The sequence below is a fragment of the Procambarus clarkii genome, chromosome 50 (assembly GCF_040958095.1).
Source record: "Procambarus clarkii isolate CNS0578487 chromosome 50, FALCON_Pclarkii_2.0, whole genome shotgun sequence".
Classification (NCBI taxonomy): Eukaryota; Metazoa; Arthropoda; class Malacostraca; order Decapoda; family Cambaridae; genus Procambarus; species Procambarus clarkii.
In genome coordinates, this window is record NC_091199.1 from 33,568,262 (window position 1) to 33,712,440 (window position 144,179).

At 42.7% G+C, this 144,179-nt stretch overlaps 1 protein-coding gene across 1 annotated transcript; it reads right to left on the bottom strand.

Moving 5' to 3' along the window:
• Positions 1–19,827: 19,827 nt before the first annotated feature.
• Positions 19,828–109,293, bottom strand: LOC138351742 (golgin subfamily A member 6-like protein 4). The gene is made up of 2 exons (XM_069303770.1): positions 109,160–109,293; positions 19,828–20,819 (listed from the first exon to the last, which is right to left on the bottom strand). Exon 2 carries the CDS (start codon positions 20,554–20,556, stop codon positions 19,828–19,830), a length of 729 nt encoding a protein of 242 aa, XP_069159871.1. The 5' UTR covers positions 20,557–20,819; positions 109,160–109,293.
• Positions 109,294–144,179: the final 34,886 nt, after the last annotated feature.

The following is a 144,179-nucleotide window of genomic DNA, read 5'->3' on the forward strand; positions in this document are numbered from 1 at the left end:
GAATAATAGCAGGGATCATGAAAGATCGAATTGGTAATATTTATAACTCATAAAACACACAAAAAAGTTTAACTAATACATTCATACCGTTGTGTTAGAGATTTGTTAATACATAAATCATAATGAGGTGATACGGAAAGATTTATCTGGGAAAGCTTATAAGAAATATTAATGTGTATGAATGATTTTGATACCGAGTAAACGAAAAAGATAACTTACTTATTTTGCAGTAAGATAGATTGGTAAAATATTGATAATAATAAGACTATTGTATACCTTACTATTTTTTCATCTATAATACACTACCGAAGTTAACGTATGGGGAGAGAGAGTAACACTATGATTTGAAAACGTTCAATATAACATTCTAAACGTCAAGAAAGAAGCATCTATTGAGAACGATGGGAATTTGACTGGAAAATGTAAAGTAAAATGTAAATGCATAGTTATGCTGGGGGGGGGGGGGAGGAGAGGGTTGAAGGTCAGAGAGCCTCATCTGCTCACCTACTTCCCCTCTCAACACACACAAACTCCCTTACACTTACTTGATCATACTCATCACTTTCATTTCACTTTCACTATACTCTGAAAATACGTTAGTTGGAATCAATAAGGTAGGCTAATAATTTAAAATAAAGCCATATTCCTCTACTACGTCTAAAATATGATGATTTAAATTATAATTGCTATGACACAACACTTTACTACGCGCAAAATATAAGTAACCCATTAAATCTAAGTAGCCCAATACAAGTAGCCCTATGTGACTAAGTGGATTTCATCCACACCAGAGACTGGGCTGCTGCGGTCATTGATCCCTGTTTGTGAAACCCATGGTCCTGTGACTAGAGGGTAAAACCGCATCTGATATTAACCATAACACTTAACTACGAATCCATACACTGGAATATATAGGCATTTACTACAAACACAATACAATGGTTTAAACTAGTAAGACACAGGTCCAAGACTAAAGTCTCTAAAAATAAATTAATTAACCCTAATGCCAAGACGTGGGCAACTGAACACCCGCACTCCGGGATGCGCGCACGTGCGCACATTCACGTTTAGCGAGCGATCTATCATGCTCATCTGTCAATCATCTAGCTCTGCCGATGGAGGGGATGGCTCTAGTCTCGTTTTCTCCTACTCAAAGACACTCCTCAGAAATGTTCTTTAGATCAATCTTACAGAGCTTGCTAAGGACATCTCTGGTTTCATCACTCCTTTTGGCCTCTTTAGATACGAGCGAATGTCTTTTGGACTCTGCAATGCCCCAGTTACCTTCCATCCTGCTGTGAACATCATCATCCAAGACCTTGACGATACCTACGCCTACCTGGATGACATTGCTGTTGCGACCATCATCTGGGAAGAACATCCACACCAGCTACAACGTCTGTTCTACAATCTTTTCCAGGCTGGTCTCGCCATTAATTTGGACAAGTCCACGTTTGCCAAAGGTAAAGTACTTCCACTGCCTATGATATGACACGATCTTGGTCATATCATAGACAGTGGAAGCATAGCACCTCTAGACGTTCACCTTCAAGCCATCCAACAATATCCACAGCCCACTTCACATAAACAACTTATGCATTTCTTAGGCATTGCTTCATATTATCGTCGATTTTGCAGAAACTTTAGCACCGCTGCCTCACCTCTAATCAACCTTACCAGGCCCCTAAAAAGAAGTACATTTTGATTATCTCCCAATCCATTGCTTTTGAACAACGGAAAACCTTGCTATGTACTAATCCCATCCTCGCCTCGCAAGATGTTAAACAACCCTTCATCCTTAATGTTGATGCCATCAGTACCGGCATTGGGGGTGTCTTGATGCAACAATGAGAGGGAGAATTCTTGACAGTCAGCTACTACAGCTACAAGCTGAAACTTCGCCAATATAATTATAGCACAATCGAGGAGCTACTCGCCATCGTGCTGTGCTTGCAACGTTATGAACCCTATCTACAAAGGCACCATCCCATCACCATCTATTCTAATCATAATCCACTTTGGTTCCTGCAACGAGCCCAGTTCTCCAACCAAGGCTTACTCCATTGGGCTTTGTTCCTGTAGAACTAGCATCTCAAGATCTCCTACATCAAAGGCTCAAACAATATAGTTGAAAAAGCACTCTCCCGAGTCCATGAAGTGAACCCTCCCTCTTCCAATCTTCTACCAGCATCAGCGTCTTAGGCAACAGAAAAAGGTTTCGGGGAGACGCGGTCACGTAATTCCCCAGCATAGCGTGGAAAGCTGCCTCTTCCTCCTACCTTCAACGCCTTCATGATACTGTACACCCTCTACGACAGTAAAGTCAGACAGCCCCCCAGACAGACGTCTGGATACCCTCTCCCCTGTACACCGTACCAAACTACGCAAACCCATGACAGGTGAAGCTCGCCAGTGACCTGTTTGCGCCCGCTAACTGCTCGTCATCTCGCTGGCTCCTCGTCACCATTGCACCTTGCCGCCAGACATCACCCACAGACATATATAAACCCCTGCTGGTAACTAGGAACCTCAGACTACCCCTGGTGCTCTTGGGATCTACACATCACCTACTTCACTTGCTCTTGCTTCCTGCTACGGTGCGTAACGGTGATCTAGTGTACTTGTCACATAGCTTTCAACAACATTTTTGTTCTTCAAGCAGAGTAACATATTTAATTAATTTCTCGTGATTTAGCCAAGTATTGTTCAGGAATTATTTTGTTATTATGATTAAAGTTATAGTAAAGTGTTTGTTTATGTTTATTGTTTAACCCGGCAACTTTCACACCACAAAGACAAAGCACTATTTATTTATTTTGATGTTATTTTTTTATGCATAGAAGCAATTTCCATCTGCCAGGTATTAACTGTGCCACCTAAACACGTCACAATATATATATATATATATATATAAATCAGAGGATACAACTGACGATTTACTATAAACCAGAAAAACGGCCAGCCTACTCATGAGAAACTCTCCATACACAAAACAGAACGCTTTAAAAGAGACTAACGTCGTCTATGCCTTCAAATGCCCTCTTGGGGACTGTAAGCTCCAAAAAACCCAGTATATAGGCAAGACAACAACATCTCTTTCTAGGCGTTTAACGATGCATAAGCAACAGGGCTCCATTAAGGAACATATAATCTCTTCCCACAACCAAACCATCGCCAGAGAAATCCTAGTAAACAACACAGAAATCATCGATAGATACAGCGATAGCAGGCGGCTTGACGTTTGCGAGGCACTACACATCAAGAAGTCAACACCAGCAATCAACAGCCAATTATTGCACAACTATATTCTACCCACCTCAAGACTCCGCTACAATATAGAAGCATCAAGAAATATGGACCAATAGGCTTTCTACAAACACTTCTATTCAATATCCATAGTTTCGTGTTCTGTCTTGTGTTGATGAAATTAATACCCTATTAATACTCTTGTTCTGTCTTGTGTTGATGAAATTAATACCCTATTAATACCACATCTTGTTCTGTCTTGTGTTAATGCCACATCACCCCTTCCACCTCACTCAAATGTAGATATAATATATATATATATATATATATATATATATATATATATATATATATATATATATATATATATACATATGCGAACAAGCCTGAATGGTCCCCAGGACTATATGCAACTGAAAACTCACACCCCAGAAGTGACTCGAACCCATACTGCCAGGAGCACTCTGCTGGCGTACAGGATCCCCTTAACCGCTCGACCAACACGACCGGACAAAAGAGGATGGTAGCCAAGGCTATTTTCATCCCCCAGTCGGCACTCGGTAGGTAATCTTGGGCATGGTATTTTATCAAATCACTTCATTCTTTGAGACACACGTGAGGAACACAAATGCGAACAAGCCTGAAGGGTCCCCAGGACTATATGCAACTGAAAACTCACACCCCAGAAGTGACTCGAACCCATACTGCCAGGAGCACTCTGCTGGTGTACAGGATCCCTTAACCGCTCAACCAACACGACCGGACAAAAGTGGATGGTAGCCAAGGCTATTTCCATACCCCCGCCGGCACTCGGTTGGTAATCTTAGGCATGGTATTTTATCAAATCACTTCATTCTTTGGGGCACACGTGAGGAACACAAATGCGAACAAGCCTGAATGGTCAATTAATTGCCAATTAATGCACAACAATATTCTGCCCACTTCAAGACTCCGCTTCAATATAGAAGCATTAAGAAATATGGGCCAATAGGCCCTCCGCAGTTACTTCCATTCTTACCTTCAATACCCATTGTTTCGTGTTCTATCCTGTGTTGAAAGTTTTGTTCACCTAATCCAAAACTGTTGTAACATATCACCTCACCCAAAATGCGGGTATAAAATAAGAAATGAAAGTTGTTTAAATCATAGCATAGTAAGAACTCTGTTTAGTGTTTGCAGGTTATAGTTGTGTGTGTGTAAACTTAAAGTCTTTGAAAATGTAATAAGTTATTACGAAACGTGTTCAAGTGTCGCGTTAGACTAGAAATAAAAATGAATTTTGGAGAACTGATTTTTCAGTTACCATCAACAGTGAAAAGAAACAAGAAATATCGAGAAAATTAGTGTTAGAATTATTGATCTTACTTTTTCGGTCATATTTAATATATATATGTGTATATATTTATATATATATATATATATATATATATATATATATATATATATATATATATATATATATATATATATATATATATATATATATATATATATATGTCGTACCTAATAGCCAGAACGCACTTCACAGCCTAATATTCAAGGCCCGATTTGCCTAATAAGCCTAGTTTTCATGAATTAATGTTTTTTCGTCTACCTAACCTACCTAACCTAACCTAACCAAGCTTTTTTTGGCTACATAACCTAACCTTACCTATAAATATAGGTTAGGTTAGGTTAGGTAGGGTTGGTAAGGTTCGGTCATATATCTACGTTAATTTTAACTCCAATAAAAAAAAATTGACCTCATACATAGAGAAAAGGGTTGCTTTATCATTTCATAAGAAAAAAATTATAGTAAATATATTAATTCAGGAAAACTTGGCTTATTAGGCAAATCGGGCCTTGAATAGTAGGCTGAGAAGTGAGTTCTGGCTACTAGGTACGACATATATATATATATATATATATATATATATATATATATATATATATATATATATATATATATTTGCCTAATAAGCCAAGTTTTCCTGAATTAATAAATTTTCTCTAATTTTTTTCTTATGCAATGATATAGCTACCCATTTCATTACGTATGAGGTCAATTTTTTTTATTGGAGTTAAAATTAACGTAGATATATGACCGAACCTAACCAACCCTACCTAACCTAACCTATCTCTATAGGTTAGGTTAGGTTAGGTAGCCGAAAAAGCTAGGTTAGGTTAGGTTAGGTAGGTTAGGTCGTCAAAAAAACATTATTTCATGAAAACTTGGCTTGGCTTATATATATATATATATATATATATATATATATATATATATATATATATATATAAATGAACCTCAAACTCTCTGACCAAACTAAATTCCAAAGGGTAATGAAGGACACTACAGCCGAATTGAAAGCAAAGGTCAACAAACTGATCGAAACTGTGAACGCCAAGAAATCTGGACTCCACCTGCCAAAGATTATTGGGGAATATGAACCTGGATATGCGTATGGAAATGTCAAGACACACAAGCCTGGAAACCCACTTTGGCCAATCATTAGCCAGATACCCACACCCACGTACAGACTGGCGAAGCGACTCAACGGCCTGCTGACTCCTTATGTCCCTTGCACCTTCAGCCTGAAGTCTCCAAAGGAATTTGTTGACTTGCTGCGGGGCACATGGGCCACAGGGATAAGAGCCTCGTTGGACGTAGAATCACTGTTCCCCAACGTACCTGTGGACGAGACAATCGGGATGATAGCCGACAGAGTGTATCGTGATCCAGCCTGTACTCCTCTTGACATGCCAGAAAATATTCTAAGGAAACTACTCCAAGCTTGTACTAAAGAGGCACCCTTCTTGAGCCTGGAGGGGCACATGTATAAGCAAGTAGATGGCGTCGCCATGGGTTCTCCCCTAGGTGTCCTGTTTGCAAACTTCTACATGGGTACCATCGAGCAAAAAGTCTTAGTCGACATGAACTTGAAACCGGCCATATACTGCAGGTATGTTGACGACATTTTTACACAGGTACCTGATGTCAGACATCTGCAGGAGCTGAAGGAGGCGTTTGAGCAGAGTTCCGTGCTGCGTTTCACTTACGAGATGGAAAAGGATGGGAAGCTGCCCTTTCTAGATGTAACAGTCATGGAAAAGAGCGGAGGTTTCCACACTGAAGTCTACACTAAGGAAACGAACATAGGAATGTGCCTAAATGCCAACAGCGACTGCCCAGACAGGTATAAGAGGAGTGTTGCTAACGCATATGTCGACCGCGCTCTCAGCCACAGCTCAGAATGGAAGCAAGTCGACGAAGAACTCTGTAGGGTAAGGCAGGTCCTAGTCAACAACGGCTTCTCCAATGGTTTCGTCGAAGACATCATAAGAAGGAAAGTGAAACGCCATGCAACCTCTGAAGAGACAACTAACACAACACCTATACCCCCTATTAGACTATTTTACAGGAACTTCTTTTCCACAGCCCATAAAACGGAGGAAAGGGTCCTGAAAGATATTGTTAACAGAAACGTTATCCCTACAGACAAAAATCAGAGGATACAACTGACGATTTACTATAAAACCAGAAAAACGGCCAGCCTACTCATGAGAAACTCTCCAGACACAAAGCAGAACGCTTTAAAAGAGACCAACGTCGTCTGTGCCTTCAAATGCCCTCTTGGGGACTGTAAGCTCCAAAAAACCCAGTATATAGGCAAGACAACAACATCTCTTTCTAGGCGTTTAACGATGCATAAGCAACAGGGCTCCATTACGGAACATATAATCTCTTACCACAACCAAACCATCGCCAGAGAAATCCTAGTAAACAACACAGAAATCATCGATAGATACAGCGATAGCAGGCGGCTTGACGTTTGCGAGGCACTACACATTAAAAAGTTAACACCAGCAATCAACTGCCAATTAATGCACAACTATATTCTACCCACCTCAAGACTCCGCTCCAATATAGAAGCATCAAGAAATATGGACCAATAGGCTTTCTACAATCACTTCCATTCAATACTCATTGTTTCGTGTTCTGTCTTGTGTTGATGAAATTAATACCCTATTAATACCACCTCACCCCATCCACCTCACTCAAATGTAGATATAAACAAATCGGAGATGTGTAAGTTCTATTCAGTTGTGTATGTTTATGTGTAAACTAAAGTCTTTGAAAATGTAATAAGTTTTACGAAATGCGCTCAAGTGTCGCGTCAGACTAGAAATAAAAATGAATTTTGGAGAATTGATTTTTGAATTACCACCAACAGTGAAAAGAAATGTACGAAAGATTGAGAAAATTCGTGTTAGAATTATTAATCTTACTTTTTCGGTCATATATAATAATATATGTCTACAGGAAAGACTGCTACCAAAATATACTAATATATATATATATATATATATATATATATATATATATATATATATATATATATATATATATATATATATATATATATATATATATATATATATATATGTATTATTAAATATGACCGAAAAAGTAAGATTAATAATTCTAACACGAATTTTCTCAATCTTTCGTACATTTCGCTTCACTGTTGGAGGTAAATCAAAAATCAATTCTCCAAAATTCATTTTTATTTCTAGTCTGACGCGACACGAGCGCGTTTCGTAAAACTTATTACATTTTCAAAGACTTTAGTTCACAAATACACAACTGAATAGAACTTACGCATCTCCGATTTTATATCTACATTTGAGTGAGGTGGAAGGGGTGATGTGGCATTAACACAAGACAGAACAAAATGTGGTATTAATAGGGTATTAATTTCATCAACACAAGACAGAACAAGAGTATTAATAGGGTATTAATTTCATCAACACAAGACAGAACACGAAACAATGGATATTGAATAGAAGTGTTTGTAGAAAGCCTATTGGTCCATATTTCTTGATGCTTCTATATTGGAGCGGAGTCTTGAGGTGGGTAGAATATAGTTGTGCAATAATTGGCTGGTGATTGCTGGTGTTGACTTCTTGATGTGTAGTGCCTCGCAAACGTCAAGCCGCCTGCTATCGCTGTATCTATCGATGATTTCTGTGTTGTTTACTAGGATTTCTCTGGCGATGGTTTGGTTGTGGGAAGAGATTATATGTTCCTTAATGGAGCCCTGTTGCTTATGCATCGTTAAACGCCTAGATAGAGATGTTGTTGTCTTGCCTATATACTGGGTTTTTTGGAGCTTACAGTCCCCAAGAGGGCATTTGAAGGCATAGACGACGTTAGTCTCTTTTAAAGCGTTCTGTTTTGTGTCTGGAGAGTTTCATATGAGTAGGCTGGCCGTTTTTCTGGTTTTATAGTAAATCGTCAGTTGTATCCTCTGATTTTTGTCTGTAGGGATAACGTTTCTATTAACAATATCTTTCAGGACCCTTTCCTCCGTTTTATGAGCTGTGGAAAAGAAGTTCCTGTAAAATAGTCTAATAGGGGGTATAGGTGTTGTGTTAGTTGTCTCTTCAGAGGTTGCATGGCTTTTCACTTTCCTTCTTATGAAAAGCCATGCAACCTCTGAAGAGACAACTAACACAACACCTATACCCCCTATTAGACTATTTTACAGGAACTTCTTTTCCACAGCTCATAAAACGGAGGAAAGGGTCTTGAAAGATATTGATAATAGAAACGTTATCCCTACAGACAAAAATCAGAGGATACAACTGACGATTTACTATAAAACCAGAAAAACGGCCAGCCTACTCATGAGAAACTCTCCAGACACAAAACAGAACGCTTTAAAAGAGACTAACGTCGTCTATGCCTTCAAATGCCCTCTTGCGGACTGTAAGCTCCAAAAAACCCAGTATATAGGCAAGACAACAACATCTCTTTCTAGGCGTTTAACGATGCATAAGCAACAGGGCTCCATTAAGGAACATATAATCTCTTCCCACAACCAAACCATCGCCAGAGAAATCCTAGTAAACAACACAGAAATCATCGATAGATACAGCGATAGCAGGCGGCTTGACGTTTGCGAGGCACTACACATCAAGAAGTCAACACCAGCAATCAACAGCCAATTATTGCACAACTATATTCTACCCACCTCAAGACTCCGCTCCAATATAGAAGCATCAAGAAATATGGACCAATAGGCTTTCTACAAACACTTCTATTCAATATCCATTGTTTCGTGTTCTGTCTTGTGTTGATGAAATTAATACCCTATTAATACTCTTGTTCTGTCTTGTGTTGATGAAATTAATACCCTATTAATACCACATTTTGTTCTGTCTTGTGTTAATGCCACATCACCCCTTCCAGCTCACTCAAATGTAGATATAAAATCGGAGATGCGTAAGTTCTATTCAGTTGTGTATTTTTGAACTAAAGTCTTTGAAAATGTAATAAGTTTTACGAAACGCGCTCGTGTCGCGTCAGACTAGAAATAAAAATGAATTTTGGAGAATTGATTTTTGATTTACCTCCAACAGTGAAGCGAAATGTACGAAAGATTGAGAAAATGCGTGTTAGAATTATTAATCTTACTTTTTCGGTCATATTTAATAATATATGTCTACAGGAAAGACTGCTACCAAAATATACTAATATATGTATATATATATATATATATATATATATATATATATATATAACTTCATTTAAAATTTATATGTACTAGCTGTACCCGCACCCGCCACAGGAGCCGAGCGGACAGCACACTGGACTTGTGATCCTGTGGTACTGGGTTCGATCCCAGGCGCTGGCGAGAAACAATGGGCAGAGTTTCTTTCACCCTATGCCCCTGTTACCTAGCAGTAAAATAGGTACCTGGATGCTAGTCAGCTGTTACGGGCTGCTTCCTGGGGGTGGAGGTCTGGTCGAGGACCGGGACGCGGGGACACTAAAAAAGTCCCGAAATCATCTTAAGATAACCTCAAGATAAGATAGCCACGCGATGCTGTGACTCAATCTGGTTAAATGGAAAAGAAAGAAAAGAGATGCCGCGCGTTTCTAATATGTTTAATTTCACAATGCTTGCGGGTATGCAATATTTTTTGTTGTTCTATTGCCTGTGGAAATATACAGATTGTCTGGTTTGCCGACTCTAGAACAAGCAACACATAATTGTCCATGTGAGAAGCATTCCGTGTCTAGATCTAAACAGCACAATTCTTGAGATTGGCCCTATGCTTTGTTGATGGTGATTGCAGACGCCAATCGAATTGGGAATTGCAATATCTTAAATTGAAATGGCATATGCGTTTGAATCATAGAAATGCGAGGAATGAGGACATCTTCACCTCTGAAAGGTCCTGTCAAGATTGTTGTTTCTACACCTATGCTGAATAATGTTTTTACAGCAAGCCGCATGCCATTGCAAAGCTTTGGTTGGTTGATATTTCTCAACGTGATAATTAGCACGCCGATTTTCAATTGCAGTACACTGTGAAACAAACGTGGTGGTATCCCTGGAAGATCGAGTGAATTAAAAAATTATGTTTGGATAATTAACCGCTTCATCTGCTTCCACAACAGTGTCGACGGACTTGTATGTGACTCTTTGTATGTTAGACTGAATATCATTGCTAAGTTCATAGACGTGTTTAATCTTAGCCGCAAGAATAGCTCGTTCACTCAGCCGATCGTGATTCTTATGATTGGGATGAATATTGGGAAATGCTTTTCCAACCAGTTCTGAATATTGAGAAATACTTTTTCAACAAATTCTTCTTTTGACGTCACTAAATTGCAGAAGTTATGAGGCAATGACATTCATCCAGAGTTCAGATCAACCAGTACGTTTCCATTCCTAATTTCCAGCAATTGATTTGAGAATATCTCAGCTGGTGGATCGTTTTGAAGCTGGACACGCATATTTGTAGTTCATTTTAACGTCTTTATGTGGCGCCACAAAGTAAAGCATTTCAGGCAAGCTTTTATTTCGTCCGCTGGTGTCGGTCGAGGAATTACAGGTAATGTTTGCCTGAAATCTCCTGCAAGCAATATTAATGCGTTCCTAAATGGTCTGATGTTTCCACGAAAATCTTGCAATGATCGATCAGGAGCCTTGAACGTTTTTTTGTGGGCTACTGGGCATTTATCCCCAACAATAAGTGAGCATTTTTGCAATACTTTTCCAATGCCGGATGCTTTGGAAATGTTGCACGTGGGAGTTTCAATGAATTGCATGTAAAATGGTAATTTCACAGCCGATTGAGCAGTTCTTCCACCTGCTAGCAATGTCGCAGCTATTCTGGACGATGCAAGAGCTAATGCTATGCCATTTTGTGATCGAACTGCTGCCAGAATCAATCTAATTAAGAAGATTTTACCAGTTCCTCCTGGCGCATCTAAGAAGAAGATATCTCCAAGCCTGTTATTGACAGTTTAAATTATTTGATCGTAAATGCCTTTTTGCTCAAGCGGTAGCTTTGAAATATTTCATTGCACATACGACAACAGATCACTCGTGTTGTAATTTTGTTCACGACGCAATTCTACATGGAACGAAGCAGCAGCAGATCGATTCGGTGATGGCATTCCAAATTGATTAAGAACTTTGTTTCACGATTAATAAGCACAAATTTTCAATCATTATCAAAGCTTCGTTTTAAATTTCTGTTGTAAAATCCATGTTCATATATGAATTTTCCTGCGTATTCGACGGATAATATCTTCAGCCATGTGCGATTTATATTTCTCTCATAACTCTGTTGGAGATGAAGGAGAGCAGGCGGTCAATATGATTGCAAACAATGCATGAATTTGATTTGGATGTGACGTGTTGGACGCGTCATAAATACAGACATCCCAGTGTCGGTCGTTCTCCAATTAGTTCCGAGCTTGACATGCACTACGGGACGTGGCATGTGTTACGATGTTGACAAATCCAAATGGCTGGAAAGACGGTGGACCGGGCACATTTACCAACAGTATGCGAAGAAAGAAGCATTCATCTCGATTGGAATGCACAGTGTATATCTGCCTATTGTAATTTACTTGAATATGCCAGGTTGTCCGTCGACATGCTTTCCTCGTTTGTGTCGTTTAAATGATTTTCTACGCGCATTATATGGGTAATACGTAGGCACTTCTGAATATAGCAGTGTTTTCGTAAAAGTGTCATTTTGACATAACGTGAAGAAAGCAGTTAGCGTTGTAGCCGGTGGATTCATGCCCATTTGTTGCACATTGCAGCTGTGAAATAAACGTGTTGTCCATTTTCTTGTTTTCAAAGCAAAAAAAACAAAAACAAAAAAATACTAACGAAATATTCCAAAACAAACGCTGATCAATCTGTGAAAATTCAATTTATCAATGCAATCAGAAACATTGAAATGAAATCATAACCTATTTAGAATAGCGTGTGTTGCTCTTACGTGCAACAGATTGCACTGTTTCTTAAAAAAAAGAATGTTTTTACCTATCACAGGTGGGGCATCTATACCTATACTTACGAAATGAATGGTATGGTAAACAAAACAGCTCAATTCAGTGCAATGTCACACAAAATAATGAAATGAAAATGAATAGAATTCGATGAAAATTCAATTTATCAATGCAATCGGAAACATTGAAATGGAATCGTAACATATTTAGTACAGCATGTGTTGCTATTACATGCAACAGATGGTGTTGTTTTCAAAAAAGTATGTTTTTATCGGTAACAGGTGTGGCATCTATATAGTAGGTATATAGAACCACGCTCCTATTCGAATGGAACGTTGTGTCCAAGTTTCAAAGCAATTGGTGACCCCAACCACCCCCCTCTTCAAGGGTAACATAAGGCCCGACCCCAACCACCCCCTCTTCAAGGGTAACATAAGGCCCGACCCCAACCACCCCCCTATTCAAGGGTAACATAAGGCCCGACCCCAACCACCCCCTCTTCAAGGGTAACATAAGGCCCGACCCCAACCACCCCCTCTTCAAGGGTAACATAATGCCCGACCCCAACCACCCCCTCTTCAGGGGTAACATAAGGCCCGACCCCAACCACCCCCTCTTCAAGGGCAACATAAGGCCCGACCCCAACCACACTCTGAGACGCAATATAATCACCATGCAATGTTGTGCGTGGCTACACACAAGTGGTTGTCTGTCAACATTGCACTCACACACAGAGATTCTCTTTTATAGATAGTTTAAGGGAATACGTGGGTCTTTTCCTCCTTCCCCACTGACTCTCTCTCTCTCACGCTGAGTCACTCTCACCCGCTCACTCTCTCTTCCTCTCTCTTTTTCTATCTCACTCTCTTCCTCTCTTTCTCTTCCTCTCTCTCTCTCTTTTCCTCGCCCTCTCTTCCTCTCCCTCTCTCTGTCTATCTGCCCACTTCTCTCTCTGTGCCAATTTGTCTATATTTTTCTTTTGCTGTCGAGTTTTAGAATAAGTCGGTGGATGAACTTCTTGTTAAGATATATATATATACTAATATATATATATATATATATATATATATATATATATATATATATATATATATATATATATATATATATATATATATAAATATATATATATATTATTAAATATGACCGAAAAAGTAAGATTAATAATTCTAACACGAATTTTCTCAATCTTTCGTACATTACGCTTCACTGTTGGAGGTAAATCAAAAATCACTTCTCCAAAATTCATTTTTATTTCTAGTCTGACGCGACACGGGCGCGTTTCGTAAAACTTATTACATTTTCAAAGACTTCACAAATACACAACTGATTAGAACTTGCGTTTCCCTGATTTTATATCTACATTTTGAGTGAGGTGGGAAGGGTGATGTGGCATTACATTTGAGTGAGGTGGGAAGGGTGATGTGGCATTAACACAAGACAGAACACTAGGGGATATTAATAGGGTATTAAAAGTATCAACACAAGACAGAACAGAAACAATGGGTATTGAATAGAAGTGTTTGTAGAAAGCCTATTGGTCCATATTTCTTGATGCTACTATATTGGAGCGGAGTCTTGAGGTGGGTAGAATATAGTTGTGCAATAATTGGCTGTTGATTGCTGGTGTTGACTTCTTGATGTGCAGTGCCTCGCAAACGTCAAGCCGCCTGCTATCGCTGTATCTATCGATGATTTCTGTGTTGTTTACTAGGATTTCTCTGGCGATGGTTTGGTTATGGGAAGAGATTATATGTTCCTTAATGGAGCCCTGTTGTTTATGCATCGTTAAACGCCTAGAAAGAGATGTTGTTGTCTTGCCTATATACTGGGTTTTTTGGAGCTTACAGTCCCCAAGTGGGCATTTGAAGGCATAGACGACGTTAGTCTCTTTTAAAGCGTTCTGTTTTGTGTCTGGAGAGTTTCTCATGAGTAGGCTGGCCGTTTTTCTGGTTTTATAGTAAATCGTCAGTTGTATCCTCTGACTTTTGTCTGTAGGGATAACGTTTCTATTAACAATATCTTTCAGGACCCTTTCCTCTGTTTTATGAGCTGTGGAAAAGAAGTTCCTGTAAAATAGTCTAATAGGGGGTATAGGTGTTGTGTTAGTTGTCTCTTCGGAGGTTGCATGGCTTTTCACTTTCCTTCTTATGATGTCTTCGATGAAACCATTGGAGAAGCCGTTATTGACTAGGACCTGCCTTACCCTACAGAGTTCTTCAAGAACTCTGTAGGATATATATATATATATATATATATATATATATATATATATATATATATATATATATATATATATATATATATATATATATATATTAGTATATTTTGGTAGCAGTCTTTCTTGTAAACATATATTATTAAATATGACCGAAAAAGTAAGATTAATAATTCTAACACGAATTTTCTCAATATTTCTTATGTTTTTTTTCACTGTCGATGGTAATTGAAAAATCAATTCTCCAAAATTCATTTTTATTTCAAGTCTGACGCGACACTTGAACGCGTTTCGTAATCACTTACTACATTTTCAAAGACTTTAGTTTACACACACACAACTATAACCTGCAAACACTAAACAGAGTCCTACTATGCTATAATTTAGAGAGAGAGAAGATTAAGCCACCCAAAAGGTGGCTTGGGCATGAATAGCCCATAAGTGGTGGCCCTTTTGAGCCATTTCCAGTATCAATAGATGATACTGGAGATCTGTGGAGGTGCGACTGCACCCTGCGTGACGGGAGATGTCACCCGTGCTATAATTTAAATGGCTTTCATTTTATATACCTGCATTTGGGTGAGGTGATATGTTACAAAAGTTTTGGATGAGGTGAAAACACAAGACAGAACACGAAACAATGGGTATAATATTGGGTAAGTTTAAAGGGAAGAATGGAAGTAACTGGAAAGGGCCTACTGGTCCATATTTCTTGATGCTTCTATATTGGTGTGGAGTCTTGAAGTGGGTAGAATATAGTTGTGCATTAATTGGCTGTTGATTGCTGGTGTTGACTTCTTGATGTGTAGTGTCTCGCAGATATTATGCCGCCTGCTGTCGTTCTTACAGCGATAGCAGGCAGCTTACTTTTTCGGTCATATTTAATAATATATATATATATATATATATATATATATATATAATATATATATATATATATATATATATATATATATTATATATATATATATATATATATATATATATATATATATTATATATATATATATATATATATATATATATTAGTATATTTTGGTAGCAGTCTTTCCTGTAGACATATATTATTAAATATGACCGAAAAAGTAAGATAAATAATTCTAACACGAATTTTCTCAATCTTTCGTACATTACGCTTCACTGTTGGAGGTAAATCAAAAATCACTTCTCCAAAATTCATTTTTATTTCTAGTCTGACGCGACACGGGCGCGTTTCGTAAAACTTATTACATTTTCAAAGACTTCACAAATACACAACTGATTAGAACTAACGTATCTCTGCTATTATATCTACATTTGAGTGAGGTGGGAGGGATGATGTGGCATATAATGATGTGGCATTAGGGGATATTAATAGGGTATTAAAAGTATCAACACAAGACAGAACAGAAACAATGGGTATTGAATAGAAGTGTTTGTAGAAAGCCTATTGGTCCATATTTCTTGATGCTTCTATATTGGAGCGGAGTCTTGAGGTGGGTAGAATATAGTTGTGCAATAATTGGCTGTTGATTGCTGGTGTTGACTTCTTGATGTGTAGTGCCTCGCAAACGTCAAGCCGCCTGCTATCGCTGTATCTATCGATGATTTCTGTGTTGTTTACTAGGATTTCTCTGGCGATGGTTTGGTTATGGGAAGAGATTATATGTTCCTTAATGGAGCCCTGTTGCTTATGCATCGTTAAACGCCTAGAAAGAGATGTTGTTGTCTTGCCTATATACTGGGTTTTTTGGAGCTTACAGTCCCCAAGTGGGCATTTGAAGGCATAGACGACGTTAGTCTCTTTTTCCCTACAGACAAAAATCAGAGGATACAACTGACGATTTACTATAAAACCAGAAAAACGGCCAGCCTACTCATGAGAAACTCTCCAGACACAAAACAGAACGCTTTAAAAGAGACTAACGTCGTCTATGCCTTCAAATGCCCACTTGGGGACTGTAAGCTCCAAAAAACCCAGTATATAGGCAAGACAACAACATCTCTTTCTAGGCGTTTAACGATGCATAAGCAACAGGGCTCCATTAAGGAACATATAATCTCTTCCCATAACCAAACCATCGCCAGAGAAATCCTAGTAAACAACACAGAAATCATCGATAGATACTGCGATAGCAGGCGGCTTGACGTTTGCGAGGCACTACACATCAAGAAGTCAACACCAGCAATCAACAGCCAATTATTGCACAACTATATTCTACCCACCTCAAGACTCCGCTCCAATATAGAAGCATCAAGAAATATGGACCAATAGGCTTTCTACAAACACTTCTATTCAATACCCATTGTTTCTGTTCTGTCTTGTGTTGATACTTTTAATACCCTATTAATATCCCCTAATGCCACATCATTATATGCCACATCATCCCTCCCACCTCACTCAAATGTAGATATAATAGCAGAGATACGTTAGTTCTAATCAGTTGTGTATTTGTGAAGTCTTTGAAAATGTAATAAGTTTTACGAAACGCGCCCGTGTCGCGTCAGACTAGAAATAAAAATGAATTTTGGAGAAGTGATTTTTGATTTACCTCCAACAGTGAAGCGTAATGTACGAAAGATTGAGAAAATTCGTGTTAGAATTATTAATCTTACTTTTTCGGTCATATTTAATAATATATATATATATATATATATATATATTATATATATATATATATATATATATATATATTATATATATATATATATATATATATATATATATATATATATATATATATATATATATATATATATATATATATATATATATATATTTATATATGTCGTACCTAGTAGCCAGAACACACTTCTCAGCCTACTATGCAAGGCCCAATTTGCCTAATAAGCCAAGTTTTCATGAATTAATTATTTTTCGACTACCAAACCTAACCTAACCTAACTTTCTCGGCTACCTAACCTAACCTAACCGATAATGATAGGTTAGGTTTGGTTAGGTTCGGTCATATATCTACGTTAATTTTGACTCCAATAACAAAAAATTGACCTCAAACATAATGAAATGGGTAGCTTTATCATTTCATAAGAAAAAAATTAGAGAAAATATATTAATTCAGGAAAACTTGGCTTATTAGGCAAATCGGGCCTTGCATAGTAGGCTGAGAAGTGCGTTCTGGCTATTAGGTACGACATATATATATATATATATATATATATATATATATATATATATATATATATATATATATATATATATATATATATATATATATATATATATGCGAACAAGCCTGAATAGTTATATATATATATATAATATATATATATATATATATATATATATATATATATATATATATATATATATATATGTCGTACCTAGTAGCCAGAACGCACTTTTTGGCCTACTATGCAAGGCCCGATTTGCCTAATAAGCCAAATTTTCCTGAATTAATATATTTTCTCTAATTTTTTTCTTATGAAATGTTAAAGCTACCCATTTCATTATGTATGATGTCAATTTCTTTTTATTGGAGTTAAAATTAACGTAGATATATGACCGAACCTAACCAACCCTACCTAACCTAACCTAACCTATCTTTATAGGTTAGGTTAGGTTAGGTAGCCGAAAAAGTTAGGTTAGGTTAGGTAGTTTAGGTAGTTGAAAAACAATTAATTCATGAAAACTTGGCTTATTAGGCAATTCGGGCCTTGCATAGTAGGCTGAGAAGTGCGTTCTGGCTACTAGGTACGACATATATATATTTATATATATATATATTTATATATATATATATATATATATATTTATATATATTTTATATATATATATATATATATATATATATATATATATATATATATATATATATATACATTTATATATATATATATATACATTTATATATATATATATATATATATATATATATATATATATATATATATATATATATATATATATATATATATACATATATATATATATATATATATATATATATATATATATATATATATATATATATATATTTATATATATTTTATATATATATATATATATATATATATATATATATATATATATTTATATATATTTTATATATATATATATATATATATATATATATATATATATATATATATAATATAATATTTTCCGTATTGTACATACAGCCAATAGCTGTTTACATAGTTAAATATAAATAGCACTAATTATATTTCCTTATGTATCTAATTCACACTAATACAAATATAGCTAATACTTACAAATATATCTTACAAGGGAGAGTACCCGGTTGTGCTCGGGACTTTCTCCTTTCTTCTCACTTCTCTCCTTCTTCCTTCTCACCCCTCTTCTCTCCTTGCCATCTCTCCTTCTCTATCTCCAACTCTCCAGCATCTCTCATCTTCGTCCTCCATCCTCCTCCCATCACACTTCCTGCCCCTCTCCATATTCTCTCCCCATCTCTTCCTCCCTCTCTCCTCTCCACGTGTCTTCCCCCTCTCTCCTTTCCTCTCGTCAGTCATTCTTCTTCTCCTACCCTCTCTTTATAAATCTCCCCCTCTCCCTATTCATGCTTTTCTCCCTATGTCCGTCTGTCTGTCTTTGTCTGTTTCTGTGTGTTGTTATCTGTCTGACTCTATTTATCTTCCTGTCTTCCTGTCTATTTTCCTTTGCCCTGGTCGACCCGGTTCCTCAACTGTCCTGTCTTTGTACGTCTCTTTGTCTCTGTATGTCTCCTTCTCTTTGTACGTCTCTTTGTCTCTGTACGTCTCTTGGTCTCTGTACGTTACCCTATCTCTGTACGTCTCTCTTTCTCTGTACGTCTCTCTTTCTCTGTACGTCTCTCTGTCTCTGTATGTCTCGTCTCTCTGTCTCTGTACGTTCCTTTGCCACTGTACCACTCTCTGTCTCTATCAATTTCTCATTTTGCAATGTATCATTCGGTGAGTCTATCATGGTCTGGCTTTCATACAGACATTTATTCACAAATTCATACACGCATTGGTGCACACATTCACACACACACACACACACATTCATACACTCCTCACTCCCTCTTACTCCCTCAGAACTAAGGCAAAAGAAAGAAGGTCAGATGTGAAGTAGCACAGTTTACCTTGTGGACAGCTCACTGACATTCCTCTTGCACCTCTCGTGTTCCTCTTCCATCAAGCGACTCTTTTCTGTTATTATATTCTTTTCCTCTTGAATACTTCTGAGTTGCTGTGCCTGTCTGTTTTTATCACTCTGTAGAGCCGTGTTACCTACCCGTAACTTTCTGGCCTCTTCTTTAATGACGGAGAGTTGCTCTTCAACAAGTCTTTTCTCTCCTCCTATGTTATTATTCATCTCTTGCAGCTGTTGTCTCTCTCGTTCTAGCTCAGCGATCCTCGTCAACGCTGTCCTGATCCTCTCCTGGGCTTGGGTCTCTGCAAGCTCCAGCTGCCGGTTCCTCGTCTTGACCAGCAACGAGTCCTCCTCCACTTGTCGGATCTGAGACTTTAATTGAATATTTTCCAAGTAAGAAATGCGCAGTTCGTTCTTAGTCTTCATGATGTCCTCCTTGACCAGCCTCGAGTCCTCCTCCATTTGACGAATGTCAGCCATTACACGACGATTCGCCTCCTCTGATAACCGAACATCGTTCTTAGTCTTCCTGTTTTCTTCTTCGACCAGCCTCGAGTCTTCCTCCGCTTGACGGATCTCCTCCTTGACCAGCCTCGAGTCCTCCTCCACCTGACGAATCTGGGACAGTAATTGAATATTTTCCTCCTGCGTAAAGCGCACTTCGTTCCTAATCTTCATGTTATCCTCCTTGACCAGTCTCGAGTCCTCCTCCATTTGACGGATCTCCTCCTTGACCAGCCTCGAGTCCTCCTCCACTTGAAGGATCTGGGACTTTAACAGGACAATCTCCTCCTGAGCAAGACGCACTTCGTTCGTAGTCTTCCTGTTGTCCTCCTCGTGCAAATGAATCGTTGTATTTGGGCGAGTGTTTTCCTCCTTCAGCTTGAGGTTGTCAGCTTGGTGAGCCTTGTTGACACACTCCAGCTGGTCCAGAGTGTCCAGGAGGCGGCGGGTGGCGTTCTCCCTCTCCTTCACACCTGCCAACATATCAAATATTAAGGTATATTTTATCTAAATATAAATTATAATTTGTGTATATATAAAATTTTCATTTTGAAGGAAATAGCATCATCCGTGAATTGCTTCTGGTCTTACCGCTGAATGTCTAGCCACTCCTTAAACACTTGTATGTAAATGGAAACATGTTATCATGTTACCCTCTTCATGAAGCACACTCCTGGCCAAACTGTGCTCGCCAGGCCCTGAAGTATGCTCCAGGACTTGAAGTACGCTCCAGGCCCTGAAGTATGCTCCAGGCCCTGAAGTATGCTCCAGGACTTGAAGTACGCTCCAGGCCCTGAAGTACACTCCAGGCCTTAAAGTACACTAAACACCCTGGCGTACACTCCAGGCACAGAAGTATACTCTAGATCCTGGAAGCAAGACCAGCAACTCTAGGATCTGAATTATACTTCAGACCCTTAAGTACACTCCAGACCTTAAAGTACACTGCAAACCCTGATGTACACTACAGGCCTTAAAGTACACTCCACACTCTGAAGTACACTCCAGACCCATGAGTGAATTTCAAACCCTGAAGCTCATTCTAGGCCCCGAGGGACATTTCACACCCTGAAGTTAAGTCCACACCCCTCTAAAGTACACTCCAGACCATGAAGTAGACTTCGCGCTCTGAAATACACTACAGGACCAAAAGTATTCTACTGTCTTTAAACTACTCTCAAGACCCCTGAAATACATTAGAGTATCTGAATTGTACTCCAGACCTTAAACTACATTTTAGACCCTGAAGTACACTGTAGAACCTGAAGCACATTTCAAACCATAAAATACAACTTAGGATTTAGTGTGTACCTCCAGGACCTGAGGTCCACTCTAGGCATTGAAGTACACTCTAAAACATGAATTGCACTCAAGACCTCGAAGAACACTCCAGACCCGGAAAAACACTCAAGACCCTGAAGTACACTCAAAGACCTGAAGTACACTCAAAGACCTGAAGTACACTCCAGATCCTGTAGTACTCTCCAGAACAAGATGTACACTCCAGGCCTTGCAATACACTCCAGATCCTGAAATACACTACCCCAAGAAACAATTTTATGTTGCCAGAATGTACCTGGAAAGTTTTTGAGAGCTGTGGCAACATCCGTTTTTAGGTAATCGAAACATTTTTGTGTGGAGTTGTAAATTGGTTGCCACAACTTACTACACAACTTTGGGTAAACAAAAATTGAGACCTTGTGGCAATCTTAAATGTTCCATAAAAGTCGTTTATATTATTGATGAAATATATAGAAACTAAATATATACAAGTAAGTTCAGTTGCATATACTCTTGGGGACCATTCAAGCTTGTTCACATAAAGAAGTAAGTAATTATCAAAAGACGGCGCCAAGCCGGGGAGGCTATGTAACACTATGTCAGTAGTGTGGGATATTTTAAAGGCGGTAAATATCCCTAAGGATGCCAATACGAAAGCAAAAGCGCATAAGGCGAACAACATCAAAGGCATCCGATTCAGCAAGGATACTATCGAGGGACAGGTGTCCGTGAGCGACAGTTGGGAAGCAAGACGCATGCTCAACCTGGAAGTCAGGATAGTCAACAAAGATATGCACTATTGCAGGAGGGACAATGCAATTTGGACAATAAGGAGTGGGGCAGCGCTCCATTAAATGCCCATGAGTTAAACGGGTATGGCCAATATGTAACCTTGCCAGAGCCAATTCCCACCGCCGGTTACAGTGGAAGGAGGAAGGCTGTGGAGATACACTACCTTTAAGAGCATGCAACTTATTACCCGTAACAGAAGACCAGCGATCCTGCAAACGGGCATGGATCGAGGAATGAATAACAGGTTTAGAAGTCGAAATAAGGAACACCTTTGAGGAAAATGGGACAAGTGTGCATAGCCTCCTCCACGGCAGCATCCACACGCTCATTTAAGGAAACACCAATATGGTTGGGAACCCAGCAAAACTCGACTGTTTTATATCTGCTGGAGATAATAAACAGCCAATATTGAATTTCGACGACCACTGGATAGACAGAATTAAAGGAATCCAGAGCCATGAGGGCACTGCGAGAGTCAACTACAGCAACAAGGAAAAATTACGACGATAAAGAAGTTGACGAAGAACAAACAAAATTGCACAAAGTTCAGCCGTGACAATGCTAGTCTCCGGAGTCAGGCGTCATATATAGGTGCAGCCAGGAAACTCAAAAGAGTGGCCTACACCGTCAGCAGACTTAGACACATCTGTGAAGACGGAGATGGAGGGGAGTGCGAAGAAAAGTGAGCAAGGAAAAGGCGTTTCAGAACTATAGAATGAGTAAAAGCCTTAGTCATGCAGGTCAAGATTCTACAAAACTTAGGAAGAGGGAACCCTTCAAGGGGGCAAGGACGGATTGACACGAGAAGAAACATTGGCAACACGAACCGAGAGAAAACTTTGCAAGCGAAACAATCATACAGAAAGTGCAAGGGGGTGAAAGGGAACAGGGCCCCCAGAAAGAGCAAAGGTCAAAGTACGACATAAACGAGACTGAGGGTGTTGTAGGGAACACGCAAAGTAGCAAAGACAGTAGCGATCACTGCGATCCTGAATAAACAGGATGGTGGTCTCAACATGCAGATTCTGGGTAGGGGTCGAACGAAAGGCACCAGAGCTAAGACAGAGCCCAGTATGGTGAAGAGCATCAAGACGACGAAAGGTGGAGGGAAAGGCAGACGAATAAGCAAGACAGCCATAATCGAGTTTAGACAGCATGAGAGTGGAATGTAAAAAAAGGAGTGTGCACCTATCAGTTCCCCAGGAAGTATAGGACAAGACTTTAAGTAAGTTCAGGGCCTTAGAGCATTCAACTCGGATACAGGAGATATAAGGTGACCAGGAGAAGCGCGTGTCAAAGATAAACCCAAGAAGCTTAGCAGAATCCTTATACAAAAGATGAATACTACAAAACGACAGAGAAGGTCGAAGGACAACCTACTTCCGAGTAAAGGTCATAACACAAGTCTTAGCCGGAGTGAACTTGAAGCCGTCATTGGTGGCCCAGGACAACACGACATCAGTAGTAATTTGAAGCCACCATTGGAGGAAAGGGGAGTCATCACCTTGACAGCAGAGGGTAAAATCTTCAACATAAAGAGCAGATAAAATGTCAGAGCGAAGGGAGGAAAGAAGACCATTGAGGGCAACTAGGAAAAGAGTATTGCTGTAAACATTACCTTGGAGCACACTTTCGTATAGCCGAAAAGATGCAGAGAGAGCGGTACCAAACCGCACTCGAAATGAACGACGAGAGAGAGGAAGCCCTGGAGGAAGAAAGAGAGATTACCACGAAAGCCAAAAGAACGGAGTTGGGACAGAATATGGTATCGCCAGGTGTTATCATACGCCTTTTCCAGGTAAAGAAGGACTGCAACGACGGAGCTCTTCACAGCAACGGCAGTACGAGTGTAAACCTCGAAGTTCACGAGCGATACTTGTAAATGCCAAATTGAGAAGGGAACAGGTGATACCGTTTCAAGAACCACATCAGACGGACATTGACCATACGCTCAAAGAGTTTGCAGACGCAACTCGTGAGAGCAATGGAGCGGAAGTAAGTAATTATCAAAGAAGGCACCAAGCCGGGAAGGCTATGTAGCATCATAATGGGGCGGAATACTTTAGGAAATGACCCTAGAGAACTAGGTTCCGAATAGGAAGAACAATCGCCTCAAGCCAGTCCTCAGGGACTGACGACGACTCCCAGACACGGTTATAAACACTCAACAAATACTGAAACGTGCATGGAGGGAGAAAGCGAAGCATCTCAATATCATTCAAGCCCTCTGTCATAGAACTGCAGAGGGCCAGGGCAGACTGGAGTTCAGAGAGAGAGAAAGGATTGTTATAGGGAAGTCAAAGAGAAGTGCAAAAATCTAAGGGGAAAGATTCAAGAAGGGGTTTACGAGTAAGGAAAGAAGGAGGAAGATGAGAGCCGGAGCTAACAGTTGAAAAGTGAATACCCAGTTCGGTCGCAACCGACACCGGATCCACTACAATAAAACCATAGAGTTAGGTGATGGGCAGGCGAACAATCAGGAAAAAACTTACCTTTTATTTCGTAGATTTTCTTCTAGATCAGGGGGCAGAGGAGTGTCAGACGTAATGGTGCAAACGAAAGATCTCCAACCTTCACATTTAGCCCTACGGATGGCCCTACGGTCCACCGCACTTGCCCTCCTATACAAACGAAAGAAACTGGCATTATAAATCAATGGTGTTTCTTCCAGGCTGCACGCTTACAGCAGACAGCTCGAACAGAGTCTGCATTCCACCAGGGAACGCACTACCACGCGCCCCTGGAGGTAGAATGAGGAACAGTGAAGAGGGTAGCGTCAAAAACTGTGTCATGAGGAGGAGGACGCGGGGGTGAGGCAGATCAGAGAGGTTGGAAAGAGTATCATGCAAGGTGAAGAGGTTTCAGTCAGCCCTGGGAAACTGCCACATAGGGAAGGAGAGAGGAGGAGGGGGCGAAAAGAGGTGAAAAGATGTGGAAATGGTCACTGTTATGTAGGTCATCAAGAACCCGCCTGGTGAGGTACAAATAAAGAGAAGACGAACAGAGAGAAAGATCAAGACATGAAAGTGTACGAGTGCAGGACTCAACATGAGTGGGCTCACCAGAATTCAGGAGAGGCAGAGAAGAAGAGAGGACGAGAGGGTTCGAGAAGGCGTCCGTGGGTGTTTGTCAGGACATTACCCCAGAGGGTATGCCGACCGTAAATATCACCCAAAAGGAGCACAGGCTCTGGTAAGGAGTCCTACAGTTATTTAAGATCAGGAAGAGAAAGTAGGACATTCGGGGGGAGATAAACGGAACAGACTGTATACCATATATTCACGAAGATATGGGCAGCAGAGCACTGAATGGGCTACTGAAAAAGTAGAGGGTCGAAGGCAATATCAAGACGGATCAAGAGAGCAGTAGAGGCATGGGCCCCAGCAAGAGCTGGAGGGGAAGAGAATAAGGAATAACCACGGAAGCGACCAAGACGAGTGCCAAGTATTGGCTCCTGTGGACAAACACTAAGCGGGGAAAACTGCACCATCAGAAGTTGGAGTTCATGAAAGTTGACATAAAAAAGACGAATATTCTATTGAATAACAGACAGAGACAAAAAAGAAACAGAGATAACAAGGGAGAAGCAAAGGAAAAGTAAAACACAGTAGACTGAGGAAGAACGTGATCAGGATCAGTGAAATTAGGGTGACGGTGCAGAGGTGAAGCTAGCAAAGATAATTGAGACAAGGGAGTGGGAGGACAGACTAGACTCTGACTCTCGGTCAGATTCTGGAGCGGGGCGGTCAAGGGAATCGAAGGCAGGAAGGACAGAAACAGGTGAGGGCACCATTTCAAGGGCAGCATCCAAGAGAGGAATCAAGGACTAAGCAAACCTCCATAGGAGGGACAGGAGACCCCGCTACTGAAATGGTAGGTGAAGCAGGGATAGTGTCGGAATCGGAAGGTGAAGAATTCAACGAAGTTTTCTGATCCGCCGGGGAGGAAGAAGGAGAGGAACCAGGCTTACGCTTTAGTCTTACATTACAGACTTACATAAGCCTGTCTCCAGGCTTATGTAAGCCTGTTATCTAAGACAGAAGCGTAACGTCTCTATTTAAGCCTGTCTCCAAGCTTACTTAGAGAGACAGGCATACCATCAGCAATATACTGGGCGACTGTGCGACCGCCTCGACATTTCAACAGGAAAAGGAGAATGGGAACGGGAAACATGACGAACGCTGGGAGGAGGATGGACAGTGGCCTGAACAGACAGGCGGAGAGGAAGACCAAAAGACAGATGGGAGGGCTGAGAAGGAGTGGAACGAGAAGTGAAAGAGGGCACGGGAGACAAGGAATACCGGGAACGAAGGAAAGAAACACCATACGGTGAACAAGGAGAAAGAGCATGTGGTCCAGAACGTAAAGGAGCAGATGGAGCAAACGAGGTGGTGGTGAAGGTGTCTGGGACCAAGGCCTCGAAACAGTTGCGAAACTGAAAAAGAGGGAGAGGACGAGAAGAAGGGGAACACAACACATGAGCATAAGACATGCCAGAGAAAGAAGGAAGACGGCGAACCTGACGCCTAGCCTCAGGAAAAGACGAATGATCACGATGTTTCAAACTGAGGGTGGCTTCCTCAAATTTGTAATGTACACATGCGCAGGAGAAGGCAGGGTGGGCGTCACCGTAATTGATGCAGAGTTTGGGAAGAAGGTCACTCCTTCTCAGAATGAGGTTCTTAAAATGACCCAAGGTTCCACACAAGGAGGTGAGAGAGACCTCACTTGTGCACATGAAGGGATCTTGTCCAAATCTCCAGCATCTGCTGCAGAGGAGATGAGAGGGAATGTACTCCTGAACGGAGCATCTGGTACCAGCAAGAATGACTGAAGAGGAAGAAACTTACTATCAATCGTGACCTCCACAATGTGAAGAGGCTGATGACGACGATCACGAGGGGGTCGAGTGAAGGTATCCACATGGAGGATAGAATGGCCTTGAACCTCAAGAATATACTTAATATCCTTGTGGCAGTCATTAAGTTCCCTGTCTCCAATCAGAACATTGTGCAGAAGAATTGTGCCAATGCTGGCATTCAACCAGGCTTTTTTTTGAAATACGAACAGGGGTCTCCCCAATGTAGTACAATGAAACTATGCGGGCAGCGGCTTCCTGAGAAGGGGCAGCAACAACATTGGTACCTGTTGTTGTTGTTGTTGTTGTTAAAGATTCGCTACCTGAAACAAAAAGTTCCAAGTAGCATGGGCTATGGTGAGCATTGGTACCTGTACGGTGGGGCTCAAGGTGACCAAAATATCCTCTGAATCAACAAGGTGCCAATGGAGAAATAAATCATCGGGACGAGTAGGGTCAACATGACTAAGATCAAAATACTTAGTCCAAGTAGTAGAACCAAACAAAGCCTAGAAAAAAGTAGATTGGGAAGGAATCAAATGCGTGCGAGTGTGGAGGTGATGACGCTGAGTACCCCCAGTAAGACAGGGGGTAAAAGGTATAGTTTTGACAACTAGAGACTGAGCCACGCCAAGTAATGAGGTCGACACCAATAGGGGCTTGGGGCTCAACCCGGCCACAGAGGTGGGAGTGGAACAGAGAGAGGCAGTCAGGAGAATCCGAGAAGGAACATAGTCGGGCCCAATGTAGCAGGGTCTAGAGCCCGGTCTTCCAACACTATCTAACTTGGACGCTTGGTCGCCCACCAGTCTGGGAAGTAAAAAGAGAGTCACTTATGAGCATAATAACGAACGGGTAACAATTTCATTCACGAATAAGCCTTTATACCCACCATGAAGCCACAATTTGAGGATAGGACACCCGACAAGACGAGGAACCCCACAGGGGTGCATCATGAGTAATCCAGTAATCGCCACCTTAAGAACCGTCAGTCCGTCGAGATCGGGTTAAGCAACGAAGGCAAGAATTGACAATAAAAGCATCCCCTTGCTCGCAACTTCGGGTACCAAAGTTCTATGAGTGAGAGGTATGCCTTATCGGGAGGGGAATGAAGCTTGATTATTTGAATCAACCTGATACTAGAAGGAAGGTGAAACGCCATGCAACCTCTGAAGAGATAACTAACACAACACCTGTACCCCCCTATTAGACTATTTTACAGGAACTTCTTTTCCGCTGCTCATAAAACGGAGGAAAGGGTCCTGAAAGATATTGTTAATAAAAACATTATCCAGACAGACAAAAATCAGAAGATACAATTGACGATTTACTATAAAACCAAGAAAACTGCCAACCTACTCATGAGAAACTCTCCAGACACAAAGCAGAACGCTTTGAAAGAGACCAATGTCGTCTATGCCTTCAAATGCCAACTTGGGGACTGTAAGCCTCAAAGAACTCAGTATATAGGCAAGACAACAACATCTCTTTCCAGGCGTTTAACGATGCATAAGCAACAGGGCTCCATTAAGGAACATATAATCTCTTCCCACAAACAAAACATCACCAGAGAAATCTTAGCAAACAACACAGAAATCATCGATAGATACAGCGATAGCAGGCGGCTTGACGTCTGCGAGGCACTACACATCAAACGTCAACACCAGCAATCAACAGCCAATTAATGCACAACTATATTCTACCCACTTCAAGACTCCGCTCCAATATAGAAGCATCAAGAAATATGGACTAATAGGCTTTCTACAATTACTTCCATTCTATACCCATTGTTTCGTGTTCTGTCTTGTGTTTGAATTTAATACCCTTTCAATACCCATTGTTTCGTGTTCTGTCTTGTGTTGGAAGTTAATACCCATTGAATACCCATTGTTGAAAGTTCGTTTTTCACCTCATCCACCTCACCCAAATGTAGATATAAACCTCGAAGATGTGAAAGCTCTCTTCAGTTTCAGTTGTGTGTTTGTAAACTAAAGTCTTTGAAAATGTAATAAGTTTTACGAAACGCGCTCAAGTGTCGCGTCAGACTAGAAATAAAAATGAATTTTGGAGAATTGATTTTTGAATTACCACCAACAGTGAAAAGAAATGTACGAAAGATCGAGAAAATTCGTGTTAGAATTATTAATCTTACTTTTTCGGTCATATTTAATAATATATGTCTACAGGAAAGACTGCTACCAAAATATATATATATATATATATATTATATATATATATATATATATATATATATATATATATATATATATATATATATATATATATATGTCGTACCTAGTAGCCAGAACTCACTTCTATGCCTACTATGCAAGGCCCGATTTGCCTAAGAAGCCAAGTTTTCATGAATTAATTGTTTTTCGACTACCTAACCTAACCTAACGTTTTCGGCTACCTAACCTATAAAGATAGGTTAGGTTAGGTAGGGTTGGTTAGGTTCGGTCATATATCTACGTTAATTTTAACTCCAATAAAAAAAATTGACCTCATTTATAATGAAATGGGTAGCTTTATCATTTCATAAGAAAAATATTAGAGAAAATATATTAATTCAGGAAAACTTGGCTTATTAGGCAATTCGGGCCTTGCATAGTAGGCTGAGAAGTGCGTTCTGGCTACTAGGTACGATATATATATATATATATATATATATATATATATATATATATATATATATATATATATATATATATATATATATATATATATATATGTATGTATAAAAGTCAACAACTGCCTCGCCAGGTTAATCCCTAATGAAATCAAACCATTCTTTTTTGGTGCATCCCTATGTGCCCTGAAAAAGAAGGGGGGAGGGATCAGACCCATTGCCGTTGGTAATACCCTTCGCCGCCTAGTTGCAAGGGCTGCTGTCAGAAGTATCCGCATGGAAGCAGCCACCATGCTGCAACCCAACCAGCTGGGGTTTGGAGTCCCCCAAGGCTGTGAAGCAGCGGCCCATGCTGCACGAGCCTACATTAGCTCTCTTACTGAAGACCAGGCAGTAGTAAAATTAGATTTTAAAAACGCTTTCAACTCGGTCAAAAGGGAAGCAGTCCTCACTGTAGTCACGGAACATTGCCCAAGCATTCTTCCGTTTGTGTCAGCAGGCTACAGCAAAGACTCAACCCTCCTGTTTGGCAAACATGAAGTCACCTCAGCAGAGGGAATTCAACAGGGAGACCCACTTGCACCCTTCCTCTTTTGCATTGCGGTTCGAGAAATTACAACCAGACTGTCCAGTGAGCTCAACATCTGGTTCCTGGATGATGGCACTCTGGCAGGCACACAAGACTCCCTGCTGGAAGACCTGCAGCTGGTGAAGACACGGGGGGAGTCCATGGGTCTCGTTCTTAACCCCTCCAAGTGCGAAATTATTGCATCCAGTGGAGTAATTATTAGAGCAGTGAAATCATCTTTTTACCAGAAGCCTCAGTCGTTAAACCTACCCACAGCACACTACTTGGAGCACCTCCGGGCCACAATGCCATTGCTGTAGTCCTTGATGAAAAGTTTAGAGACCTAAAGAGGATGAAAGAGAGAATAGGGGACTTGGACTCCCACGATGCCCTCTACCTTCTCACAAAGTGCCTTACCTTGCCCAGGCTAACATACTTCTTAAGGTGTGCCCCAACTTTTGGCAACCCACTTCTAAATCAATATGATGAGCTCCTCTGGTCATTACTCAGGAGGGCGCTCAACCTAGATTTTGATGACAGTCAGTGGGACCAAGCAACACTACCAGTGTGATTTGGGAGGAAAGGCATACGAAAGGCAACTGAGGTAGCACTTCCAGCATTCTTATCCTCATGCACAGCAGCCAACAAATTGGTAGGGCAGATCCTACCAGAGCGTATGAGAGAGACAGCGGGAACTCATGATCAAACGTTCATCGAAGCAGCCAGACAATGGGACACCATTGCACACCCTCAACCCCGACCACAAGTCCCAAAAGACCACAAGCAGGCCCACTGGGATAGCCCCATAATGGAAAAGACTGTCACAGCAATGACTGACAACGCTGATGCTGAAAACAAAGCCCGCCTCCTATCGGTAACAGCACCCCACGCCGGGGATTTTTTATTTGCTGTGCCCAACGCAGCCCTGAGAACTCGCCTCAGTCATGACGCTCTCCACATTGGAGTTGCCCTTCGCCTTGCCGCCCCCATCCTCACCGAACATAGGTGCATCTGCGGAACTGCGATGGCAGACCAATATGGTCGTCATGGTCTGGTATGTCGTAAATCACAGGGTAAAATTGCAAGACATGAAGAAGTCAACGACATCATCAAGAGGAGCCTCGCCACAGCCCGCTGCCCGGCACAAAGAGAACCACACTTATCCAGACCTAACGACCCTCAGAAGCGCCCAGATAGGGTCACCTTGCTACCTTGGAAGGATGGTAAGCAAGTGGTATGGGACTACACGTGCGCTGCCACACTGGCCAGTACATACCTCCACTACAGCACACGGGAAAGCGGTGGTTCTGCTTCTTTCAGGGAATCGCAGAAAATTATTAAATACAGAGGTTTGGCACACTGTTACAGCTTTGTTCCGATCGGCTCGGAAACCCTCGGTTCGTGGGGAAAATGTGCATTGAAGTTCCTGAAGGAATTGGGGGACAAATTGATCAGCGCTACATAAGACCAGAGAGCAAAAAGTCAATGTTTCCCATTGTCGTGTTTTTCAAGAGATTCATAACCTTTAAGCACTTTTTTGTATTATTATTTTTGTATCAACCCATGTATATCTTGTAACCTTCAAATACATAATAAAGCACAAAAAATGAAAAAGGAAGGGGGTGGTAGGAGAAAAACACACAGAAACTGTATTGGAGGGGATCTAAACATTCCCTCTAATGCGTTATGCATGGTTTCCTCCGAGGCTATGGGGCCTCGTAGCCTGGTGGATAGCGCGCAGGACTCGTAATTCTGTGGCGTGGGTTCGATTCCCACACGAGGCAGAAACAAATGGGCAAAGTTTCTTTCACCCTGAATGCCCCTGTTACCTAGCAGTAAATAGGTACCTGGGAGTTAGTCAGCTGTCACGGGCTGCTTCCTGGGGGTGGAGGCCTGGTCGAGGACCGGGCCGCGGGGACATTAAAGCCCCGAAATCATCTCAAGATAACCCCCTTCTTCCAGCTAGAGGTATATATATATATATATATATATATATATATATATATATATATATATATATATATATATATATATTTATTTATTTATTTATTTTAGTATATTTTGGTAGCAGTCTTTCCTGTAGACATATATTATTAAATATGACCGAAAAAGTAAGATTAATAATTCTAACACGAATTTTCTCAATGTTTCTTATATTTTTTTCACTGTTGATGGTAACTGAAAAATCAATTCTCCAAAATTCATTTTTATTTCTAGTCTGACGCGACACGTGAACGCGTTTCGTAATAACTTATTACATTTTCAAAGACTTTAGTTTATACACACACAATTATAACTTGCAAACACTAAACAGAGTTTAAACTCTACACATTTCATTTTGTAGTCAGACTACAAACTACATTTAAACTACATTTGTAAACTACATTTCAAATGTAGTTTAAACAACTACATTTCAATTAGGAAAGTCCGGAGTTCAGGAAAGTCCGTTCAGGAAAGTCATGAAAGGTTCAGGACTGTTCAGTCAGGTTCAGGACAGGTTCAGGACTTTCACCAGTATGAACCTCAGAAGGGTGTAATACACATTTAATTTAGGGGCTACTGTAGGATGTAGAACATCTCAGAAGTAGGTCAACTTAGGGAGAGTTAGGCATCTTGTGAGGAGGAAGAGAGCATCACTGAAATATTAGAAAAACAGTTAAAAATGAAATGAAAATATGAACAAATAAAAAATAAACTATATTCACGAAAGGAACGGTATGGTAAACAACACAGCTCAATTTCAATGCAATTCACACAAAATAATTAAATCAAAATGAAAATAAATCAAAATATATGAAAATTCTATTTATAAATGCAATCAGAAACATTGAAATGGAACTGTAACATATTTAGTATAGCATGTGTATGTTGCTCATACATGAAACAGATGGTGTTGTTTTTCAAGTAAAGCATAGTTTTACCTGTAACAGGTGTGGCATCTATATTTTTACTTAAGAAATGAACGGTATGGTAAACAACACAGCTCAATTCCAACACAATGTTACACAAAATAATTCATTAGCAAATAAAATAAATCGAGATCTATGTAAATAAAATTTATCAATTCAATCGGAAACATTGAAACTGAATTCATGACATATTTAGTATTCCGTGCATGTTGCTATTATGTGCAACAGATGGCGCTGTTTTTCAAAAACGCATGTTTTTACCTGTCACAGAGGTGGCATCTATATAGTAGGTATATAAAAAGACGTGTCTATTCGAATGCAACGCTGTGTCAAAATTTCAAAGCAATAGGTGAAGAACTTTCGGAGATTACAGCAAATGTTGCTCTTACGTCCAACAGATGGCGCTGTTTTTTAAAAAAAAAACATGTTTTTTTCTGTCACAGGTGAGGCATGTATATAGTTGATATATAAAAGGACGCGCCTATTCGAATGCAACGTTGTGTCAAAATTTCAAAGAAATCGGTAAAGAGGTTTTGAAGACTTCCCTCACATGAAAAACACATGGAAAAACACAGTTTTTCAGAAAAACACATGTCTTTTTTTTTTTACCTTCACAGACGTGACGTCTGTATATAAAAATCTGCGCAGATGTCAATGGAACAATGTGTGAAATTTTCAAAGCAATCGGTGAGGAACTTTCTGAGATTAGCGATTATGCACAAACGGACATTTCCATTTTTATTTATATAGACTAGCAGTACCCGGCCACGCGTTGCTGTAGCTCAGCAATGCATGTGCATTGTTGAGCCACAGCAACCTTCCCTCTCCCCCAGTCCTCCCCACCATTTCCCCCCTCACCCATCTCCTCGGCCTCCCAACCATTCCCCACTCCACCATCCTGGTGGAGTCGGGAGCCAGTCGGCCGAGCAGACAGCACGCTGGACATATGATCTTCTGGTCCCGGGTTCGATTCTGGGCGCCGGCGAGAAACGATGGGCAGAGTTTCTTTCACCCCATGTCCCTGTTACCCAGCAGTAAATAGATACCTGGGAGTTAGTCAGCTGTCACAGGCTGCTTCCTGGGGGTGAAGGCCTGGTCGAGGACCGGGCCGCGGGGACACTAAAGCCACGAAATCAACTCAAGATAACCAAGATAACCTCCCCTCGTCTTCCCCACCATTCCCCACTCCACCATCCCCTCTTCCTTCCCACCATGCTTCACACCCCTGTCCCTTTGTCCTCCCCCTCATTCTCTATTCCCCCTATTCTCGTTCCCCACCATCCCAAATTCCGCCGTCCCCTCGTCCTTCCCCACCATTACCCCCTCGTCATCCCCACCATTCTCCACTCCCTGGTCCGATGCCTTCCCAAATGATCTGATGTTCCCATCAGAAAATTGGGAACATCAAGTGATCTGATGTTCCCATCACTGAAATATAAGAAAAACAGGTAAAAAATGAAGTGAAAATATGAAAAAATAAAAAGTTAAACTATCCTCACGAAATGAATGTTATGGTAAATAATACAGCTCAATTCCAATGCAATTCACAGAAAATAATTAAATAAAAATGAAAATAAATCAAAATATATGAAAATTCAATTCATCAATGCAATCAAAAACATTGAAATGGAATTGTAACATATTTTGTATAGTATGTGTGTTGCTCTTACATACAACAGATGGCGCTGGTTTTGCAAGAAAAGCATAGTTTTACCTGTCACAGGTGTGGCATCTATACTTATACTTATGAAATGAACGGTATGGTAAACAACACAGCTCTATTCCAACACAGCCACACAAAATAATTCAATAAAAAAATCAAATAAATCTAAATTTGATTTAAAGTAAGTTTTAGTTTTTATACCCATTTATGGCTATTTCACCTGTAAAAAGATCGAAAATTATTCAGAGACCATTTAAAGATCGAAATCGATCAGAATTTGACAGAGACGAATTTCAAACTGATTTTCATCAGAGTCCAGTATAGATCGAAATTAATCATAGACCTGTTATAAGACCAAAAATTAGTGAGAGACCAGTTGAAGACCGAAATATAACAGAGCTCATTAAAAAACGAAATAATTTCAGAGACCATTTTTAGACCAAAATATTGTTAGAGACCAGTTTAAGCCCAAAATTTAATAGAGTCCACGTTGAGAGCAAAATTTAACAGGCTCCAATAAAAGACCAAAACTCGTCTGAGTTCAGTTTGAGCCTGATATTCGTTGGAGTCCAGTAAAAGACCGAATTTTGTCAAAGTTCAGTAAAAGACTGAAATTAATCATAGTCCAGTTGAAGACCGAAATTAATCATAGTCCAGTTGAAGACCGAAATTAATCAGAGTCCAGTTTATGCCCAAAAATCGCCAGAGTTTAGTATAAGATCGAAATTAGTCAGAATCCACTTTTAGCTCAAAAAAATCAGAGTCCAGTTAAAGACCAAAATGTGACAGACACCGCTTTGAGACCAAAGTTTATCAGATCCCGCATTTATAAGTAGAGTTTCGCTACTAATAACCCAATTTTAGCACAATTTTAAACAGTAATATTTCAAACATAGTAAAATAGATCAACGCAATTACCGAACTTTAGCTCCTGTCCTCGCCTTAATCTCCTCATGTATCCTCATTAATACCCAATCAATTTCTCTGAAATTTAAAAATCGCTTTATTTCGGACATAATAAAACAGATGAAAGCAATTTAACAAACTCTAGCTCTTGTCTCTGCCTTACTTAACTGTTACAATTCTGTCAATACCAGATCATTTTCCCTGAAATGCGTCTACGTCATATTTCAGACGTAGTACAATAAATCAAAACAGTTACCAAGCTCCAGCTCCTGTCCCCCACCTTAGTTTATTTGTATAACTTCTTTAGTAACAAACCAATTTCAATGAAATTTAAACCACTGTATTTCAGATATAGTAAAATATATACAAACATTTACCGAGCTCCAACTTCCGTCCCCTTTCTTAGTTCTTTTGTACAAGTTCTTTATTATCAGCCCAAATCCCCTGACATTTAAAACCCAACTACATTTCAGACCCCTCTAAAATAAATCATAAGCAAATTACCGAACTCCAACTCTTGTCCTTCGCTTTAGTTAAATGTACATCAAAGTTAATTTAGATCAAGGTGCTCTTCAGTCCATCACTTTTATCAAAAGTAAACATTTTGTCCTTTAATATCCTTTTTTTACTCAGCTATGTAAATAATCACTAACAAGCTAATATTCACACGGTAATAAAAATTGCAAGATCAGATCGCACCATACCTTCAATACCCTTTGTTTACTCAGCTATGCAATAATTACAAGGTCAAATCACACCTTACCTTTTCCAACCATTTACCTTCTCATCCCTTACCTCCCTTACCTCCCCTGCCCCCTACCTTCCCTCTCCCATACCTTCCCCAACTCCCTTTTGCCCTTATCTCCCCCACACCCCTTACCTTCCCCCCCCCCCTTATCTTCCCCTCCCTTACCTCACCTACTCCCGTTTCATCTCTCCAGTACTCCCTACACCCCCATCATCTCGCCCATTCCTCAACTTCACCCAAACTTCCCTCCCTCTCCAGAATTGAAAGAAATACAGATTGTATACTCATTATTCACGTTCACTTCATGTTTCGGTGTTCTTTGTCATATTCTCCATGTTCTGCAAAATGTTCACAACATGTTCAGTCCTTATTTTCATCCGGTTCTCCATTTTTCTGTGAACTTTATCATATTTTCATAATGACCTCTACAAATTTCTCTCATGTTCGCAATATTCTTTGACATGTTCTCATAATGTTCTTAGCATATTGTTTATAAGTTCATTCTTCATATTCTCTGTTCTTTGTCAAGTTTTCATGTTCTCTGCAAGTTCATATTCCCCACATGTTCACTGTGTTCATTAACCTCTCTTACATGTTTTCTACAATCTTTGTCATGTTCTCATAATGCACTTAGCATGTTCTTCACAAGTTCATCCCCTTCTCTTACATGTTCTGCAAAATGTTCAAACTAAAACTAAAGGTATTCGTTAATCAACTGAAAATAGCCACGATCATCATCTTTTCTTGTCATTTTTTAACTAAAATTTTTCGTCAGTCAACTGAAAATAGACAAGTGTAGCTTCGTTCAATATTTTCTTAACTAACATTATACTTCGTGGAGTAAGAAAAACCGTCAAAAACACTCTTCGAGACATCAAAGACACTCTTCGAGACATCAAAGACACTCTTCGAGACATCAAGAACACACTCACGGACATCAATAACCCACTCATACACATCAATAACGCACTCAAAGACATCAATAACGCACTCAAAGACATCAAAGAAAAATCAAAGACATTTATAATGCACTCAAAGACGTAAAAAATACTACTCATGTCTTCAAAGTTATTCTCAAAGACGTCAAAATTCTACTCATGTCCTCAAGTTATTCTCTAAGTCACCTTCGTTCATCAGAGAAACATTCTAAGACATCAAAGTTATTCTCTAAGATATTAAAGCTATTTTCAGAGACATCAGAAGTTAATCTCATTCATCAAAGTTAATCTCAGTCATCAAAGTTAATGATGACTCAGTCCTTCTCTGATGATAATCATCATCAGAGTAGCTTTCTAAGACATCTTTGTTCATCAAAGTTGTAGTCTAAGATATCAAAGTTATTCTCAGAGACATCAAAAGTTAAGCTCAGTCATCAAAGCTGTTCTCTAAGACACCTTCGTGCATAAAAACCTCTCTCTCCTTCGTTCATCAAATCTATTTTCTAAGACATCAAAGTCTTAGACATCATCAAATAATAAATAACACTCTCAAATGTACAATTGTTTTCTTCCGTTCAGTAACTAGTTCGACTTTTCATATCAAATTTGCACTTCTGTTAAAATATGTTTTCTTAGCCACTTTATCTTAAAACTGTTCTCTGAACAACAATGCACAATCCTACCTAACGTAACTTACCTAACTTAACCTAACGTAATTTACCTAACTTATCTTACATAACCTAACGTATCATAACTTATCTACCCTTACCTAACCTACCTAACCTAACGTACCTTCTGATTAACTTAATCAGCCTAGCCTAACCTAATGTATTTTACCTAACCTATCCTAACCAAATCTAACTTAACTTACATAACTAACCTAACTTAACTAAACTTAACCTAATCTAACTTAATGTAACTTTCATCGCCTAACCCAACTTACCTAACCTAACTTACATAACCTAACTTAATGCAACTTACCCAACCAAACATAACTTATCTAACCTAACCTAACCTAACTTACCTAACCTACTTACAGTCCAACTTACCTATTCTTTCCTATTTGAGCTAACTTACTCATGCTGACCTAACCACTGCACATAACTTACTAACGTAACTTAGATAATGTAACATAACTTATCTACTCTCACCTACCTAACCTCCTCCACCTGATGTAACTTACTAAACATAACTTACCCTAACTGACATGACCTAACTTACATAACCTATCTTAACTAATCTAACCTAATGTAATTTACCTAACCAGACATGACCTAACTTACATAAATATTCCTGCTGGTCTTTTAATGTTTCGTCAATCAATGTCTTAAATTCATTTGTTCGTTTCAAGGGATAATTTCTCAAGTGGTCATTTATGCTTTTCAAGCGCTATTTGTTAAAGATTGGGTGTTTAAGCATTTTCAAAGGATTTTGTTATATATAGGCATTTACTCGTTTCAAGGATTAATTTATGAAATGAATGTTTGTGCATTTCAAGGATTATTTGTTAGTGTTAGGGTATTTTTGCATTTAAAGGGATATTTGTTAGATATGGCAGTTTATGTACTTTGTATCTCTTTTACTTAAAGTTCGTTAAGTTGCTCATAAGTAGTATTTATTATGTTCGATATAATTGTTCTTATTCCTCCTCCCTTTAACCTAATCTCTTTTGATTTTAGTGTATTTATTAGGCTTTATATCATTTGTTTTTATTCTTTTACTTTTAACCTAACCTTTCAGATGTAGTTTATTGTGTTGGACATATTTTGTTGAATATATTATCCTTAACCTAACCTTACAGATATAGTTTTGTTTCTCCTTTTTGTATATTTTACACAAACCACCTTCCCACTTAACCTTCGCACTAAACCTTCCCACTTAACCTTCCCACTAAACCTTCCCACTTAACCTTCCCACTAAACCTTCCTAGTTAACATTCCCTCCTTCTTTTACTCTGCTTTCTCTTCCTCCTTATCTAGCACTCTTTCACTTCCTCCCCGTCTCTCTCTCCCTCTCTTCCATACTACCACCACTCCCTCTACAACCACTCCCTCTATCACCACTCACTCTACCACCAAACCCTCTACCATCAAACCCTCTACAACCCTTCCCTCTACCTCCACCCCCCTCTACCACCATACACACACTACCACCACTCCCTCTACCACTACTCCCACTACCACCACTTCCTTTACCACAACCCACCACTCCCACTACCACCACTTCCTTTACCACAACCCACCACTCCCACTACCACAACATTCCCTCTACGACCACTCTCTCTACTATCACCCACAGCACCACCACTCCCTCTATAACCATTCCCTCTACCACCAACCTCCCTACCATCACACCCTCTAACACTACTCCCTCTACAACACCTACACTACCACCATTCCCTCTACCGATAATCACTCTATCACCACTCCATCTAAGACCTCTCTATCTACCACCACTCTTTCTACGTCTAACCACACTACCACAACCTCTTCTACCATCACTTCCTCTCCTACCATCACTACCTCTACCACCACTCCCTCTACAACCACTCCCTCTACCTGCACCCTCTCTACTACCACTCCCTCTACCACCACACACACACACATTAACACCACTCCCTCTACCTGCACCCTCTCTACTACCACTCCCTCTACCACCACACACACACACATTAACACCACTCCCTCTACCACAACCCACACTACCACCATTCCCTCCATTACTACTGCCACCACTCCCTGTACCACCACGAACACTACTACCACGCCTTCGACCACCATTCCCTTTACCACTACTCTCTCTACCACCACACACAAACGCTACTCCCTCCACCAAAACTCCCTCTACCAACATTCCTTTTACAACCACCCAAACTAACACCATGTTACGTACCTGTTATCTCATGTATATGAATAACTGATTCGTAACGTTTATTAGATTATTAATTAGTATATTATTTCTATATAAATGAAATGAAGATAGTAATGTGCTGATTTACCTACTATTGTTGTTTTGTGAGAGTATATTTACATGTCTTGCTGGTAGCATTTTATTTATATTGGTTGTGTGAGGGAGCACAGAGCGCGAGCAAGGAGTCAGGTGGTATTGTAAGAGGCTTAATGCTTGACAGGAGGCCGGGCTTGACAGGATGTTGTGGGATTAAAGTACCAACCTTGTCGTGGAGTGAGAGAGGAAGAATGTGTGTTTGGCTGTTCCTTGCGCCCCCCCCCCCCCCCCAAGCTGTGTTTGTGGGAGGTTGAGTCGTTAGTGTAAGTGTATGGATGATTTGGCGTCTTGCCAAATAGTTGTTGCTTGCTGTGTATTCATTAGTATTAGTGATTTATCAGTTACTGAGGGCAATAGTGTGAGTCATTCTCCCCACATGTTGTCCACGTGGTATGGTGCCAAGTTTTTGTATGTTAGTTACTGTACTTTTGTATATGTAAGTATTTCAGTTATAGGCTTACCTTGTAAGCTGTGTTACATTTATCTTTCACCTTTGAGGGTAAATTAAGTTAGTAGTCTTGTGTATCAGTCATGCTACATTCTGTCTTGTGTAGATGTGGCAGTAATCAGAGTTAGGCCAGGCCTACCATCTCCTCCCTGTCTGGAGGCCTAGTGTTAGATACTATGTAATTAGTATATTATTAAGGACTTATTACAAGGTCCTTATTACACTTATTACAGCACTCATTACAAGGACTTATTAAGGCCTAGGACGTTCGAACTTATTTGTCCGAACGCAGGCTGCAGGCAGGCCGTAGCACAGAGCGCGAGCAAGGAGTCAGGTGGTATTGTAGGAGGCTTAAAGCTTGACAGGAGGCCGAGCTTGACAGGATGTTGTGGGATTAAAGTACCAACCTTGTCGTGGAGTGAGAGAGGAAGAATATGTGTTTGGCTGTTCCTTGCGTGTTTGTTGTGTGTTTGCGTGTTTGAAGTCAGTTTGTACTCGGGAGCTGTAGATGGAAGGTGTTTGTTGGTGTTGGTGTAGGTGTTTGTTGTGTGCTTGCGTGTTGGAAGTCAGTTTGTACTCGGGAGCTGTAGATGGAAGACGTGGTCTAATGACTCAGGGCATGGCCCGTTAAGTTAAGTAGGATTACGGCCTGATCATTAGGATAACATTTAGTGGAGTGTTAGCAAATCATTTTAGTATTTCCCAATTGAGTGGGAATTATTCTTATTGTGTTTGCTATATAGCCTAGTGCACTTGTCTCTCTCTCCCTTCTGGAGCAGGTTACGTGGTGTTGTGTAGTACATGAGTTGTTTGAGTTTGTCTTTTTATTAATATTTAACCTGGTAGAATTATACTGGAGAAATTTAGTCCTGAGTCCTTTTTACCCCGTTTCATGCCACAGTATATAGTTGGGGGATGAATAACGTTTCTCGAGCTTAATTGAACCAGGTTGTATCAAACCACACACACTACCACCATTTCCTCTACCACCACCACCCACACTACCACCCCCTTTAACAAAATTCCCTCTACCATAACTCCCTTTACTACCATTCCCTCTTTCACCACTCTCACTACCACCAATCCTCTACCACCACCAGCACTACCAATACTCTCTTCCACCATTCTCTCTACCACCACTCCCACAACCACCACTCCCACAACCACCACTCTCTCTACTACCATTCCCTCGGCCTCAACCCACACTACCACCATTCCAACTACAACCACTACTTCTACCACCACTGCCTCTCCCACTACGCACACTACCACCACAGTAGTAGGGATGGCAACGCACAGGTACCTTTTTTGGGGGGGGAAAAAGGTACCTGTGAGAGCCATGGTTTTCAGGTCCAAAGGGGAAAAAGGTACCTGTGAGAGCCATGGTTTTCAGGTCCAAAGGGGAAAAAGTTACCTGTGTGAGCCAGGGTTTTTCAGGCAAATTTGGGGAGTCACAGATTTTAGAAGTAAGGATTTCTTATGATGAAAATAATTTCCGAGACATAGAAGTTTGTTAAGGGCTTATGGAGAAATTCAAATATCGTGTGTAGCGCTTTAGGGTTTCCAGGAGAACTCTACGGACATATTTTACATGTTTTCAACTTACAGAAATCGTCTATGTAAGCCTTAGTTATTCATGTAAATTTAGAAAGTTATCTGTGTAAGTCAGGGTTTTCAGGGGCTCGTACATCACACCCCCCTCCCTCCCCCCTTACCTCGCAATCTCTCGCGTCACCTTTATTTACCTTACGCCCGGCCAGCCAGACGCTTCGTGTAGGTCTCCTCTTATCATATCTTATCTTCTCCATAATATCTGGACCGTCCCTCCTCTCTCTCTCCTTTCATTCAGTTCAGTTCAACTATTTTCCAACATCGTATGTTTGCTCCTTTTCATTAAGCAAGTCAGTTTTACACAAATAAATCGTGTTAGTAAGCATGTTCTAGCTCACGTTCCCCCGCCTTAGTCCCCTGTCGTATAATGAATACTATCATTCCAATCCCTCTAAAATTTAAAAATAATCATATTTCAAACGTAGTTCAATACAGTAATTTAGTTACCAAGCTCCAGCGCTTGTCCTCCGCCTTAGCTCTCTCTCGTATCTTCGTTAGTAACAGTCCAATTTCCCTGAAATTTTTACCCTCTGTATTTCAGGCACCGTAAATAAAATCAAGTCAGTTATCGAGCTCCAGCTCTCGTCCTCCACCTTAGTTCTTTGTACTAAGATCGTTAGTAACAGACCAATTTCCCCGAAATTTAAAAGCAGACATACTTCAAAGTTAGTAAATAAGATCAAGTCAGTTACTGAGCTCCAGCTCTCGTCCCCGCCTTAGTTCTCTTTCATATCTTTGTAAATAACCAATCAATTTCCCTGAAATTTTTACCCTCTGTATTTCAGACACCGTAAATAAAATCAAGTCAGTTATCGAGCTCCAGCTCTCGTCCTCCACCTTAGTTCTTTGTACTAAGATCGTTAGTAACAGACCAATTTCCCCGAAATTTAAAAGCAGCCATACTTCAAAGTTAGTAAATAAGATCAAGTCAGTTACTGAGCTCCAGCTCTCGTCCCCGCCTTAGTTCTCTTTCATATCTTTGTAAATAACCCATCAATTTCCCTGAAATTTTTACCCTCTGTATTTCAGACATAGTAAATATGAAGTAAACAATTATAAAACTCTAGCTCTTGTCCTCTATCCAAGCTCACTTTTGTAAATTCATTACTCTCAGTCCAAATCACCCAACTACATTTTCAGACATAGTAAATAAAACCAGTTCAGTTATCAAGTTTCAACTCTTGTGCCCCAGCTTAGTTCATTTTGTACAAGTTCTTTATTTCCAACTATATCACATGAGATTTAAGATCACCTTATTTCTAACGTAGTAAAATTAATCAGGGCATTAACCAAGCTACATTTCCTCTGTCTTAGATCATCGAACATAATTATATCCGACCAAGTTCCTCTCCTGCCTATCTGTTTATCAGAATAATTACATTACCCTCCCCTCCCCAACGTATCCAAACCTTCAATAATCATACTGTATTTGCATATTTTCTCTATATTCAGCGGTGTTCTTCACTTTTTGTCCATGTTTTCTGTGTTCATTCCATGTTCTACAAACGTTCACAGCATGCTCAGTTCAAATTTTTTCTGCCGTTTTCCCCGTATGTTCACTATGTTCTTTGTCATGTTTTCATGTGCATCATATGTTCTCTGTATAACTTTTATACTCAATATTCATGTTCTCAATGTTCTTAGCGCATTCTTCACATTTTTCCATGTTTTTCTGCTTTCATTCCATGTTCTACAAATGTTCACAGCATGCTCAGTTCAATTCTTTTCTACCGTTTTCCCCGTATGTTCACTATGTTCTTTGTCATGTTTTCATGTGCATCATATGTTCTCTGTATAACTTTTATACTCAATATTCATGTTCTCAATGTTCTTAGCGCATTCTTCACATTTTTCCATGTTTTTCTGCTTTCATTCCATGTTCTACAAATGTTCACAGCATGCTCAGTTCAATTCTTTTCTACCGTTTTCCCCGTATGTTCACTATGTTCTTTGTCATATTTTCATGTGCATCATATGTTCTCTGTATAACTTTTTATACTCAATATTCATGTTCTCAATGTTCTTAGCCTGTTCTTCACATGTTCAGTGTTCATTCTTTGTATTCCCTATGTTCCTTATCATGTCTTCATATTCTCTATAAGTTCATATTCCCTGCATGTTCACTCTATTCATCAACTTTTTCTTACATTTTTTCTGTGTTCACCGTATGTTCACTGTGTTCATTCCCTTACTTAACCTCAATTTTTTTATGTTCTTTGTTTCTTCCATTCACTAACTAGTTCTTTGTCAAATAATATTATACAGCATTACAGTTCCCTCAACAATTTTAGTCACCAAGTTTTATTTTCAAAACTATGTCAAAGTAATTCTCGTTGTCAACTTAATAGTTCTACCAACCCCGTTCTTAAACAAATCTACACTTTATTCAGTTCCAAATTTACAAAAGACAAACCTTTCTTGTAACTTCTTAACTAAAAGTCTTTCGCCAATCAACTGAAACATAGTCACTTTCCTCATTTCTCAACTAACTTATTATCCAATCAACCAAAAATTGTCAAAGGAATCTTTCCAACACTGTTCATAACTAAACTTATTCCCTAGTCATCAGAAAATAACCGTGTTCTTCATGTTTCAATGTCATTTCATAACTAAAATTATCCATCAATCAACAGAAAAAACCATGTTCATCATTTTTTGTCTTTGTGCTTAACTAAAATTATGTTTTGTCAAGTAAGAAAAAATAACCAAAGATATCTTTCATCGCTGTTCTTAACTGACATTATACTTTGGGGAGCACAAAAATAGTCACTGTCATCATGTTTTGTCTTTTTCCATAACTAAAAGTATTCATCGGTCAACTAAAAAATAGTTACTTCATCATGTTTCCTTGTCATTTCTTAACTGAAATATCACTTCTCTCATCTGAAATAGTCATGTGTAGCCTCTTTCCAACACTGTTCCTAACTAAAGTAGCCTTTCACTTCGCTAAATAGTCATATTCATCATTGTTCCTAACTAAAATTATATGTCGTTAAGTAAGAAATATAGTCAAAGACACTCTTCGATGCATCAAGGACTTACTCAAAGAAATCAAAGTTGCACTCAAAGACATCCTTTGAGACATCAAAGACATTCTTTAAGACTTCAATGGGACTCTTCGAGATATCAAAAGACACTCTCAAACACTCAAAAATTTACTTGCATCCTCAAAGTTATTCTCAGAGGCATAAAAGTCATTCTCAGAGCTATCAAATTATTCTCGATGTCATCAAAAAGTATTTTCTCGTTCATCAAAGTTAATCTCAGAGTTAACAAAGGTAATCTCTAACTCACTCTCGTACATCAAAGTTGATTCAAAGACATCAAAGTTAATCTCAGAGTTATCCAAAGATATTCTCATGTCCACAAAAGCTATTCTGAGCTATCAAAGTTAATCTCAAACATCTCCGTTCATAAAAGTTATTCTCTAAGAGCTACCCAAAGTTATTCTCAGTCATCAAAGTTATTCCAAGAGACGTCAAAGTTAATCCAAGACATCATCTTTCATCAAAGATATTCTCTCTAAGCCATCAATGTTCTTCTCTAAGACATAAAAGTTATTCCCAGTCATGAAATGTTAACCTCAAAGTAACTTTCCGTTCATCAAAGATATTCTCTAAGTCCTGAAAGTTATTCTCTAAGACAGCAAAGTTATTCTCTGAGCTAACAAAATACTACTCATGTTCTCAAAGACATTCTCAAAGTCATCAAAGTTATTCTAAGAGCAATCAAACTTGTTCTCAAAGTCATCAAAGTTATTCACAGAGTTATCCAAAGACATTCTCAAAGTCATCTAAAGTTATTCTCTAAGACATCAAAGTTATTCTAAGAGTTATCAAAAGTTATTCTCAGTCATGATATGTTATTCTCTAACTCACTTCCATTCATCAAAGACATTCTCTAAGCCCCTCAAAGTTATTCTCTAAGACAACAAAGTCATTCCCAGAGTCATCAAAAAGTTTTTCTTCGAAACATAAAATTTGCTCTGTAAGATATCTTCGTTCATCAAACTTATTCTCAGAGATATCTAAAGTTATTCTCAGAACAATCAAAAGTTATTCTAAGACAACAAAAGTTATTCTCAGAGCTACCCAAAGCTATTCTCAGAGTCACCTTCGTTCGTCAGAGAAACTTACAAAACATCTTTGTTCATCAAACTTGTTTCAAAGTCATCAAAAGTTAATCTAAGACATCTTCTTTCATCAAAGTTATTTTCAGAGACATCTAAAGTTATTCTCAGAGCTATCAAACTTGTTCTCAGAGTCATCAAATGTTATTCTCGAAGTCATCAAAGATATTTTCAGAGACATCTAAAGTTAATTTCTATGTTATAAAAGTTATTCTCAGAGACATCTAAAGTTAATCTTGCTCATCAAAGTTGTTCTCTAAGACATAAAAGTTATTCTCAGAGTCATCAAAGTGATCTCTAATTCACCTTCGTTCTCCCAAAGTTGTTCTCTAAGACACCTTCGTTCATCAAAGAAACTCTCCTTCTTCCATCATGATATTCTTTAAGACATCTTCAGTCATAAAATTTCTCTCCAAAATGTAACTAGTTCAGCTTTTCATACCAAACCTGCATTTCTGTTAAAACATAGTTTCTTAGTTGCTTTACCCTAAAACTGTTCTCTGAACTACACTGTTCAAACCTACGTAACCTATCCTCTCCACCCAATGTTACTTAGTTAACGTAACGTTCCTAAACCTAACTTTACCTATCCTAACATAACTTACCTTACCTTACCTACCTTTCCTAACTTAACCTGCTTAACCTATCTTACCTAACTTTACCTATGTTACCTTACCTTACCTACCTTTCCTAACTTAACCTGCTTAACCTATCTTACCTATCTTACCTAACTTTACCTACCTTACCTATCTTACCTAACCTAACTTTACCTATGTTACCTTACCTTACCTACCTTTCCTAACTTAACCTGCTTAACCTATCTTACCTAACTTTACCTATGTTACCTTACCTTACCTACCTTTCCTAACTTAACCTGCTTAACCTATCTTACCTATCTTACCTAACTTTACCTATCTTACCTAACTTAACTTTCATAACCTAACTTTACCTATCCTAACATAACTTACCTTACCTTCCCTATCTTACCTAACTTTACCTATCCTAACATAACTTACCTTACCTATCATACCTAACTTAACCTAACTTTACCTATCCTAACTTAACTTACCTAACTTATTCTGCTTAACCTAACTTACCTACATTACCTAACTTAACCTAACCTAACTTGCTTTACCTAACTTAATCTTACATTCCCAAACTAATGTATCCTAACTTATCTAGTCAAACCAGACATGATCTAACTTACATAAGTATTCCTTCTTGTCTTTTGTGTTTCGTCAATCATTGTCTCATATTCATTTACTCATTTCTTTAGTTAATTTCTCAAATGGTCACTTATGGATTTCAAGTGCTATTTGTTAGAGATTGGATATTTAAGCATTTCAAAGAATTATAATTTCTCAAATGGTCACTTATGCATTTCAAGTGTCATTTGTTTAAGATTGGGTGTTTAACCATTTCAAAGGATTTTGGTTATATATGGGAATTTACTCGTTTCAAGGGCAAATTTCTCAAATGGTCATTTTTGCAGATCAAGGGTTATTTGTTAAAGTTCATCAAGTTGCTCATAAGTTGTATTTAGTAGGTTCTATCTTATGTTCTTATTCCCCAACCCCTTAACATAACCTCTTGTAATTTTAGTGTATTTAGTAGGTTCTATCTTATGTTCTTATTCCCCAACCCCTTAACCTAACCTCTTGTAATCTTAGTGTATTTAGTAGGTTCTATCTTATGTTCTTATTCCCCAACCCTTTAACCTATCCTTTCAGATGTAGTTTATTGTGTTTTTTGACATATTTGTTGAATATATTATCCTTTTCCTAACCTTTCAGATGTAGTTTTGTTTCTCCTTTTTGTATATTTTTACCCAAACCATCTTTCCTTCTTTACTTTGTTTTCACATATAAGTTCATTCTTTATCATAGTAATAATAAAAATTACAATAGTAAAGAATCAGATCTACTAAGACTTGAAATTGAGAAACAAGAGCTCAAGGGAGTGAAAGCATGAAAGAAGAGCAAGGAGTAAGAGAGAGGGGGCGGAAGAAAATGGGACCAAAGAAGAGAGAATGAGAGAGAGTGTGGGCATGGGAGCACTAAGACATGAATTGAGAAAAAGAAAAACTAAGTGAATGAGAGTGAGGGTGTGAGAATGGGAGCAATAAGACTTGAATTTGAGAAACAAGAGAGCATTTGAGCAAATGAGGGAGAGAGAGGGGGAGGAAGAGAGAGAATAAGGGAGAGAGATAGAAAAGGAGGGTTAGAAGGAGTAGGAGAATCAAAGTAAAGAAGGAAAGATGGTTTGGGTAAAAATATACAAAAAGGAGAAACAAAACTACATCTGAAAGGTTAGGAAAAGGATAATATATTCAACAAATATGTCAAAAACACAATAAACTACATCTGAAAGGATAGGTTAAAGGGTTGGGGAATAAGAACATAAGATAGAACCTACTAAATACACTAAGATTACAAGAGGTTAGGTTAAGGGGTTGGGGAATAAGAACATAAGATAGAACCTACTAAATACAACTTATGAGCAACTTGATGAACTTTAACAAATAACCCTTGATCTGCAAAAATGACCATTTGAGAAATTTGCCCTTGAAACGAGTAAATTCCCATATATAACCAAAATCCTTTGAAATGGTTAAACACCCAATCTTAAACAAATGACACTTGAAATGCATAAGTGACCATTTGAGAAATTATAATTCTTTGAAATGCTTAAATATCCAATCTCTAACAAATAGCACTTGAAATCCATAAGTGACCATTTGAGAAATTAACTAAAGAAATGAGTAAATGAATATGAGACAATGATTGACGAAACACAAAAGACAAGAAGGAATACTTATGTAAGTTAGATCATGTCTGGTTTTACTAGATAAGTTAGGATACATTAGTTTGGGAATGTAAGATTAAGTTAGGTAAAGCAAGTTAGGTTAGGTTAAGTTAGGTAATGTAGGTAAGTTAGGTTAAGCAGAATAAGTTAGGTAAGTTAAGTTAGGATAGGTAAAGTTAGGCTAAGTTAGGTATGATAGGTAAGGTAAGTTATGTTAGGATAGGTAAAGTTAGGTAAGATAGGGAAGGTAAGGTAAGTTATGTTAGGATAGGTAAAGTTAGGTTATGAAAGTTAAGTTAGGTAAGATAGGTAAAGTTAGGTAAGATAGGTAAGATAGGTTAAGCAGGTTAAGTTAGGAAAGGTAGGTAAGGTAAGGTAACATAGGTAAAGTTAGGTAAGATAGGTTAAGCAGGTTAAGTTAGGAAAGGTAGGTAAGGTAAGGTAACATAGGTAAAGTTAGGTTAGGTAAGATAGGTAAGGTAGGTAAAGTTAGGTAAGATAGGTAAGATAGGTTAAGCAGGTTAAGTTAGGAAAGGTAGGTAAGGTAAGGTAACATAGGTAAAGTTAGGTAAGATAGGTTAAGCAGGTTAAGTTAGGAAAGGTAGGTAAGGTAAGGTAAGTTATGTTAGGATAGGTAAAGTTAGGTTTAGGAACGTTACGTTAACTAAGTAACATTGGGTGGAGAGGATAGGTTACGTAGGTTTGAACAGTGTAGTTCAGAGAACAGTTTTAGGGTAAAGCAACTAAGAAACTATGTTTTAACAGAAATGCAGGTTTGGTATGAAAAGCTGAACTAGTTACATTTTGGAGAGAAATTTTATGACTGAAGATGTCTTAAAGAATATCATGATGGAATAAGGAGAGTTTCTTTGATGAACGAAGGTGTCTTAGAGAACAACTTTGGGAGAACGAAGGTGAATTAGAGATCACTTTGATGACTCTGAGAATAACTTTTATGTCTTAGAGAACAACTTTGATGAGCAAGATTAACTTTAGATGTCTCTGAGAATAACTTTTATAACATAGAAATTAACTTTAGATGTCTCTGAAAATATCTTTGATGACTTCGAGAATAACATTTGATGACTCTGAGAACAAGTTTGATAGCTCTGAGAATAACTTTAGATGTCTCTGAAAATAACTTTGATGAAAGAAGATGTCTTAGATTAACTTTTGATGACTTTGAAACAAGTTTGATGAACAAAGATGTTTTGTAAGTTTCTCTGACGAACGAAGGTGACTCTGAGAATAGCTTTGGGTAGCTCTGAGAATAACTTTTGTTGTCTTAGAATAACTTTTGATTGTTCTGAGAATAACTTTAGATATCTCTGAGAATAAGTTTGATGAACGAAGATATCTTACAGAGCAAATTTTATGTTACGAAGAAAAACTTTTTGATGACTCTGGGAATGACTTTGTTGTCTTAGAGAATAACTTTGAGGGCTTAGAGAATGTCTTTGATGAATGGAAGTGAGTTAGAGAATAACTTATCATGACTGAGAATAACTTTTGATAACTCTTAGAATAACTTTGATGTCTTAGAGAATAACTTTAGATGACTTTGAGAATGTCTTTGGATAACTCTGTGAATAACTTTGATGACTTTGAGAACAAGTTTGATTGCTCTTAGAATAACTTTGATGACTTTGAGAATGTCTTTGAGAACATGAGTAGTATTTTGTTAGCTCAGAGAATAACTTTGCTGTCTTAGAGAATAACTTTCAGGACTTAGAGAATATCTTTGATGAACGGAAAGTTACTTTGAGGTTAACATTTCATGACTGGGAATAACTTTTATGTCTTAGAGAAGAACATTGATGGCTTAGAGAGAATATCTTTGATGAAAGATAATGTCATGGATTAACTTTGACGTCTCTTGGAATAACTTTGATGACTGAGAATAACTTTGGGTAGCTCTTAGAGAATAACTTTTATGAACGGAGATGTTTGAGATTAACTTTGATAGCTCAGAATAGCTTTTGTGGACATGAGAATATCTTTGGATGACTCTGAGATTAACTTTGATGTCTTTGAAACAACTTTGATGTACGAGAGTGAGTTAGAGATTACCTTTGTTAACTCTGAGATTAACTTTGATGAACGAGAAAATACTTTTTTATGACATCGAGAATAATTTGATAGCTCTGAGAATGACTTTTATGCCTCTGAGAATAACTTTGAGGATGCAAGTAAATTTTTGAGTGTTTGAGAGTGTCTTTTGATATCTCGAAGAGTCCCATTGAAGTCTTAAAGGATGTCTTTGATGTCTCAAAGGATGTCTTTGAGTGCAACTTTGATTTCTTTGAGTAAGTCCTTGATGCATCGAAGAGTGTCTTTGACTATATTTCTTACTTAACGACATATAATTTTAGTTAGGAACAATGATGAATATGACTATTTAGCGAAGTGAAAGGCTACTTTAGTTAGGAACAGTGTTGGAAAGAGGCTACACATGACTATTTCAGATGAGAGAAGTGATATTTCAGTTAAGAAATGACAAGGAAACATGATGAAGTAACTATTTTTTAGTTGACCGATGAATACTTTTAGTTATGGAAAAAGACAAAACATGATGACAGTGACTATTTTTGTGCTCCCCAAAGTATAATGTCAGTTAAGAACAGCGATGAAAGATATCTTTGGTTATTTTTTCTTACTTGACAAAACATAATTTTAGTTAAGCAAAAAGACAAAAAATGATGAACATGGTTTTTTCTGTTGATTGATGGATAATTTTAGTTATGAAATGACATTGAAACATGAAGAACACGGTTATTTTCTGATGACTAGGGAATAAGTTTAGTTATGAACAGTGTTGGAAAGATTCCTTTGACAATTTTTGGTTTATTGGATAATAAGTTAGTTGAGAAATGAGGAAAGTGACTATGTTTCAGTTGATTGGCGAAAGATTTTTAGTTAAGAAGTTACAAGAAAGGTTTGTCTTTTGTAAATTTGGAACTGAATAAAGTGTAGATTTGTTTAAGAACGGGGTTGGTAGAACTATTAAGTTGACAACGAGAATTACTTTGACATAGTTTTGAAAATAAAACTTGGTGACTAAAATTGTTGAGGGAACTGTAATGCTGTATAATATTATTTGACATAGAACTAGTTAGTGAATGGAAGAAACAAAGAACATAAAAAAATTGAGGTTAAGTAAGGGAATGAACACAGTGAACATACGGTGAACACAGAAAACATGTAAGAAAAAGTTGATGAATAGAGTGAACATGCAGGGAATATGAACTTATAGAGAATATGAAGACATGATAAGGAACATAGGGAATACAAAGAATGAACACTGAACATGTGAAGAACAGGCTAAGAACATTGAGAACATGAATATTGAGTATAAAAAGTTATACAGAGAACATATGATGCACATGAAAATATGACAAAGAACATAGTGAACATACGGGGAAAACGGTAGAAAAGAATTGAACTGAGCATGCTGTGAACATTTGTAGAACATGGAAGGAAAGCAGAAAAACATGGAAAAATGTGAAGAATGCGCTAAGAACATTGAGAACATGAATATTGAGTATAAAAGTTATACAGAGAACATATGATGCACATGAAAACATGACAAAGAACATAGTGAACATACGGGGAAAACGGCAGAAAAAATTTGAACTGAGCATGCTGTGAACGTTTGTAGAACATGGAATGAACACAGAAAACATGGACAAAAAGTGAAGAACACCGCTGAATATAGAGAAAATATGCAAATACAATATGATTATTGAAGGTTTGGATACGTTGGGGAGGGGAGGGTAATGTAATTATTCTGATAAACAGATAGGCAGGAGAGGAACTTGGTCGGATATAATTATGTTCGATGATCTAAGACAGAGGAAATGTAGCTTGGTTAATGCCCTGATTAATTTAGTACGTTAGAAATAAGGTGATTTTAAATCTCATGCGATATAGTTGGAAATAAAGAACTTGTACAAAATGAACTAAGCTGGGGCACAAGAGTTGAAACTTGATAACTGAACTGGTTTTATTTACTATGTCTGAAAATGTAGTTGGGCGATTTGGACTGAGAGTAATGAATTTACAAAAGTGAGCTTGGACAGAGGACAAGAGCTAGAGTTTTATAATTGTTTACTTCATATTTACTATGTCTGAAATACAGAGGGTAAAAATTTCAGGGAAATTGATGGGTTATTTACAAAGATATGAAAGAGAACTAAGGCGGGGACGAGAGCTGGAGCTCAGTAACTGACTTGATCTTATTTACTAACTTTGAAGTATGTCTGCTTTTAAATTTCGGGGAAATTGGTCTGTTACTAACGATCTTAGTACAAAGAACTAAGGTGGAGGACGAGAGCTGGAGCTCGATAACTGACTTGATTTTATTTACGGTGCCTGAAATACAGAGGGTAAAAATTTCAGGGAAATTGGACTGTTACTAACGAAGATACGAGAGAGAGCTAAGGCGGAGGACAAGCGCTGGAGCTTGGTAACTAAATTACTGTATTGAACTACGTTTGAAATATGATTATTTTTAAATTTTAGAGGGATTGGAATGATAGTATTCATTATACGACAGGGGACTAAGGCGGGGGAACGTGAGCTAGAACATGCTTACTAACACGATTTATTTGTGTAAAACTGACTTGCTTAATGAAAAGGAGCAAACATACGATGTTGGAAAATAGTTGAACTGAACTGAATGAAAGGAGAGAGAGAGGAGGGACGGTCCAGATATTATGGAGAAGATAAGATATGATAAGAGGAGACCTACATGAAGCGTCTGGCTGGCCGGGCGTAAGGTAAATAAAGGTGACGCGAGAGATTGCGAGGTAAGGGGGGAGGGAGGGGGGTGTGATGTACGAGCCCCTGAAAACCCTGACTTACACAGATAACTTTCTAAATTTACATGAATAACTAAGGCTTACATAGACGATTTTTGTAAGTTGAAAACATGTAAAATATGTCCGTAGAGTTCTCCTGGAAACCCTAAAGCGCTACACACGATATTTGAATTTCTCCATAAGCCCTTAACAAACTTCTATGTCTCGGAAATTATTTTCATCATAAGAAATCCTTACTTCTAAAATCTGTGACTCCCCAAATTTGCCTGAAAAACCCTGGCTCACACAGGTAACTTTTTCCCCTTTGGACCTGAAAACCATGGCTCTCACAGGTACCTTTTTCCCCTTTGGACCTGAAAACCATGGCTCTCACAGGTACCTTTTTCCCCCCCAAAAAAAGGTACCTGTGCGTTGCCATCCCTACTACTCACCACTCCCTCTACAACCACACACACACTACCACCACTCCATATACAACTACACACGCAATATCACCACTCCCTCTACGACCACTCCCTCCACTACAACGCACACTAACACCACCCACACTTCCACCACTCACTCTACCATCACTCCCTCAACCACCACTCCTTGTACCACCTTTCTACCACAACTCCCTCTACCACCACTTCCTCTACCACCTATCCCTCTGCCACCATTCCCACTACCACCACTCTCACTGCCAAAATACAATCTACCACCACTCCCTCTACCACCATTCATTCTATCATAACCCTCACTATCACAACTTCCTCTACCACCATCTACAATACCACCTCTCTGTCTTCCACCATTCCCATTACAACTAATCACACTACCACCACTTCCTCTACCACCACTCCCTCTACCATCACGCCCTCTAACAACACACACAGTACCTAAAATAACACTACCACCACTCCCTCTACCATCACTCCAGCTACTATCCACTACCACCACTCTCTCTACCACCACTCACTGTACCAACACCCATACTATCACCACTCCCTCTACCACAACTATTTCTTCAACCACACTCAATACCCCTTGTTCCTCTACCACCACTGTTGGAAATAAACCAACATGTAATTACCATTTGTATGCTAAGCACAGCATTTACTAACATTGCTAACTTGTAGAACTAATTGAAATTAATATTTTCCCTACTACATATTATTTTGCCAAATTCTTCCTACTTGGCATAGCGATATTGCGTCAGACAACTCCGCAGAGGAATAAATACTATCTACATATTAGAGAATTAAGTAATAGTCTCACTTTCTGTCAGTATTCTTTCTAAGACTTATTAACTGACAGTATAGCAACCAGTGATCTGATATTAGCGTGTTATCAGCTTGGGATCACTATTTAACAGTTTAAGTGTTATATTAAATTGTCATGGAGGAACCAGAAATTTCCCTCCATTTCTCGTCTAATAAGAACCCTGTTCGTATAAATTATTACCTGACGAGAATTTATATAATATCTAACTCCCTGTTTTATCGTCTCATTAAGTAATTATAACGGAAGGAATTTTCCATTTCTGCTGAAACATGTTCGCGCCTGCGTGAGCGAGACGCGAGGGAGAAGAGCGAACTTTCGAGAAGTGACCAGCGTCCAGTCTAGAACTGGACGGGCTAACGTTACGTGCTCATACCTAGCACGAGAAGCGGCCATTTTTCTTATTCAATTGGCCTGGAGCACATCATTTAGTGCTACACAACGATTGCTGGTGACTGCTGTGACTCTATCAATTACCATATGATCGTTTGGGCGAACACCTATACTGTTAAGTGGTACAATCTTTTTGTATCAGAGCTCTATACATTAATTTTTACCCTTGTTCGTCGTTACATCGTATGCCCTCCTCTAACTACCAAGTGAGTTCCCAAGTGAACTAAATTTATTCCCTAATTCAGTAATAGTTGTGTAAATATTTGAGTGTAGGCATCCTCTACATTTTACTGGGTTTGCAGCCTGTGAAGAGTCTGCCTGAGGAGAGATCAACTCCCACGCCACGCTTGTTTTAGGACGCATGTTCTAGCAAGTTCCAGATGAGCCTACCCCACCCGAGTACAACTATTCTCAATCCCAGCTAAGCATCTGAAACTATTTTAGTACTTTAACTAACCTCTTATTAACGATTGAGATTCATTATAATATCCATTTACTGTAAACTTATTATGTATGCAATATAATTTCATACTTATATTTTTTAATATTTTAATAACAGATTTGATGTTAATAATTATCTTATCTGATGCTAATTACTGCATTATTTTTACCATTGATTAATTCTTGTTCCACCGTGTATAATCATTGATTTTATTGAACATTTACATAATACTTATTTCATACATTTTCTCAATAATTTTGATTAACTCATTGATGATGCACCTGCATCAATTATTCGTAATAGGGATGTATTAATTTCTAGTATTAAATCTCCAATGCTTGTGAAAGTCGAACTCTTAATTGATTAGTATAATTACAGTTCATTATTGCTCTGCAAATAACTTCCTAATTATTATACCATCCATAGGCACTGATACCTAATCACATTCATTATTTCTTTTATTTATTTATTTCCTTCTCTTTTTATAAGAGGCTGGACCATCGAATATTTCTATTTCAGTTAATTAAATATTATTTACATTAAGGGTTAAATTTCCCACAACCACCAACACTACCACCAAACCACCAACCCCACTACATTTTCCACCATTCTCTTTACCAACACTTCAACAACCATCACTCCCTCTACAACCACTCACACTACCACCACTCACTCTACGTCCATCCACACGACCCCATCTCCCTCTACCACCACTCCTTCAACCTCTCCCCCCTACCACCACTCCCTCTACCACAATTCCTACTACAAGGCATAGTACAACCACTCCCTCTACCAACATTTCCTTTTCCACCACTCCCCCTACCACCACTCCCTCTTCCATTACTCCCTCTACCACCACACACTATCACCATTCCCTCCACCAACACTCAATCTACCACCACTCCCTCTACAACCACCCACACTACCACCCCACACACATTGCCACCACTCCCACTACCACCTCTCCATCTTCCATCATCCACTACCACCACTCCCTCTACTACCACTCCCTCTTCCACCATTCCTTCTACCACCATACACACTACCACCAGTCCTTCTACTACAACTCCATCTACCACCACTCCATCTACCACCACTCACTCTACCACCACTCACTCTACCACAAATCCAACTACCACCTCTACCTCTACCACCATGTACAATACCACCACTCCCTCTAGTAACATTTCCTTTACCACCACCACTCCCTCTATCACTACGCACACTACCACCAATCCCATTACCACCACTCCCTCTACCACAACTTCCTCTAGAGGAAGTTGTGGTAGAGGGAGTGGTCGTAGAGGAAGTGTTAGAGGGAGAGGTGGTAGTGTGCTTAATGGTAGAGGGAGTGGTGGTAGAAGGAGTTGGGCTGGTGTTAATTTGCGTGTTGGAAGATGGACTAGTGGTAGAGAAAGTGGTAGTAGTGTGTGTGTGTGGTTGTAGTGGGAGTGGTGGTGGGGGGAGTGGTGGTAGAGGGAGTTGTGGTAGTGTGCGTGGTGATAGAGGGAGTGGTGGTATTGTACATGGTGGTAGAGGTAGTGGTGGTAGTTGGATTTGTGGTAGAGTGAGTGTTGGTGGAGGGAATGGTGGTAGAGTGAGTGGTGGTAGATGGAGTGGTGGTAGATGGAGTGGTGGTAGGGGGAGTGGTAGAAAAGGAAATGTTGGTAGAGGGAGTGGTTGTAATATGCCTTGTAGTAGAGGTAGTGGTGGTAGTAGGAATTGTGGTAGAGGGAGTTGTGGTAGGGGGGAGAGATTGAAGGAGTGGTGGTAGAGGGAGATGGGGTCGTGTGGATGGACGTAGAGTGAGTGGTGGTATAGGGAGCGATGGTAGTGGATGATGGAAGATGGAGAGGTGGTAGTGGGAGTGGTGGCAATGTGTGTGGGGTGGTAGTGTGGGTGGTTGTAGAGGGAGTGGTGGTAGATTGAGTGTTGGTGGAGGGAATGGTGATAGTGTGTGGTGGTAGAGGGAGTAATGGAAGAGGGAGTGGTGGTAGGGGGAGTGGTGGAAAAGGAAATGTTGGTAGAGGGAGTGGTTGTACTATGCCTTGTAGTAGGAATTGTGGTAGAGGGAGTGGTGGTAGGGGGGAGAGGTTGAAGAAGTGGTGGTAGAGGGAGATGGGGTCGTGTGGATGGACGTAGAGTGAGTGGTGGTATAGGGAGTGGTGGTAGTGTGAGTGGTTGTAGAGGGAGTGATGGTTGTTGAAGTGTTGGTAAAGAGAATGGTGGAAAATGTAGTGGGGTTGGTGGTTTGGTGGTAGTGTTGGTGGTTGTGGGAAATCTAACCCTTAATGTAAATAATATTTAATTAACTGAAATAGAAATATTCGATGGTCCAGCCTCTTATAAAAAGAGAAGGAAATAAATAAATAAAAGAAATAACGAATGTGATTAGGTATCAGTGCCTATGGATGGTATAATAATTAGGAAGTTATTTGCAGAGCAATAATGAACTGTAATTATACTAATCAATTAAGAGTTCGACTTTCACAAGCATTGGAGATTTAATACTAGAAATTAATACATCCCTATAACGAATAATTGATGCAGGTGCATCATCAATGAGTTAATCAAAATTATTGAGAAATTCAAATGTTCAATAAAATCAATGATTATACACGGTAGAACAAGAATTAATCAATAGTAAAAATAATGCAGTAATTAGCATCAGATTAGATAATTATTCACATCAAATCTGTTAGTAAAGTATTAAAAAATATAAGTATGAAATTATATTGCATACATAATAAGTTTACAGTAAATGGATATTATAATGAATCTCAATCGTTAATAAGAGGTTAAAGTACTAAAATAGTTTCAGATGCTTAGCTGGGATTGAGAATAGTTGTACTCGTGTGGGGTAGGCTCATCTGGAACTTGCTAGAACATGCGTCCTAAAACAAGAGTGGCGTGGGAGTTGATCTCTCCTCAGGCAGACTCTTCACAGGCTGCAAACCCAGTAAAATGTAGAAGATGCCTACACTCAAATATTTACACAACTATTAATGAATTAGGGAATAAATTTAGTTCACTTGGGAATTCACTTGGTAGTTAGAGGAGGGCATACGATGTAACGACGAACAAGGGTAAAAATTAATGTATAGAGCTCTGATACAAAAAGATTGTACCACTTAACCGTATAGGAGTTGGTGTTGTTTGCCCGTTTCGGCTGGTTGGGGGCGGGTGTGTGTCTGCTCGCCTGTGCTGACGTGGCGTTACGATGGGGGTCCCTCTACCCCCTGTCATCCGGGCTCAGTCTGTGGGACTAGAGTTCTCTGTGCGGGCTGGTTACCCTGAGATTGCCCTGGCTTGTGAAATGCTCTCTGTCCCTGTGTTTGCGATTTATGGGGTCGAGTTGGTAACGGCCCGTAGGGCAATTGTGAAGTTTGCAGAGGAGGTGGCGTATCGCGATTTTCTCCGGCGATACGAGGGGCGGACACTGCCCCTGCCGGATGGTGCGGGCACTGTCACCCTCTCGGATAGGAGTGGTGCACTTACTTACATCAGTGTGCATGGGGCTCCCTTGGAGTTTCCAGAGGCTCTGCTACGGCGGTATTTCGGCCGGTTTGGCGCAGTTGTTAGTGTGAGAGTGAACGTGGTGTTTTCTAGTCCTCTTAAGGGTGTGAGGTCTAACATTCGCACCCTGGGCATGAGACTCCGGGCGGATATTCCGTCCTCTGTGCGCCTTATGGGGTACAACGTTCGGGTGTTTTACGCCCGTCAGCCGCGAACGTGTTATCGTTGTGGTCTTTTGGGCCATCAGGCTGCTGACTGTTCTGCGCCTCCTGTTGCACCAGTGAATCTCTTCAGTGAGGAGGATTTTCCGCCCCTTCCTGTGGGGGATGATTCGGTGGGTATGGACGTCTCTTCGGCTGAGGTGGTGCCCTCTGTAGCAGCTGTTGCTCCGCCTGTTGCGCCCCCTGTTGTTGCCGCATCTCCTCCGGAGGTTGGGTCCTCGCCTAGTGCTCCAGCTGGTGTCCCTGAGCCTCTTCCGCCTGCCGTTTGCTCAGACCCCTCGTCTTCCAGTTCTTCCTCTGCTGTGTCTGTCCCGGTCCCTGCGCCCTCGCCGTCTGTTCCGGCTGTGCTGGGAGCTGAGGTGGTTCCGGCATTCCCTCCTGTGCCTGGCCTGGTGCCCCGTGTGGTTGAGGAGGCTGCCGTGCTGCGGCGTGCGTCGGTTCGCTCGGTTGGTGCTGCGCGGGTCGCTGAGTCTGCCTCCGGGTCTGATGATGTGCGGCCCGAGCCTAAGCGTTCCCGGCGTTCTTCTGCGTGGGCTGATGTTGGCGAATTCGACGAGTGTCGTCCTTCCGTTGACGGTGGAGTGGCTCCGGATGTGGTGCACACTACGGTGGTGGCGGAGGTACACTTGCCTGAGGATGCCGGTGCCGGCGTTTCGGCCTCACCTTCTGGTCCGGTGTCCGAGGGTCCTGCTTCAGGTGCGTTTCCTGCGTCGGATGGCTCCGGTTCTTCGTGGGCGGTGGTTCCCCCTGCTGTAGTTGGTGGTGAGCGGGGTGGCCTGGTAGTGATGTTGAGAAAGGATGCTCGCTCTGGATGTTCTGTGGCCCCTTCCTCGTTACCCGTTTTCTCGGCAGCGGTCTTGCCGCCTCTTCCGTTTCCTGCAGTCCCTTCCATGTCTCCTGCGGTATCCGTGGAAGTGCTATCGTCTTAGCGTCTTGCACCTGCTCTGATGAAGAAGGCGTGGCAGGCTCGGCGACCCTCGTCCGCTTCTCCGGTGTCATCTGCTTCCTCGAAGGGCGTGGTTAGCGCTCCCCAGCCTCATTATGCGACTTGCGTCAGTGACCTTGGGCGTTGGCCGATGCCGCCAGATATAGATGTTCCCGAGTTTATGATACCCGCTCGAGAGCGGGGGATCGCAAACCCTACCGACCTTGAAGATCTAGTCTGGGAAGCTTACAAGGCGAAATATCCTCATGCTCTTTTCCCGGAGAAGTACATTTCTCACGATGTTCCTCGCAAGTGATTTCTATGTATTTTGTGTTGCCTGGTTGTGGGGTGTGTATGTGAGTGGGTGGGGTGGGTATTGTTTCCCGGTTCCTGCGTGCTCCGGTTTGTATTGTGGGTTTTTTTGTATGGCTAGTGGGGGGTGTGCAGTTCCTATGCGCTTGTGTGTTCGGTTGTGGATGTCGTGTGCGCTTGTTTGTCATCTTGCGTGCCCTTCAGGCTGTTGGAGTGTGCTCTTTGTTATGTGTGCATTATGTGTGTGAGGTGTTAGCAGACTTGTTTTGTATGTTTCTCGCCTCTCTGTTTCCCTTATGTTTGTATTGTGCTGTGTTTATATTTGTGTTATGTTTGTATATGCATTTTTGTTTTGTGGTCAGCCCTTCTGGCTGGTCTTCTCTTGATTTGTTCCTTTGTCATTGTACGTGTGTGTGCTTTGTACTTTTGTTCTATGTTATATTTGTTCTGTTTTTATTGTACATTATACGCATGCTTGCATGTAAAAATAAATAAAAAAAAAAAAAAAAACTTATAGGTGTTCGCCCAAACGATCATATGATAATTGATAGAGTCACAGCAGTCACCAGCAATCGTTGTGTAGCATTAAATGATGTGCTCCAGGCCAATTGAATAAGTGAAATGGCCGCTTCTCGTGCTAGGTATGAGCACGTAACGTTAGCCCGTCCAGTTCTAGACTGGACGCTGGTCACTTCTCGAAAGTTCGCTCTTCTCCCTCGCGTCTCGCTCACGCAGGCGCGAACATGTTTCAGCAGAAATGGAAAATTCCTTTCGTTATAATTACTCTACTTAATGAGATGATAAAACAGGGAGTTAGATATTATATAAATTCTCGTCAGGTAATAATTTATACGAACAGGGTTCTTATTGGACGAGAAATGGAGGGAAATTTCTGGTTCCTCCATGACAATTTAATATAACACTTAAACTGTTAGATAGTGATCTCTAGCTGATAACACGCTAATATCAGATCACTGGTTGCTATACTGTCAGTTAATAATTCTTAGAAAGAATACTGACAGAAAGTGAGACTATTACTTAATTCTCTAATATGTAGATAGTATTTATTCCTCTGCGGAGTTGTCTGACGCAATATCGCTATGCCAAGTAGGAAGAATTTGGCAAAATAATATGTAGTAGGGAAAATATTAATTTCAATTAGTTCTACAAGTTAGCAATGTTAGTAAATGCTGTGCTTAGCATACAAATGGTAATTACATGTTGGTTTATTTCCAACAGTGGTGGTAGAGGAACAAGGAGTATTGAGTGTGGTTGAAGAAATAGTTGTGGTAGAGGGAGTGGTGATAGTATGGGTGTTGGTACAATGAGTGGTGGTAGAGAGAGTGGTGGTAGTGGATAGTAGCTGGAGTGATGGTAGAGGGAGTGGTGGTAGTGTTATTTTAGGTACTGTGTGTGTTGTTAGAGGGCGTGATGGTAGAGAGAGTGGTGGTAGAGGAAGTGGTGGTAGTGTGATTAGTTGTAAAGGGAATGGTGGAAGAGAGAGAGGTGGTATTGTAGATGGTAGTAGAGGAAGTTGTGATAGTGAGGGTTATGATAGAATGAGTGGTGGTAGAGGGAGTGGTGGTAGATTGTGTTTTCGCAGTGAGAGTGGTGGTAGTGGGAATGGTGGCAGAGGGATAGGTGGTAGAGGAAGTGGTGGTAGAGGGAGTTGTGGTAGAGAGGTGGTACAGGGAGTGGTGATGGAGGGAGGGTGGTAGTATGTGGTGGTAGAGGGAGTGGTGGTTGAGGGAGTGATGGTAGAGTGAGTGGTGGAAGTGTGGGTGTTGTTAGTGTGCGTTGTAGTGGAGGGAGTGGTGATATTGCGTGTGTAGTTGTATATGGAGTGGTGATATTGCGTGTGTAGTTGTATATGGAGTGGTGGTAGTGTGTGTGTGGTTGTAGAGGGAGTGGTGGTAGGGTGCATGGTGGGAGAGGCAGTGGTGGTAGAAGTAGTGGTGGTAGTTGGAATGGTGGTAGTGTGGGTTGAGGCCGAGGGAATGGTAGTAGAGAGAGTGGTGGTTGTGGGAGTGGTGGTAGAGAGAATGGTGGAAGAGAGTATTAGTAGTGCTGGTGGTGGTAGAGGATTGGTGGTAGTGAGAGTGGTGAAAGAGGGAATGGTAGTAAAGGGAGTTATGGTAGAGGGAATTTTGTTAAAGGAGGTGGTAGTGTGGGTGGTGGTGGTAGAGGAAATGGTGGTAGTGTGTATGGTGTGATACAACCTGGTTCAATTAAGCTCGAGAAACGTTATTCATCCCCCAACTTTATACTGTGGCATGAAACGGGGTAAAAAGGACTCAGGACTAAATTTCTCCAGTATAATTCTACCAGGTTAAATATTAATAAAAAGACAAACTCAAACAACTCATGTACTACACAACACCACGTAACCTGCTCCAGAAGGGAGAGAGACAAGTGCACTAGGCTATATAGCAAACACAATAAGAATAATTCCCACTCAACTGGGAAATACTAAAATGATTTGCTAACACTCCACTAAATGTTATCCTAATGATCAGGCCGTAATCCTACTTAACTTAACGGGCCATGCCCTGAGTCATTAGACCACGTCTTCCATCTACAGCTCCCGAGTACTAACTGACTTCAAACACCAGCGCTACGGCCTGCCTGCAGCCTGTGTTCGGACAAATGAGTTCGAACGTCCTAGGCCTTAATAAGTCCTTGCTACGCTACCTCTGCAAGGCTAACCTTTATTCACTTTGAAATGGTAAAGCAGAATCAGCTGATTATTACTGGACCAACATCAAAGTGAATGAAGCAGTACAAACTAATTAAATAGTATCTAACACTAGGCCTCCAGACAGGGTGGAGATGGTAGGCCTGGCCTATCTCTGACTACTGCCACATCTACACAAGACAGAATGTAGCATGACTGATACACAAGACTACTAACTTAATTTACCCTCAAAGGTGAAAGGTAAATGTAACACAGCTTACAAGGTAAGCCTATAACTGAAATACTTACATATTCAAAAGTACAGTAACTAACATACATAAGCCAAGAGATACGAATAGACAGAGTAGGATTCCTGACTAACTCTGGAGCCCAAGTCTTCAAGGTAGTACAACCTAAAGTACGTTTAGGTGGTTATGTGCGAACGATACAAGCTCTTGTAGTAGATAGATTTCCATCAGACCTGTATGTGTATGGTCTAGGGACAACAGCCAAATTCCTGAAAGAAAAGGGAATCATATTGGCTGACAAAATTACATCAGACAATCTCTCCAATATTGGAATCCTTATGGGATCAGATGTCTACCATATGTTTGTCAAAGGAAAGGAGGAAAAACAGGGAATGAACCTGTTACCATCTGCAGGTGGCTATTTGCTAACAGGCTCAGTATTACGACTGAAGCAACCCGCACCTGTAGACCACCAACATGCCAACTCAGTAATGGTTGCATGACTAGGAGAACAGTCTCCACTACAATTCAGAGACATGTCCAAAGATGAGGTTGATCCCCCTGTACATAAACTATGGGACCTGGCAACTCTCGGCATTGTCCCTGAACAACCTAGTCTAGATGACGACTGGACTTACAAACAATACCAGGACTCGGTTATCTACAGAGATAATCAATACTGGGTCAGGTTACCATGGAAGCTGAATCACCCTCAGCTACCTGTCAACCATTTTATGACACAAACCCAATTAAGATCACAGGCGTTGAGCTTACAAAGACATCCTGAGAACTTGAGTACCATGAAATAATACAGAAGCAACTCGATGACAAATTTATCGAAGTTGTCACAAATGATAACCCAAAGGAAGGGTACTACCTGCCACATCACCCAGTACTGAAAAATTCAGCTACTACCCCACTACAGATAATATTTAATTGCAGTGCTAAGTCAAAGAAGAGTGATGTTTCATTAAATGACTGCCTTCAAACTGGCCCTAGCCTGACACAAAGGCTATACGACCTGCTGGTAAAGTTCCGTTCCGCATTGGGACTTATGCATATACGGCCGACATCAGCAAAGCTTTCCTTAGGGTAGGTCTCCAAGAAGAAGACTATAACTATTCAAAGTTCCTATGGATCAAGGATCCTAATGATCCAAACAGTGAACTAATCACTTACTAATCACTCACTTGCATCTGTTTTGTTTGGTGCCACATCTTCCCCGTTTCTGCTTCAAGCTACCTTACTTGAAGAAGTCCAATAGCCCAAATAAAACAGAAATTAGCAATAACTTGTATGTGGACAATTTCCAAGGAACAGCCAGCAGTGACAGTAAACTGTTGAACATATACCACAAGGCCAATCGAGAATTAATGGGAGCAAATTTGCCTCTCCAGTCGTGGGTCTCCAACAATGCCAAATTAAATCAACTGATCGAAACTGATTTTCCCGATTACCAGGTACCCGAGAAGAAAATAGTACTAGGCGTCGAATGGGATACGACAGCATATCATTTGACAATCAAGTCGGTGGAGCCAAATACCACCAACCTAATACTGAGAAAATTACTCTCGCAAGTGAGCAAACCCTTCGACCCATTAGGACTATTAAGTCCAATCTTAATTTTTGGAAAGATGATAATGCAAGAATGTTGCCAACAAAAGATAGGCTGGGATGATCTTCTAACACCTACTTTACAAGAAAAAGGGCCAGGACTAGTGAAAGATTTTAGTATCCTAGAGTCTGTCAAGTTCCCTCGGAACACAGTAAAAGAAATAGAACCAATTAAGCTACATGTATTCTGTGATGCCTCAAGAAAGGCTTATGGCACAGTAGCTTACCTGGTCTCAAGTGGGCAAGCTAATTTGCTCACATCAAAGGCCAGAGTGGCACCATTAAAGAAACGACCATTGCCACAACTGAAATTAACAGCCTTACTGCTAGGTGTAAGATTGGCTCATTATCTGATTAAGGCCATAAGCAACATCCACTTTGAAGAAACAGTAGTATGGTCAGATAATGAGGCAGTGCTACAGTGGGTTATAAACAATAATAGTAAAAATCCTTACGTGAGTAAGCGTGTTAAGGAAATACGAGAGTTGTCGGCAGGGTACAAACTGAGATATGTACCCACCAAAGAGAATCCAGCTGACTATCTCTCCCAAGGCCTGACTTCATGGCAATTAACAAAGGCAGAGATGTGGTTCAATTTACCTCAGTAGCTAGTCAGCGACCAGTGGCCAAAACAAAAGAGACAAGTCATTGTGACCAATGTTACTGTTACCACTGAGAACCCAGAACTACCTCGGACTTTGGTAATTGATCCTAATCGGTACTCTGAACTGAACAAACTAATAGGAGTCAGAGTCACCCAAGTAGTGTTTGATTTTCTAAAGAAAATAGGAATCGAGCATAAATTCCCTAGTGCCCTAAGGTACTGGGTCAAAAGAGCTCAGACAGACACATTTGGGACAGAATTTGACAATGTCCCTAAGCTACAAAATGATCTGGGTCTCTGGGTAGATACCAACAATTATAACATAATCAGATGCAGAGGCCGCTTACAGCATGCGGACATAGATCTGGAAGCAAAAAATCCAATATTGCTTTCTCGTTACCACATAGTAAGCAAACAAATTGTGTTACACATACACAAATGCAACACTCTGCATGGTGTGGTATTAGATACTCTCACAGACTTAAGACAACAGTACTGGCTACCCCAAGGTAGGCAGACAGTAAAATCCATAATTAAATCCTGTGTTATTTGCCAGTGATACGATGTCAGAGTGTGTCCATATCCAGGCCCTCCTCCACTTCCAAAGGAACGAGTTGTACATATTCGTCCCTTTGATACTACAGGAGTAGATTTCACAGGAGCACTAACAGGCACCAAGGACAAAAGAACAGTAAAGGCATATATCTGTCTTTTCACTTCTGCCACAACAGGGGCAGTCCATCTAGAAGTGATTCCCGATATGAGTGCCGAGGCATTCTTACAGGCTTTCCGCAGGTTTTCTTCACATAGATCCTGTCCTATGTTAATGATCTCAGAAAATGGGTTCAACTTAGTGGCAGGAGAAGCATGTCTGAAAATTTGGACACACCCAAAGGTGTGCTAGGGTCTAAATCACTGGGAGTGCCACTGGAAATTCATACCTCCCACAGCATCATAGCACGGAGGCTTCTATGAACGCATGATTGGTAAAGTGAAATGTACTCTACAGAAAACCCTACACCGCCAAAAGATTGACCTACAGGAGCTCCAAACCGTAGCCATAGAGATAGAAGCACAAGGTAATAACCGACCACTTTACTACCTCTCTGATGATGTTTTGCAGTGTGAACCATTAAGTCCAGCTCATCTGATGTATGGGAGACCTCTCACCATCCTAGTGTCCCTTATGGACGAGGAACCAGAGGATCCTCCATATGTCCGAGAGATTGATTTGGTTCAACGTTTCAAACATCTATCAGGGGTGATAAGTTGGTGGAATGATGTATGGACTCGAGAATACCTTACTGCTCTGAGGGAGTATCATTACGGGGAAAACAACCCATACAACAGAATTAACTTGAACCCTGGTGACTTAGTTAACATAAGAACATAAGAACAAAGGCAACTGCAGAAGGCCTATTGGCCCATACGAGGCAGCTCCTATTTATAACCACCCAATCCCACTCATATACATGTCCAACCCATGCTTGAAACAATCGAGGGACCCTAGATTGGTGGATAGTTCTGGTGGACAGCGATGGGCCACGCTCAGAGTGGCCTATAGGCCATATAGTCTCTGTTTATTCAGACAGCCAGGGCATCTTGAGAATAGTGAAAGTAAGATGCCGAGGCAACACTACTCTCAAAACATTAGAGAAATTAGTTCATTTAGAACTGGTAGGAAAAGACGTTCAACGACTTCCAGCACCCGAAACGCCAGTACAGGACATCCGTCTCCAAAGGACTGCAGCACAACAATGCAAACTCAAATTAAAGCAACATTATAATTCTGAAGGAGAGGAATAAAGTGATCGCAGTCCTTACCGGGACTTTGACCCGTGTTCCTCCCCCCACCCCCAGGAATTATGTCAGAAATGCGACACAAAATAACAGAAGTTACCCATTAAAGAAATCAGAGAACAGGAATTCCATGATGTCAACAATGAGACGTATATTTATATTAATTCAATTTCTTTTAAAAAACAGTCTAGTGTTTAAACTTAATAAAAAAGTGTTCACTAGGACTGAATATAATTTCCAGCAACAAGAAGTACAGCTTGACTTCCTTGCTACTGTTAAATAAAATCATAAGTAGAACCAAAACATTGGCTAGGGCGTCGTCACGTACACATAGAATCCTAACAAACAACATGAGAGTCTTCCGGAGAGAATTGTGATACTAGTCTCGCATGATAGAATTACTCTATCCCAAGAGAGCTACAACAGCAACACCTCTACCACACAACTGGAACACTTGAGTGTCCGACATACTTTTAATATAAATGTGTACACTTTGTGACGGTAATCTCTTTCAAGTGAGATTGAGCCTGCTCTTCCCTACGTAAAGTTACTTATATATATATATATATATATATATATATATATATATATATATATATATATATATATATATATATATATATATATACACACACACACAACACTAAGATGCTACCTTCAAGATACGTCTACCAGTAGCACAAAACGTTTTGACCAGGAGGCAAACGTACCCAAAACTTCCCTCACTCCTCACTCCCTCCATGCCGGCTCGCCACCGTCGTCAACCAGCAAACTACCATTCTAGCCTACCTGCTTCTGATTGGTGACCCGCCGACTGCACACCTGCACCTCTGCACCTCAGTGCCCTCTACCAAGTCGATGTCTGGTCCTGAACCAGTCATTGAAGTCAGAATATCCTTGTGCTCTCAAGCTGTGAACAACCAACTGATATACGCTCTTTTTATTGCTGGAGGTTCTCAGCTAGTGCTATATTCTCAGCACCTGTTTATTCATTCTTTTGTCTTTATTTTATTTGTAGAGTAACGTCACCCTTGTTCTTAATTTTTATGTTATATATTTTGACTTGTTTGTTTGCACTGTACATAGCCAAGGAATTGTCTTATTCATAATTTTTAAAGTTAATTAAAGTTTCATTGTTCATACTATGTGTTTTGTGTGTCTTCCCTTACTTTACCACAGACAACAGCCAAGCAGTTGATCTTTTTTTTCTAAAATGTGATAGGCATTGACACCAGCCATTAGGAGGACTGCCGAACACCTACACTTCTACACTTTCCCGTCACATTTTTATGGGGGCCTGTCCAAGGAGCTTCACTCAGGTACTAGTACCAGTACATCAATTTGTGGTAAGTGTACTTGGCTCTGATGCAGTTGCTTTTCAATATTTTCATTACTTTTAATATTTATTTGGTGCTGTGTATTTTGTGCATTCTGAGGGTAGCATATTGTGAGTGTTGGATAACTGTGGATTACGTGGTGACTGGAGGCCTCAGTCATTCTCTTAATTGGTCATCCCTCCCTCCGTGTTATTACTCGTGTATTCCACCTTTTGTCCCTAGGATATTTCTCACATTCCGGCAGATCATCCTTTTGGTACCCTGGTACTTTGATTTGTCTTCGGGTCAAAGCACCCTATCTTCTGCAATCCGACCACAGGAGGATACAGAGGGCCATAATTCCTCTAGCACGGACTACGCTGTTGAGTTGGGACCTCAACAGTAGTTCTCGTCAGCGGTTGACACTCGCACCCCTATACGGCGGTCAGAGATGATATTTACTTAGGTAGGGGACTTAGCTTTCTTTTTTCAGAGCACAAAGGTCGCTAATTCTGTAGGTATCATATTTCATTTAGTAGGAAAACCCTTGCTTATGTCCTATAGAGACTCGGCAAGGTATGCCTACATTCTTGGACTACCTTATTCACTTTTGAAACAATTAAATGTTTCATTTGTTTTCGAAACTATCGCTTTCATTTATTTAGTAGGATTTTCTTGCCCTTATTCTCTTACATTGAGTACCGGGTACAAGATTTCCTGCGCTTTTGGTTGATTAATCATTTACCATACTAAGATTAACGTTAATTGTTAAATATTTAATTACCACAGGATAGTTACCTGTTGCCACGTCATCCTGTTACTGACACTTACATTATCACCAGTATATTCGCTGTACATTTATTTGTTATTTTCAAAATGTTTAGTCTCGCAGCATTTCATAAGGATCTAGCAAGTGAAGTAGGGAACTTAAGTCGTGCCAAGAGGACCGAATTACAAACTCTTGCACACGAGTATCAACTAGATGCTCCCCATGGAGCCAACAAAAATGACTTGCATAATATAATCTTGGATCACCTCTTAGATGAAGGGAAGATAGACTCTGAAACTCACCAAAACTATTCTATTGCAGTTAAACATGCTCTGGCAGCAATGAAGCTAAAGCTCGAACTTGCAAAGATCGAGCGGGAACAACAAAAAGAAGCTCTCCAAATAAGGGAACGTGAGGCGGCCCTAAGGAAAGAAGAGACAGCCCTACTCCAAGAGCGTGAGCGAGTACAGCTCGAAGCAAGACAATGTCACCTGGAGATGCAACACGAGCATGATAAGAAGCAAGCTGATATGGTTCTAGCATGTCGTCAACAAGAACTCACGTTGGAAACTACACACCACACTCAGCGCCAACAAGTTACAGCTAGTCTTCCCGTAAGTTTCAATGTCTCCCATGCAAGTAAGTTAATGCCACCATTCATTGAGACAGAGATCGATGTATTTTTCACCACTTTTGAGACCCTAGCTAAAAAACTTAGCTGGCCTGCAGATCATTGGTCTACTCTTCTCAGAGTGCACCTCACAGGTAGAGCTGCGGTTACTCTCAGTACCTTAGCGTCTGAGAATGACTACCAGACCCTGAAGCAAGCAGTTTTGGACGCCTACCTTCTCTTCACCGAAAGCTACAGACGAAAATTCCGTGATTATCTAAAGGCAAGTACCACCACCTTTTAAGAATTTGCCAATACAAAGAAAAGATATTTCATGAAATGGCTGGAAGCAGCACATGTCTCTACATTTTCAAAACTCGTCAACCTCATTCTAGTTGAAGAATTCTTTAGACGTGTTCCCCCTTCCACCCGTTTATTTTTAGCAGACAAAGAAGAAACCGACTACACCAGATGTGCGAAGTCGGCTGACACCTACAGCCTCATACACCGGCTAACACCAGATCCACCTTCCAGTAAGAAGTCTTGGTATAGTTATGACCAAGAGAGTACCGATCAAGCGAGCTCTCAATTGTATTGTAAGTATTGCAAGCTCTATGGACATACCATGGATAACTGTGGTAAAGCTCAATACAAAGGCAACAATGAAACAACTAAACCCAAACCGACTCCTCCTAAGTCCGGTAAGCCTGTGATGAATGTTGGTGTTCCTGTTAATGACCTTTCTCTCTTCAGCAAACACCTGTATCCTTGAACTGTCTCTGCCAGCGGTATAGATTCAGAGGGACGTTTCAAATTGAAGATCTTGAGGGACACAGCGGCTCTTCAGTCAATAATATTGAAATCGGCTGTGCCTAACATCACCTACACCGGGGAAACCGTCTTTATCAATGACCTCACTGCTACCACTCCGTTTCCACTCGCCAGAGTCCACCTGGATTGTCCTTTCGTGACCGGTGAAGTCCAAGTCGCCATCAGGGAAATGCCTTTTCCCATGTCTGGAGTGCAACTTCTCCTGGGCAACGACTTGGCAGAAGATCTGCAACCTTCCAACCTGATCATCATGGACAAACCCCAGGTGTGTAACTCTGTAGTGGACAATCCTATCTTTAAGTAAGTTTCAGCAGAGGTCCAAGAAAGTGATGACGTTTCTCCTCCGGTTTTGGTGACCACCCGTGCACAAGCGGCATGCCCGCAACCAGCTGACTCTACTGCAACCGCTGTCCCTCAACACCATCAGAATCTAACACCAAATCTTACTAGTTTGGAGTTCCGTAAGTTACAGAGGGAGGATCCTTCATTAACACCATTATTCTTCCAGGCTGAGACTCAACCTGACAGTATTCCTGGGTTCTTCCTAGAGAATCAGTTGCTCTACCGCAGGTACAGACTCAGTAAGCTGAAGGAGGATGACGATTGGGCAAATGTCGAACAACTAGTGGTTCCCACCAGCCTACGGCCCGATATTTTACACCTTGCCCACGGAACGCTTTCTCACTATGGTTTTAACAAAACCTACCACGGAATCAGACAAAACTACTACTGGCCAGGTATGGTTAAAGACGTCAAAAGTTACGTGCAATAGTGTCATACATGTCAGATGGCAGGTAAACCTAACATCTCTATTCCCAAGGCTCCATTGACTCCTATCAAGGTGCCTGCGGAACCTTTCCACAGACTCATCATAGACTGTGTTGGTCCTTTATCCCGGACTAGTTCTGGCAACGCCTATATACTAACTATCCTGTGTCCTACCACCAGATTCCCCATAGCAGTTCCAGTAAAGAACATTACGGCTTCTACTGTGGTGAAACAACTATTGAAGATCTTCACCCAGTATGGATTTCAAAGAGAGGTTCAAAGTGACTTTGGCACCAACTTCACCAGTGATCTCTTCAAGAAGACACTGGAAGTGTTCTACATCACACAGGTATTGTCCAGCCCCTATCATCCTGCTTCACAGGGTTCTCTTGAACGTAGTCATCAGACTATTAAAACACTCCTAAAGAAATTTTGCAATGAAACCTTGAAGGACTGGGCTAAACAACTTGACCTCATCATGTTCATTTTCAGAAGTCTCCCTAATGAGTCTCTAGGAGTATCTCCTTATGAGATGCTCTACGGACGTAAGTGCCGTACTCCTCTCAAAGCTTTTAAAGACTCTCTACGTAATGCCACCTTCAGTGACCCTCAGAATGTGCCCCAGTTTCTTCAAAACTTAAAGCACATTCTAGAGAGAGTGTACGTAAATTTGCTAATGACAATCTATTGAAAGCTCAGGAGAGGATGTTCTTGCACTTGCTTACAGCAATATTGGCTTATTTAAAAAAGTGCATATGTGACATACTAATTGATTGTGAATATTTTAGGTTACCTTGAAAAGCTTTGTAGAAAACACCGATCTCACTTAACCTTCTTAGTATGTTAACATAAGCATCTTATTGCTTCTTAATTACAATTATTTCTTAACCTATACCGTTGATAGGTTAAGTAATAATTGTAAATATGAAGCAATAAGATGCTTATCTTAACATACTAAGAAGGTTAAGTGAGGTCGGTGTTTTCTATGAAACTTTTCAAGGTAAACTAAAATATTCACAATCAATTAGTATGTCACATATGCACTTATTAAATTAACCAATATTGACTAAAAGCTTGTGCGAGAACGGGTTGCACTCTACCACCACAACCCTCACTACCACCACCTCTACCACGTATCCCTCTACCACTATTCTTTCTTCCACTACTCTCTCTATCCCCACCCTAACTACCAACAGTCCCTCTACCACTTTAAACACTACCAAAACTCCCTTTTCTACCATTCTCTCTTCCACTACTCCCTCTACCTGCATGCACACTACCACAACTCACTCTTCCACCACTCCTTCTACCACCACTCCCTCTTCCACCATTCCCTCTACCACCACACCTACAACCACTCCCTCCAAGAGCACTTACTCTACCACCAGTAACTCTACCACCACTCTTTCTTCAACTACTCACTGTAACACCATTTACACTACCACCACTCCCTCTACAACAACACACACACTATCACCACTCCCACTACCACCACTTCCTCTTCCACCACGCACACTACCACCACCCACACTACCACCACCCACACTACCACCACTCACTCTACCACCACTCCCTCTACCACAACTCCATCTACCACCCACCCATACTTCCACCACTACCTCTACGACCACTCCCTCTACCACCACTCCCTCTACCACCACGCACACTTTCACCATTTTATATACCACGACTCACTGTACCACGAATCCCACTACCACCAATCCCTCTACCTCTCCCTTTACCACCACCCACACTACCACCATGCCTTCTAAGACTACTCCCCTTTACCAAAACTCCAACTACCACAACTCCCTTTACCACTATTCCCTCTAACACCATTACCTCTACCACCATTCCTTCTACGACCATCCACCCCACCACCACTTTCTCCCCCACGTGTCCCTCAACCACCATTCCCAATATGGTAGAGATGTGGTATTTCTCCCTATTTCCACCACTATTGGAAATAACCAACAGATTGTTTTCCCTTAACCCCTAATATTAATATTTACTAATACTATTAATACTTACTACTAACACTAACATGTGTTAGTTAACACTAACACTATAATAACACTAACACGTAGAATTAACAGCATTAGCAGTTCCATAGTAAGGCATAATTTAGCGAGAAAATTCCCAGCCATCATGACGCCAAGCGTCGATAGCAGGCTTAAACATGAAGTCTCCCACACATGTTGGAGAAATATAGAGTTCAGTTAATTACTCTTTCTTTCAAAAATTATTGTTAATTATGAAAGAAATAACCATTTCGCATGTTTATACATACTGAGCTCGACTATTTAACTAAATTAATTATTCCAGTAAAATATTACTGTGGCGCAAAATAAATACACGTCAACCCGTCTCGTTCAGTTTGTGCAATGTTAATTAGATCAAATGCCTTACGAGAAAAGGTATTATTATCCAATATATTTATTGGTAATGATAGTTTAAATTGTACTCCTACAGTTCCTCAAATAATTGATAGTAAACTGAATTGGTTTAAATTCGGGATCGCTATGAGCGTCTCTGCGCGTGCGTGATCGGGCGTCAGGGCAGGAAGGAGGCGTTCTTTCAAGCATAGGGCTCTGCGGGGTGTACACGTGCCTCTACAGACGGCAGCCATTGCATCAAGGTCACGTGGTCATACAGTGCCAGAAACTGTTCAATTAACCGTCAACAAAGATAGTCACGTCCCGCAATTACTCATCCACAGCAGTGAACGTCAGGGACTAACAGACGTGTTACGGCAGGCCTTAGTGTTCCATCACGCCTACGTTAAGTATACATTTTAGTTTGATGCATCACTCTTGTAGTAAAAGTGATATTATATTATTGTACCCGGATGGATGCTCGCTTGACTGTTTTGTTGTTGTCAGACCTGCTGTTTCATGCCTGTGTACAGGTTAGGTTAATGTTAACTCCTAGGTAATTTCTATTTGTTCTAGCGTTAGTCATGTGCAGTTTGCTTATATAGCTTAAGCACTGTTTATTCTTTATATGTATTGTATATTATATGGCTTGTGTTATTGCAGGATGTAACTGTACTGTAATTATTTGCTCAATAAAGCCACATGTCTGGCACTGCTTCTCCTTTACCTCAACTCTATAGTATATTTATGTACGCAGACCACAAATACAATGTTAGTTTCATTCAACTTTATTTTCCAATTTCAGTGAATATTGGAATAATTTTCTAGCCTAGTCAAATCATACATATACTAAAAACCAAAGCTGAGAACATCAGTGAAATCTCATCCATTGTATACAAGAGCGCCTCCCATGCCCTTGCGCCACCTATAGCTCTGTTGTTCAACAAATACCTTGTGTGTCATACCTTCCCTGATATCCTTAAAAAATCAAGAGTAACGCCAGTTCATAAAGGAGGTAATCCGGCAGACATAAACAATTATAGACTAATATCCAACCTACCATACTATCAAAAATATTTGAAAAAATTATCTACAAACAGCTCTACTCCTATCTCGTAAAATTCGACATTCTTAGCACATGTCAGTTAGGCTTCCGCTCCCAAAAGAGTACCAACGATGCAATTATTAGTCTCCTTGATATAATTTACTCAGTCCTTGACAAAAATGAGTTTCCGATTGGACTCTTCATTGACCTGAGAAAGGCTTTTGATACTGTTAATCACAATTACCTCTTACGTAAACGCCATCATTATGGAATCTGAGGCCATTCACTGGACTATATCCAATCCTATCTTAGTGATAGACACCAATGTGTAACCATCAATGATATAACCTCTCCCACTCTACCATTAACCGCTGGAGTGCCACAGGGCAGCATTTTGGGACCTCTCCTATTTATTATATACATCAATGATCTGCCTAATGTCTCTAACATTCTGAAGCCTATTTTGTTTGCTGATGATACTACCCTCATCTACTCTAACCCCAACCCACATACACTAAATAATGTTGTTAATAATGAACTAAAAAAAAGTCCACTTATGGATGTCAACCAACAAACTAACACATAACATAGAAAAGACCTATTACATCTTATTTGGAAGCAAATCTACAAATGCAATTCAGCTTCAGATAGACAATGTAAACATTAGCAATAAAAATGATGGAAAGTTTCTGGGCCTATTCCTAGACAAGAGACTCAACTTCACTATCCACATACAACACATAACTAAGAAAGTCTCTAAAACAGTTGGTATACTCTCCAAAATCAGATATTATGTACCTAACTCTGCTCTCATCTCTATATTATGCACTAATCTATCCCTATCTTAATTATGGTATCTGTGTATGGGGTTCAACCACTGCAAACCACCTCAAGTCCCAGCAAAAATCTGCTATCAGAATAATAACAAATTCTGCTTTCAGACAACACTCAGCCTCCTTGTTTAACTCCCTAAACATGCTAAACATAATCTCACTCCACAAATTCTCTTGCGTCAACTACATTTACAAAACCTTGTTCTTAAATGCAAATCCTGCTCTGAAACTCTCCCTGGACAGATGTAATAGGACCCATTATCACCACACCAGAAATAAATATCTCTCTGATATCCCCAGAGTCAAACTTAATCTGTGTAAACACTATGTAAATAAAGGGACCTAGTCTATGGAACTCACTCCCTACTGAATTGAAAAGCGTCATTCAAAAACAAAACTAAAAAGTACCTAATTTCATCTTCATAGTTTTTTACCTTTTGCTTTAAAATTGCACTGTATCTATTGCTACCCAAACTCCCAATCTTTATGTACCCAATCTGAACATCTTTATCATTGTGATCATTGCTGTCTTCTTATATGTGCTGTGAATCTGCTGTATGGTGTCTATTAATCTTGTTTAAATTACCAATCAAGCTGTCAATGTAATCAATCAGAGCTTTAATATACCAATGTGCTTTAATATACTTACTAAGCTCTCTCAACTCATTTTTTTTCTTGCAATGTATTTGTTATCATTTATTAATTCTGATAGAAATTACCTACTTAAAATTATCTGTTGGATTAAGGACCTGCCCGAAACGCTGCGCGTACTAGTGGCTTTACAAGATTATAAATACTGTACTATTCAATGTATTCTCACAAACCCAATGTACCTTCTTGTATATAAATAAATAAATAAATAAAATAAATAAATAAATATATGTTACTAAAATTTCTTTGATTACAGCGTGTAGGCGAGGACGAAGCAAGCATTTCTTCCTTCACCTCCAATGTTCACCACTGGTGTTTCATCCTTATATGAACGTTGTGATCACGACTACGAGTAGTGAAACGGGTTTAGTGAAGTCGTCTCACAGCTAAGACACAAATCACGTTTCGTAGAATACTTGACTACTACCATTATTAATTTTAATATGTGTTTCCATGCATATAATGTCTAGAGGAATAATATAAATCAATAATTTACTGCTCAATACTCAATGAGTTTGCATTTATTATTTCTTAGGATTTAGTAATATTTTATAGAATTGATCATTTATTATTTCATAATCTTATTGAATCTACATTCAATTCAAGGTTCGATAACCTTTACTAACCTTCGTTCCACGAGCGCTATGTCATGGGTTCGTATCCTGGCCGGGGAGGATTTACTGGGCGCAATTCCTTAACTGTAGCCTCTGTTTAACGCAACAGTAAAATGTGTACTTTGATGAAAAAACGATTCTTCGCGGCAGGGGATCGTATTCCAGGGACCGTAGGGTTAAGGACTTGCCCGAAAAGCTACGCGTACTAGTGGCTGTACAAGAATGTAACAACTCTTGTATATATCTCAAAAAAAAAAAACTCATTATTGAACTGGCGACGAACCACACTGATTTCTAGATATAAATGAATTTCTAGTAATACCCCCCAATGTTGATATTTGAAGCTTTTAACTCTCAATTAATTATTATTACAGTCCATTCATTCTCTTTAAATATTTGTTAAATAATCTAACATACATAGTCACTGGTTCTACAGTGTCAGTCTTATAATCCCTTTATTTGTTTTCCCCTTTTTCTCAAAAGTGTGTGGTGCTTCGAGTATATTAATTCTCTTAATTAAATATTCATATATTTGAGTTAACGTCCCAGATAACCAACACCCATTACTACCACATGTCATGTTCACAGAAAATGGTACCATCCGTTTTCTATGTGCGGCGGCTGAGACGCCAGAGAGAGGGAGGTAAACAATAGAGCGTACAGGACGCCAGCCAAGCTTGGTAGCTACTAGTCATGTAATCATATTAAGTATTAAAGTCAGTAACCAAGTCATGACTTTACATCAACCCTACAACCAAGACTTCCTCAGTAACACACAAACACCACATTGGCGACGAGGATGAACTGTGAACGCAGGTATTTGTTCAGTTTCAAACACAAGGGAGAAGCATGCTGCCTGGAGGAGGAAGAGAAGCTGTGAGCGCCATACCCGATGCTGTATGCTAACCGATGCTGTGTGCTAACCAATGCTGTGTGCTAAACGATGCTGTGTGCTAACCAATGCTGTGTGCTACCCAAGCTGTGTGCTACCCAAGCTGTGCTGAAGAAACAGTACTGAGGAATCTGCCGACGTTGTGTACGAAACGACGCATTGATGTGTACAAAACCTGATGTTTTGGTTACGAAACGACGCTTCGTGCTACAAAATTCATCACACTGAATTGACTGCTGTACCAACTGCTGCACCAACTGCTGCACCAACTGCTGTACCAACTGCTGTACCAACTGCTGCTGTACCAACTGCTGTGCCAACTGCTGTGCTGACGCTGTGAGTAGGAACAACACATGTACACAAGGGCTAGGTAAGAAGTCAGTTGCTGCTATATTGTGCACTGTTGTGAACTTTTGCATTAAAATGCTTGTGTGCTTTGCAAAATTAAAGTAATCACAGTGAATTCTTGACTAACATATTCAGTGCAGTAAGTGTTTAATATTCTGAGGAACATTTAAGTGATAAGTTACATTTATTCAGTAAAAATGGCAAATATACCTCAGTTTCCTGCATTTGATCCTGACTGTGACCAGACAAACCTGTCACAGAGGTGGGTCAAATGGCTTAAAAAGTTTGAAAATTTGTTGATAGTTTCTGACATCAAAAGTGCTGAAAGAAAGCGTGCCTTTCTACTTCATTATGCAGGTGATAGAGTTTGTGACATCTTTGACACACTGAAAGACACTGGTGGTGCCAAAGATTATGACACTGCCAAAGCCAAACTAACAGAGCATTTCAAACCAAGGCAAAATACTGCTATGGAAATTATGCATTTCAGGAGAGCAAAACAACTCTCCAATGAAACTGTGGATCAATACCACACACGTCTGCAGGGTTTAGCAGCCCATTGTGAGTTTGCTGATGTTGACAAAGAAATCAAACAGCAAATAATTGAAACATGCACATCTACACGTCTCCGTCGAAGAGCTCTAGAACTTGTTAATGATGAAAGTTCTCTTACCAAGATACTGGATATTGCTCGTCGAATGGAAGATGCTGCACGTGATGCTCGTGTCATGGAGTGCAGTGCCAATAACGGTTCTGCCACTGTTACTAACAGTGATGAGGTATGTAAGGTTCAGGGAGGACATCGTAATCAAAGAAGATATGCCAAACCTAACAGTAAATTTAGCCGAGAACCACGTCACAACTGGGGTCAAGGAACAAGGCTCAAGCAGTCACAACGACCCACATCAGAGGGTGTCAACAATAAATGTTACAATTGTGGAGGAGACTACCCACACCAAGATAATGTTTGTCCTGCTCAAGGTAAGAAGTGCTATGAGTGTGGAAAACTAGGTCATTTTGGTGCTATGTGTCGTTCCGCACTAAAGAAACCACAGTCAATGAATAAAAGCACTGTACGAGGATCAAGTCATAGGGGTCGAGGTGGTAAACACAATATTGCACCTCATATCCAGAATGTTAATAATGTACAAGACAACATTTCATTACAACCAGTCTCAGATGACAGTGAATGTGATTATACTTATGGAGTACAAGCAATCACAGAATGGAATGATCTTCCAAACAACCCAGAGACATGTGTATACATTGCTGGTATTTGTCTCAAGGTTCTCATTGACACTGGATCAAACATTGACACCATTGCTGAGTGCCACTATGAGAAATTTAAAAAACAGTTCCCAAAGCTTGAGAACTATAATGGCAAAGCCACTGCCTATGCTTCAAAGGTAGCCTTGCCAGTGATTGGAACTTTCACTGCAGAGATTAAGTCAATGAATGCAATGCTCATTACTACATTCCATGTTGTTAGGAATGCAAAGGAGTCTTTACTCAGTTACAAGACTTCAACCAAATTGGGGCTACTTCAGCTTTCTAATGCTGTAGCAGTGGAATCTGCAAACAATGTTGATGGTATTGTTGCTGAATTTTCTGATCGATTTAAATCCATAGGTTGTTACACTGATAGCAAAGTACATCTGCATATCAACCCAGATGTAATTCCAGTTGCCCAACCACATCGCCGACAACCATTCCATACTCGCAAGAAAGTCGATGCCGAACTGGATAGGCTGATAGAACTAGATATCATTGAACCAGTAACAGGCCCAACACCATGGGTAAGCCCAATTGTCACTCCACCAAAGCCGAAGAATCCAGATGAGATACGCATTTGTGTGGACATGCGTGTTCCCAACAAGGCAATAATGCGTGAACGCCATCCTACACCGACTGTAGATGATATGATCTACCGCTTGAATGGTGCAACTGCATTCAGCAAGTTAGATTTAAACAAGGGCTATCATCAGCTTGAACTTGATGAGGAGAGTCGATTCATCACAACGTTTACGACACATCGAGGTCTGTATAGGTACAAGCGCCTGAGTTTTGGTATCAACAGTGCTGCCGAGGTATTCCAGCACATCATCAGCCAGGTATTGCAAGACATACCTAATGCTGACAACATGTCTGATGACATCATTGTTTATGGCCGTACCCAAGATGAACGCGACAAAGCTCTTCGTGCAACATTGCAACGCTTACGAGAAAAGAATCTGACGTTAAGCCGAGCAAAGTGTGAGTTCAATCAACATAAAATTGAATTCTTTGGACATGTACTTAGTGACAAAGGTCTGTCTCCAGATCCTAAGAAAGTTGCAGATATCAAGAATGCTGCACCTCCTTCAACGTCCACTGAAGTACATAGTTTTCTGGGAATGGCAAACTACTGTTCTCGCTTCATTCCAGATTTTGCTACCATTACAAAGCCTCTACGTGAGCTCCTGAAGAAAAATGCATCATGGTACTGGAGCGATATCGAGCAAAATGCATTTGATGCTGTGAAAGATGCACTAGTAGAGAATGCGACTGCTGCATACTTTGATCCATCAATGGACACTGAGTTAACGGTGGATGCTAGTCCTGTTGGATTAGGTGCTGTTTTAGCCCAACACAAACCTGGTCAACCAGATTCCAGAGTAGTAATTGCCTACGCCAGCCGTTCTCTCACAGATGTTGAGCAACGATACAGTCAGACAGAGAAGGAAGCTCTTGCTCTTGTATGGGGCTGTGAACACTTCAATGTGTATCTGCTTGGTGCGCCCTTCACCACGATGGTCACTGACCACAAACCGTTGGCTCCATCTTCAATAATCCAAAGTCCAAAGCACCAGCTCGCATTGAGAGATGGGCTCTTCGTCTGCAACCATACAACTTTACGGTGAAATACAAGCCGGGTGCAGGCAATCCCGCTGATTACATCAGTCGACATCCTGCCAACAGTTTCACCATCACCAAGCATCAGCAAATTGCCGAGGAATATGTACACTCTGTAACCTGTGATGCAGTCCCTAAGGCTCTTACTCTTGATGAAATCCGTACTGCAACCCTAGAGGACCCAACTCTGCAAGCAACAGTGGATGCATTGACTAAGAAAAAGTTTCCACGCATCCCACCCTCAGGAGTTGACCAAGATGCATTCAAAGCACTTGAACGCATCCAGACAGAATTAAGTGTTACGCAACAACGCGACACTGTGCTGCGAGGTACTCGTATCGTGATTCCAGCTGTTCTCCAGCAACGTGCTCTGAAGCTTGCACATCAAGGACACCAAGGTCTTGTTAGGACGAAACAGCTGCTACGAGAAAAGGTGTGGTTTCCTGGCATTGATCGTCAAGCAAAGGATATGCATGATGCCTGTGTCCCTTGCCAAGCTGCAGTGGATACTTCAAGACCAACACCTCTACAACCTTCACCACTACCTGCTGCACCATGGACGGAAGTATCAATGGACTTCTGCGGACCACTACCAACTGGAGAGTACTTGATGGTAGTCATTGATGATCACTCACGTTATCCAGAAGTAGAAATCATCAATTCCACATCTGCAAAGGCCGTCATCCCGAAACTTGACAAGATCTTTTCAAACTTTGGCATTCCTGAAGTTGTCAAGACGGACAATGGACCGCCATTCAATGGACAAGACTTTGTCAACTTTGCTGAGCATATTGGATTCAAACACCGCCGTGTGATGCCACTACATCCTCAAGCAAATGGAGAAGTTGAGAGATTCATGCAACCTCTCATGAAAGCGGTACGCTGTGCTCATGCCGAAGGACGATCCTGGAAACAAGCTATGTATGCTTTTCTCAGGAACTACCGTGCAACACCACATGGAACACTGGGCAAGTCGCCTGGCGAACTTTTATTTGGACGTCCTATGAGAATCGCACTACCCGTCATGCCAGCCGAGGTAACGGATAAACGTCTCGCTCAGAAGGATGCACTAGCCAAGGGCAAAATGAAAATTGCTCATGATCAACGTGCAAAGGAACAGTTCATAAAGGTTGGTGACACTGTTCTCGTTAAAAAGAAAAAAGAGGGAAAGTTAGATATGCCGTATGATACAAAACCATATAAAGTGATTAGTGTAAAAGGAACTATGGTAACAGCTAGTAATAGAGATCATAGTATAACACGTAATATGGCTTATTTCAAAGTGATTCCAACTAGTGTAGAAAATTATGAAGTGCAAAGTCGTGCAAAAGAAAAAGAAAAAAATAGTTATAACCCGACAAACAATTCATCAAGGGATGTTATTGCATTTAAGGACTCTCGTCCTAAACGTCATGTTAAACGCCCTTCACGATTTGATGATTAATTGTGTTCCTATGTAATGAAAAGTATTTACTTGTCATGCTGAACTAAATTTAATATTGTTTGAATAATGCAGATATCTCATTCAATATTTTGTAACTTTGTATTACAGTTTCTTTCATGTTTGTTTAACATTGCATATGTATTTTTAACATTGAAATCCTTTGTGGAAAAGATTAAGTTGTTTAAATTCTTTGTGTGCTTAATTAATGTTAAATGTATGCAGTATCTCTTGATATGGTAATAACTTACTTTGTGTCAATAACTTTGCTTTGTGCTACAAGCATGGTAGACATCCTGTATTCATTCTTTTTAAAGAAAAGGAGGGATGTCATGTTCACAGAAAATGGTACCATCCGTTTTCTATGTGCGGCGGCTGAGACGCCAGAGAGAGGGAGGTAAACAATAGAGCGTACAGGACGCCAGCCAAGCTTGGTAGCTACTAGTCATGTAATCATATTAAGTATTAAAGTCAGTAACCAAGTCATGACTTTACATCAACCCTACAACCAAGACTTCCTCAGTAACACACAAACACCACACCACACTACCACCACTCTCTCTACTAAAACGCACTCTACGGCAACCCACACTTCCACAACTCACACTACCACAATTTCTTCTGCCATTACGCACACTACATCCATCCATCCTACCACCAATCACTCTAACACCACTCCCTCTACCCCCAATCCCTCTACCTCTCCTTTTTCAACCATTCCTTCTACCGCCTCCCACACTACCACCACTCCCTCTTCCACCACTCACTTTACCACCACTCCCTGTTCCACAACTCCCTCAACCACCACTCCCTCTATCACCACCCTCACGAACACCAGTTCCTCTACCATCACCAACACTACCAGTATTTCCTCTTTCACCATTCTCTTTACCACCACTCCAACAACCATCACTCCCTCTACTACCACCCACACTATCAAATCTTCCTATACCAACACTCCTTTTAACTCCACACACACACGACCCCCACTCCCTCTACCACCACGCACACTAACATCACTCCCACAACCACAATTTTCTCTACCACCACTCGCTCTACCACCACCATACACTACCACCAGTCCTTCAACTACAACTCCATATACCACCACTCCCTCTTCCTCCACGCAAACTAACATCATGCACACTACCATCCCTCACTCTACCTCCACTCCTTCTACCACAACTCCATCGTTAAATACCCACACTTCCACCGCTTCCTCTACCACTACTCCCTCTACCACAACTCTCTCTACCACCGCTCCCACTACTACCACTCCCTCTACCACCACTCCCTCTACCACCACGCACACTACCACCAACAACACTACCACCACCAACACTACCACCACCAACAACACTACCACCAACAACACTACCACCAACAACACTACCACCACCCTCACAACCACCACCAACACTACCTCCACCCACACCACTATCACTTCCTCTACCACCACTCTCTATACCACCACTCTCTATACCACCACTCCCTCTACCACCACTCCCTCTACCACCACTCCCTCTACTACCACTCGCTCTACGACAACCCACGCTACCACAATTCTCTCTACCATTACGAATACTACATCCATCCACACTACCACCAATTACTCTTCCTCCACTCCCTCTACCACCACTCTCTCTACCACAACTACTTTTACCACCACCCCCACTACCATCACTTCCTCTAAGACCACTCCCTCTACCACCACCCACAATACTACCACCCCCTCTACCACCACTCCCTCTACCACCATTCCCTCTAACACCATACACACTTCCACCTCTCGCACTACCACCACTCCCTCTAATTCCACTCCCTCTTCTCCCACCAACTACATCACTCCCTCTACCACTACACACTAACAACATTACTTCTATAACCACCACCCAGACTAACACCACCCCTTCAACCACAACTCGTTTTTCCACCACTCCTTCTATCCACCCTTTTCCACCACACTCACGTCCACTCTATACTACCACTCCAACAACCATCACTCCCTCTACAATTACTCCTGTACCACCACCCACAATAACACGACTCCTTCTAATGTAACGGGGGGTGGGGGAAATAGCTCTATCTTGTCCATTATTCCACCCCCCAGTTAACTAACGAGGCCGGGGGAAACAGCTCTCTCTAGTCCGTTATCCCGTCCCCAGTTAGCTAACTATTCTAGAGCACTCCCAGAGTTCCTAAGGCAGCTTCTCTCGTTCAACACCTTGTAACCTAGGTATTTGACTACCTAGGTGTCAAGACTACAAGGTGCCGTTACTTGATCAACTACCCGAAACTCTAGAGAGAACTCTAGAATACTGAATCATTGCCACAAACGTATAAGAGGAAACGAAAGGAAAGAAATGAAAAGTGAAGTAATTAGTGAGGGTTTGGGGTGAGAGGGAGAGAGGTGGGAGGGGCGAGGAGGGTCATTAGTTGAAAGTGAGAGTTGAGAGAGGGGTGGAGGGAGAGGTGTAGATAGGTAGAAGTAGAAGAGTAGATAGTAGACGTAGAAGAGTAGATAGTAGAAGACGAAATGCTGCCACCATCCATTCATGATCATTACATACAAGACAAGGAATGGAACTTGCCTGTATCACAAAATTCTCAAAGGATGTTATCATGAGTTCATTATTAGTATGTTCCCTCTGTGCCATGTATCAACTCCAAACATGTACTCGTTAATATCATGAAACCAGTAACCACAGAGGCTTTCTCACCTCAACTCAAATCTCTAGGGAACAAAGTTAAACACAATTTAAATAATAAATTCATAATTATATTTCCCATGAAGTATCATAATTTAGCAATTAAATTAAAATGTTCCAGTTTAATATGCAAAGTGAGTCATCATCCAAGAATTCGAGAACCCTACAACTTGACTGCCCCTGATCATCACACAACATATGTAAACACGACCAAGTCACCTTAATATTCACTCACCGAGGACTGAGTCTAAGTTGAATAGAGAGGGGGGGGGTCTGCAATTTTCAGGCAGCGTCACCCCCCGTCTGGTGACGGCCTATCTCGACGGCTGGCCTCTGCTCTGCTCCGCTGGCCGGTCTCCTATTGCTTAATGCTCGATAGCTCTCAGAGTTTATATTGGGGAACCTAGTAGCTAACTCCGCCCACAAGTAGATAGCCTCCGGCACTACCAAGCCACTCCTTAAACGTCGGCATGTTTGAAGGCTACCCGGCTCCAATTATACGCTTAGCGGAAGCAAGGTGAAATTCTCATGATCTGACCTCAGGTCACTTGAGGTCATTAACGCTTTGAGGTGTGAGATCTCAGGCAGACAACTGGCGCCTCTCAGATCCTTGTCTGTGACTCATGTACTCTATATATATTTTAAATAAACTAACTCAAACACTTTTACAGTGTTACATCTCCCCTTCTCCCCGAAAATAAAGTTTTTGCAACACTGCTAAAGCAAGCTAGCTGTGTGCGACAACTTTATTAACGAAAAGAATACATCCTAGCTAAACAAATATACATCATCCTACTCTAAAAAATGAAATATGTAGACAGACGTCCATTGTCTCTGGCTGGGCGACGTCACTGCTTGGTCTTGTAGATAATCCTGTACCACATTTTTTTCAACACAACTGCCTCCGTCGCTTCTCCGTCGTTAACGCACAACAACCCTTGGTCAACCCGAAAGCCGTTACTACTTGAACTGCGCACAGGACCGTGGAATTCGGTTGTCCCAGCTGATCTGTAATTGGCCCTACGTCAGTCACCATGAGAGACGTATATTGGGGTTCTTCACAGCTATAGGGACTACAAGTTTCGAGACCTTCATATAGTTGCCAACAGTAGAAATCCCATCCTACTCATCTTCCTCCCTGTTGCTCCAGCACGCCTCCTTCAGAGAGCTACTTCTGACAGCCACATCAAGTCTGCATGACACAGGAAGAATCACTCAACAGAGCTACCTGCTTGCAGGAGGGGCGGCCAGTCAAGGCAAACGATCCTGTCTTGCAATTACGCTCCATGCAATGATGCTGACACCAGCAAGGGACACTAGGTATCATGTCTCACTCAGCTTGTCTTATCTTCTCTTCTTTCTTCTCTCTATTTCTTCTCTCTTCTTTCTTCTTTCTTCTTTCTTCTTTCTTCTCTCTTCTTTCTTCTCTCTTCCTCCTCCCATGGGTCTTAGACAAGCGACCTGGGGTCCATTGGGGGTCTGTCCGTCCTGGGGTCCATCCTGGGTAGACCGATGTTGGTGGGACAGACTGGAGTCGTTGTTGCTCCTCTTCCATCATTACTGGGTCGTCTGGGGTCGTCTGCAGAACGACCTGGGGTCCACTGGGTAGACCAATGTTGACTGACCGAGAGGGCTGCATCTTGGGGTCCCCTGGGGTGGTGATGGTGGTGGAGCCGTGACCTCCAGGTAGTGGGCTGGTCGTGGTGGTGGTGATTAACGCCCGTGAGTGTGGTACACAGCAGCCCTCTCCCTCTTTTGTATGTGCGTCTCTCCTCTCTTCTGGCTCCCACCTGTGGGTGAACAGAAAGGCGACAATACCCGTGTTCCATGCTGTTGTGTGACCCTGTAGTTTGTATAGGGTTCACACAGTCCAATTATAAGCTCTCCTCCTGGCAACAACTACACTTAAATTTTTTTTTAATAATCCAATTACCCCTGAATGATATTGACTTGGTGGAACATAAAACAGTAACAGAGTAAAGTTAGAGAAGAGAGAATAAGATCGTCACTACTTTTAACTTGCCACTAAACGAATCTCCACAAAAATATCAATACTAATAGACCAAACACTAGCCTAACTTAACTGTACCGTTCTTAATCTTACGTACTTAAATATCCATTACTCCCACCCTTAACCTACAGCCACCTACGTGACCCAGAGTGTTTCCCTAGCATCTCCGCCGGTCAACAACTCCAAACTGTTGCCACCCCTGTGACCAGACTATCTAACGTCGAGCGTCCCCAACGTGAAGTCTACTGACATACTAAGCCTCTCCCTAGTATGCTGTACAAGACCAGTACACCTCGGGTTATTGCGTTCAAATGGAGTAAAACAGTCGATCGCAATAATCTGAGCAGAACCACTAAAAACTACTTAAAATCTATTTAAGAACTACACCTGCCACTCCCCACTGACCTGGAGACCAGCGGTGGCTGGGTGTCCCCGTGGGACATGCGAGGTCACCTGTCACACTCAGCTGACCTGCACTACCAACACCGCTAAGTTCCCAAATCACCAAATCTTATAACTAACATAAATCACTACACACGCAAGTTCTGGTGAACATTCCCTGAACACCACAAAACTCACAAAATCACTAAACACAACACCAGAGAATCACCATCTCCTAACCTGAAAAAGCTCGCTAAATCGCGAATAATAAACACCTGTCAAGATCTCCCTGATAGCGCCTGAGCGGCAAAAAGACACGTGGGACTGAACAATGTTCAAAAGAACACCAATACCTTAAACATTGTATCCCACCGCTGCCACCATTGTAACGGGGGGTGGGGGAAATAGCTCTATCTTGTCCATTATTCCACCCCCCAGTTAACTAACGAGGCCGGGGGAAACAGCTCTCTCTAGTCCGTTATCCCGTCCCCAGTTAGCTAACTATTCTAGAGCACTCCCAGAGTTCCTAAGGCAGCTTCTCTCGTTCAACACCTTGTAACCTAGGTATTTGACTACCTAGGTGTCAAGACTACAAGGTGCCGTTACTTGATCAACTACCCGAAACTCTAGAGAGAACTCTAGAATACTGAATCATTGCCACAAACGTATAAGAGGAAACGAAAGGAAAGAAATGAAAAGTGAAGTAATTAGTGAGGGTTTGGGGTGAGAGGGAGAGAGGTGGGAGGGGCGAGGAGGGTCATTAGTTGAAAGTGAGAGTTGAGAGAGGGGTGGAGGGAGAGGTGTAGATAGGTAGAAGTAGAAGAGTAGATAGTAGACGTAGAAGAGTAGATAGTAGAAGACGAAATGCTGCCACCATCCATTCATGATCATTACATACAAGACAAGGAATGGAACTTGCCTGTATCACAAAATTCTCAAAGGATGTTATCATGAGTTCATTATTAGTATGTTCCCTCTGTGCCATGTATCAACTCCAAACATGTACTCGTTAATATCATGAAACCAGTAACCACAGAGGCTTTCTCACCTCAACTCAAATCTCTAGGGAACAAAGTTAAACACAATTTAAATAATAAATTCATAATTATATTTCCCATGAAGTATCATAATTTAGCAATTAAATTAAAATGTTCCAGTTTAATATGCAAAGTGAGTCATCATCCAAGAATTCGAGAACCCTACAGCTTGACTGCCCCTGATCATCACACAACATATGTAAACACGACCAAGTCACCTTAATATTCACTCACCGAGGACTGAGTCTAAGTTGAATAGAGAGGGGGGGGGGTCTGCAATTTTCAGGCAGCGTCACCCCCCGTCTGGTGACGGCCTATCTCGACGGCTGGCCTCTGCTCTGCTCCGCTGGCCGGTCTCCTATTGCTTAATGCTCGATAGCTCTCAGAGTTTATATTGGGGAACCTAGTAGCTAACTCCGCCCACAAGTAGATAGCCTCCGGCACTACCAAGCCACTCCTTAAACGTCGGCATGTTTGAAGGCTACCCGGCTCCAATTATACGCTTAGCGGAAGCAAGGTGAAATTCTCATGATCTGACCTCAGGTCACTTGAGGTCATTAACGCTTTGAGGTGTGAGATCTCAGGCAGACAACTGGCGCCTCTCAGATCCTTGTCTGTGACTCATGTACTCTATATATATTTTAAATAAACTAACTCAAACACTTTTACAGTGTTACACTAACACCACACCCTCTACCACCACTCCCTCTACCACCACACCCTCTACCACCACTCCCTCTACCACCACACCCTCTACCACCACTCCCTCTACCACCACACCCTCTACCACCACTCCCTCTACCACCACACCCTCTACCACCACTCCCTCTACCACCACACCCTCTACCACCACTCCCTCTACCACCACACCCTCTACCACCACTCCCTCTACCACCACTCCCTCTACCACCACTCCCTCTACCACCACTCCCTCTACCACCACTCCCTCTACCACCACTCCCTCTACCACCACTCTACCACCACACCCTCTACCACCACTCCCTCTACCACCACACCCTCTACCACCACTCCCTCTACCACCACACCCTCTACCACCACTCCCTCTACCACCACACCCTCTACCACCACACCCTCTTCCACCACTCCCTCTACCACCACACCCTCTACCACCACACCCTCTACCACCACTCCCTCTACCACCACTCCCTCTACCACCACACCCTCTACCACCACTCCCTCTACCACCACACCCTCTACCACCACTCCCACAACCGTACACTACACTCTTGTCCCCCAAATATAATCCAGTACCTCAATAAAACTCCAGTACCTCGAATACACTCGATCTGATGTAAACTGCAGTAAATTAATTAGTACATCAAGGACTTCAATTACTCCAGTACTTCAAGAATATTCCAGTACCTCAAGTATACTCCAGGCCCTGTAGTCCTCTGCAGTTTCTCAAGAACACTCCGTTACCTCAGGTATACTCCAATACCGAAAGTATACTCCTGGCCCAGAAGTATATTGCAGTACCTCAAGTATACTCCATTACCAAAAGTATTCTTCTGTTCTGCAAGTACACTTCAGTACCTAAAGTTAACTACAGTACCTCAAGTACACTCCAGGCTCGGAAGTACACTGCAGTACCTCCAGTATACTCGTGTATCTAGAGTATTCTCCAGTAAATCAAGTATAATTATTACCTTAATACTTTAAGGTAATAAGTATACTTATACTTATTTACCTACACTGCAGTTCCTCAGTTATACTCCAGTACCTCAAGTATATCCCAGTACCTCAAGTATAAACAAGTATCTCAAGTACACTCCAGGCAATGAAGAACACTGCAAACGTCAAGCATACTCCAGTATATCAAGTATACTCCAGTACCTCAAGTATACTCCAGTACATCAAGTATACTCCTGTACATCAATTATACTCCAGTAACTCAAGCATACTTAATTTCCTAAAGTATTCGCCTGGCCTTGAAGTACACTGAAGTACCTCCAATACACTGCAGTTCCTCAAGTATACTCCAGTACCTCAAGTATACTCCAGTACCTCAAGTATACTCCAGTACCTCAAGTATACTCCAGTACCTCAAGAATACTCAGTACATCAAAAACACTTCAAGCCCTAAAGTACACTGCAGTACTTCAAGTATACTCCAGTACATCAAATATACTCAATACATCAAGTATATTCCCATACCTCAAGTACACTTCAGGACCTGAAGTTCGCTGCAGTACCTCAAGTATACTCCAGTATCTCAAGTATACTCCAGGTACTGAAGAACACTGCAGTATCTCAAGTACACTCCAGTACTTCAAGTATAATCCAGTTCCTCAAGTACACTCCAGTACCTCTAGAATATTCCAGTCCCTCGTGTACACTCCAGTACCTCACATATACTTTAGTACCTCAAGTATACTTCAGTACGTAAAGTGCACTTCAGTACCTCAAGTATACTCCACTCCCTCAAGTATACTCCACTCCCTCAAGTATACTCTATTCCTTGAAGTACTATGCAAGCCTTCAAGTATTCTCCAGTTCCTCTTATATAATACAGTACCTCTTATATAATACAGTACCTCAAATATACTCCAGAATCTAAAATAAACTCCAGAAACTCAGGTATACTCCTGTATCTCAAGTATACTCCCTGCCCTGAAATACACTGCAGTACCTCAAGTATACTCCAGAATCTTAAGTGTACTTCAGGCCCTGAATTACACTGCAATACTTCAAGTATACTCCAGTATCTCATATATACTCCAGTACATCAAATATACTCCAGTATCTCAAGTATCCTGAGGTTATCTTGAGATGATTTCGGGGCTTTTTAGTGTCCCCGCGGCCCGGTCCTCGACCAGGCCTCCATCCCCAGGAAGCAGCCCGTGACAGCTGACTAACACCCAGGTACCTATTTTTACTGCTAGGTAACAGGGGCATAGGGTGAACGAAACTGCCCATTGTTTCTCGCCGGCGCCTGGGATCGAACCCAGGACCACAGGATCACAAGTCCAGTGTGCTGTCCGCTCGGCCGACCGGCTCCCTAGTATGTTTCCTGCCCTGAAATACACTGCAGTGCCACAAGTATACTCCAGAATCTTAAGTGTACTTCAAGCCCTGAATTACACTGCAGTATCTCAAGTATACTTCAGTATCTCAAGTATACTCCTTGCCCTGAATTACACTGCAGAAACTCAAGTATACTTCAGTACCTGAAGTAATCCCCAGTACCTCGAGTATACTCCCGGCCTTTTAGTACACTGCATTACGTCAAGTCTACTCCAGTTAATCAAGGTACTCCAATACCTCGAGGTACTCCAATACCTCGAGGTACTCCAATACCTCATATGTACTCCAGTATATCAAGTATACTCCAGTATCTCACGTATTCCCCAGGCCTTGAAATACACTGCAGTACCTCAAGCATACCCCAGTATCTCAAATATACACCAATACCTCAAGTATACTCCAGGCGCCTAAGTACACTGCAGTTCCTCAATCATACTCCAGTACCTTAAATATACTACAGTATCTAGAGTATACACCAGCATCTACAGTAGCTCCAGTACACTCCAGGATTTGAAGTATACTTCAGCTGCGCATGTATATTTCAGTACCTCAATTACACTCCAGCCCCTGAAGTACACTGCAGTATCTCAAGAATACTACAATTCCTCAAGTATGCTCCAGTACCTTAAGTATACTCCAGACATTGAAGTAAACTGTAGTTACGGAAGTATGCTCCAATACCCCAAGTATACTCCAGTACCTGATATATATTCCAGTACCTCAAGTAAACTCCAGGCCCTTAAGTGCACTGCTTTACGTCAAGTATACCCCAGTATCTCAAGTATACACCAGTACCTCAAGTATACTCCAGGCGCCGAAGTACACTGCAGTTCCTCAATCATTCTCCAGCATCTTAAGTATACTAAAGTATTTATAGTATACACCAGTATCTCCAGGATGCTCTAGGTTTTGAAGTATATTTCAGCTGCTCATGTATACTTCAGTACCTCAAGTACACTTCATTCCCTGAACTACAATTCACTACCTCAAGTACACTCGAGTTCATCAAGTATACTCCAGTACCTCAAGTATACTCAGTACCTCAAGTACACTCCAGGCTTTGAATTACGATGCAAGCCTTCAAGTATTCGCCATTACTCAAGTATACTCCAGTACCTAATTTATAATACAGTACCTCAAGTATACTCCAGTACCTCATTTATAATACAGTACCTCAAGTATACTCCAGTACCTCATTTATAATACAGTACCTCAAGTATACTCCAGTACCTCAAATATTCTTAAGTACCTCAATTATACTCCGGAACCTCAAGTATACTACAGTACCTGAAGTATACTCCAGTACTTGAAGTATACTCTAGGTACTTAAGTACAATGCAGTACGTCAAGTATACCCCAGTTCCTCAAGTTTACACCAGTACCTCATGTTTACTCCAGTACCGCAAATATACTCCAGTATCTCACGTATTCTCCAGGCCTTTAAATAAACTCCAGTACCCCAAGCATACTCCAGTTCATGAAGTAAACTGCAGTGTCTGATGCAGTGTCCAGGAAACTGCACCTGGAGTGTTTTGGAAGTTCCAAAAGTATACCAAAAGTTTTGGAAGTTCCAAAAGTATAGTTCCCTCCAGTTCCAAAAGTATAGTTCCCTCCAGTTCCAAAAGTATACTCCAGGCCCTGAAGTACACTGCAGTTCCTCACAAAGACTCCAATACCTCCAGTATACTACAGTACCTCAAGTATTTTCCAGGCTCAGAAGAACACTGCAGTTCCTCAAGTACACTCTAGCACCTAAAGTATACTCAGGTACACTTCAGGCCCGGAAATACACTGCAGTACCTCAGGTATAAGCCAGTACCTCAAGTAAACTGCAGTATCTCAAGTATACTCCAGGCACTGACGTACAATGCAATTCCTCAATTATACTCCAGTACTTCAAGTATACTCCAGTACCTCAAGTATACACCAATACCTCTAGTGCGCTCCAGGCCTTGACGTATACTGTTGTTCCTCATGTATACTTAGTACCTCAAGTACACTCCAGTACATCAAGTATACTCCAGACCCTGATATACACTGCAGTACATCAAATATACTCCAGTACCTGAAGAATAATCCTGTACATCAAGTATACTCATGTTCCTCAATTATATTCCAGACCCTGATGTACGCTGCAATAACTCAAGTATAGTCTAGTACCTCAAGTATACTCCAGCACATAAAGCATATGCAAGGCACTGAAATACCCTGCAGTACCTCAAGTATACTCCATTACATCAAGTATACTCCAGAACCTGATATACACTGCAGTACATCAAGTATACTCAAGTACCTGAAGTGTCATCCAATACATCAAGTATACTCATGTTCCTCAATTATATTCCAGACCCTGACGTACACTGCAATAGTCTGTTCACAGCCCCTGGGCAGAGCAGACGTGCGGGTCAGGCGTTCCACCATAGCAGCCAGGCCGCACCCTCAAACATTGAATATGATCTCTTCTCAATAATGCTCACTCACTCAAATAGACTCCAGGCTTTGAATTACGATGCAAGCGTTCAAGTATTCGCCATTACTCAAGTATACTCCAGTACCTCAAGTATACACCAGTATATATATCCCTGCTATAGTGTCCCTCACACAATAACAAGCAAAGTGAATCTTGCCGCCAATGCCTTAATAGAGTTTCTTAGAGAAATGCGGAGCTTGTGTGTGAGGGTGGCAAAACTCTTGAATAGGATTAGTTAGAGTCTCTAGAGCCAGCATTCCTAGGCAGCTGTGAGCCTATAGGTAGGAACAGTATAGTGATCACAATATATATATATATATATATATATATATATATATATATATATATATATATATATATATATATATATATATATATATATATATATATATATATATTGGCCTTCTAGGTTCCTATTCTTATTTGAAACACAGACCAGTAGTACAATTGACTGAGATCTGTGGCACCCACACACGATATGCTATACCAGTATCTGTGTGTGTGTGTGTGTGTGTGTGAGGGAAGGCAGCGAGTGCTGACCACAGGGTACCCCCCCACCCCATCCCCACCACCTGTTTACTCAAGTGGCCTGTGGTCACCTAGGGTGGCAGTCCAGGCCCTATAATACTGTGCAGAAAAGACGATTCTCCTCTGGCATACTTAACCCTCGGCTTTTAGTCCTACTGAGACCCACTGAGAGTGCTCTACCCTTCAGTGCAGGTTTATGACTGTTGGCGCTGATGACTGGTAAGGCATGCTGCCTGCTCTGCCATTTGTCGTGTTAATCATAATCATATGATTATCAATGATAACCAGGTATCGGACGAAGTTACTTCAATTAACGTCAACTGAAGAAGCAGGTATGGAGGAGGTAGCTGCTGGACCTTCAGGGTTCTCCCTCACCGTGACCAGTGACACTGTCACCCCACCACCCAGTGATGAGTTTGTGGAGGTGGTAAGAGCCAGAGATGGAAACAAGGGAGACAGAAGCCTGGTGAACAACAGGGTGGACGACCTCCAATAGCACCAAGAAGTGAGTACACACGTCTGACCTTCCCTAAAGGCACGAGTGTGGCGGACAGGATTGTGTGGAGTAAGAAACTGAGCGAGGAGTACCCACCTGTCTCTGCAGGCGTGCTACGTCCACATGTCAACTCCCCATACGTGTATGTTTCAAGAGAGAAGGAGCACGTTGCGGAGGCTCTTCCATAAGGGAAAATAGGTGATGTAAAACTCTCCCCTCTAGATAATCCAACACGAAACAAGAAGATGGATGAATACCTAGTCTACAGGTACTGTCACGGGTATCCACTAGCGTGGGCCTATGAATTAGACGGGGTACACAAAGCACGAAGATTGACCATGAATGGTAAGCATACTGATCAAATAGTCATAGTCTGGAAGAAGCCTGAACCGCCACATGACCAGTATAGGTTTGGTGGGTTGTATGCGCGTCCCAGCACGTGCAGGGTTTGGGAGCCAGACCCTGTGGAGTGTTACGTGTGCTGTGGCAGTGGCCACATAGCTAAGCACTGCTGGTGCCCACACCCAAGTGTGCTCTCTGTTCCGGTGATCACGCACTGAAGGACTGTCTGCATATGAAGACTAGAAACCAAAGAAAGCTGGAACAGGAGCAACAGAACACTGTAACAGAAGCAGGGCAACAACATGAAACTGTGGCTCCGTCTAAACCGCCGCTGAAGTGTTTCAGATGTGATACGGAAGGAGTAACCATCTGGCACTCAGACTGTCCCAAACAGCCAGCCTCCCTTGGCACAAGGAGGCAAGTGCCCGAGACTCAACAAGTGCCTACTGATGCCGGCTCTAGTACTGTTGACCCATCCCATAGTAGTGACAGTACCAGCAATGCCCCTGACAACACACAACAGCCGCGACAACAGTTAAAAGACACTTGGTAGCCTTGCAAGCACCGATAACAGAACTGGCCGAAATTATAGAGACGGTACGTCAGACTCCTTCACAAGAGATACAGCAGCCTCCACACTGCTGTGTCACAGCCATGGCCCGCGCTGGTAAAGGTTCGTGCGGTGGTGGTGACGGCGGCGGCAGCAGCAACGGCGGCGGCGGCGGCGGCAGCAGCGGCGGCGGCGGCGGCAGCAGCGGCGGCGGCGGCAGCAGCAACGGCGGCGGCGGCAGCGGCGGCGGCGGCGGCAGCAGCAGCGGCGGCGGCGGCGGCGGCAGCAGCAACGGCGGCGGCGGCAGCAGCAACGGCGGCGGCGGCAGCAGCGGCGGCGGCAGCAGTGGCGGCGGCGGCAGCAGTGGCGGCGGCGGCGGCGGCAGCAGCGGCGGCGGCGGCGGCGGCGGCGGCGGCGGCGGCGGCGGCGGCGGCGGCGGCGGCGGCGGCGGCGGCGGCGGCGGCGGCGGCGGCGGCGGCGGCGGCGGCGGCGGCGGCGGCGGCGGCGGCGGCGGCAGCAGCGGCGGCGGCGGCAGCAGCGGCGGCGGCGGCGGCAGCAGCGGCGGCGGCGGCGGCAGCGGCGGCGGCGGCGGCAGCAGCGGCGGCGGCAGCAACGGTCACAGAGATGAGAGCGACAACGGAGGCGGTGGCGGCGATGTCATCAGTCAATTTAGTGATGACAGCAGTGTTAGTGACACAGAAACATTAACTGGAAAAGGAAGTCGATCCTCACCAGCATATATTAAAATGATTAATGACCTTAACGAACGCGTTCGAGCAAAGAACGAGAATGAAAATGAAAATATTCTGCGTGACAATACTTATGCCATGCAACTTACAGTGAACATTCACTCATGGACCATCCCAAGTTCCATAGTGATCAAGAAACTGATAACATCACCAGATGTTACTGACGACACCAAACATCAGGTTGGTGTGGCTCTTCACGTCGTACAGTCACTTATTGACACATTGTGGAAGTGGGACGAGGACAACAATGGGACCACCAGTCCCACGGAGGAACACCACCAAGACGATAGCTGCTACTGACACAAGGACCATTAGATTTCTCAGTTGGTACATTCGTAGGATTAACAAAAGACTGAATGATCTAATTGCACATGTTACCAGTAACAACATACACGTCCAACATGATAAACAAAACTCCACCAAAGATCAGAGGGTATGCATCCCATACTAACAGTAACGCCACAGGCCTACTAACCTCAGAAGTGATTTACCGCACACTCTTGTTAGCACGTCACACAATGTACACACACAGTACCATCACTTTCATGTACAAACTGCAGCAGGTCACTTCTCATTCCTCAACGTATGTACCAGAAGCCAGAAACTAAATGTAACATTGCTCCCAGATCTAGACAATCATGGGACAATATACATGGGAGTTTTTAATTAGACATATTACGCTGGGAGACATTACTAACAACGATAATGGATGCAAATTTATATAATATGATTATGACAACAGATTAACCGTGTATACTACGGATACCCAAACTCATTTATTGGGAGGCAGACTTGAATATTTAATTGGTAGAAACCTTGAGCAAGATAGGTTGGAATGTTCGTTGGTAAATCACTTGGTTAGTGATCACTATGCAGTTTCTGCTTCCTTTAAGGTACAGTGTGATGTACCTAATAGACATCAGAGACGGAAAATGAATATTCCATATGGCTTGCATGACCACTTTATTAATTGTATTTCAAAATGGTATCAAGATTACACAATAACGAATGTGCAACGATCAACAATCGTTGATACGATTACTATCTACTATGACACATGGGTGTGTTGGGGAACAAGCCGGAAGCCTAGCAGAAGTGGACAACACCTACAACCACCCAAATGGGTCCTTGACCCCGTATTTGTTAAAGAACATGAACAAGTAAAGCAACTTGGAGATACATGCAAACAAACCCAAGCACAAGGTGACTTGCATGCATTTCTGGTTGCAAATAGAGAGGTGAGAGACCTCTCGCCTCTCTAATGAGCAACGTTATACGTAATAAACATTTGGAAAGAGTTCCTAAAAGTATAAATGAGCAAACAACACTTGTTGAAGTTTGGGGAAAGATACGAAACGCCCCAACAGACAAGGAACCATCAATCTTGCCTGTACAGCTATCGACGTGTCGGACCTTAATGACGTAACTGAATGGGAATTATATCATACACTAAAGACGGGCAAAGCAACTGCTCCTGGAGAGAACGGTATTACTTACAGTTTACTAAGATTAGTCTCACACGTACCACGTAATAAACTTTTAGTGTTGTACAGAATGAGTTTAAGTGAAGGAGTATTACCTGATGCTTGGACAAAGAGTGTCATTGTTTCCATCCCCAAACCACACTCATATAATTATAGACCCATATCTCTAACATCGTGTGTTTGTAACGTGCTTGAACGCATTGTTCTTAACCGACTCATGTATCGTATACAGGGGCACCTGTCACCAAAACTGTTTGGATTTATGCCTAGGCTCAGTACACAACACTGTTTTCCTGAATACTTCGCACATATTGAAGCTTCCCCTCAAACAGTCTTCATCGACCTAGCAGCAGCTTTTGATACAGCAAACAGAGAAATCATACTGGAAGAGCTTGCTGAGCTGGGAATACAAGGAAAATTACTGAAATGGATAAAGGGTTATTTGTCTAATCGAACAGCATATGTTTTGTTTAATGGTGTTAAAAGCACAGAGAGCAAACACTTTGAATTGGGAACTCCACATAGAGGTATTCTCAGCCCCTTGTTGTTCAACGTCTGATGCATAAACTTATTAAAGATCTTCCAACTAATAATGAAGACACTGTCATTTGTTATGCTGATGATGTATGTTTACAGGCTGCCTCCGAGCCTAAAACGCAAGTTCTGCTCGATGCTTTTGCAACTAGAGCTGAGGAATGTGGCCTCCTTATCTCTGTACAGAAAACTCGTGCCCTCATTCCGTGTGGTATTCCCCCAGCCAATTATCATATAGATGGCGAGCACTTGAGAACTGCGAGTCTTACAGATACCTTGGTGACCCCATTAACGACCCTAGGTACCTTTCTTCTCTCAATAGGAGACTCTGGGAGAGATTAAAGCCCTTACGGGTCCTTGTTGGTGTCATCATGGAAGTAACGTGAGACTTGCTAGAATGTTTTATGTATCATTTATACGCTCTGTGATTGACTACAATGATCTACATCTCACCCTGTATACAGACAAAGAGCTGAATTCTCTTGAAACCTTGCAAAATGTACCTATGCGTCTCATCCCTAGGGCTCCAAAGTTTACGAGAATAGTTAATATGAGAGCAGAGTTGAAATTACCTACCATAAGTGAGAGAATTTTGTCAATTAGCACAGTTTTCGGCGTGAAGACATTGAGTAAGTAAGTAATTATCAAAAAGAAGGCACCAAACCGGGCAGGCTATGTAGCACCATCAAATGCGCGGGATAATCAGAAGGCGCTAAATATCACCAAGGATGCCAATACGAGAACAGAAACGCATAAGGTGAACGATGTCAAAAGTATCCGAGTCACCAAGAATACTATCGAGAGACAAGCGACCGCAGGGGACGGTCGGAAAACAAGACACACGCTCGTCACGGAAGTCAGGACATTCAACAAGGATATGCACGACTGTAAGAGGGACAATGCAATTAGGACAATAAGGAGCAGGGCGGTGCTCCATCAAGTGACCATGAGTTAAGCGAGTATGGCCAATACACAACCTCGCCAGAGCTGTTTCCCACCGCCGGTTACGGTGGAAGGAGGAAGGCCATGAGGAAACACAGCTTTTAAGAGAATGTAGTTTGTTACCAGTAACAGACGACCAACAAGCCTGCCAACGGGTAAGGATGGAGGAATGGATAACCAGGTAAAAGTCGGAATAAGGAATACCTTTACGAGAGATGGGACAAGAGCGGACAGCCTCCCTGGCGGCAGCATCCGCACGCTCATTTAAAGAGACACCAATATGGCTGGGAACCCAACAAACTCAACCGACTTAAATTTACTGTGAACAAGAAACAGCCAATGCTGGATCTCGACAACCACTGGATGAACCGGATTAAAGGACCCGAGAGCCATGAAGGCACTACGAGAGTCAACAACAACTACAAAGTCAGATTGACAATGAGAGAGCAGGAGACGAAGAGCATAAAGCTCTGCTGTGAAGATGCTAGTCTCCAGAGGTACGCGACACATATAAGTGTGATCAGGAAAAACAACAGAGTAGTCAACACCGTCCGCAGACTTAGACCCATCAGTGAAGATGGAAACGGAGTGGGAGTAAGAAGAAAAGTGCTCAAGGAAAAGGCGTTTTAGAACCGTAGGAGGGGTAAAAGCTTTAGGGATGCGGGTCAAGGACGTACAAAACTGTGGAAGGGGGACTCTCCATGGGGGCATAGAAGGAACTACATGAGGAGAAATATTAGAAATACGAACGGAAAGAGAATCCTGTAAGCGAGATAACCGGACAGAAAGACGGAGGCGGTGAAGATGAACAGGAATCGCAGGAGGGGTAAAAGATAAAGCACGACAGAGGCGAGAGGAAGGATGTTGCAAGGACCACGCTAGATAACGAAGACAGTAGTGATCACGGTGGTCCTGGAGAGATAGGAAGCCAGTATCAACATACAAGCTGAGGACGGGAGTCGAACGAAAGGCACCAGAACTGAGGGGCAAACCAGTATGGTGCAAAGCATCAAGACGGCGAAGAGTGGAAGGAAAAGTAGACGAGTAAGCAGGGCAACCATAATCGAGCTTAGACAGGACGAGAGAGGAATGTAAAGCAAGGAGAGTGCGCCTATCCGCTCTCCAAGAAGTATGGGACAATACCCGAAGGAGGGTAAGGGCCTTAGAGCACTCAACACTGAGGTAAGAGATATGGGAAGACCAAGACAAACGAGTGTCAAAGAATAACCCGAAAAGCTTTGCGGAATCTTTGTACTCAAGGGGATGATCATAAAGTCACAAAGAGCAACGAAGAATGACCCGTTTCCGAGTAAAAGTCATGGCACAAGTCTTAGTAGTAGAGAACTTGAAGCCGTGATCGGTGGCTCAAGACGACACGGCATCAATCGAAAGTTGAAGCCGGCGTTGAAGGAGAGGCGAATCAACACCCTGACAGCAAAGGGTAAGATCATCGACATAGAGTGGAGAAGACGCCTGAAGGAAGAGAGGAAAGAAGACCATTGAGGGCAACCAGAAAAATAGTAGTGCTCAGAACACTACCCTGAGGCACACCTTCGTATTGCTGAAAAGAGGCAGAGAGAGCGGTACCAAGCCTCACCCGAAAGAACGACGCGCGAGGAAGCTGCGGAGAGAGAGAGGGAAATGACCACGAAGGCCAAAAGAATGAAGTTGAGATAGAATATGATATCGCCAAGTGGTGTCATAAGCCTTTTCCAGGTCAAAAAGGACGGCAACAACGGAGGTCTTTGCAGCAAAAGCAGTACGAATATAGACCTCCAAGTTCACCAGGATATCTGTTGTACTCACCTAGTTGTGTTTGCGAGAGTTGAGCTCTATCTCTTTGGTCCCGCCTCTCAACCGTCAATCAACAGGTGTACAGATTCCTGAGCTTATTGGGCTCTATCATATCTACACTTGAAACTTTGTATGGAGTCAGCCTCCACAACATCACTTCTTAATGCATTCCATTTGCCAACCACTCTGACACTAAAAACGTTCTTTCTAATATCTCTGTGGCTCATTTGGGCACTCAGTTTCCACCTGTGTCCTTTTGTGCGTGTGCCCCCTGTGTTAAATAGCCTGTCTTTATCTACCCTATCAATTCCCTTCAGAATCTTGAATGTGGTGATCATGTCCCCCCCTAACTCTTCTGTCTTCCAGCGAAATGAGGTTTAATTCCCGTAGTCTCTCCTCGTAGCTCATACCTCTCAGCTCGGGTACTAGTCTGGTGGCAAACCTTTGAACCTTTTCCAGTTTAGTCTTATCCTTGACTAGATATGGACTCCATGCTGTGGCTGCATACTCCAGGATTGGCCTGACATATGTGGTATACAAAGTTCTGAATGATTCTTTACACAAGTTTCTGAATGCCGTTTGTATGTTGGCCCGCCTGGCATATGCCGCTGATGTTATCCTCTTGATATGTGCTGCAGGAGACAGGTCTGGTGTGATATCAACCCCCAAGTCTTTTTCTTTCTCTGACTCCTGAAGAATTTCCTCTCCCAGATGATACCTTGTATCTGGCCTCCTGCTCCCTACACCTATCTTCATTACATTACATTTGGTTGGGTTAAACTCTAACAACCATTTGTTTGACCATTCCTTCAGCTTGTCTAGGTCTTCTTGAAGCCTCGAACAGTCGTCTTTTGTTTTAATCCTCCTCATAATTTTGGCATCGTCTGCAAACATTGAGAGAAATGAATCGATACCCTCCGGGAGATCATTTACATATATCAGAAACAAGATTGGACCGAGTACAGGCCCTTGTGGGACTCCACTGGTGACTTTTCACTGGTGAAAACCAAATTGAGAAGGGGAGAGGAGGAAATGGTGTTCCAGGAACCACATCAGACGATTTAATTACTGGTAATTAATTAATTAGAGCAATTAATTAATTAGAGCGACTGGTAATTAGAGCACTGGGGTCATTTGAAACAGTAAGTGTTGGGCAGCGTATTAATATAGTTTGATTTAGTGCACATTGCTGTGTGTGTTATTGCAAAGGGGTTGTCATTGATGATGATTGTTGCCAGTGTTGATCAATCACCGGGGTGTGTTTTTGTAGTTCAGTAAATCATTGTGGGGGGCGTGTTCTTGAGGGTTCATGTCCTGAGGGTTATTTTCAGGGTATCTGCAGTATTGTCATTGCAACCGGATTGTAACATAAATCACAATGATTTGTTAGTGTGATTTATCATTGTCATGGGTGAACTCGGTTCAAGACGAGTTATTGGGTATACATATATTCTCCTGTTTATCTGGTAGGACATCGATGTCCAGTATTCAGTGAGGTGATTGCGAGGCAATTTTATTTATTTTTTATTTTGTTTATTTATTTTTACATGCAAGCATGCTTATAAGTACAATAAAAGTAAATAATTACAACATGGAACAGACCAAAAGTACAAAGCACAAACGTGCAAAAACATAAAGGATCTGTACTAAACACAAAGACGCCGGCCAGAAGGGCCGACCACAAAACAACAATAATTACAAACAAATTACAACAAGCAAGTTAAAACACAGCGGAATACAATACAGAAATAACACATCAAACACATGAAATATTCAGAAGAAGGCTACCAGCACCGCAAACACACACGGAGAGGCTCCAACACAAAACGAAAACAATAATAATAATAATAATAATAATAATAATAATAATAATAGAAATAACAAAAAAGGAAAACAAATATACAACAAACAGAAAGAAAAGCACAATGGTAAGACACAACAAAAAACATAAACCCAGACCGGGTCATGCCAACAGCCTGAAGGGCACTTAACACGACACAAACAAGCGCACAAACAGCATCGTAAAAACATAGAACAACAAAGCATAACCCAAGAACACGACATCCACAACTAGACACACACACCAACCAAACCCCGGACCGCACAGGAACTGGACACACACACACACACACACACACACACACACACACACACACACACACACACACACACACACACACACACACACACACAAGCCACACAAACCCACAACTACAAACCGGAGAACGCAGGAACCGGGAAACAAACCCGCCCCACCCACACCCGACCCGCACCCCACAACCATGGACACAAATGGAAACAACCCACAATACACAAAGGAATCATGAGCGAGGAATACATTTCTCAGAGACAGGAATATATTTCTCAGGGAACGAATCCCAAGGATACCTTCTCTTATAGGCCTCCCAAATCAAATACTCCGTGTCGGTGGGGGGACGATCCCCCTGCCGCCGTGGGCCCAGCATAAACTCGAGAACCTCCAGATCAGGTGGAAACGGTCACTCCTGAAGCTCACCGACGCAAGTCGCATAACGAGGCTGGGGAGCGCAAGCCACGTCCTTCGAGGTAGCAGACGACACCGATGAAGCGTACAAGGGCTGCCGGGACGGCCGCGTCGCCGTACGCACAGGAGCAGGGGACAAGCGACAAGATGGTAACGTCTCCACCGAGACCGCAGGAGACACTGAAGAGATGGCCGGAGACGGAAGAGGCGTCGAGACTGTAGTCGATGAAACGGGGACCGAGGAAGGGGTTACAGAACCACCAGAGCGAGCAGTCTTTTTCAACACCATCACCAGGCCACCCCGCTCACTGTGAACCTCAGCAGGGGGAACCACCCTCACCACGAAGAACCGGAGCCATCCGAGGCAGGCGACGCACCCGAAGCAGGAACCGCAGACACCATTTCTGAAGTGGAGGCCGAAACTCCGGCACTGGCATCCTCAGGCAAATGCACCTCCGCCGTCACCGGAGTCTGCAACGCAACCAGAGCCACAAGCGTCGAAATCGCCAACGTCAGCCCAAGCTGAAGACGAACGCCAGGAACGCTTAGGCTCTGGCCGCACATCATCAGACCCGGAGGCCGACTCAGAGACACGCGCAATACAAGCCGGACGAACCGACACACGTATAAAACGCCAGCATCCTCAACCACATGGGGCACCAGGCCAGGCACAGGAGGAAGCGCAGGATCCACCCCATCACCCAGCACAGCCGGCAAGGGTGCAGGGACAGGGTCAGATGCAGCAGAGGACGAACTGGAAGACGGAGGAATCGAGCAGCAGGCAGTCTGAAGAACCCCAGGGACACTAGTCGGAGCAGGACGAATACCCTGCAACGCCACAACCTCTTGAGGAGAGGCGACAACAACAGGGGGCACACCAGGCGGCGCAACAGGTGACACAGGGGGCACATCCGCGGCTGAAGAGACGGCCACATCCACTGAATCCTCCTCCACAGGAAGCGGCGGAAAATCCTCCTCACTGAAGAGGTTCACGGATGCAACGGCAGGCGCAGAACAGTCAGCAGCCTGATGGCCCAAGAGGCCACAACGATAACACGTCCGAGGCTGGCGGGCATAAAACACCCGAACGTTGTAGCCCATGAGCCGTACAGAGGATGGAATATCTTCCCGAAGCCTCATGCCCAGGGTGCGAATGTTAGTCCTCACACCCTTAAGTGGATTGGAAGACACCACGTTCACCCGTACACTAACCACTGCGCCATACCGGCCGAAGTACAGCCGTAACAGACTCTCTGGAAACTCCAACGGAGCTCCATGCACACTGACGTAAGTGAGGGCACCACTCCGATCAGATAGTGACACAGTGCCCGCACCATCCGGCAGGGGTAATGTCCGCCCCTCGTAACGACGGAGAAAGTCGCAATATGCCAATTCCTTGGTAAACTTCAATATCGCTCGACGAGCCGTCACCAGCTCGACACCATAAACGTTGATCACAGGGATATGAAGCAACTCACACACCAGCCCTATCTCTGGGTACCCAGCCCGGCCGGAAAATTCGAGGCCCACAGACTGAGCCCGCAGTACAGGGGGGAGGGGGACCCCCATCGTGAACTCCACGTCAGCACAGGCAGGCAGTGACACACCTGCCCCCCAACCGACCAAATTGGTAAACAACACCAACAGCCGGAGCGCCAAGGCAACACGTCCGTCCCCAACAGAAGCTCGGGTCAGACCCCTGCAGTATTGTCATTGCAACGGATTGTAACATAAATCACTATGATTTGTTAGTGTGATTTATCATTGTCATGGGTGAACTCGGTTGAAGACGAGTACTTGGGTATACATATATTCTCCTGTTTATCTGGTAGGACATCGATGTCCAGTATTCAGTGAGGTGATTGCGAGGCAATTAATATAACGTAACCAAGGAAACACCCATTGCTTTAAGAGAATTTGTTCTTTAACAAGTAGAGTAGAGTAAGATACGTTTGGGTTAATTATTTTCCTGAAAGCAGCTACGGTAGTCTCAGGGTAGGCTAGCCATCAGCCAGACAAGAATTTGAGTATTGTCTGTCGTAATTACCGGTCAGTTGGGCGGATAATTGACGTGTTTCAGGAAGTCAAAGTAATTAACTTCTATCCGTGTTTGATCGACTAACACGAAGGCTCCATTGTTCCATCAACGTAACGTCGTTATTTATCTGTCAGGAAATACCGGCACTTGACTGACTGGTGGGAAGAGTGAAGTCATTTTAGAATAACGTAAACGTGGTGATTTGCTCCTTAATCATCTGAATTGGTCTGCGTATTGAAGGCTCGGACGGAATTCAAACCTTAATGTAAATTGCTGAGCCAGTGTGAAAGGTTGCGTATTTAATTGATTAATTATTGATCTTGAGGATAGTAATTAATTGCTCTAAGGGTAATCACGAGTGATTACCGTTTTCTTAGCACTTTAGACATTGTAAATCAGAGTTAACTATCGTTAATTGTTAGGAACCAATAACGTAAATTAACATAACTAGTAAAGAGATTATTCAACTGTCTGGACGTATAGGGATTAATGGGATTTAGTCACTGAATATTCGACGGGTAGAGTGTTTGTGTAATTTCCGTGTTACTAGAAACAGTTGTAAGATTTATTAGGTTAACGTAAATGTTACTTTGTTATTAACGTAAATCAAATTTTTATTGATTGTTGATCGTCTGTGGGACGGAGTGTTAACGTAAAGATTAATTGAGGAAGGGTGCTGGAGTGTCCAGTGAACCCATTAGTCATTGATGTGTCATTGACAGGCTACTGATTTAATTGCATTGCAACCGCTAGTGCATGTGTAGACTGATCAGAGGCATAGAACAGTTAGGAGGTTACTGGAGACGTGTCTCAGAACCTGCTGTGTCATAGTTGCAGGTGTGATTATAGATCTGTGTCTTGCTTGCTTGTTTGATTCCTCTGTGTTCACGCCTTATGTTCGAGTTAGTTCATTATGCAGTCCGAGGGGCTGGTGTCTAGCTGTCATTGATAGTGTCACAGGAAGGATTTCGAGTAACGTCATTGATATTTCTTTTGTTTTTGTTGTTGTTGTAGTTAGTCTTTATTGAATAAACTAAGTTGTTATGTTGAACACTGTCTCTTCGTTACACCCCACACATTTATATGGTTCTGTAAGTTTTTCTTCACACACACAACTATTAAATTGAGACTGATTCATGGGTTTTGGACTAAATATATGGCACCACACACCAATACATTATTGTTGTGAGAGCCGTGGACCTACTCGCTAGATTCACTTTGGCGAATGGCGAAGGTCAACGGCCTAGTGGAGGGGATTTCAAGCTTTTTGGGGTCTCGGTGCTTGCTCGCGCCTAGTCAGTTGTTCATAAATGGTCCTAGAGTAAGGAATGAGCTGCTTACTACACTGGTGTGTTAGCTAAGGAAGTCCTTCCTGAGGCGACCTAATTGAATATCACGACAGGAATAAAGGTTTAAAGAACTAAAGAATTTTTGTTTAAATTTTCCGAGTTCAATTCCTCATTACCATTCCATATTCCATTTCTTAAACTCTCACAGTGACATCCTCCCTTGAACCACACCTGTGAATAAATTACAGAGAACTAAACTGCATTCACAAATGTGTTATACAACAAGGAATCATTGTTTTAAATAAAACCCAGGCTTACCCTTTTTTTGGGTTGCTGGCATATCATAACCGGCAAAAGTGCAAACACTTTATAATGGCCGCTACAATTATATACACCATTTGTTTTACCTGATACAATACTTCTTATGGTTGATGTAGAGGTTGCTGTGGCTGGAACACTATTGGGCGGTATAAATTAACCTCTGCAGTGCCGCGAATGCGAACCTCAAAGAGACCTTCTGCCTCCTTCCTATTGTTTACAAGTTGCTGTCTGTAGTGACGCTGTGACTCTCCTTCAATGTTTTTGTTCCAATAATATTTGATGGTTCCATTAATGTCTTAAGGATACGAGAGTCAAGCTATATTTTTGTTGTATTTAATTATATTCAGTCCTAGTGAACACTTTTATTAAGTTTAAACACTAGACTGAGGTTTAAATAGAAATAATAGTTAATATATACACGACTGTTGTGATGACGTCACGGAGTCGCCCATTCCCTTTTTTAATGGGGTAACTGTGTTATGTTATGTCGGATACGTCCATGCATAGTGAATATAGATACTGTGTAAGACCATCTATAGTACCTGCTTGGTTCTATGTACGAACTGCATAGTGACTATTAAGTATGTCCATCAATAAGAACTACAGGTACTGTGTACAGGTACTGCTTGATGGGGTTCTGGGAGTTCTTCTACTCCCAAAGCCTGGCCCGAAGTCAGGCTTTTTTTCTGAGTGATTGGTCCACTAGGCTATTGCTTGGAATGGCCGCAGGGTCACATATCCACCACAGCCCAGTTGGTCAGGCACTCCTTGGGGAAAATGATCTAGTTTTCTCTTGAAGATGTATACATTTTTTCTGGCAATATTTCTTATGCTACCTGGGAGGAACAACCGTGGACCTGTGATGCTTATACAGTGCTCTCTGATTGTGCCTATGGCACCCCTGCTCCTTACTGGTTCTATTCTGCCTTTTCTTCCATATCGTTCACTTCAGTATGTTGTTATTTTACTGTGTTGATTTGGGACCTGACCCTTCAGTGCCTTCCACGTGTATATTATTTGAAAACTCTCCCTTCTCCTTTCTAGTGAGTACATTTAGAGAGCTTAGAGACGATCACAATAATTTAGGCGCTTTATCGAGTCTATGTATGCCGTAAATGTTCTCTGTATTTCCTCTATTTCAGCAATCTCTCACGCTTTTTAGGGGGAAGTGAATACTGAGCAGTACTCAAGACAGGACAGTACAAGTGATTTGTATAGTTCAACCATTGTGATGGGATCCCTATATTTGAAAGTTCTCGTAATCCATCCTATTATTTTATCTGGCTGACGCAATATTTGCTTGGTTATGCTCCCTAAACGTTAAGTCGTCAGACATCATTATTCCCAAATCACTTCCATGCTGCTTTCCCACTTTGTTCACATTTGATTGTGTTTTGTGCCCCGTATTATGTTTAAGATCCTCATTTTTACCGAACCTGTGTATTTGGAATTTATCACTATTAAACATCATGTTACTTTTTGTTGCCAGTCGAAAACTTTATTAATATCTGCTTGAAGTTTTTCACTGTCTTCAGCAGAGGGATTTTTTTCATGGTGATTTTTGAGTCATCTGCAAAGGATGATACGAAGCTATGACTTGTATTTTAGTCCATATCAGATATGAGAATAAGGAAAAAATGACTAAAGGTACTGCATACGTCCATCAATAGTGATTATATGTACTGTGTACGTCCATCAATAGTGACTATGGGTACTATGTTCGTCCATTCAAAGTGATTATAGGTACTGTGTACATCCATCCATAGTGACTATAAGTACTATGTACGTTCATCCATAGTGAATATAGGTACAGTGTACGTCCATCCATAGTGAATATAGGTTTTATGTACGTCCATCAATAGTGACTATATGTTCTATGTAAGTACATGCATAGTAAATATAGTTAATATGCACGTCCATCCATAGTTGTGGGGGAGAAGTTAGATCTATAATGAAATTATAGTAAAAGTTTAGAAGGAGCAATATTAATATTAAAGATAAGAGAACCAGTGGCTTATGGACCTCAAATAATTTATTCATGAATATAACTAAATATATTTAAAGAAATGGACTGCAATATTAATACTAATTCAGAACTAAATCCTAACACCCTACAAGTTAGGGGGTGAGTAATGGGAAGTTAATGCACTTCAGTTAAAGAAATATTGAGATGTTAATACACATCGATTAAGAAAATAATATATAAAATAATTTGACTCTCAATAATAATAAATAACTCTCTACAATAGAATACTGGAAAAGCCTTAGCTGTTTTGGACGATCGTAGATCACATCATCCTCTACAACACGTTTAATCCAGTCCGATATAGAAATCCGTGTCAACAGATGATCGTGGAATCAGTAACATGTCTCCCTCAGTCTTAATACCACGCTGAAAGGCAAAACTTATTTGAACAAATCCACAAGGGCCATGACAAGGATTCGAACCTACGTCTGAGAGCATCCCAGGCACTGTCTTAATCGACAATAACTAAATCACATCCTGTCGATTAAGGCAGCGTCTGGGATGCTCTCAGACATGGGTTCGAATCCTCATCACGGCCGTTGTGGATTTGTTCATTTGCTACATCACGCTATTGTGATTTCTGTGTAGCAAAACTTCTTTAATATCCACTCTCACTTAGTATTCGCGCATTTAACCACAAGATCTAAAATAATTGGAGGGATAAGAGCTGCGAATACGTAGTTGGAGTGGAAATTAAATAAGTTTTGCCCTTCAGCGTGGTATTAAGACTGAGAGAGACATGTTCCTGATTCCACAAAGTCACTCCTTCCAGTGACGCATGTGCACTCGCGCTTATGCAGGGGCTCCTAGTATAATTGGTATTATTTTTAAAGAGAGTTCCGAAATATAGGAGGCTTGTCTGACGAATATTTACATCATAATACGGAGTTTATAAGATAGTAAATGCTATTCCATAGTGCAAGTCTAGTGCAGCCACGACCGATAGTTGGCAGACTCTGCCTAAAAAAAATCGTGGCCAACATTCCTGGGTGTGAGAGCCTCAGCAGTGAGCGAGCCAACAAGGGTGTGATAGCCTCAGCAGTGAGCGAGCCAACAAGGCTGATGCACGCAGCATGAGCGCACAGCACTGCTGTTCAGCTTGTGACCATAGCATCGCCTCAAAATGTCAAAATATATATGTACATGCTATTATTTAGCGATGATAGTATTACAGAAGACCCTTGACAGTGATCAAACTGACCAGGATTCTGATAATAGCAGGATTGTGGTGATTTTAGCGCTGTGCTCCATGGAGGGAGGAGTAAGGTTGTGGGAGAGAGAGTGGTGGCGTTGTCATCTGACTGTGTGTGGCCAACTTTTACTGACTGCACTCACCATACCAGATTAGTGGTTTGCTATGGTAAACACATATGTAGATACTTGTATATAACGTGTGTATAAAGTGTAATAACAGCAATAGGAGTAGGTTGGGGGCCGCCATTTTGGTGAGTCAGATGCGTCGTCTGCACGACTTGTCATGTGTACTGGTGGCCACTATGGTCTTTGGGCACCATACCATCTTATTTGTACAGGTATGGTGAATAAAACATGGAGATCTATCTTGAGGTTATCTTGAGATGATTTCGGGGCTTTTTAGTGTCCCCGCGGCCCGGTCCTCGACCAGGCCTCCACCCGCAGGAAGCAGCCCGTGACAGCTGACTAACACCCAGGTACCTATTTTACTGCTAGGTAACAGGGGCATAGGGTGAAAGAAACACTGCCCATTGTTTCTCGCCGGTGCCCGGGATCGAACCCGGGACCACAGGATCATAAGTCCAGTGTGCTGTCCGCTCGGCCCCCTCTTCTCCAGATACTTATGCTTATATGATACTTATGTACTATATATACAAATGTGTGTATATACTGTAATAACACCACAAACAGTATTGTTGGAGGAGAAATATTAGTGCATCTGGCCTTGAGGGCGGCCGCCACCAGTTGACTCTGTGTAGCTACGTCTTATTGCCTTTACTCACCATACAAGCTTACATGTACAGTTATGGTGAACAAAACATGTAGATACTTTGACGTCTGTGTATAGTGAATAAAAGCAAAAACAGTAAGGTGGGAGGAGTATGTTGGCGAGTGAGGAGGTGAGTGAGGTGGCGAGTGGCTGGCTGGCTTGTGAGTGACGGCCATTCTTCATTGCTTTTTGACTCACAATACCAACTTAGTGGTTCGTTATGGTGAACAAAACATGCAGATACGTATATATAAAATGTTTATATAGTGTAATAACAGCAAAACTATTTGTATATTGTTCTATGAACGTAATAACTGAATCACTAAAATGAAAACAATAATTTTGAGTACAGCGATGGTTCACACATTTTATTATATAAACATATCACAATACACACTACTGAATAATATTACTGCAAAAAAAAAATCAATCAAAGACATTGAAATAATTAGGTAATAATATCTTTGTGGCAACCCCGTCTGACAGCTCGGGCGGAGCAGACGTCGTCTTGCGACTGCTCTGTCAACGCCTCTTTTTTGCCACACTTCCCTGCTCTATTGCCAACCCGTTCTCGCAAATTTAATAAGTCAATATTGACTTATTAAATATGTGCATAGGTGACATACTTAACATAATAGATACCCTTAAAAAGATTCATAGAAAACACCGACCTTACCTAACCTTGTTAGTATCTTAAGATAAGCATCTTATTGCTTCGTAATTACAATTATTACCTAACCTATAATAGGTATAGGTTAAGTAATAATTGTAATTACGAAGCAATAAGATGCTTATCTTAAGATACTAACAAGGTTAGGTAAGGTCGGTGTTTTCTATGAATCTTTTTAGGGGTATCTATTATGTTTAGTATATCACCTATGCACGTAGTTAATAAGTCAATATTGACTTTACGAATTTGCGAGAACGGGTTGCTGAAGTACACTCCAGGTTCTGAAGTAGCCTCCAGACCCTGAAGTGCACTCCAGGTCCTGAAAAACACCCTGTGCTCTGAAGTTCACTCCAGATCCTGAAGTACACTCCAGACTCAGAAGTACACTCCATACCCTGAAGTAGCCACAGACCCTGAAGAACCCTTCAGACCCTGAAGTACACTCCAGGCCTTGAAGTACCCTCCAGACCCTGAAGTACCCTCTAGACCCTGAAGTACACTCCAGGCCTAGAAGTACCCTCCAGACCCTGAAGTATACTCCAGGTCCTGAAGTACCCTGCAGACCCGGAAGAACCCTTCAGACCCTGAAGTACACTCCAGGCCTTGAAGTACCCTCTACACCTTGAAGTACACTACAGGCCTAGAAGTACCCTCCAGACCCTGAAGTATACTCCAGGTCCTGAAGTACCCTGCAGACCCGGAAGTACCCACCAGACCCTGAAGTACCCTCCAGCCCTAAAGTACCCTCCAGACCCTGAAGTACCCTCCCGAATTTAAAGTACACTCCAGGCCCTGAAGTACCCTCCAGGCTCTGAAGTACCCTCCAGACCCTGAAGTACACTCCAGGCCTCGAAGTACCCACCAGACCCTGAAATACCCCCCCAGACCCTGAAGTACACTCCAGGTCCTGAAGAACTCTCCAGACCCTGAAGTACACTCCAGGTCCTGAAGACCACTCCAGGCTCTGAAGTACACTCCAGGTCCTGAAGTACACTCCAGACCCTGAAGTACGCTCATGACCTGAAGTACACTTGAAACCCTAAAGTAGCCACAGACCCTGAAGTACCCTCCCGACCCTGAAGTAACCTCTAGGTCTTAAAGTGCCCTCCAGGCCTAAAGTACTCTCCAGACCCTGAAGCACACTCCAGACCTTGAAGTACGCTCCAGGCCCTGAGGTACACTCTAGACCCTGAAGTACACACCAAACCCTGAAGTACCCTCTAGAGCCTGAAGAATACTCGTGGCCCTGAAGTACACTTCAGGCCCTGAAGTACCCTCCTGACACTGAAGTACCCACCAGAACCTGAAGTACACTCCTGGTTCTGATGGACCCTCCAGAGCCTGAAGTACACTTTAGGTCCTGAAGAAACCTCCAGACCCTGAAGTACACTCCACGTCCTGAAGAACACTGCAGACGCTGAATTAGTACCCTCCAGACCCTGAAGTACCCTCCAGACCCTGTATTACCCTGTAGTCCCTGAAGTACCCTTTAAACCCTGAAGTTCCCTCGAGACCCTGAAGTACACTCCAGGCCCTGATGCACCCTCCTTACCCTGAAGTACGCTCCAGGCCCTGTTGTACACTCCAGACCCTGAAGTATACTCTAGATCCTGAAGTACCCTCCAGACCCTGAAGTACCCTGCAGGTCTTGAGGTACCCTCCATACCCTGAATTACCCTCCTGACCCTGAAGTACCCTCCAGACCCTGAAGTAACCTGCAGACCCTGAAGTCCCCTCCAGACTCTAAAGTAACCTCCAGACTCTGAATTACGCTCCAAGTCCAGAAGTACATTCCAGGTCCTGAAGTACACTCCAGGTTCTGAAGTAGCCTCCAGACCCAGAAGTGCACTCCAGGTCCTGAAAAACACTCTGGGCTCTGAAGTACACTCCAGATCCTGAAGTACACTCCAGACATAAAGGTACACTCCATACCCTGAAGTAGCCACATACCCTGAAGACCCCTTCAGACCCTGAAGTACGCTCCAGGCCCTGAAGTACCCTCCAGACCCTGAAGTACCCTGCAGACCCGGAAGTACTCACCAGACCCTGAAATACCCTCCACACCCTGAATTACACTCCAGGCCCTGAAGTACCCTCCAGACCCTGAAGTACCCTCCAGACCCTGAAGTACCCTCCAGACCATGAAGTACCCTCCAGATCATGAAGTACCCTACAGACCCTGAAGAACACTCCAGGCCCTGAAGTAACCTGCAGACCCTGAAGTACTCTCCAGCCCCTGTTGTACACTCCAGACTCTGAAGTACACTTCAGGTCCTGAAGTACCCTCAAGTACCCTCTAGACTGCGAAATACCCTCCAGACCTTGAAGTACCCTCCAGGCTTTGAAGTACCCTACAGACCCTGAAGTACCATCCAGACCCTTAAGTACACTCCAGGTCCTGAAGACCACTCCAGGCTCTGACGTTCCCTCCAGACCTGAAGTACCCTCCAGACCCTGAAGTACCCTCCAGACCCTGAAGTACACTCCCGGTCCTGAAGAACACTCCAGGCCCTGAAGTACCCTCCAGGCCCTGAACTACCCTTCAGACCTTGAAGCACACTCCAAACCCTGAAGTACCCACCAGACCCTGAAGTACCCTCCAGACCCTGAAGTACCCTGTAGTCCCTGAAGTACCCTTTAAACCCTGAAGTACCCTCGAGACCCTGAAGTACACTCCAGGCCCTGATGTACCCTCCTTACCCTGAAGTACGCTCCAGGACCTGTTGTACACTCCAGAACCTGAAGTATACTCCAGACCCTGAAGTACCCTCCAGACCCTGAAGTACCCTGCAGGTCTTGAGGCACCCTCCAGACCCTGAATTACCCTCCTGACCCTGAAGTACCCTCCAGACCCTGAAGTAACCTCCAGACTCTGAATTACAATCCAGGTCCAGAAGTACACTCCAGGTCCTGAAGTACACTCCAGGTTCTGAAGTAGCCTCCAGACCCTGAAGTGCACTCCAGGTCCTGAAAAACACTCTGGGCTCTGAAGTACACTCCAGATCCTGAAGTACACTTCAGACCCAAAAGTACACTCGTACTTCTCGTAGGGGCCTCGTAGCCTGGTGGATAGCGCGCAGAACTCGTAATTCTGTGGCGCGGGTTCGATTCTCGCACGAGGCAGAAACAAATGGGCAAAGGTTCTTTCACCCGGAATGCCCCCTGTTACCTAGCAGTAAATAGGTACCTGGGAGTTAGTCAGCTGTCACGGGCTGCTTCCTGGGGGTGGAGGCCTGGTCGAGGACCGGGCCGCGGGGACACTAAAGCCCCGAAATCATCTCAAGATAACACTCCATACCCTGAAGTAGCCACAGACCCTGAAGAACCCTTCAGACCCTGAAGTACACTCCAGGCCCTGAAGTACCCTCCAGACCCTGAAGTACCCTCTAGACCCTGAAGTACACTCCAGGCCCTGAAGTACCCTCCAGACCCTGAAGTATACTCCAGGTCCTGAAGTACTCTGCAGACCCGGAAGTACCCACCAGACCCTGAAGTACCCTCCACACCCTGATGTACATTCTAGGCCCTGAAGTACCCTCCAGACCCTGAAATACCCTCCAGACCCTGAAGTACACTCCAGACCATGAAGTACCCTCCAGATCCTGAAGTACCCTCCACACCCTGAAGTACATTCTAGGCCCTGAAGTACCCTCCAGACCCTGAAATCCCCTCCAGACCCCGAAGAACACTCCAGGCCCTGAAGTACCCTCCAGACCCTGAAGTACTCTCCAGGCCCTGTTGTACACTCCAGACTCTGAAGTACACTTTAGGTCCTGAAGTACCCTCAAGTACCCTCTAGACTGTGAAATACCCTCCAGACCTTGAAGTACCCTCAAGGCTTTGAAGTACCCTACAGACCCTGAAGTACCCTCCAGGCCCTTAAGTACACTCCAGGTCCTGAAGACCACTCCAGGCTCTGAAGTACCCTCCAGACCTTAAGTACCCTCCAGACCCTGAAGTAACCTCCAGACCCTGAAGTACACTCCTGGTCCTGAAGAACACTCCAGGCCCTGAGTACCCTCCAGGCCCTGAAGTACCCTTCAGACCTTGAAGCACACTCCAGACCCTGAAGTACCCACCAGACCCTGAAGTACCCTCCAGACCCTGAAGTACACTCCAGGCCCTGAAGTACCCTCCAGCCCTGAAGTACCCTCCAGACCCTGAAGTACCCTCCCGACTCTGAAGTACACTCCAGGCCCTGAATTAACCTCAAGGCTTTGAAGTACCGTCCAGACCGGAAGTACCCTCCAGACCCTTAAGTACTCTCCAGGTCCTGAAGACCACTCCAGGCTCTGAAGTATCCTGCAGACCCTGAAGTAACCGCCAGACCCTGAAGTACACTATCGGTCCTGAAGAACACTCCAGGCCTTGAAGTACCCTCCAGGCCCTGAAGTACCCTCCAGACCCTTAAGTACACTCCAGGTCCTGAAGACCACTCCAGGATCTGAAGTACCCTCCAGACCTGAAGTACCCTCCAGACCCTGAAGTAACCTCCAGACCCTGAAGTACACTTCCGGTCCTGAAGAACACTCCAGGCTCTGAAGTACCCTCCAGGCCCTGAAGTACCCTTCAGACCTTGAAGTACACTCCAGACCCTGAAGTACCCACCAGACCCTGAAGTACCCTCCAAACCCTGAAGTACACTCCAGGCCCTGAAGTACCCTCCAGCCCTGAAGTACCCTCCAGACCCTGAAGTACCCTCCAGACTCTGAAGTACACTCCAGGCCCTGAAGTAACCTCCAGGCCCTGAAATACCCTCCAGACCCTTAAGTACACTCCAGGTCCTGAAGACCACTCCAGGCTCTGAAGTATCCTCCAGACCTGAAGTAACCTCCAGACCCTGAAGTACACTATCGGTCCTGAAGAACACTCCAGGCCCTGAAGTACCCTCTAGGCCCTGAAGTACCCTCCAGGTTCTGAAGTAGCCTCCAGACCCTGAAGTACACTCCAGGTCCTGAAAAACACTCTGGGCTCTGAAGTACACTCCAGATCCTGAAGTACACTCCAGACCCAGAAGTACACTCCATACCCTGAAGTAGCCACAGACACTGAAGAACCCTTTAGACCCTGAAGTACACTCCAGGCCTTGAAGTACCCTCCAGACCCTGAAGTACCCTCTAGATCCTGAAGTACACTCCAGGCCTAGAAGTACCCTCCAGACCCTGAAGTATACTCCAGGTCCTGAAGTACCCTGCAGACCCGGAAGAACCCTTCAGACCCTGAAGTACACTCCAGGCCTTGAAGTACCCTCCAGACCCTGAAGTACCCTCTACACCCTGAAGTAAACTCCAGGCCTAGAAGTACCCTCCAGACCCTGAAGTATACTCGAGGTCCTGAAGTACCCTGCAGACCCGGAAGTACCCACCAGACCCTGAAGTACCCTCCACACCCTGAAGTACAATCTAGGCCCTTGAAGTAAGGAGAGGACGGGTGATCACATTAGTAGATGGAGGAGAGGATGGGTGATCACAGTAATAGATGGAGGAGAGGACGGGTGATCACAGTAATAGATGGAGGAGAGGACGGGTGATCACATTAGTAGATGGAGGAGAGGATGGGTGATCACAGCAATAGATGGAGGAGAGGACGGGTGATCACAGTAATAGATGGAGGAGAGGACGGGTGATCACATTAGTAGATGGAGGAGAGGATGGGTGATCACAGCAATAGATGGAGGAGAGGACGGGTGATCACAGTAATAGATGGAGGAGAGGACGGGTGATCACATTAGTAGATGGAGGAGAGGACGGGTGATCACAGTAATAGATGGAGGAGAGGACGGGTGATCACAGTAATAGATGGAGGAGAGGACGGGTGATCACAGTAATAGATGGAGGAGAGGACGGGTGATCACAGTAATAGATGGAGGAGAGGACGGGTGATCACAGTAATAGATGGAGGAGAGGACGGGTGATCACAGTAATAGATGGAGGAGAGGACGGGTGATCACAGTAATAGATGGAGGAAAGGACGGGTGATCACATTAGTAGATGGAGGAGAGGACGGGTGATCACATTAGTAGATGGAGGAGAGGACGGGTGATCACAGTAATAGATGGAGGAGAGGACGGGTGATCACAGTAATAGATGGAGGAGAGGACGGGTGATCACAGTAATAGATGGAGGAGAGGACGGGTGATCACATTAGTAGATGGAGGAGAGGACGGGTGATCACAGTACTAGATGGAGGAGAGGACGGGTGATCACAGTAATAGATGGAGGAGAGGACGGTGGTCACAGTAATAGATGGAGGAGAGGACGGGTGATCTCAGTAATAGATGGAGGAGAGGACGGGTGATCACAGTAATAGATGGAGGAGAGGACGGGTGATCACAGTAATAGATGGAGGAGAGGACGGGTGATCACAGTAATAGATGGAGGAGAGGACGGGTGATCACATTAGTAGATGGAGGAGAGGACGGGTGATCACAGTAATAGATGGAGGAGAGGACGGGTGATCACAGTAATAGATGGAGGAGAGGACGGGTGATCACAGTAGTAGATGGAGGAGAGGACGGGTGATCACATTAGTAGATGGAGGAGAGGACGGGTGATCACAGTAATAGATGGAGGAGAGGACGGGTGATCACAGTAATAGATGGAGGAGAGGACGGGTGATCACAGTAGTAGATGGAGGAGAGGACGGGTGATCACAATAGTAGATGGAGGACAGGATGGGTGATCACAGTAATAGATGGAGGAGAGGACGGGTGATCACAGTAATAGATGGAGGAGAGGACGGATGATCACAGTAATAGATGGAGGAGAGGACGGGTGATCACAGTAACAGATGGAGGAGAGGACGGGTGATCACAGTAATAGATGGAGGAGAGGACGGGTGATCACAGTAATAGATGGAGGAGAGGACGGGTGGTCACAGTAATAGATGGAGGAGAGGACGGGTGATCACAGTAACAGATGGAGGAGAGGACGGGTGATCACAGTAATAGATGGAGGAGAGGACGGGTGATCACAGTAATAGATGGAGGAGAGGACGTAGTCCACCACCCAGCCAGGCAAAACTAACTCTATATATCTCGGAAGACCAACAAGCACAAATCCTATTGAGTGACAACGAAGATAATAACAATGTACAGAATCTAGCAGCTATCTCTCAGCCCAATAGGAACAACGAAAGAACTTTAAAGTGTTTCTACACAAATACCAGAAGTCTGGTGAATACAAGTGATGCATTGTGTGCATCTGCTGAGGCCGAGACTCCAAACGTCATTGGCATAAGTGAAACATGGGGACGAGAGGACATTATTGAATGGGAACTCCTTCTCCTAGGATAATGTCCCTGGGAGGGCGCACGTCTATCCATAGTGACTATATGTACTGTGTACGTCCATACATAGTGACTATATGTACTGTGTACGTCCATACATAGTGACTATAGGTACTATGCACGTCTATCCATTGTGACTATAGGTACTATGCACATCCATACATAGTGACTATAGGTACTATGTACGTCCATCCATAGTGACTATAGGCACTATGTACGTCCATCCATAGTCACTATAGGTACTATGCACGTCCATTCATAGTGACTATAGGTACTATGCACGTCCATCCATAGTCACTATAGGTACTATGCAGGTCCATCCATAGTCACTATAGGTACTATGCACGTTCATCCAAAGTAATTATAGGTACTGTGTACGTCCATCCATAGTGATTATAGGTACTGTGTACGTGCATCCATAGTGACTATAGGTACTGTGTACGTCCATCCATAGTGGCTATAGGTACTGTGTACGTCCATCCACAGTGACTATATTTATTATGCACGTCCATCTCTAGTGACTATAGTAATGTGCGCGTCCATCCATAGTAACTATAGGTATTTTTCACGTCCATCCACAGTGACTATAGATACTATATGTCGGAAAACCTGACACTATTTACTAATATTCTAGTATAATATTATCAATAGGCAGATAATATTGCTGATGGGTTGTATAAACAAGTTAACCCCCATAGAAAATGTAGTCTATAGTGGAATTTTCCGTCAATAGAAATCGGAATATCATTGCTACGTTGCTATAAAATTCACCAGCTATTCTGCTGGGAATTATTCTTAATACAGCAGTCTCGGGACTGTGAATATCATAAAACATTTCACTTGAATCAACCTAATTATTAGTACCAAAGTAGAGAAAATGTAACTTTTCTACCACTACTTGACATCTGGACAAGAGAGGGAGAGCGACAGTGGAGGAAGGTCAGCCATTGTTAATTTTACCAACAACGTCGCTGAAGCAGAACAGCTCCTATAAACTCCACTGGACGAAGTGTTATAGAGAGTAAATTAGTGCTTCCATTATCAACACGCAGTCATCGTCTTCAAAGAAGGGAAGTGTCCAATTCCGAAATCTTATCTAGTCATTCCTGACCAGTAATGTTAGGTAGATAGGATATTTTCCGGGTTACGACATGAGGCAGCGACATAACCCAGGTAATTATTCCTTGGTCATTATCTCATAATCAATATTACAAATATTTCCTCTGATATAACTGTCATATATATAGGATTACTGCTATTATTGCAAGTTCCCGTTGACAGGAACAACTGAAGAGGAAGCAGGAGAGTAACCTGGTACTTCAGTACATGAGTTGTAGGCCAGCCACACCCACAAAGTGGAATGACTGTCTTACCCATCCGTGTTCATACTGGTTGTCTAGGATATATCAACAATAAGATAAGGCCTCCCAATATTAATTACTAATATATGTAGCTTAAAACTGTAGTGAATGTCTGCTAATCAATAATTTTGATTGACTACATATATAAACAATAAACCCCCCTAACATGTGTAAAGGAGTTGATATGTAAGAATTTGCAGAAATACAGTCCACTTCATCATACAATTTGCTATCGAATATATAAATTACTGTATAATACAAATTCTATATAAATTAAATAAACTTAAATCTCACAGGTCAATTCCTCACACTATGTACGTCCATCGTGACTGTAGGAATTTTGTACATCCATCCATAGTGACTATAGGTACTGTGTACGTCCTTCCATAGTGACTATATGTTCTATGTACATCCATCCATAGCGACTATAGGTAATATGTACTTCCATCCATAGTGGCTATATGTCCGGTGTATGTCCATCCATAGTGATTATAGGCACTATGTACGTCCATCCAAAGTGACTATAGATATTGTGTACGTCCATCCATAGTGACTATTGGTACTGTGTACTTCCATTCATAGTGACTATAGGTACTAAGCTCGTCCATCCATAGTGACTATAGGTACGATGCTCGTCCATCCATAGTGATTATAGGTACTATGCTCGTCCATCCAGAGTGACTATAGGTACTATGCTCGTCCATCCATAGTGATTATAGGTACTATCGTCTGTGAATGACAGGCTGTGCTTGATGCTGAAGGCGACAAGACTGAATACTTCATTCCCAAGATTCTTCAACAAATTGTAAACATAATGGCACCAGGAACAAGAGAATATTATTTTAAAAATTTTCTTGTACTCATTTCTGTGCCTAAAATCATCAGTGAAGTCAGACATGAATCGAGTGACGAAACTGACAGGCATAGAAACATCGACAAATGTACTGTATATATGACTCCTTACCTTGCGTATACTTGTCATCAAGAGTCAGATGAGTAGAGACCAGTTCAGTCAGGTTGGTCATCACCGTCTGCATACTTTTCACACCTGTAAACAGTTGCCTCCATTAAGATCGTATCCTTACATGTGTTTCTATGATGTGTTCAGCACTAGAGATTATCTTGTGTGCTGGAACCTTATGGTAATGTTTTTATAAGCAGCAAATATTTAGTTTACTAACTCATTAAATAAGTCACAAGAACTGTGAACATAAGAACTTTGAACTTTCCACTTACTCTTACCTTCCTGGACGCCTCGCTGCTCCTCCTGCAGCTGGTGTAGAGCAATCTGGTTAAATATGACGTTAGCTGTCAAGTCCAACTCCTCCGTGTAGCCCATGGTGGCCTCCGGGAAGATGATGTTAGGTATCAAGTGGAATTCCTCCGTGTGGCCCATGGTGGCCTCCGGGAGGATGACGTTAGGTGTCAAGTCCAACTCCTCCCTGTGGTCCATGGTGGCCTCCTGGAAGGCGGCCGACCAGCCCACCAGGACACCGAGGAGAGGCAGCAGACAGACAGACATAACTCTCACCACCACACTCACAATACACACTAACCAACACCCTGCATGACTGCTGGCTGGCTGGCTGGCCACCACGCACTAAGTACACCCGCGCTCAACGCCCACACTGATAAATATACTGGTCAACCAGGAAACTATCCTTCAATAGTCCCAGTTCTTACTCATGCTTTTATAAAGAGGAGACGTCAAGAGAGAAAAATGAGCATAAAAGGATAAGAAAGAATGTAGAGATCTGTTACTAAGAAGGTTAAGCTATGAGAACTAAGAGAACTGCGTCTCACAACCAGGGAGGAGTTAACAAACTGAGGGGAATTGATCATAATATCCAAGATACTGAGGGTAATGTACAAGGAGAACAGGGACAACGTGTTTTTATAGAACAAGCGGATGTAAGTTGAAGTTGGAAACCCAAGTTAGTAGAAGAAAGATAAGGACATACTCAAACCCTGTATGTGTAGGCAACACGAGGAATGCTCTGAAAGAAGAAGTTGCAGATGCCACCTCTCTTCAAAAATGTTAAGAGATTGCGAACGTGAGAATAGTTAAACTGTCATGCAACAAGTACAAAATGTCCCGAGAAGGCGAGGTTTAAAGAGCTATGGTTCACTTACCTTAGTAACACGTCCTCAAACCAAGCCCATTCTATCCAGGGGTCGACCCCAAAGACGCATCCTTCAGTTTTAACATTCTGTTCATTCAAAACAGAAGTCTCAAAGTTTTCTCACATATAAGTTAATATATTACATATTATCAAATTGGATATATTTAGGCATTGGTTAGGTTAGGTCAGATGTTTAGGTTCTGTTGCCGATTATTTGTATTTGTAGTAAGTAGGTAAACAACCCATCCTCGACTCAAGTCCATTACATCCAGCAGTAGACCCCACAGACGCATTCATAAATTTTTACATGCTAATCATTCAAAACGGGAATTTTGAATGTTATAATATACAAATATATTATAATATTAATTTACATGCGAGAAAATTCCCGTTTTGAATGAACAGCATGTAAAACTTTAAGAATGCATCCGTGGGGTCGACCGCTGGATGTAATGGACTTGAGTCGACGACGGGTTGCATCATTCATAAATAGGGGGTGTGGCGGGTGCATGGAATGGTCTTTGGCCTTCGTTTACGAGGACGCGCTGCCCTTATACACTAATAGGTAAGTACCACCACCCATGCTCACTTCCTCATCACCTCCTTCCCTGCACACACCACCACCACCAACCACACCACCACCCCCCACCCTCACAAAACCATCCACTACTTCTTGCACCCATGCTCTACAAATTACAATATAACATCTCCCACTATCCTCCGCCTACACACCACCAACCATCATCCACCATTACCCTCCACCTTCACACCACCAACCACCACTACCCTCCTAATTAACACCACCAACCACCATCACCCACTACCCTCCATCTTTACACAACCAACCACCATCCACCACTACCCTTCACCTTCACACCACCAACCACCATCCCCCACTACCCTCTACCATCACTCCACCAACCACCATCCCCCACTACCCTCAACCATCACTCCACCAATCACCAACCACCACTGCCCTCCACCTTCACACCAACCACCATCCACCAATACACCTCTAACCACCATCCACCACTATCACACCACCAACAAACATCAACCACTATCCTCCATCATCACACCACTAACCACTATCCCCCAATTCCCTCCACCATCACACCACCAACATACACCACTACCCTCCACCTTCACACCTTCAACCGCCATCACATCCCCAACCACCATCCACTACTACCCTCCATCATCACACCACCAACCACCAACCTCCACTTTCCCTCCACCTTCACACCACCAACCATCATCTACCACTATCCTCCACCTTCACATCATCAACCACCATCCAACACTACCATCCACCATCACACCACAAACAAACATCCACCACTACCCTCCACCATTTCACCACCAACCATCACCCCCACTACCCTCCACCTTCACACTACCAACCACCACCCCCACTACCCTCCACCCTCATACTAACAACCACCACCCCCACTACCCTCCACCCTCATACTAACAACCACCATCCCCACTACCCTCCACCTTCACACTACCAACCACCATCCCCACTACCCTCCACCCTCATACTAACAACCACCACCACCACTACCCTCCACCCTCATACTAACAACCACCATCCCCACTACCCTCCACCTTCACACTACCAACCACCATCCCCACTACCCTCCACCTTCACACTACCAACCACCACCCCCACTACCCTCCACCCTCACACTACCAACCACCACCCCCACTACCCTCCACCCTCACACTACCAACCACCATCCCCACTACCCTCCACCCTCATACTAACAACCACCATCCCCACTACCCTCCACCTTCACACTACCAACCACTATCCCCACTACCCTCCACCTTCACACTACCAACCACCACCCCCACTACCCTCCACCCTCATACTAACAACCACCATCCCCACTACCCTCCACCTTCACTCTACCAACCATCACCCCCACTACCCTCCACCCTCATACTAACAACCACCACCCTCACTATCCTCCACCTTCACTCTACTAACCACCACCCTCACTATCCTCCACTCTACTAACCACCGCACTCACTATCCTCCACCTTCACTCTACTAACCACCACACTCACTATCCTCCACCTTCACTCTACTAACCACCACACTCACTATCCTCCACCTTCACTCTACTAACCACCACACTCACTATCCTCCACCTTCACTCTACTAACCACCACACTCACTATCCTCCACCTTCACTCTACTAACCACCACCCTCACTATCCTCCACCTTCACTCTACTAACCACCACCCTCACTATCCTCCACCTTCACTCTACTAACCACCACTCTCACTATCCTCCACCTTCACTCTACTAACCACCACCCTCACTATCCTCCACCTTCACTCTACTAACCACCACACTCACTACCCTCCACCTTCACTCTACTAACCACCACCCCCACATCCTGCCAAGTTTACTCAACATCCCACAAAACGTTTTCGCGTTTTCTTAACGTTTTAAAAACGACATTTTATAGTTTTAATCGAGTGTTAAAATACGGTTTATACACGTATTTTGAAAGTTTGTAAGGTGCGTATAAAACATGAGGTCTTGGCATTTTAATAAAGATGTTTTAAATGTTATGCTATAACGTTTTGGAGCAAAGGGTTTTAAAACATTAATTCTAAATATTAATTATTGGAATTATTAGTTATAATTATCTCTATTGCATTTATATATAGAGAGAGAAAAGAAAGAGAGACAGCAAGAGAGGAGAGAGATTGAGGAGAGAGAGAGAAGAGAGACAAGAGCGAGAGAAGAAAGACAAGAGCGAGAGAAGAGAGACAAGAGCGAGAGAAGATAGAGCGCAACTAGGTGAGTACAACTAGGTGAGCGCAAGTTGTGTTGTTGTGTTGGCGGTGTTGAACAGATGGCTCCCCGGCCATCCCCTCCCCCACACTCTTATCACTCTTTCCCCTCGAGCACCACTTCACGCCCCTTACATCATATTTAGCCGGTCTCCTACTCCATGTGTTCTCATGTGTGGGAGCCACTCCTCCCCTCAACATACTCATAATAGTAAATAGGTACCTGGGAGTTAGACAGCTGCTACGGGCTGCTTCCTTGGGGGGGGGGGGGGAGTGTAACAAAAAGGAGGCCTGGTCGAGGACCAAGCCACGGGAACGCTAAGCCCCGAAATCATCTCAAGATAACCACCACCCCCAATACTGCCACTCCCTCTACCACCACCCCCACTACTGCCACTCCCTCTACCACCATTCTCTTTTCTGCCATCCCACTACCGATACACCCACTACCACCACCCCCATTACTGCTATTCACATTATCATCACCCCCACAACTGCCACTCCCTCTACCACCACACCGAATACTGCCACTCCCTTTACCACCACTACCTCTTCAAAGAGAGATTGGCTGTTTGGCAGCCGTGCGGAGCGGTTCTGTTTACATTCGCTCCTCAGTCTTGCCTGGACGTTTGGCGTGCACACAGCTGGTGGCGTTTTTTTGTGGCCTCTGGCCTGGCGGTTGTTGTTGTTGTTAAAGATTCGCTACCTGAAACAAAAAGTTCCAGGTAACACGGGCTATGGTGAGCCCGTAGATAGTTATTGCGGCCTGGCGGGCCGGCGGGATGGCGTTGCCCATGTCGCCTTTAAAGCGTGTGGATACGGTTGAGCTGGCCTTCTCTGGTCTGGTGAACTACTCATTGTTGGAGGTTGCTCTCCTGGATGTGCTGGGTGTCAACATTGCAGATGTGTGTGGTGTGCAGCTGGCTGGGGAACATCGGGCCTTGGTTAAGCTGACTGACGCTGTGGTGTACCGGGATGTGGTCGACAAGTATGATGGGCGTACTGTACCTTTGTCTGGCGCGGCGGGTACGGTTTCTGTAACGGACTTGTGTGTTCAAGTGACATTTGTGGTGGTGCGGGGGCTGCCGTTTGAGTTCCCTGAGAGCCTGCCCCGCCGGTTCTTAGGGGGATATGGGAGTGTTCTCGCCTGTCGGGCGAATGTGCTGAGGTCTGGCCGTCTTCGTGGCGTCCTGATGGGTGTCCGCATGATTACCATGAAGCTGAGGAAGGCGATCCCGTCGTCGATGGTGCTGCTGGGGTTTAAGGTGCAGTGCTTTTATGCGGGACAGGAGCGCACATGTTTTCGGTGCGGTATGGCTGGACACCAGGCTGCTGGTTGCCGTAATGGAACCGTCCGGTTGGTCAGTGTCTTCCGAGAAGAGGATTTTCCGCCTCTACATGGCCTTGTGGACCTGGGGGATGATCCTGCCGGGTTGAAGCCTCCCCCTACACCTACCGGTGATGATGGTGTTGTGGGTGCAGTGCACCCCACTGGTGCTGACGTGCCGGGTCCGATGTCTGTGGACCCCCCTGGTGTGGGTGGTAGTGCGGTGGTCACGCATGTGGAGGTGCATCCGCCTCCGGTTGCCATAGCCGTCGATGTTGACGCTTCGTTGTCGCCGGTGGAGGATGTCGCGCCAGATTCTGGTGCGCCTGGATTGGTATGTGCCTCTGCCCTTGGTGTGGAACCCTTGGAGGCAGATGAGTTCTTGGAAGGGGGTCGCCCCTCTCATCGTCCTTCCACCACTGCTGTCCAGGGTCTACCTGGCTCTCAGACGAAGCGCCGGAAGGCGAACAGGAGTGGTCGCTCCGGGGACCGAGGGCCTTCGGTGCGGAGGTTAGAGCCTGATGCGAGTGTCGGTGATGGTGAGGGTGTGGCGGTGTCTGTAGTAGACCCGTCGGTGCCCGGCGGTAGAGGGTGTGTTGTGGACCCTCCTGGTGATCTCGTATGTGGGTCCCCTGGGGTACAGAGCCCGGAGTGGGCGGTGGTGGATCCGGGGGACTGTGGTAGTGATGATTACGGCCTTGTGATGAAGTTCCGGAAGGACTCTGGCCTCCCCCCCCCCCCCCCCCCGCCCCCTGTGGGGAGTGCGTCTCCGTCGCCTGGGAACTCGGTGGTGGCTGCTACTGCTTCCATACACGGGGTGTCGGCCGGACCGGTCTGACGGTTTTGTGGTTAGATAGGGTTTATCTCTTTTCCCAATGGATCCTAAATTAACGTGTGCTTCGTTGAATGTGAATGGTTTGCTTTCTGTGGCTGTGCAATTGGGCCTGGTGTCGATGCTGCGTGAGTGGAGGGTGGATGTGGCTTTTGTGCAGGAAGTGGGTTTGTTACATGTGTTGGCTGAGGGGTTTACGGTGGTGTTAAACCCTTCGCATGGCTTGCGTGGAGGTACGTTGATCCTGTTTCTAAGCGGGCCCCGATTTCCGTGCTTCACACGGAGATGGACGAGGGTGGTCGGGTGCTGTTAGTTCGGGTCTCCTTTTTGGGGTCTGAGATCTCTCTCTTGAATGTGTACGTGCCATCTGGGGCGGCGCAGAGGCAGAACCGGGAGGTTTTCTTTTCCCGTGATGTGCTGCATTTTTTGCGGCACGATACGAGGGGGGATGATTTTGGGGGGGGGGGATTTTAATTGAATTACGTCGCCGTGGGACAGCAATAGTCTTCGTCCAGCGAGTATCTCGCTGGCTTTGACTGCTACCTTGAAGAGTTGCGGGTTTCGGGATGCGGCCGTGTTGCAACGGGGTCCTTTGGAGTACAATTTTCTCTCGCGTGGGGCTTGCTCTCGCCTTGATCGTTTTTACGTGCCTACTGGGGGTGGTTCGGTTTTTTCGTTGCAGACGGTTCCCGTGGGGTTCTCGGACCATTGCATGGTGGTGTTGCAGGTGGGGATTTGCAGCCAGGTGTGGGTTGGCCGTGGCTGGTGGAAACTGAATTGTGGGTTCCTGAAAAGCCCTGTTGTGTGTGCCCAGTTCCGGGCCCGGTGGGCTGTTTTGGCCGCTTGGAAGGGGGCGTTTCCCTCGGTCCTGGAGTGGTGGGAGTGGGCTAAGGTGGAATGTCGGTCGTTTTTTCGGGTGATGGCGAAGCGAGAGGCGTCGGGAAGGTTTGGTCTGTTGAGGGTCTTGCAGGCGCGGTTATTTCGCCTGTATGGGTTGCTGAATCAGGGTTTAGATAGGTTTCGGGAGATCTCAGTGTGTAAGGATCTCATTTGTGGGCTGAGGGAGGAGATGGCTGAGGGGGTACTTGTGCGGGCTAGGGTGGAGGAACGGTTGTGTAGTGAGAAGCTCTCGCAGTTTTTACTGCGGAGGGAACGGGTGGGGCGTGCCTCTGTTTTGTTGGCAGGTCTTCATCGGCCGGACGGTTCGGTTTTGTCGGAAACGGGGCGGTTTTGCATTATGTGCGTGGTGAATGTATGGTGGTCTTTGTATGGGGTGATTGCGGGGGATGAGGGGTTGATGGAGTCCTTCCTCCAACACTGTGCACCAGGGTTGTCGGGTATGGATTGTGTTGGTCTTGTGCGGGAGGTAAGCCCTTCGGAGCTTTGGGAGGTTGTGCGGTCCTTTCGTCGTGGTAAGGTTCCAGGGTCGGATGGGTTTCCGATGGAGTTCTATGTCGAGTTTTGGGATGTGCTTGGTGCCGATTTTTTGAAGGTGGTTCGGTTTTGTCTTCGGAGTTTGTCTCTGTCCGTTTTGCAAAATGATTGTCTTGTGCGGCTTCTTCTGAAGCCAGGGGACTTACGTTTTTTTGCAAATTGGCGGCCTATTACGTTGCTAAATGTGGATTACAAGATTATTTCCAAGTTGTTGGCTGGACGTTTGCGCTCGGTTGTGTGGTCGGTGATCTCTTGGGGTCAGTTTTGTGGCGTTCCGGGTAGGTCGTTGGTGCAATGCAATTCCCTTTTACGGGATTTGCTCCTCTATGTGGAGGAGTCTGGTGTTCCCGCGGCCATGATAAGCCTGGATTGGTCCAAGGCTTTTGATCGCGTGCCAATTGGGTTTGTTTTGCGGGTCCTGGAGAGGTTTGGTTTCCCGCCCCAGTTTGTGGGCTGGATACGGATGTTGTATGCTGGTTGTAGTAGTAGGGTGTGTGTCAATGGGTTCCTTAGTGCTCCCTTCGCTATTCGGCGTTCGGTTCGACAGGGGTGTCCTCTGTCGATGCTTCTCTATATTCTGTTTCAGGAGCCCTTTGTTCACGCACTGCGTGCTTGTCGTTCAGTTGTCTCACCGTGTTTGCCGAATGGCTTGTCCCTCAAGATTTGTGGTTATGCGGACGATACGGTCTTGTTTGTTGCCTCTGAGGGTTCTGTGCCTGCTGTTCAGGATTTGGTGCTTCAGTTTGAGTCGGCTACAGGGGCTTTGGTCAATCGTGGAAAGTCTTGTCTTCTGGGGTTGGGGGGGTTGGACCTCTCGTTGGGTGTGGTCTGGTTCGTGGTTTCCGGTGGTTCAGTCCATTCGGGTTCTGGGGATTACGTGGTTCAGGTCGTATGTGCAGTCTTTGGAGTTTAATTGGGAGGCAGTTTCGCGGGGGGGGGGGGGGGGGCGTAGCTGTGGGGATGTTGTCGCAACGGGCCCTGACTATTTACCAGCGGGCGATTGTCGTGTCTTGTAAGGTCTTGTCGCGGGTCTGGTTTGTTGCGCAGTGTTTTCCGTTGGATCGGCGGAAGGCTCGCGCTCTGGAAAGTTTGGTGTATCGTTATGTGTGGTGTTGCCGGTATCATCCGGTTCGTCGATCTACGTTATGCCTTAAGGTGTCAGAAGGTGGAATTGGTATTCCTGATGTCTATGTGAAGGCGTTGGCTTTGTTTTGGGGGTTGGTTTGGAGGAGTTTGGTGTTAGGGGGTGGGTTAAACTCCTTGGGGTTGTTTTACTGCTCTATGAGGTTTAGTTTTTTGCTTGCTCTGGATCGTTGCCAGGAGGTGGCCCTGTATACGCCTCCAGTGTATTCGTGGGCGGTTTTGATCCTTCGGGCACTTTGTCAATTTCCTGGGTTTGTCTCTTTTGGTTATCGAGAGGTGTATGGGGCGCTTGCCTCTCGGGTGCCTCCCAGGATCGAAAGTTTGTACCCTTGTTTCGACTGGGGGAATGTGTGGGAGGCGTTGAGTGGGCCGTGTATTGTGCCACGGACGCGTGAGTTGGTTTTTCGATATTTGCATGAGTCTTTGGCTACGAATGCGAGGCTCTTTATGTTGGGTTTGGTCGCCTCTGATAGTTGTGTTCATTGTGGGAGACGTGAGACTCAGTTGCACGTCTTTTATTTTTGTGCGCGGGTTCAGGGTTTGGTTGGGTGGTTGCGGGATGTCATTGCAGCCTTTTGTGGTCCAGGGGTGCAGGTTGACCTATTGCGTTTTTTTTTTCGTTCCCTCAGGGCTCCAGGCGGGTGCGTAACACGCTTGGGGTGTTGTTAGCGGACTATATTTTTTGTTTATGGGTTGGTAGGATGGAGGGGTATGGGGTGGGGAGGATTTTGGGCTTTTTGAAAGGCCGTCTGTCTTATACTATGTGGTGGTTGCGTCGCTCCTTTCCTAGGGTTTTTGATGCTTGGTTCATGGTCGAGTATGTCCGGGGTGCTGCGTTGGTGTAGGTGGTGGGTTCCTGTACTCACCTAGTTGTATTCACCTAGTTGTACTTGCGTGGGTTGAGCTCTGGCTCTTTGGTCCCGCCTCTCAACTGTCAATCAACAGGTGTACAGGTTCCTGAGCCTATTGGGCTCTATCATATCTACACTTAAAACTGTGTATGGAGTCAGCCTCCACCACATCACTTCCTAATGCACTCCATTTGTCAACCACTCTGACACTAAAAACGTTCTTTCTAATATCTCTGTGGCTCATTTGGGCACTCAGTTTCCACCTGTGTCCCCTAGTGCGTGTGCCCCTTGTGTTAAACAGCCTGTCTTTATCAACCCTGTCGATTCCCTTGAGGATCTTGAATGTGGTGATCATGTCCCCCTAACTCTTCTGTCTTCCAACGAAGTGAGGTTTAATTCCCCGTAGTCTCTCCTCGTAGCTCATACCTCTCAGCTCGGGTACTAGTCTGGTGGCAAACCTTTGAACCTTTTCCATTTTAGTCTTATGCTTGACTAGATATGGACTCCATGCTGGTGCCGCATACTCCAGGATTGGTCTGACATATGTGGTATATAATGTTCTGAAAGATTCCTTACACAAGTTTCTAAAGGCCGTTCTTATGTTAGCCAACCTGGCATATGCTGCTGCTGTTATCCTCTTGATATGAGCTTCACGGGACAGGTCTGGCGTGACAGGTCCTGTGGGTGTGGTTGTGTGTGTTTGTGTGCGTGTTCCTTTGATTCGGTTCCCTCTGGTGGGTGGGGGTTTGGGATGTCTGTGTTTTTTTGTCTTTGGGGTTTTGTGTGTGCTGGGGTTTGCTTGGTTTCCTTGTGTGGCAGGGTTTTGTTTGTGTGTGGGTGGGTATGGGTGTGTTGTGGTGTTGCGTGGCATGTCTGTCTCTCTCCTGATGTGTCCGGTGCGTGGGTGTTTTTTCTGCTTGGTGGCTGGCCGTCCTCTATCTGTGGGGGTCGGGTTTGTGTGCTGGGTGGCTGTGTTTGTCTCGTATGTGTTCCATTGTTGTGTGTTTTTTGTATGCTTGTGTTCATTGTCATTTTGTCTTGCTGCCTTGTGTTTTGTGCTTTTCATTATGGTTCCTGTTGGCACGCCCCGTATGGGTGGCATGTGTTGTTTGTTTGTGTGTTTATGCTTTTTTACAATTTGTTCTGTTATCTGTGTCATTTTACTGTGTTATATGTTCCAATGTCGGTTTGTACTATACCGATTCCTTTATTTTAACTATGTTATTTTACTATGTAATGCTAATGTGTTCTGTTTCCTTTATTTTATGTACTGTGCTGTGTATTGCTTTGTTGTATTCCATTGTTATTTTCCTGCATTTACTTACTATGTTGTATTTACAGTGTTATATTAACATGTTTGTTATTGTGTTCTCGATTCTGTGGTGTGTTGTCTGCTGTTGTGTGGTGTGGCGCATGGTGCGTGTGTTGTCTGCTGTTGTGTGGTGTGGCGCATGGTGCGTGTGTTGTCTGCTGTTGTGTGGTGTGGCGCATGGTGCGTGTGTTGTCTGCTGTTGTGTGGTGTGGCGCATGGTGCGTGTGTTGTCTGCTGTTGTGTGGTGTGGCGCATGGTGCGTGTGTTGTCTGCTGTTGTGTGGTGTGGCGCATGGTGCGTGTGTTGTCTGCTGTTGTGTGGTGTGGCGCATGGTGCGTGTGTTGTCTGCTGTTGTGTGGTGTGGCGCATGGTGCGTGTGTTGTCTGCTGTTGTGTGGTGTGGCGCATGGTGCGTGTGTTGTCTGCTGTTGTGTGGTGTGGCGCATGGTGCGTGTGTTGTCTGCTGTTGTGTGGTGTGGCGCATGGTGCGTGTGTTGTCTGCTGTTGTGTGGTGTGGCGCATGGTGCGTGTGTTGTCTGCTGTTGTGTGGTGTGGCGCATGGTGCGTGTGTTTTGCGTTTGTGTGGTGTGGCGCATGGTGCGTGTGTTGTCTGCTGTTGTGTGGTGTGGCGCATGGTGCGTGTGTTGTCTGCTGTTGTGTGGTGTGGCGCATGGTGCGTGTGTTTTGCGTTTGTGTTATTATTGTATGTGTTTCTTTGTATGTGTATTGCTGTTTATACTTTACCCTTGGTTTATTGTGCTCCTTGTGCGCTTTTGTAATTACTGACGCTTTTGGCGCGCCCCGTCTGGGTGGTGCTGCTTTTGTGTGTGTGTTCTTATGTGTTTTATGTTATTCTTTGTTTTCACTTTTGTGTTGATCTGTGTTACTTGTTATCTGTGTTGTTGTTATTCTGTTTTCTTTGTTATTCTGTGCTTTCCTGTTTTTATGGTTACTATACGCTGTACTTGCTCTGTTTAAAAAAAAAAAAAACTCCCTCTTCTGCCACTCCCACTACCGACACTCCCACCACCACCACCAATACTGTCACTACCTCTACCACCACTACCCAGCTCATGTAGCTGTACTCACGTTGTAGTCACCTAGCATATAGCAAAACTCAATTACGGGCTCACCATAGCCCGTGCTACATGGACACTTCGTCCTGAGTAGCTAAATCTGTAACAACAACAACAACAACATTCCCTCATTACAATCGACTTGAGAATGGTCCAGGACGGACCGACACGTCGTCGTTCCTTCACTTTCTAATGTGTGGTTTAGTCAACATATTTCAGCCACGTTATTGTGACTCCTCGTCTGCAAGTAGAGGAGTAAAAGTAATGAGTTAGCACAGCTAGGTTAGGTACAGGTAGCAGGTTAATACACCTAGGTGACTACAACGTGAGTACAGCTACATGAGCTGGGTAGTGGTGGTAGAGGTAGTGACAGTATTGGTGGTGGTGGTGGGAGTGTCGGTAGTGGGAGTGGCAGAAGAGGGAGTGGTGGTAGAGGGAGTGGCAGTATTGGGGGTGATGATAATGTGAATAGCAGTAATGGGGGTGGTGGTAGTGGGTGTATCGGTAGTGGGATGGCAGAAAAGAGAATGGTGGTAGAGGGAGTGGCAGTAGTGGGGGTGGTGGTAGAGGGAGTGGCAGTATTGGGGGTGGTGGTTATCTTGAGATGATTTCGGGGCTTAGCGTTCCCGTGGCTTGGTCCTCGACCAGGCCTCCTTTTTGTTACCCCCCCCCCAGGAAGCAGCCCGTAGCAGCTGTCTAACTCCCAGGTACCTATTTACTGCTAGGTAACAGGGGCATCAGGGTGAGAGAAATATTTTGCCCATTTGTCTTCACCTCCACCGGGAATTGAACCCAGAACCTCAGGACTACGAATCCAAAGTCCTGTCCACCCAGCTGTCAGGTGGTAGTGGGAGTGGTTGTAGTGAGTGTGGTGTGGGTAGTGGGAGTGTCGGTAGTTAGAGAGGCAGTAGTGGGAGTGATGGTAGGGGAAGTGGTGGTAGTGAGGGTGGTGGTAGTGGGAGTGATGGTAGTGGGTGTGACAGTAGTAGGAGTGTCAGTAAATGGAGAGGCAGAAGAAGGAATGATGGTAGAGGGAGAGGCAGTAGTATGGGTCAGGGTAGGGGGAATTGTGGTAGTAGGAGTAGCGGTAGTGGGAATTGTGGTAGTAGGAGTAGTGGTAGTGGTAGTGGTGATAGTGGTAGTGGTGGTAGTGTAGGTGACGGTAGAATAAGTGGTAGTAATGTGGGTGGTGGTAGAGGGAGTGTTGGTAGTGTGGGTTGTGGTAGTGTTGTGGTGGTAGTGGTAGTGGTGGCAGTATGTGTGGTGGAAGTGTTGGTAGTGGTATTGGGAGGGGTGGTAGTGGGAGTGGTGATAGTGGTAGTGGGTGTGGTGGTATTGTGGGTCGTGGTTATTTGGGTGGTGGTAGTGTTGGTAGTGGGAATAGTGGTAGTGGTAGTGGATGTTGTGAGGGGTGGTGGTAATGCAACGTTTGGTAGTGGGAGTGGTGATAGTGTGGGAGGTGATAGTGGGAGTGGTGGTAGTGTGCGTGGTGGTAGAGAGAGTGGTGGTAAGGAGAATGGTGGTAGAGGGAGTGATGGTAGTGGGAGTGGTGGTAGTGTGAGTGGTGGTAATGAGGGGTGGTGGTATTATGGGTAGTGGTAGTGTGGATGCTGGTAGTGGAAGTGGTGATAGTGGGAGTGTTGCAAGTGGTAGTGGTGGTAATGTGGGTGGTGGTAGTGTGAGTAGTGGTAGTGGGAGTGTTGGTAGTTTGGGTGGTTGTATTGTAGTTGGTGGTAGTATAAGTGATGGTAGTGTGGGTGGTGGTAGAGGGAGTGTTGGTAGTGTGAGTGATGGTAGTGGGAGTGGCAGTTTGGGTAGTGCTAGTGTTGGTGGTCGTAGTGTGGGTGGTGGAATTGGGAGGAGTGGTGGTAGTGTGGTTAGTATTAGTAAGAGTAGTGGTAGTTAAGTTTGGGTAGTGTAGGTGGTGGTAGTGTGGGTGGTGGTAATGTGGGTGGTGGTAATGTGGGTGGTGGTAGTGAGTGTTGATAGTGTGGGTGGTGGTAGAGAGAATGGTGGTAGTAGTAGTGTTGGTGGCGGTAGTGTAGATGGTGATAGTGTAATTAGTGGTAGTGTGGGTGGTGGAAGTGTGGGAAGTGCTAGTGGGAGTGTAGGTAGTGGTAGTGGGAGTGGTGGTAGTGGTAGTGGTAGTAGTGTAGGCAGTGGTAGAATGAGAGTTGGTATTGGGAGTGGTGGTAGTGTGGGTGGTGTTAATGAGTGTGGTTGTTGTTTGGGTGGTAGTAGAGGGAGTTGTCGGAAATCCGACACACAAAATAACATAAGTAACCCATGAAAGAAAAGGAGAATGGGTTATTCTGTGACGTCATACAACAGACGTATATATATATATATATATATATATATATATATATATATATATATATATATATATATATATATATATATATATATATATATATATATATATATATATATATATCATCTTTTTTAAAACAACAGTCTAGTGTTTAAACTTAATAAAAAAGTATTCATTAGGACTGAATATTCTTTTCAACACCAGGAATATAGCTTAACTCTCTATTCCTTAATCATAAATAGAACCACCAAATATTTTAGGCGGCTTTCCTAGAGGCGTCGTCACGTACGCCTGAGAATCATAAAAAAAAAAAACATGAGAGTGCTGTTGGAGAATTGTGATACGAGCCTCCCACGACAGATATTTTACTCTGTCATGGAGCTACCACAGCAGTTCTACTACCCAACATAACACTTGAGTATCCGACTGCATTATACTTTTATTATAAATGTGTACACTTAAGTAATATTAGTTAGGTAGCCGGTTATGACTGAGCTTTAAAGCTCAACCAAGTACTTACTCAACATTATACTTCCCTCTTATTCATGTCATACCTGTGCCTTAATATATTGGTGTGCTTTAACTAATGTCATACATCCCAAACAAGTAATTGTGAGGGAAGTTACTGCAGCAGACAGTTGGCTCCCAACATAATTATAGAAATTTCACCCTGAAGTATATCAAGCCTTGCAGGCCTCCAGGTAGCCGCCATTACGTGGCACTCTAAGGCACAGGGCCACACCCAATCTGATGTTGCCATTACACACCCTTAGTAGGCAACAGCTACAGTAACAGCTTAGGCTCTTTTGTGTTTCATACTGTAGACATTTTATTAATAGTTATTAATTTAATTTGTTGTAATGATAGTAGATTAGACCACCATATGTGCTATGATTTATAATATATATCAAAGACTAGGTAAACAATTTGTGGTTTATGAAGGACCCACACCAAAGTGGTTTAAGCCACAAATTGTCCCCCCAAATTATGTGCATAAGTTTTAGCAGGTTGAATCAGAATATACAGTCGACTAACTAACTCAGAAGAAAAATAATGAAATATTAAAGTCAACTGTAAATAAAATAAAGTAAATATTTAATATTCATAAAAAGAAAAAGAAAAAAAAGCCTGCTAGGATTATCCCATAGGAGTGGTGATAGTGTGAGTGGGGCGTAGAGTTGATGGTGGCAATGTGGGTGGTGATTGTTGGAGTGGTGGTAGTGGGAGTGGTGGTAGTGGGAGAGGTGGTAGTGGGAGGGGTTGTTGGAAATTTTCCAACATTAATACATCATTTCTTGTATTATAATACATCACCATTGTATTAATCATAGTGATTACTAACTCTACTAATTTGTAGAACTAACAGAAATTAATATTTTTCTATATGTGCGTCATATACCAAATTCTTCCTACTTAGGATGGCAATATTGCATCAGACAACTTTGCAGAGGTATAAATACTATTCACATGCGAGAGAATTGAAAAATATTCTCGACTTCTGTCAGTATTCTTTACATGAATTACTGACAATATAACCTTTAATGTTCTAATAACAACGTGTTATCATCAAAAAGATCACTACATAACAGTATATCTGTTATCTTAAATTAACATGGAGGAAGCAGAAATTTCTCTCCATTTCTCATTTAATAAGAACGCTGTTAATATTAATTACTATTTGACGAGAATTTAAATAATATCTATCTCCCTATAATTGCAACCCTAGTCTCATTAATTCATTAAGTAGAATATTCATAAGGGAAAGAATTTAACTTTCTAATGAAACATGAGCACGCATGCGCGGGCAAGACGGGTTGAGGGAGGAGGAGGAGGAGACTTGGCCACGAGACATCAGGACAGCAACAAGTACTGAGAGAGAGAGGAGACACTTTAGCAAGCTTCGCGATTGACCATTGCAATTAATTGACCCTGGAGTGCATAATTACTCCATCAGCAATCCTAAGATTGCATCGGCGAACACCAACATGGTTCAGTTGTTCTAGTATTGGGTGTATAGAGCTCTTTACATTTGACCTTGACTCTTATTTCGTCGTTACTACGTGCCCCCTCCTCAAAACACAAGTACATCCCCAGTGAATTAATTTCAATCTATTTTCTTGCCTAATTTGACATCTTCAGTAGAGTGTAAACTATTCCTACATTGTACTGGAAATTCCAGCATGTGTTGAAGCTGCCTGAGGAAAAATTGACTTCCTTGCCACGCTAGCGAGTCACATGTTCCAGCAGGTTCCAGATGATGCATCCCCACAACCATGCTACTGTTCACTGTCACAGCTGAAATTTCTTACTGATTTACATACTAACATTTGTGTGTTATTGAGATTCAATAATATCTCGTAATTATATATAATTTATATGTACTATGAATTTAATTACATATTATAAGGAATTACAAATTTCATAGGATAAGATTAATTATCTTGTCTAATGCCCATTTATATATATAATATTATTAATCAATTTATTCTCTGCCATGATCAATTAATAACATTTTTATCTAATTTTAAATAGTTCTTAGTAAATCTTACTAACCCTTTTCGAGGAAGAACCAGCCTGATCAAGTGTACTAGGGATGAATTAATTTATAGTATTAACCCCCCATTTTGGGTGGGAGGATTTGACTCATATTACAGTCCCTTTAATAATCAATGCATTATTAATTGAGAACATCCATAGGACACTAGTTTCTGGAGTAAAATATCTTATCACTTGTTCTACCCTGTTTTCCATTTTTTCTCAAAAAGTGGTGGTCCTTTGTAGCTATCAAATTAGCATAAATTTAAATGAATTACATGAGTCAAGTTTTCCCCTGACAAAATTTGGTCACTTCAGACCGGATAGATAGCCGAGATAAGTTATCCTCAGCTATAATTAATTATTACTAACACCAGTTATGTGTCACCATTATTAGCCTATACAAATATTTCATTTACAGCTGTGATCAGAGAGAGCTCCTATTATAGCCTAAACCACATTAAATAAATAATTACTGATTCACCCAAGTCAGTGAATTCATAAACATTTCAGGGTCCAGTATACTAATCCAAAATACTGATCCCATTAATTAATCATTGCTAACCCTGATAACATTATATTTCCTCAATTAGGAAGTACATTCAGATGTTAAACATTATTTACGGCAGTAGAATTCTTGCCATTGACAATTAATAATATTGTGTTCATTAAATTTCTCATACACGTAATTTCTACAAGTGTATATATTATATAAAATTATAAAAAATCCAAAAATATAGCACTATCTTACACATTATTGCACCACATTTATTGTAGTTATGCCAACCAAGCAGAGGTAGGATATTTTAGACTGCAACGGTACTTAGATTTGTACAAATTCAGTCTACACCATTAGCTGCATTAATAGGTAGAATTATTACCTAACTAGTACTGTTAGACAGTGCTGGTGAATTATTATTTATGTAGTGCTGACCCTAATTTGGATGGGATTTATAAACCATTTATTGTGTAATTATATTTCGTTACCTATTTCTACGTTCATCTTTGAGTGTTACTGAAGTGTCACTACCCATCCAAAGCTGATTTTGAGGAGCTAGGCCAAAGAATTCCTGTAGAGACAACAAAGTACTACTCAAATCTTAGTTGCTTATTATTAGGTAGGTAGCTAACCTCCAAATGAGGTAAATTAATATCAGCCTATTTAAGAAAATATTAGGCTGTTAATAACTATACCTGCTTTATATGTATGAGCAAGTATCATAGCTGTCCAAGTAGCTATATAAGCCCTATAAGGTTCTAACTCACAGCCAGTGACCTGGAGCTGCTGTGAAGTACAGACGTGTCGCCTGGCTTCTGGCGGTTTGGGGTGGTTGCCGTTTTCGTCGCCATGTGGTGTGGGCGTTTCTGCCCCTCCCCTGCTGTTGCTGACCGGCTGCGTGTTGACGTGGCGGGCTTGCCATGGGAGGCCATCTGACAATGAGAAGACTGTTATAAACCTTGTACACCAATTACTAGATTTATCTCAACCAGAACAATCAGTTGACTCGTTACAAGCTTTTAGTTTTCAGCTTGAGTCACTGTTAAATTCCTTCAGCAAGGAGGTGGATCACCCCACTGCTGAGTGGATGACTAAAATTATCATCCAGAGAAAATTGACTGGTGAGGTACGCAATAAATTGTATACATACCAGAATGGTAATGTCCTGTCAATGCAGGATATACTTGCAGGTTTGCGTAATGTAATAAATGAATCAGCAAACCAGGCATTTAATAATTCTTCTGAATGCACAGAAACTGTACCCACATCAGTTTCCTTACCTGAAACTCCTAAAGTGACACTGTCATTAGGTAATAAGGGTACTAATAATCAATGTAATAACAACAGGTCAAACACTGATTCATCAGTAAGACCCAAGAGTCCAATAAGTACTTCCAAGAGTCCAATAATTGCTCCCCTGAGTAGAACAATTACTCACAAGAGAATAATTAACAAGCAAATGCAAGCAGCACAACCTTCACAACCTGTAGTTGCAGTTTCACCTAAATCGGTGTTCCCTAAACGAACTGTAGGATGGGGATTATGTTTTTTTTGCAATATAAAACATTCTCTGTACAAATGTACTGATTACCTTAATAGAGACACGAGTCAGACGACTCGAACAGTTACACAAATGTACTAGGCGTCTCAAATCATATAATGTTAACAGCTGTGACTCCCCACTGAACACCTGCAATAGGTGTAGAATGGGCAAGCATCATGCTGCACTGTGCAAATTTGTCGAAACTAATTATTTCAATCCAAGAATAGGAGGCAAAGAACCTACACATGTACAGTGCTGCATGGTGCCAGATGTTTACAGCGTAATTTCCCCAGCATCTCAAGAGGATGCAACCATGCTGTTACGGCCCTTCTGGGACGCAACCGGGGCCTTCTCTGATGGTAGTAGAGTTTTGGAATCCGGCCCAAGTTAGTAGAGGCTTTCAAGGGGTGTGTTCCGTAATGCAAGTAAAACTAAAGGGGGAGGGATACACATATTCCAATTTATATATATATATATTTTTTTTTTCCACCACCATGTATAAATAAATAACAGTCACACGTGGGGATTATAACTACACAATTATGTACTGGTTTGTCTTCCTCGGAAGACACTGGATGTTCGACGGTGCTCACTCTGGGTAGCCCTGGTTCCTTCTTCCGTGGCCCACGATGAATCCACTATGACTATGCCGAATCTACCCTGGCCACAGGCCAGCCAAATCACAGTCCCACTGGGTGTGCGGCCTTCAACCACAATCCAGTCTGATACCTGTATCTGGCCTCCTGCTCTCTACACCTATCTTCAATACATTGCATTTGCTTGGGTTAAACTCTAACAACCATTCGTTTGACCATTCCTGCAGCTTGTCCAGGTCTTCTTGAAGCCTCAAGCTGTCCTCCTCTGTCTTAATCCTTCTCATAATTTTGGCGTCGTCAGCAAACATTGAGAGGAATGAGTCAATGCCCTCTGGGAGATCATTATATCAGAAACAGGATAGGTCCGAGTACAGAGCCCTGTGGGGCTCCACTGGTGACTTCACGCCAATCTGAGGTCTCACCTCTCACTGTAACTCTCTGCTTCCTATTGCTTAGGTACTTCCTTACCCACTGGAGCGCCCTACCAGTTACATCTGCCTGTTTCTCCAGTTTGTGCATAAGCCTTTTATGGGGTACTGTATCAAAGGCTTTCTGACAATCTAAAAAAATGCAGTCCGCCCATCCATCTCTTTCCTCCTTAATCTTTGGCACCTGATCGTAGAATACTATTAAGCCTGTAAGGCAAGATTTGCCATCCCTGAACCCATGTTGATGGGTTGTCACGAAGTCTCTTCTCTCCAGATGTGTTACTAGCTGTTTTCTCACAATCTTCTCCATCACCTTGCATGGTATACAAGTTAAGGACACTTCCCTGTAGTTCAGTGCCCTTTGTTTGTCATCATCTTTGTATATTGAGACTACATTAGCAGCTTTCCATATTTCTGGTAGGTTTCCCGTTTCCAGTGACCTCCTATACACTATGGAGAATGGCAAGCAGAGCGCTCCTGCGCACTCTTTCAATACCCATGGTAAGATTCCGTCCAGGCTAACAGCCTTTCTCACATTCAGATCCAACAGGTGCCTCTTGACCTCATCTCTAGTAATTTCGAACCCTTCCAAGGTTGCCTGGTTTACTGCCACCTTTCCTAGCGCAGTGACCTCTCCTCGTTCTATTGTGAAGAGCTCCTGGAACCTCTTGTTGAGTTCCTCACACACCTCTTTGTCATTCTCTGTGTACCTGTCCTCACCCGTTCTAAGTTTCGTTACCTGTTCCTTCACTGTTGTTTTCCTCCTGATGTGACTTTGCAGTAGCTTTGGTTCGGTCTTGGCTTTATTAGCTATATCCTTTTCATACTTTTTCTCAACTTCTCTTCTCACACTAACTTACTCGTTCCTGGTTCTCTGGTATCTTTCTCTACTGTCTGGTGTTCTGTTATTTCGGAAGTTCCTCCACGCCCTTTTGTTCAGTTCCTTTGCTTTCATACCTGCCCTATTAAACC

Bases quoted from the DNA above. Each gene is read 5' to 3' on its own strand.
- LOC138351742 (XM_069303770.1), bottom strand. From the start codon at position 20,556: ATGGAGGAGGACTCGAGACTGGTCAAGGAGGATAACATGAAGATTAGG.